The sequence below is a fragment of the Mytilus edulis genome, chromosome 10, assembly GCF_963676685.1.
Source record: "Mytilus edulis chromosome 10, xbMytEdul2.2, whole genome shotgun sequence".
Taxonomy (NCBI): Eukaryota; Metazoa; Mollusca; class Bivalvia; order Mytilida; family Mytilidae; genus Mytilus; species Mytilus edulis.
Genome location: NC_092353.1, coordinates 1,784,398 through 1,891,978, shown reverse-complemented (window position 1 = coordinate 1,891,978; position 107,581 = coordinate 1,784,398). Strand labels below are relative to the sequence as shown.

Below are 107,581 nucleotides of genomic sequence, written 5' to 3'. Positions count from 1 at the left end.
TAATGATTAACATTGCGTGACCTCTTCATACTTTTTTTTTGAATGAATGCTTATCAGTCAATTTTTTTGTATTAGAGTAGCCAATCTAGATCAAGTTATAACACTAAAATCATTCCCAAATGCAATCTATTTGTTCACCTTTTATAGATTGCTTACATGAACCACCTTCATTTGCACCTATAAATAACATTACCGATAAGTCAATGGCTCCTTGAACAAATTGAATTAAGGATGTATTTTTCTTACTTTTTAGTCTCGTTGAATCTCGTTGAAATCTAGTTCGTGAATTATTTCCAAAACATGTATTAGTAGTGGAAAATATCAATGAATTTTAAAAATATAATAATCAAACATAAATCTGTGGAAAAAAATGTGTATTTACAATGAATGTTTTTTGAGTAATCCAATTTTCAAATTTTACGACCAATCAAGTCAGTATTTTTAGCCTAAAAAAGGATACAAAAAATGATTTTACAAGAATCATGTACATCCCATATCAATTTGGTCTTTTCAAATTTCTTAGATATGTATTTGTTCAATCATTTATAACAAAAAAGTTGAATTAATATGCATTTTGTTCTTAAAACTGAGAAAAATCATAAAATTCAAAATTGACAGCATGGAAAATTTTACACAAAAAAGCGTCAAAATATGATAAAACTTTTTTATATTACCTACCTATAGTTTTTGTAAGTAAAAATTATTCAGATTGGTCCACTTCATCTTTATAGAAAGTATGAAACAAAGTTTAATTGTGCAACTGTGATTTTTTTTCACAATAATAGCCCAAAAATAGGTGAAAATCGATGATAAAAGGGAAAATCATCAAAATTGGGCATTTTCAAAGGGCCGTAGCAAAAAAAGAAGTGCACCACCCTATGATTTTTTCTTCACTTATTATTTTGTTACAGTCTCATTAACCCAAAAATCAGGTTAAGAAAAAAAGTTTAATTCTAGAAATTGTTGGCTCCTCAGAGGTGTACATCCTTAATATTCCTTAGATAAGAAAATGTGTATGGCGGTGTAAAAAAAAAAGGACCAGACTCAAGCTAGCGAACAATAAGCCAGCAAACAATAAGATGTATGAAACTAGCGAACAATAAGAAAACGCGTCAACATGATCATATCTAAAAACCGACGACTTGCAATAACATCAAACGTACTTTGAAATCTAAAGACAATTATTTCCAGTAGGCAGACGAAATGAAATACCATTTTAACACAAACAACATTAATTTATTAAGTTATTCTTGTATTTAAAACATTTGCTTAGCTTTTCCTTTCTCTTTTTAGTGTTTTCTGATTAGAGATATGTTTGAACAATGAATAACAATTATAGTTTACACTTAACCAGTGTAACGATACAATTCAACCTTCTAGCTTATATATGTGTTTGAAAAGAAAAGAAAGAAAAAAACAGACAGAATTCGGAATGTTAATTTTTTGTTGTTGTTAGATTTTCTGTAGTAGTAAAAGCTTACAACTATATTAAACGCAGTTTTCTTCTTTAGGCAGTAGCAATAAAAGCTTACAACTATATTACACGTAGTTTTCTTCTTTAGGCACTAGTAATAAAGGCTTACAACTATATTACACGCAGTTTTCTTATTTAGGCAGTTGCCTAAGGTTGCCTGGACCCAAATACCCAGGTGGTTAAAGTTACGGAACTTTTTTTTTAAGGTCAAAAAATGGGGTCGGGTGACCCTACCATCCCCCTTATCTAATTCACAGCCAAGTCCCTACGGTAAATCGTTTGTCCGTACTAGGTACAATCGATAGGCACTTGCCTAAGGTTGCCTGGACCCGAATACCCAGGTGGATAAAGTAACGGAACTTTTTTTTTGGAGGTCCAAAGTTGGGGTCGGGTGACCCTACCATCCCCCTTATTTAATTCACAGCCAAGTCCCTACGGCAAAGTTTTTGTCTAACTAGGTACACTCGATAGGCACTTGCCTAAGGTTGCCTGGACCCAAATACCAAGGTGGGTAAAGTTACGAAACTTTTTTTTTAGGTCCAAAGTTGGGGTCAGGTGACCCCTACCATCCCCCTTATTGAATTCATAGCAATGTCCCTACGGCAAAGCTTTTGTCCACACTAGGTACACTCGATAGGTACTTGCCTAAGGTTGCCTGGACCCAAATACCAAGGTGGGTAAAGTTACGGAACATTTTTTTTCAGGTCCGAAGTTGGGGCCGAGTGATCCTACCATTCCCCTTATTTAATTCACAGCCAAGTCCCTACGGTAAAGCTTTTGTCCACACTAGGTACACTCCATAGATACTTGCCTATTGTTGCCTGGACCCAAATACCCAGGTTGGTAAGGTTACGGAACTTTTTTTAGGTCCAAAAATGGGGTCGGGTGACCCTACCATCCCCCGTATTGAATTCACAGCCAAGTCCCTACGGCAAAGTTTTTATCCACACTAGGTACACTCGATAGGCACTTGCCTAAGGTTGTCTGGACCCAAATACCAAGGTGGGTAAAGTTACGGAATTATTTTTTAGAGGTCCAAAGTTGGGGTCGAGTGACCCCTACCATCCCCCTTATTTAATTCATAGCCAAGTCCCTACGGCAAAGCTTTTGTCCACACTACGTACACTCGATAGAGACATGTATTGTCGAAATGTGCATCTGGTGCAAGAAAATTAGTACCGTTAATTTAATTACTACCACTGGGTCGATGCCTCTGCTGGTGGACTATTAGTCCCCGAGGGTATCACCAGCCCAGTAGCCAGTACTTCGGTACTGGCATGAAAATACGGATTTTTTGTGTTATTAAAATTTGCTGTTACTAAATTATAGAAATTATTATAAATTAAGGAATGTATCTCCCTCATGCAAAGCTCTGATTCCTTTCACGAATTTGGCTATACTTTTTGAACCTTTTGGATTATAGCTCTTCATCTTTTATATAAGCTTTGGATTTCAAATATTTAGGCCACGAGCATCACTGAAGAGACATGTATTGTCGTAATGCGCATCTGGTGCAAGAAAATTAGTACCGTTAATTTAATTACTACCACTGGGTCGATGCCTCTGCTGGTGGACTATTAGTCCCCGAGGGTATCACCAGCCCAGTAGCCAGTACTTCGGTACTGGCATGAAAATACGGATTTTTTGTGTTATTAAAATTTGCTGTTACTAAATTATAGAAATTATTATAAATTAAGGAATGTATCTCCCTCATGCAAAGCTCTGATTCCTTTCACGAATTTGGCTATACTTTTTGAACCTTTTGGATTATAGCTCTTCATCTTTTATATAAGCTTTGGATTTCAAATATTTAGGCCACGAGCATCACTGAAGAGACATGTATTGTCGAAATGCGCATCTGGTGCAAGAAAATTAGTACCGTTAATTTAATTACTACCACTGGGTCGATGCCTCTGCTGGTGGACTATTAGTCCCCGAGGGTATCACCAGCCCAGTAGCCAGTACTTCGGTACTGGCATGAAAATACGGATTTTTTGTGTTATTAAAATTTGCTGTTACTAAATTATAGAAATTATTATAAATTAAGGAATGTATCTCCCTCATGCAAAGCTCTGATTCCTTTCACGAATTTGGCTATACTTTTTGAACCTTTTGGATTATAGCTCTTCATCTTTTATATAAGCTTTGGATTTCAAATATTTAGGCCACGAGCATCACTGAAGAGACATGTATTGTCGAAATGCGCATCTGGTGCAAGAAAATTAGTACCGTTAATTTAATTACTACCACTGGGTCGATGCCTCTGCTGGTGGACTATTAGTCCCCGAGGGTATCACCAGCCCAGTAGCCAGTACTTCGGTACTGGCATGAAAATACGGATTTTTTGTGTTATTAAAATTTGCTGTTACTAAATTATAGAAATTATTATAAATTAAGGAATGTATCTCCCTCATGCAAAGCTCTGATTCCTTTCACGAATTTGGCTATACTTTTTGAACCTTTTGGATTATAGCTCTTCATCTTTTATATAAGCTTTGGATTTCAAATATTTAGGCCACGAGCATCACTGAAGAGACATGTATTGTCGAAATGCGCATCTGGTGCAAGAAAATAAGTACCGTTAATTTAATTACTACCACTGGGTCGATGCCTCTGCTGGTGGACTATTAGTCCCCGAGGGTATCACCAGCCCAGTAGCCAGTACTTCGGTACTGGCATGAAAATACGGATTTTTTGTGTTATTAAAATTTGCTGTTACTAAATTATAGAAATTATTATAAATTAAGGAATGTATCTCCCTCATGCAAAGCTCTGATTCCTTTCACGAATTTGGCTATACTTTTTGAACCTTTTGGATTATAGCTCTTCATCTTTTATATAAGCTTTGGATTTCAAATATTTAGGCCACGAGCATCACTGAAGAGACATGTATTGTCGAAATGCGCATCTGGTGCAAGAAAATTAGTACCGTTAATTTAATTACTACCACTGGGTCGATGCCTCTGCTGGTGGACTATTAGTCCCCGAGGGTATCACCAGCCCAGTAGCCAGTACTTCGGTACTGGCATGAAAATACGGATTTTTTGTGTTATTAAAATTTGCTGTTACTAAATTATAGAAATTATTATAAATTAAGGAATGTATCTCCCTCATGCAAAGCTCTGATTCCTTTCACGAATTTGGCTATACTTTTTGAACCTTTTGGATTATAGCTCTTCATCTTTTATATAAGCTTTGGATTTCAAATATTTAGGCCACGAGCATCACTGAAGAGACATGTATTGTCGAAATGCGCATCTGGTGCAAGAAAATTAGTACCGTTAATTTAATTACTACCACTGGGTCGATGCCTCTGCTGGTGGACTATTAGTCCCCGAGGGTATCACCAGCCCAGTAGCCAGTACTTCGGTACTGGCATGAAAATACGGATTTTTTGTGTTATTAAAATTTGCTGTTACTAAATTATAGAAATTATTATAAATTAAGGAATGTATCTCCCTCATGCAAAGCTCTGATTCCTTTCACGAATTTGGCTATACTTTTTGAACCTTTTGGATTATAGCTCTTCATCTTTTATATAAGCTTTGGATTTCAAATATTTAGGCCACGAGCATCACTGAAGAGACATGTATTGTCGAAATGCGCATCTGGTGCAAGAAAATTAGTACCGTTAATTTAATTACTACCACTGGGTCGATGCCTCTGCTGGTGGACTATTAGTCCCCGAGGGTATCACCAGCCCAGTAGCCAGTACTTCGGTACTGGCATGAAAATACGGATTTTTTGTGTTATTAAAATTTGCTGTTACTAAATTATAGAAATTATTATAAATTAAGGAATGTATCTCCCTCATGCAAAGCTCTGATTCCTTTCACGAATTTGGCTATACTTTTTGAACCTTTTGGATTATAGCTCTTCATCTTTTATATAAGCTTTGGATTTCAAATATTTAGGCCACGAGCATCACTGAAGAGACATGTATTGTCGAAATGCGCATCTGGTGCAAGAAAATTAGTACCGTTAATTTAATTACTACCACTGGGTCGATGCCTCTGCTGGTGGACTATTAGTCCCCGAGGGTATCACCAGCCCAGTAGCCAGTACTTCGGTACTGGCATGAAAATACGGATTTTTTGTGTTATTAAAATTTGCTGTTACTAAATTATAGAAATTATTATAAATTAAGGAATGTATCTCCCTCATGCAAAGCTCTGATTCCTTTCACGAATTTGGCTATACTTTTTGAACCTTTTGGATTATAGCTCTTCATCTTTTATATAAGCTTTGGATTTCAAATATTTAGGCCACGAGCATCACTGAAGAGACATGTATTGTCGAAATGCGCATCTGGTGCAAGAAAATTAGTACCGTTAATTTAATTACTACCACTGGGTCGATGCCTCTGCTGGTGGACTATTAGTCCCCGAGGGTATCACCAGCCCAGTAGCCAGTACTTCGGTACTGGCATGAAAATACGGATTTTTTGTGTTATTAAAATTTGCTGTTACTAAATTATAGAAATTATTATAAATTAAGGAATGTATCTCCCTCATGCAAAGCTCTGATTCCTTTCACGAATTTAGCTATACTTTTTGAACCTTTTGGATTATAGCTCTTCATCTTTTATATAAGCTTTGGATTTCAAATATTTAGGCCACGAGCATCACTGAAGAGACATGTATTGTCGAAATGCGCATCTGGTGCAAGAAAATTAGTACCGTTAATTTAATTACTACCACTGGGTCGATGCCTCTGCTGGTGGACTATTAGTCCCCGAGGGTATCACCAGCCCAGTAGCCAGTACTTCGGTACTGGCATGAAAATACGGATTTTTTGTGTTATTAAAATTTGCTGTTACCAAATTATAGAAATTATTATAAATTAAGGAATGTATCTCCCTCATGCAAAGCTCTGATTCCTTTCACGAATTTGGCTATACTTTTTGAACCTTTTGGATTATAGCTCTTCATCTTTTATATAAGCTTTGGATTTCAAATATTTAGGCCACGAGCATCACTGAAGAGACATGTATTGTCGAAATGCGCATCTGGTGCAAGAAAATTAGTACCGTTAATTTAATTATAGTAGTCTCAGACACAATATAAACAGTCAACTGACGAAAATAAATACTAAGTAGATCTTAATGAGCGGTTCATTTTTTAGGAAAGTCTTTTGTTAAAGAACGGACGATTACGGATTACAAACGACAGACATCAATTTTTATGAAAAGCTCACACTGACCCTGTAGGGCAGGTTAGATATGATAGTGAATGTGTATTTATTAATACACAATATTACTTTTAACTATTATTTTCACTCACTAAGCTAGCCTAATAACCACGTATATTTGATTAAGCATTCTTGTTACTGAAAAAAAAACATGCTGTTAATGAAGCTGATAATAATAATTTGTTTTTCTTTTCTAGTATGGAACTGTAGTAGTAGGGGACAACAACAAAACATGTTTTAAAACTTTCCATTTATGTGCTACTGGTAAAATTATTAAGCCCGGGATTTTTTAACCACAAATAACCTATACTTAAAATTCTTCCATAGCTATAAAGATTTAGTTTTGAAGTTTTGCTGTACCTATAGAAACTTATTTCGAACGGGAAAGCACATCCTTTTTTTACGGAAATATTGTTTACTGTGTCCGGAAATATAGAAAAGATCCTGGTAAACTTATCGATCTGTCAAATAAACTTGTTCTAAAAGTTTACCAAATCAACACTGTAATTATATCATTGTATATTGTGTTTATTGGTATCAATATCGATTTTGTTATTAAATTAAAAGCAAACTAAATATTACTATTATGTTATATACATACACATTTGCATGAATCTACAATCGGTCGATACCTTTATCTTGGCATTGCACAAGATCATGTTTTTCTTTGACTGTTTGTGACGTCTTTACACTAAATCCATTGGATGTCGGGTGTGTTCTGATTGATAATTTAGTCTTAGATGCATGATTTTTTTACCAGTTGTAAGTGGCTTTGAACTAGCGGTCAGTATTGCGAGTACTATAAGATCTGTACTTAGTGTCTTTTTTTTTTTAGGATGTACAAGTACCAGGCCACGTTCAATTGCATTTTTAGTAAATGTATTTTTATCTATCTGATGAGTTAAGCCTTTTTCAACTGATTTTGATAGTTCGTTCTTATATTGTACAGTTATACCATTGTCCCAGTCGCGCTGTTTATAACTGCAGAGTTGTAGAAGGAATCAACTAGCTGTTTGGATGTTGATTCTTATCACAAGTGTATGTCTGTCTGACATATTTGGTCAACAATTTTACTATTCTGGATTCATGATACTTAGAAAATAATTGCAAACATCTTGCAAAGCACGATTCCTGGAAGTTTTCAGCTAGTATAATAATGTCTATCAACAAAATGCACTTCATGAATCATATATTGAAACTGGATGGCCTACATTGCACCCGGTGTATCAGCTGATGTAACTTTTGCACTTTCATTGATTAGTGCTTTCACCAAAGCTGTTATAAAGTCTCTTCTATCATAAGTCAATTATTTCCACTAAATGTCTTCAAACCACTTAATAAATCTAATTGCCACTTTTCCAGAACTCATCTCTCTCCCCTATCTTCACTATGATGACACTTGCGCTTGTCTTTACAATTCTAAAATAAGCTTCTCGCTATCTACTCCTACCATTAATTAGGTTATGTGAGCTTGCCATATTGTCTGTTCCGCAAAACCCCTGCACCCTACTTCAATAGCAAAGCACCAAGTCCTTCATCCCTGCTGTTGGCAATCTGATACAAGCTGTTGATATTTTACCATCTTCCTTTCGTGTACCTCATACATCCTTTCTTCTCAAAGGACTGTCAGTTCCAGTAAGACTGTAGTAAACTTCCAGTCTGTTGCTCTTGCATTGATCCTATGGCCTCAGGTGTGCTGGCCATGCTCTCAAAAGTGATGTGGTTTTTTTTTACCTTTTTCTTCTTCCTCCTGATGAAGTACAACCTCGCTGTTAATGTGTTCAGTGCACTATCATGTCTCTTTGTGTTCCTACAATTTTTCAGTACCACTTGACAAGATGGCAACAACACATGTTGTAGAGAAGCTGGTTTGTCTTTGCATAAGGCGTACATTGATCTTCTATCAACCCCTATGCATAGATATTTGATAGACTTGGCAGTACATCATACACTGATCTCAGATTGATGCTGAAACGGTATCCCTCCATACTCCAAATATCGCTCCTTGCAAAAAGCCCCGCTTCTAGTTCCTTATCAAATAGACCAACCCCTTTGCTGCTTCATACATACCGCCTTGCTATTCCTGTTCTATAATTTTATCTGTCGAACTTCCTGCTTCCTTCTTTCTCTGCTTTTCACTTTCTTCCTGTCCTAATCTTCACTATGGCTCCTCTAACTTTGCCATCTTTGCTGTTCCTCAACATCATGACCTGTCGTGTTTTTGTAACTTTAAACTCTTCAGTCCACGAATTAAGTGAGTGGCAATTGCTGTTTAGTCACTGTATTGTATAAGTCAACGCTGCTGAAACTTCTTGTTACGCCGGACCAAAGTCATTAATTTTTGTTTTCTTAAACCTCAACTTTGGACACGGAAAACTCATATATCAATAACGGCCATAGTGTTCTTGGCAAGACACCGTGTTGATACATCCAAGCTTTGTATCTTCCTGGCAGACCACTTTGGTCTATCTTCGACAGCCAATCTATCTATACAAGCTGCGTTTGTATTTCTTTTGTGTTTTACTGTCTACTGGTGTAGAGTCAAATTTTTCCCGAAAGCATTTTATCTCCGACTGTTGGTAAAATTCACCTGCTAATTCGAAAGTTTCATCTCTCACTTTGACTTTTCTTACAAGTAAACTTCTTGAATTTACTGGGTTTGAATTTCATTGCAGCCCAAGTTATCATTCCTCCCAACTTCTCTAAGGTCCATCTTCCCTCTAGTTCTTTGTTTACTGTAATAACATTAACGGTACCAATTTTCCTGCACCAGAGGCGCATTTCGACAATACATGTCTTTTCAGTGATGGACAAAATATTTGAAATCCAAACCTTATATAAAAGATGAAGAGCTATAATCCAAAAGGTCCAAAAAGTATAGCCGAATCCGTGAAAGGAATCAGAGCTTTGCATGAGGGAGATACCTTAATTAATAATAATTTCTAACATTTTGTAACAACAAATTTTAATAACACAAAAAAAACGTATTTTCATGCCAGTACCTAAGTAATGGCTACTGAGCTGATGATACCCTTGGGGACTTACAGTCCACCAGCAAACGCATCGACCCAGTGGTAGTAATAACATTAACTGTACCAATTTTCCTGCACCAGATGCACATTTTGACAATACATGTCTCTTCAGTGATGCTCGTGGCCAAAATATTTGAAATCCAAAGCTTATATAAAAGATGAAGAGCTATAACCCAAAAGGTGCAAAAAGTATAGCCAAATCCGTGAAAGGAATCAGAGCTGTATTTTAACATAATAATTAACAGTCATGTCATCTATAAATGCTCTTATTTGTGGCTGTCTTGGCTACCTGATGACATTAATGGTCCTCTTCTTGGTTTTTCCAATGACTTCATAATGAGGATTCACAGCTGCTGCAAACAATACTAGGACAATCTACATCCCGTTAATATTCCTTCTCATAGTCACGGCCAAGCTGTGTTGATATCTCCTACTGTAAAAACCATCTCAATGTGATCAAAGTATTCCTGCAGCATTGTCCTGTTGTGGTTGGCACAAAGTACCTCTGCAATGTCAAATCTATCAGTTTTTAAGGTATGAATCCGTAAGCATAAGCAAGGTCTAGCCAAAGTCGCTTTTCTTCTCTTATGATTCTCTTAAGATCTGTGTCAAAACACTAGTATGTTCAATACATCCGGATACATCTCACATGCCTCATTTCTGAACCGATAGATCTATGCATTCATAATTTAGCAGGAACTTTGTTGTTCTTTGCAAACACTGGTAGGATTTTACCCTCGATGTTCAGTATAGGGATGGTTCTAAACACCTACTTTCATGGAGTTCTCTCGTTTCGGAATAAAACATCTATCTGTTTTATACCATGCATCTATCATCTTTCTCTTCCCAAACTACTCTCAAAAACTTCCAGAATCGTCTGGTTAGCTTGGAACATATACTATATGGCTTTGGTACTGCTCTTGCTTTCTTCAAAACACCCTGCACTTTGTTAAACTTCAGTTCTGACTCATCAATTGCAAATAATTATATTGGTTCATCTGGCGTTACCAGTTTCTTACATTCTTCCAGATCTTCCTCTCGCCTTTCATCACTTTGTGGTTTTTTTTTAATTTTCTTCGACTTCATCCTTTGAGTTTCCTCTGGCGCCAAATATTCTCTTCATATACAGAAACGGTTGCGCTGTAAATTGAACTCGTTCCTTTGCCCCTTTATTTCTGTATATATGTTACCAGTATATGTGTTATTGCTCTTGTTAGTGTTTTAAATTTTCCCCAGGTTTCTTTCCTTAACTGTTGTAGAGGTAACCTTTCCTACTCCATAGCATCTCTTTACCTATTCTTTAACCTTCTGAAGTCCACTCTCAGATCCCTGTTCTTCTACTGTCTGCGGTTACTCTGACTTCGTGTTCTTTCTCTTTTCCCAGATGTAATCAACCCAAAATCTCTCATTTCCTACGAAGTAAATAATGGACGTCACTGCTCTCAACTTTTCCTGCTAATTTTACTTCTAAGATGTTTTCCAGGAGATCCTCATCAAAAGCTTTCCATATCACTTTGTTAGCACTAGTTGGCTACTATAAGTTATCTACGTTCATATCCGTAGATATGGATATTTTAACACCCTGAAGTACCCCAGTACACCATGAGGCGTAGCCGAAGGGTGTACAGGGTACTGAAGGGTGTTAAAATATCCATATCTACGGATATGCACGTAGATAACGAATTTATCCCCGGTCTTAGTCCGAATCGGGCGAGTTTTATGGAAATTCGGGTACAAAGTGTAACGTGAAAACAACGTTTTTGTCATTATCTAAAGAAGTTTTATTGAAATTTGGAAATTTTACATATTTTTTGCGGGGTGTAGGGTACTACCTTTGGTAGAACCCTACAGGTAGTCAAATATAAGACGTATTTAATACGGAGACAGAGAAACTGGATTGAGTTAAATTTGGCGCTCAATGTTGTGAGAGTTACGTCATAGATGGTGTGACGTCAACGTGGGTCATTTGCATAGCTAGTTCAGTGAGTCCTATTCCTTGAAAATGTGTCAGTCAAGTGATGCTGCTATTGCATTTAATGAAATGGGTGTAAATGATCGGCATAATAGGACAAAATCGTTAATGAATTAAATATTTAATTACTAACATAATGGATAATCTACAGAATTCAATATTTCACAAGGAGCAATCATGGAACTAAGGAAAACTTGCGTGAAGTTCCCCGGGATAATGGTTAGCAACGTCCAGGGGATATGGGTTAGCAACACCCAGGGGCTATGGGTTTTGTAACGACGTGCGTTAACCAATCAAAATCCTAGATATATACTAAGCCGGGGATAAATAATAATTTCCTTCCTTTGCGGTAACATTTCTCTTCTAACTGTTGGTTTTATCAGATTTATCTCTTCTCCTTCCGTGAGGTGTTATATCTCTGTAAGCTGATGTGCTATCCTAACCCCAGTTCGCATGAAAGTTATGATCACTGTGGTTTGCTGTCTGAATGGTCTAACCAGATATCTCTGTGCGTTGATTGCCAGAATGTGTTTTTCCACTTTGATGGATCTTCAAATATCTAGCATTCATGCAATATCGAAATATGGTTATGTGATGGATGTATAGAGCAAGCTTCGATATCAAATCGAATCGATTCGATTTTGTCGATATCGTCGACATCTGGTATATCTGAGTTTGTCTTATGAAAATTGTTGACATTTACATCCAACTGGTATGATTGGTTGTGTCATGGATGTTTGAAGCAAACATCGATATCGATACGATATCATGTCAACATTTCCTATATCGAAGGTATTGATTTATTGCTACATCTTGGACATGCATATGATTGACTCACATGCATCATCTAATCAAATAAGCTTTGTGCAATTCTATTGTATGTGTATCTTGTTTGGTTCAAAGCATTTCGGCATAAAGATTTTTTTCACGAATTAAAGCTTTGCCGTAGGGAATTTTCTATGAATTAAAGAAGGGAGATGGTAGAGACACCAAACCAAACCCAAAATTTGAATCTCAATTAAAAAAGTTCCATAATTTTGCCCACCTGGGTCTTTGGGTCCAGGCAACCTTAGGCAATTGCCTATCGAGTTTACCTAGTGTGGACAAAAGCTTTGTCGTAGGGACTATGCTATGAATGAAAGAATGGGGGTCGTAAGGTCAACCGAACCCAACATTGTACATAATATAAAAATCCGTAGCTTTACACCTGGGTCTTTGGGTCCAGGCAACCTTAGGCAATTGGCTATCGAGTGAACCTAGTGTGGACATAAGCTTTGCCGTGGGGACTTTGCTTTGAATTAAAGAAGGGAGGTGGAAAGGTCAACCAACCCCAACTTTGGACCTAAAAAAAATTTATGAAGGAAAAGAGGGAAATTGTAGGGTCACCCTTTCCCAACTTTTTACCTCAATCAAAAATGTTCCGTAACTTTACACACCTGGCTCTTTGGGTCAAGGCAACTTTGGGCAAGTGCCTGTCATCCGTACTTATATTAGTGGCAAAAAAGCTTTGCCGTTAGGAAAATGTTATGAAGGAAAGGAGGGGATGGAAGGGTCACCCTGCCCTAATTTTTAACCTGAATAAAAAATGTTCTGTAACTTTACCCACCTGGGTCTTCAAGCCCATGCAACCTAAGGCAAGTGCCGATCAATTGTTCCTAGTGGGCAAAAAAGCTTTGCCGTAGGGAAATTTTCACGAAAGAAAGGAGGGGGATGGTAGGGTCACCCTACCCTAACTTTAGACCTCAATCTAAAAAGTTCAATAACTTTACCCACCTGGATCTTTGGGCTTATGCAACCTTGGGCAAGTGCCTTTCATCTGTACCTAGTGGGCAAAAAAGCTTTGCCTTGGGGAAAATTTTAAGAAGGAAAACAGGGGGATGGTAAGGTCACACTACCCTAACTTTGGACCTCAATTTAAAAAGTATCGTAACTTTACCCAATTTGGTCTTTGGGCCCAGGCAACCTTAAGCAAGTGTCTATCATTTGTACCTAGTGGGCAAAAAAGCTTTGCCGTAGGGAAAATTTTATGAAGGAAAGGAGGGCGGATTGAAGGGTCACCCTATCCCAACTTTGAACCTCAATAAAAAAAAGTTCAGTAACATTACCCACTTGGATCTTTGGGTCTAGGCAACCTTAGCTATAGGCAAGTGCCTATCATGTGTATCTATTGGGCAAAAAAGCTTTGCAGTAGAGAAAATTTTATAAAGGAAAGAAAGGGGATGGAATGGTCACCCTATCCAAACTTTGGACCTTAATTAAAAAAGTATCGTAACTTTACCCAATTTGGTCTTTGGGCCCAGGCAACCTTAAGCAAGTGTCTATCATTTGTACCTAGTGGGCAAAAAAGCTTTGCCGTAGGGAAAATTTTATGAAGGAAAGGAGGGCGGATTGAAGGGTCACCCTATCCCAACTTTGAACCTCAATAAAAAAAAGTTCAGTAACATTACCCACTTGGATCTTTGGGTCTAGGCAACCTTAGCTATAGGCAAGTGCCTATCATGTGTATCTATTGGGCAAAAAAGCTTTGCAGTAGAGAAAATTTTATAAAGGAAAGAAAGGGGATGGAATGGTCACCCTATCCAAACTTTGGACCTTAATTAAAAAAGTTCCGTAACTTAACCCACCATGGTCTTTGGGCCCAGGCAACTTTTAGCAGATGCCTATCATTTATACCTAGTGGGCAAAAAGTCTTTGCCGTAGGGAAAATTTAATGAAAGAAAGAAGAGGGATGGAATGGTCACACTACCCAAACTTTTGACCTTAATTAAAAATGTTCCGTAACTTTACCCACCTGGGTCTTTGAGTCCAGGCAACCTTAGGCAAATGCCTATCAATTGTATCTAGTGGGGACAAAAGCTTTGCCGTAGGGATTATTTTATAAATTACAGAAGGGGGTGGTAAGGCCACCCTACCCAAACTTTTGACGTCAATTTAAAATGTTCCGTAACTTTACCCATCTGGGTCTTTGGACCCATGCAACCTTAGGCAAGTGCCTATCAACTGTACCTAGTGGGGACAAAAGCTTTGCCGTACGGACAATTTTAAGAAGGAAAGAAGGGGGATGGTAGGGTCACCCTACCCCAACTTTTGACTTCAATTTAAAATGTTCCGTAATTTTACCCACCTGGGTCTTTGGGCCCAGGTAACCTTTGGAAAGTGCCTATCATTTGTACCTAGTGGGCAAAAAAGCTTTGCGTAGGAAAAATCTTATGAAGGAAAGGAAGGGGATGGTAGGGTCACCCTACCCAAACTTTGGACCTCAATTAAAAAAGATCCGTAACTTTACCCACTTGGGTCTTTGGGCCCATGCAAACTTGGGCAAGTGCCTATCAATTGTATCTATTGGGCAAAAAAAGACTGCCGTAGGGGAAACTTTTTGAAGGAAAAGAGGGGGATTGTAGGGTCAACCCATCCCAACTTTGGACCTCAATGAAAAAAGTTCCGTAACATTACTCACTTGGGTCTTTGGGCCCAGGCAACCTTGGACAAGTGCCTATCATTTGTTCTTAGTGGGCAAAAACCCTTTACCGTAGGGAAAATCTTATGAAGGAAGGGAGGGGGATGGTAGGGTCACCAAACCCCAACTTTAGACCTCAATTCAAAAAGATCCGTAACTTTATCCATCTGGGTTTTTAAGCCAATGCAACCTTGGGCAAGTACCTATCATTTGTACCTAGTGGGCAAAAAAGTTTTGCCGTAGGGAAAATTTTATGAAGGAAAGAAGGGGGATGAAAGGGTCACCCAACCCCAACTTTGGACCTCAATTCAAAAAGATTCGTAACTTTACCCATCTGGGTCTTTGGGCCAATGCAACGTAGGGCAAGTGCCTATCATTTGAATCAAGTGAGCAAAAAAGCTTTGCCGTAGGGGAAATGTTATGAAGGAAAGAAGGGGGTTGGTAGGGTCACTCTACCCCATCCGGTTCTTTGCCGTAGGTAAATGTTTACTGATTATGTAGTTATTTTACATAGGCTCGAATCTAAATAAATTTTTGTTTAGATTAACCAAAATATTTATGTGAAATCTTTTTCATTCTATTTGACGTGTGTAATTCTTAAACTTATCGCTTTTATTATCGAAATGTAATGAATAAATTACTAGAGTGACTTTTTACTTTTGAACAATTACTTTAACTAGCTAGTTCTTAGGCGAAAGGTGAATATAATGGTTATAATTTATCAGCTTTACTTTTCAATCGTTTAATTTCTAGTTTTGTGTAACCTGTTGTTATCAATTGTTATTAATAGTATACAGACAATAACCCATCCCTTATCAGAGAGAAAGGAGAAAGGGTTACTTAGCTAAAAAGTGCTTTAGATTCCCGGCTTTAAAAAAAGTTGTATTTAATACACGAATAAATAATTAAACTTTGTCTGTGTTGAAATGGAATTACATTTCATCTTCCTACAGGAAAGTATTTGTCATCATATTTATTTATTTGTCATCATATTTATAAGTACGTTTCCTGTTATTGCAAGTCCTCGGTTTTAAGGCATGATCAGTTTGGCGCGTTTTCCTTATTGTTCGCTAGCTTATTGTTCGCTAGCTTGAGTCTGGTAAAAAAAAAGGGACGAAAGATACCAGAAGGACAGTCAGTCAAACTCATAAAACGTAAACTAACAACGCCATGGTTAAAAATGAAAAAGCCATACAGACAAACAATAGTACACATGACACAACATAGAAAACTAAAGAATGAACAGCACGAACCCCATCAAAAACTAGGGGTGATCTCAGGTGCTCCGGTAAAGCGAATATGTTATGCATGTCAATGTGTAGGCGTGAATTAGTAGATAAAGATCAAAAGGAATTAAGATAACATGATACTTCTTTTATAAATACTGTAATTTCAGTTATAAGTATAATTTAATTGTTTATAGGCAACACGCAAATTATTCGTAAAGTTAATGAAATTATTGCAGAAGTCGTTACTACCCGTAATTTTTTTTAATGGAGTAGACTTATTTCCCGCTTTTTTGGTTCGTGCTGATCAAGTGATTAAATACAAATGTATTGATTACATTGATTATTTTTCAATAAACAAAATCAAGTCTTTTTCAGCAGAATAATTTCTACATGAATAATATGTATAGTTTTACAATATAATATAATATAGATGGACAAACTACCGTTGACCAAATTGTTTCTAGAATTATATTTCTCTCTTTGAATAAATTACACAACAATATACTTACTTTTTCAATTATAACATTATTCTCAGATGACATTACTAATATAAATTTTTATTTATTTGGGAGGTTTTTAAAGCTTTTAATAGGACAGATATTTTTCAATTTCTTGTGATGATGCTACATGTATGTATGAGATCCTCGTTCTCGTGTTTGGGTTTGGAACGGATATAATTAAATTCTGGAGGAAATTGTTTCTTTATTCTAGAAAATCAAGTTAAAGAATAGATTTAGCTTATTTTCAATCTTTGTAAATAGCTCTTGAATGAAGCCAGTATCATCTTAATAAAGAAACACAAGTCGTCCTCAAAACATAATCTTCTTCCCTAAACGTCGTTAATCATCTTGTGAACCGAATCACTGATAATTTACCGTTGCTAAATCTTGTTTAAGTACATGTGTCCATACTAGGGTCTGTAAGGTGTTTCGTTTGATTAGAGATTAGAATATAGCAATGACGTCTGTCATAACCGTCTTAATAAAATTGTTAACAGTTTCATTTCACATGTTTCTTTATCACTGATTAACAGTTGGAGTTATTTGCAAACATTTGATTGGAGCTTCTTCAAGGTGCTCCCTATATCATTTTGAGCTGATCATGACTGACATTTGTAATTGTCGAGCTGCTAAGGGCTGTCCCTAATATCTATTAAGCTGTTGATCGCTGCCCCATTACATTTGTCTGTGATGCTTAGAACTGCGGTCTCAATTCACATATTAATCATGCGTGACCTCGATATTTTAGAGAAGCTTAAGTCTGCTCACAACTTTTTTTTTCGATTTCTCATAGCTCCTCCATATGTTATGCAAGTTGCTCACGTCTACTCCCGTTATTTTGATTTTAAAATTTCATCGCTCCGGCCTTAAATTTGTTATGTTGCTTGTCTCCTCCCGACATTTTTCGATTCGTCATAGATTCGTGTAGCTGCTCCTTATTTTTTTTTGTTGTGCTCGTGTTTGCTTCATATATTGTTTTTTCGAGATAATCATAGCTTCAGCCTTACTTCTTTTATGTTTCTAATGTCTGCTCTCGTTATGTTAGAGATAGATAGTCATGGATGTCACGATATTTTTCTAAATGCTCACATCTTCTCCTTATATTATTCGAGACCGCCACGATATGTTCACAGTTGCTCGCAGTATTTTTCGTGTTGCTCACTAGATGACTTGAGTTTGTTTCGAGCTGGTCACAGCTGCATGCCATATTCAATGATTGCTCAAGGTTTTTTGGATCGTTTTACGTTTTGTTCAAGATTTATCGTAAGTTTTTTTATGAACTGTCATGGGTTGATGTTCCCAGTAATAGTTCGTTATTTTTTTTATAAAAGTTATAAAATTACAATTATAAAAAAACTTTGTTTGAGCAACAGATAGTTGTTTTAAATCCTCAAAAATACCAAAGGCACTCATAGCTCGAAAACGGTTTAAATTGATTTTTTTTAATCTTTCTACATAAATTTAAAAAAAAAAAGATTGAATAGATTGAAAGCGTTATTTCGTCACTTACTAGCTGTGTATCTTGAAATACCGTGCATGTTGCCTGTATATATACCAAAAATGGGTTTAAAATACCGTTTTGTCAGTTGAACTCATATGTGTTTTTGCTTTGGTCACATATGTACATAATGTATTATTCATGTGTTTATGTGTTATACATTTATGGCTTTAAATGTGTTCCTGTTAAAAAGCTTACCTCAGAAAAGCGCTTACGAGATGGAATAATATTCCACATTAATATAACTCCTATGTTTTGAGAAAAACTTTGTTTTTTTCAACAAAAAGAAATGAAGCTAACTGAGAAATACTTTCTTCATAATGATATAATTGAGAGGGTCCATGACGTCTATTACAGAGAGTGATACATATTTAGATCATAGTTATTGATCTTGTAAAATTCATTTACTACATATAAAACAGTAACAATTAAAATTGATACAAGAAAAAATATATTTTCTAGTTACCTCTTTTTTTTTACTCATGTGTTTAATCAACATGCCTTAATGGGGATTTATAGCACATGTTTGATCTATTGTATTCGTTTTAGTTTATTCCGATAAACAAAATATTATTAAATAATATGTACTAACTATGTGATGTTGATGGTGCAATTATCTTAGTTTATATATAGGAAGATGTGGTATGAGTGCCAATGAGATAACTCTCCATCCAAGTCACATTTTAAAAAATCGAACAATTATAGGTCAAGGTACAGTCTTCAACACGGGGCCTAGGCTCACACCGAACAGCAAGCTATAAAGGGTCCCATAAATTACTAGTGTAAAAGGAAATAGCATAAACAATGTGGTGCATACTTCATAACCCGCGTAGCTGGATATTATAATGTGTGCACCACATTTGTGATATTATTTTGAATAGACAGAAAAAATTGAGGAGTCATTACTTACAAATCAATCTAAATTCTATGTTAAGCCGGATTAAAGCGTGATTAAAAGTTTATGATGTTCTTCAAATGAAAAAAAAAATATGTCTATGAACAGGACTGGGTTGCACAAACGTCATTTAACTTTAAGTACTAGTTAAATATATTTTAAACCTCAATTAAAATTAAATGACCGTTATTTCTGTTGCACAAAGGTTTATTAGAGTTAAATAACGTTTAAATGTGACTTAACGTTGCGTAAAGTTAAAAGTGGTAAGGGGGCACTTTTAAATTTTAAATAGGGAGTTTAAAATGGAGGAAATGCTGTTGTTTGGAAATATATTGCACGATCCAAAGCCACCCAGAAAATATAGAAAAAGGCTACTTACATTAGATGACCTCACAGACAAGGAGCTCCGAGCAAGGTACAGATTCGGGAGAAATTCGATCATAAGGATCACCGACATAGTGCGGAAGGACATCGAACATCCTACCCAGAGAAGTCAGTCTCTTAGTGCAGAGATGCAGGTAACCGAAAACAAAATAACTTTGCATGCAGTGTGATATTTCTCAAAGTTTTAACACATTTCACTACGTAAAGAAGTGTCCTACACATTTTACAGATTATTGTAACAAAAATGTAATGTTCTTTGTTGATAAACACATGACAATCCAAGGATATTTCAAAAAGTCGTATCGTTTCACCCAAATCTTTGTTTGTTTTTCTTTTTTCCACACACAAAATGAATGTATAAAGGGAAATAACTCCTATGGTATGGTAAATGAGGTTCCTTTTGGGATTTTTAAAAACAAATACCGTCAATCTACTTGTATAGTTTAATTGAACTGTCGGCGGCAGGGACGTTCCTTAACCCCGATTCCCATCCCTTCCATCATTACTCCGGGCACCTCAAACCCCGTTTCCTCGGACCTCCCCCTTTTTCAATTTGCCCGTGGAACATTTCGCTAATTCTCCATGCACCAATCCCGCCCCTTTATCCCGCTTCTCGACCTCTCCACCTACTACCTCTACCCCGTACCATCGCCCTCCCTGTCCGACGCCTCCTATCTCAGACAATTATTATTTATCAGCCCCAAAATATCTGAATTGACTATTGAAATGTTGCCTTGGTCGCTCGTTTGGTAGTAGATTAGATTTGTTTCTCCTGTATAGTTTTATGATAATTTTACATGATCCTCCCTTGCCTACTCTACCATACAAAAAAGATATGAGGGCCACCCATACACCCTCTCCTCCGTTTGGCAGTTAAAAAATTAACATGTAGACTTCATTTTTTAATTACTGTCTTCACTCTTGATGATGAAATTAAAAAAAAAAACACAGGAGAAATTAATTATGTAAAATATCTATTATAAATATAATTTCAAAGGAAGTCCGCTAAATATTTCCCATTTTTGTAAAATGTTGGTGGGGGTTCAAATCCAAATACAATAACCGATGGGTATATGTGTAGGACTCTAAAGTGCGATGGTACTCTAAAGTGCGATAGTCACGCTAAAGTACGACGGTCTACGCTAAAGTACGATGGTGTCTCACGCTAAAGTATGATGGTTGTTTGTTTGCTAAAGTGCGATGGCATATAGATATAGGAAGATGTGGTGTGAGTGCCAATGAGACAACTCTACATCCAAATAACAATTTATAAAAGTACACCATTAGTGGTCAATGTAAGGCCTTCAACACGGAGCCTTTGCTCACACCGAACAAAAAGCTATAAAGGGCCCCAAAATTACTAGTGTAAAACCATTCAAACGGGAAAACCAACGGACTAATTTATATAAAAAACGAGAAACGAGAAACACGTATAAATTACATAAACATACACAAACTACTGTACATCATATTCCTGACTTAGGACAAGTGCAAACATTTGCAGCGAGATTAAACGTTTTAATGGTATCCAAACCTTCTCCCTTTTTCTGAAACAATAGCTTATCATCACAACATAGAAAAACACACGATAAATTATCAATTGGAAGGCTTAACTCAATCAAAAAACGCAAATTAATACACTATGAAAGTGCGATCATCGATGGAACGAAAGAGACAGGTTCAAGGTCACTAATGTTAAACACAAGTCTTTTTGCAAATGAAATTTTTAACAATTCGGGCGTATTGGATTGATTGTTGGATGTCGTTCAGTGGCAAATATTTCTTGCATGTTGAGGACGAGGGGCGTATTGGATGTAGCTTGCCGTTTACAAAGCCTATTAATGTAAACACATCCCATTAAAGTTGCCAGTTGCAAATACAAAATTCCATTATTGTCGGAATAAATAAAATTTATTTGTACATGCTTTAATTTAAATGCGAGAGAAAGGGGTTGTTGTTTGAGCTTTCCCCTATTTTTTCATGGCGAGTATTACATTGTATTAACACATGTACTATTTTACTACAATGATGTACACACTGATGTTTTAACTAATGGACAATTTATGATTTACGCTTGAAAACGTGTACCTTTACTTTGCCGACATTTATACTAATCAATAAAATCGACAATATTTTAACGTAAACGTAAACAATAATATGCATCTGTCGCTTCCATTATTTAATTCATTTTCAGGCATTTTCATTTTTGGTTTTTATAAACGACTGTTAACGTCATACATAATCCAACTACTTTTCGTACGTCTATACTTTCGCGGACCATCGTACTTCAGCGTGACCATCGTACTATAGTGTCCCCATGGCATTTTAGAGTCCTACATATATATAGTCCTTTCATTAAAAAAGAATTAAATATGTCTACAAACTGAGGTGTTATAGTTTGAGAATGTCTCCTAAATTGCCCCTCTAACACTCCTCATCATTGCCAATGCTTTGTTTGGGATGTAAATTGCATAATCTTATTTTTTTTCGTTTCAACAGGTGCTTGTTGCCTTGAGGTTTTTTGCTTGTGGAGGTTTCCTGCAAGTTGTAGGTGATACCCAAGGTATAGATAAATCAACTGTTAGCAGGTGCGTGCAGAAGGTTTCGGATGCTCTTAATGCCAAGGCTGACCAGTTTATCAAGTGGCCGTCAGTCCAGAGGAAAGGGGATATTAAACAAGGGTTCTTTGACAATGGAGGCTTTCCAGGAGTTGTAGGTTGCATTGATGGAACTCATGTGAGGATTTCTGCTCCTAGTCACGACAAACCATCTTTCGTCAACAGAAAGGGCTACCATAGCATTAACACACAAGCAATATGTGATCATGAAGGTACACAAACGTTTACAATTTCTTAAATAACTTCAGCCACCCAAAATGCACAGTGCTTATAGTTAGTCTTGAATATATCTATACGACTTGAAACAGTAAGGATGCAGCCCACTGACAGCAACTTGGAGCGTCATTACGTAAATAAATAATCCGGAATTTTAAGGGGAAAATCTTGCCAGAAAAAAAATACTCTCCCCCTTTTTTCTACTAAAAACGACCGACTCATAATTTTTTAAAGTTTTTCAATATGTCTTTTTTCCATATTAATGTTGATGCTCTTTTTGTTTGTCGTTTTTGTTTGTGTTTTCGATCATTGTTTTTTGTCCATGGACTTCCCCTCTTTTGACATTTTAGTATTCTCATCATTCACATTTTATACAACATAATGCTAATAAAGAATCTTTATGATATCATGAATTATACGAGACGACCCGCTTCAACAAACAGCATTTGCATCTTCCCTGTAGCATTTGCATTTTGAGCATATTGTGTTGGGCCAGGAAATATATACTAACAGTAATATGCCTGTTTCCTGCGATGTAAAATGTTTTTTTTTTGTTTTTTTGTTTGTTTTTTTTTATCTAATTCAATAAACGCCTCTACATACATACATACCATAAACATTATTATTTTATATCGGTTCAGAATTAGCTTCTCCTATTGAATAACAAGGGACCACATGACATTCTTAATTCTTCATTGATAATTTCTATCGATCTTTAACAGAAAAAAAAACGGACCGTTAAAGACCGGTTGGGCGCGGTTTCTCTATTTGGAGAGATGTCCCACATTTTCCTGATTTTAATTTCATATTGAAGTTGTTGAATTATTTACATATGTTTTCGTTAATTATAAAATGATAGAAAACTTTATTTTGTTTTCATAAACTGAAAAATTGTACTTACATGAATGGTAGTGACTTATAGTTATCATTATGACTGGTCAGACTCAGTGGCGGATCCAGAACTTTTCCTAAGGGGGGCACGCTGACTGACCTAAGAGGGGGCCCGCTCCAGTCATGCTTCAATGATTCCCTATATAATCAACCAAATTTTCCCCACGAAATGGATGGGGGCCCGGGCCCCCCAGGCCCCCCCCCCCTGGATCCGCCTATGGGTCTTCACTTTTTCCTATAGAAATCGTACAATAACTCGAGTTTGTTTTGAACAATTTGAATTTATGAGAATTTTTAAAAACATGGTTCCTCGATGAAATAAACATAATAGTTATTGAAAAACTGGTCATTATCGTGATATATGAACTGCCTGTAAGACTGTGTTTTTCAATAACTATTATGTAATTAACGTTACCCGTTTGGAAGCTGCGGAACCGTATACATTTAATGTGACTGACTTTTTATGCTTGAACTACGTGTAAATCAAATTTTGTTTTTCAGGTAAATTTACAAACGTTGTAGCTAGGTGGCCAGGAAGTGTACACGACAGTCACATTATGAGATGTTCGCAAGTGTGCACTCATTTAGAGGAATCCCACCTGTCAGTGCAAGATGGGTTGATCCTAGGTGACAGTGGATATGCGTGTAGGAGTTTTCTCATGACACCATATCTGAGGCCAACAGAGCCATGCCATGAGAAATTCAATAAAGCTCATATGAAGACAAGATGCTGCATTGAACGGACATTTGGTTGGTGGAAGAAGAGGTTCAATTGTCTACATCAGGGAATCAGAATGCACCCAGAAAAAGTTTGTAAGATTATAATGGCATGTGCAGTCTTGCATAACTTAGCCATTGAGATGAAAGAACCAATGGACGAGTATGACAACGAGATTGTAAATAATGATGACTTAAACATTGTTTTCCGTGGACCCGACGAAGGACGCATTGTACGAGATCATATAGCCAGGGGATTTTTCTCATAGATTTATTAGTGTAACAATTAAAAAGTTGATGAAATACTAGCATATAAAAAGATCTTCTGTACATATAAAAATAAATCAAACAAAACGATTGCGTTCATTGACTAATTATCATTTAAAGCTTGCAAGGTGAGATATGCGTCCTCTTCCTGATTTGCCCACTGCTGAAGTCTTTTAATTTCCAACTCTAATTTAATATTTTCCAGTTTAATTTTAGTTTTTTCAAGCACAAATTTCTCTTCTTGCACAGTCAAAACGTCGTACTGCTTTTGCATGAGCATTTGTGGTGTAACAGTCTCCGTTTTTCTTTTCTTGGGAGCGTGTGGTGTACTGCATGCAGGTGGTGGCTGATGAAATGACAACACGCTTTCATTCCCGGTTCTACATTCAGATGGTGGTTGTTCTTGAAAGAATAACACGCTTTCATTCCCTGAGTTGTCATTTTTATGGACAATAGCTTCTGTTATTATAGTACATGTAGTAGATTGGGCTGAATCTTCAATGCCAGAATTAGACATATCTGAAAAACGAAGATGGAAACAGATTAGTTCGAGAAATCATGAGAAATTACTGAATCTTTTTTATTTTTTGGTAATGTGCGATTACAGGTATTTAATAAGTACTAGACCCAAATTGCACTGAGTACCCTAATTGCACCTATTTAGTTAATGTAGTGCTCAGCGGAAATCTTACACGTTTTCTTAGATGTAAAACAATTTGTATTTTTTTATTTGATATTATGCCTCTTTAATCATAAGTAAATATATTCAAATATGCACAAAACGTTCACAGTATACATCAACAGATGAAGTATAAAACTGCAAAAGGTAAAATGTACAGAAATGTCCACCAACAGGTCATCTTTTAAAAATAAGCAAATAAAATATGTTACAAGCCTCCATTTCTTAAGAAATGAATAGCAAGCAAAGATTAATGTCCACTTGTTCTAATTATTTGAAGAAATAGAACAAATTATCCGTTATTCGAATCTTAAGGCTGCGAATTTAAGCATGGGTGTAATTTGGGCACTCCTTATTTCAGAATCGTGGACCGTTTTAGGTCTATTCGAACCCATTTTTTATGATTCATTATAGATTAAAAATTATTAAATTGGTTGAACCATATATTGAATAATGATACATCTACAAAATAAACACTGAATGGGAACTTTTTGTCTGGATAACAAATAAATGTAGGTGAAAAAAATGTGCAATTTGGGTACCCTCACGTTAGCTGCCTGTAAGTGGGTACTCCTGCATTATTTAAGTTCATGTGGTTAGCGCTCGATTTCTTTTTGTAATATTACATTTAATGAGTTGATCCTTATCTGTTCTTTTTCATATTGTATAAAACTACCCGTTTATCATAGGGTTTAAAACAAAAGTACCAAAGGGGGGGGATCCAGCCATTTTAAAAGGGGGTCCCAACCCAGAAGAAAGAGGGGGGTTCCTACCATATGTCCCACTTCAAATGCATTGATCGGCCCAACAAAAGGGGCGGTTCCAACCCCGGGAACACCTCCCCCTCTGGATCTGTCACTGAATACATATGTTTTATGGGTAAAAATTTAAGGCCGGGACCGATCATTTACTTGTTAAAATGGTGGGGCGTTACAGTTTTTTGTCCGAGATTGTTCAGCTCGATCATTCAAATATTTTTTCCCTAACTTAACATTTCTATGCACTTGATAATGATATAATCATTTGATAAAATGTGACTCAATTTTTTTTGTTTGTACCTGCATGCTTTTCCTTATTTTTTTAACCATATTTGGGATAAACACACTCTGTAGCAAAACCCTAAACTAGCCCGCCCATATGCAAATTAATTGGTCGGTCGCACACTTCACCCCTCAAAAAAATCATGAAAAACCCACACATAGTACGAGTATAAATCTGAATTAAACCAGCGCTACTGAGGTCAAAGTTATTTATTATATCATGTAAGTACTGTGTATCCATGGTTTAGAAGTACTGTTCTTACATGCTTATAGGTCTAAGGTAAAAAAAAATGTCAAAGACAAGACTTATAGTGTGTGTGTTTTGGGGGTGAGGATGTATGTTTTTCTTTGTCACACGAATTCGTTTTTCATTTTCAACGGGAGTCCAATTATTTAAAAAAAAACCAAAAAAAAACCTGTTAAATAACTCTGAAGCGTACGGGGATAATTTAGAATAAGATTATTCGTTTTTGTTCACTTGCTTGGCCACATAATTTACTGGTACTGTACTGCAGTAAGGGTCGTAAAGGTTATAAAAAAAACATCATACCCGAGAACATATACCCCCCTTTTTTTCCTTTCTTGGAACTTTGGTAGTCGGTTCCTTAGTATTATGCATGATTATTCGATTGCTAGAAATTTAAGTTCGGAAATTTATAACCCTAACCCCCAATCAAAAGGTCCGTGTTTTAGTAATGTTATAATGTGGGAGTAATTGTGTCTTTGGAAACCCCTTTATGGGGCCGCTGCATCATGACGCGCACTGTGCTGGCGTGCGATAGTGTGTACTGTGTGCTTATTACACAGGAAGGCCGAACTTTGTCTGCATGATTGGAGGTGGTGGGAAACTGTCGAAAAGAATACATTTCAAAGAGTTTCAGGGGATTTTTCTTAAACCTAACCATATCCTAGATACTTTTAGCTTTGATTTCACAATTTTGTTAAATCTGAAAGTAGCTTTGGGTTCGCTTAGGAAATTATGCAACCTTGTCAGAGCACGGATATCATTATGCATAAACATGATCAAGGTAGGCATTTATGTTTTATTCAAATACGATTCCATTTCATATACTCTTTAGGGCATACACGGTTTACCTTCAAGGTTTACTGTGACCATGGAAGACTCGCTTCCTTTTACACCAACAAAACTTGAACAATCCTTCATCATTTCCACAATATTCTCGGTCTCACTTGTCAAGGCTTTGGGAGCAGGGCCACCGCCAGTTTGGGCTCTATATTTCATACTTTCCGCATACTCCTTTTTTGCTTTTGTTTGTAAGTTTTGCCATTTTGTTTTGACTTCTTTATCTGAACGAGAATGCAAACCAAGAGCATTTATTTTAGACGAGATGTCTTTCCAAATGCCGTTTTTCTTGGAATTTGTAATTGAATTAGTCAATTTGCTCCGTATAACAGTAATATTGTCATTGACCAACTGTTGCAGCATGGTCATCTCCGCTGAATCCCAGTTTGAAGATCTCTTTTTCTTATCAGCGTCGTCTGGAAACTCGGCCATTTTGTTCTTGATAAAAATCGCGAAAATGCACGTGAAGGAATAAATATTGGGAAAATGGAAATTAAACATGGTTTAAGTACGAATTATCATTTTAATTTACATTTAGTTAAACGTGGGACTAATTACGCTTTATGCAACGGTTTTTAAAGTCTTCTTTAACTAATTGGGAATTCTAATTTTAAGTACTGTTTAACTTTAAACCACGTTTAAATTTAAAAGACCTTTGTGCAACCCAGTCCTGATTGACAAAATAATTCCAATCACAAGACGCTTTACATCCAAAATATAAATATGATCTGATTGCAACGGAAATTTACGTCATATTATGCCGATTTTAAAGCACAGGACTGGGTTGCACAAAGGTCTTTTAAATTTAAACGTGGTTTAAAGTTAAACAGTACTTAAAATTAGAATTCCCAATTAGTTAAAGAAGACTTTAAAAACCGTTGCATAAAGCGTAATTAGTCCCACGTTTAACTAAATGTAAATTAAAATGATAATTCGTACTTAAACCATGTTTAATTTCCATTTTCCCAATATTTATTCCTTCACGTGCATTTTCGCGATTTTTATCAAGAACAAAATGGCCGAGTTTCCAGACGACGCTGATAAGAAAAAGAGATCTTCAAACTGGGATTCAGCGGAGATGACCATGCTGCAACAGTTGGTCAATGACAATATTACTGTTATACGGAGCAAATTGACTAATTCAATTACAAATTCCAAGAAAAACGGCATTTGGAAAGACATCTCGTCTAAAATAAATGCTCTTGGTTTGCATTCTCGTTCAGATAAAGAAGTCAAAACAAAATGGCAAAACTTACAAACAAAAGCAAAAAAGGAGTATGCGGAAAGTATGAAATATAGAGCCCAAACTGGCGGTGGCCCTGCTCCCAAAGCCTTGACAAGTGAGACCGAGAATATTGTGGAAATGATGAAGGATTGTTCAAGTTTTGTTGGTGTAAAAGGAAGCGAGTCTTCCATGGTCACAGTAAACCTTGAAGGTAAACCGTGTATGCCCTAAAGAGTATATGAAATGGAATCGTATTTGAATAAAACATAAATGCCTACCTTGATCATGTTTATGCATAATGATATCCGTGCTCTGACAAGGTTGCATAATTTCCTAAGCGAACCCAAAGCTACTTTCAGATTTAACAAAATTGTGAAATCAAAGCTAAAAGTATCTAGGATATGGTTAGGTTTAAGAAAAATCCCCTGAAACTCTTTGAAATGTATTCTTTTCGACAGTTTCCCACCACCTCCAATCATGCAGACAAAGTTCGGCCTTCCTGTGTAATAAGCACACAGTACACACTATCGCACGCCAGCACAGTGCGCGTCATGATGCAGCGGCCCCATAAAGGGGTTTCCAAAGACACAATTACTCCCACATTATAACATTACTAAAACACGGACCTTTTGATTGGGGGTTAGGGTTATAAATTTCCGAACTTAAATTTCTAGCAATCGAATAATCATGCATAATACTAAGGAACCGACTACCAAAGTTCCAAGAAAGGAAAAAAAGGGGGGTATATGTTCTCGGGTATGATGTTTTTTTTATAACCTTTACGACCCTTACTGCAGTACAGTACCAGTAAATTATGTGGCCAAGCAAGTGAACAAAAACGAATAATCTTATTCTAAATTATCCCCGTACGCTTCAGAGTTATTTAACAGGTTTTTTTTTGGTTTTTTTTTAAATAATTGGACTCCCGTTGAAAATGAAAAACGAATTCGTGTGACAAAGAAAAACATACATCCTCACCCCCAAAACACACACACTATAAGTCTTGTCTTTGACATTTTTTTTTACCTTAGACCTATAAGCATGTAAGAACAGTACTTCTAAACCATGGATACACAGTACTTACATGATATAATAAATAACTTTGACCTCAGTAGCGCTGGTTTAATTCAGATTTATACTCGTACTATGTGTGGGTTTTTCATGATTTTTTTGAGGGGTGAAGTGTGCGACCGACCAATTAATTTGCATATGGGCGGGCTAGTTTAGGGTTTTGCTACAGAGTGTGTTTATCCCAAATATGGTTAAAAAAATAAGGAAAAGCATGCAGGTACAAACAAAAAAAATTGAGTCACATTTTATCAAATGATTATATCATTATCAAGTGCATAGAAATGTTAAGTTAGGGAAAAAATATTTGAATGATCGAGCTGAACAATCTCGGACAAAAAACTGTAACGCCCCACCATTTTAACAAGTAAATGATCGGTCCCGGCCTTAAATTTTTACCCATAAAACATATGTATTCAGTGACAGATCCAGAGGGGGAGGTGTTCCCGGGGTTGGAACCGCCCCTTTTGTTGGGCCGATCAATGCATTTGAAGTGGGACATATGGTAGGAACCCCCCTCTTTCTTCTGGGTTGGGACCCCCTTTTAAAATGGCTGGATCCCCCCCCCCCTTTGGTACTTTTGTTTTAAACCCTATGATAAACGGGTAGTTTTATACAATATGAAAAAGAACAGATAAGGATCAACTCATTAAATGTAATATTACAAAAAGAAATCGAGCGCTAACCACATGAACTTAAATAATGCAGGAGTACCCACTTACAGGCAGCTAACGTGAGGGTACCCAAATTGCACATTTTTTTCACCTACATTTATTTGTTATCCAGACAAAAAGTTCCCATTCAGTGTTTATTTTGTAGATGTATCATTATTCAATATATGGTTCAACCAATTTAATAATTTTTAATCTATAATGAATCATAAAAAATGGGTTCGAATAGACCTAAAACGGTCCACGATTCTGAAATAAGGAGTGCCCAAATTACACCCATGCTTAAATTCGCAGCCTTAAGATTCGAATAACGGATAATTTGTTCTATTTCTTCAAATAATTAGAACAAGTAGACATTAATCTTTGCTTGCTATTCATTTCTTAAGAAATGGAGGCTTGTTACATATTTTATTTGCTTATTTTTAAAAGATGACCTGTTGGTGGACATTTCTGTACATTTTACCTTTTGCAGTTTTATACTTCATCTGTTGATGTATACTGTGAACGTTTTGTGCATATTTAAATATATTTACTTATGATTAAAGAGGCATAATATCAAATAAAAAAATACAAATTGTTTTACATCTAAGAAAACGTGTAAGATTTCCGCTGAGCACTACATTAACTAAATAGGTGCAATTAGGGTACTCAGTGCAATTTGGGTCTAGTACTTATTAAATACCTGTAATCGCACATTACCAAAAAATAAAAAAGATTCAGTAATTTCTCATGATTTCTCGACTAATCTGTTTCCATCTTCGTTTTTCAGATATGTCTAATTCTGGCATTGAAGATTCAGCCCAATCTACTACATGTACTATAATAACAGAAGCTATTGTCCATAAAAATGACAACTCAGGGAATGAAAGCGTGTTATTCTTTCAAGAACAACCACCATCTGAATGTAGAACCGGGAATGAAAGCGTGTTGTCATTTCATCAGCCACCACCTGCATGCAGTACACCACACGCTCCCAAGAAAAGAAAAACGGAGACTGTTACACCACAAATGCTCATGCAAAAGCAGTACGACGTTTTGACTGTGCAAGAAGAGAAATTTGTGCTTGAAAAAACTAAAATTAAACTGGAAAATATTAAATTAGAGTTGGAAATTAAAAGACTTCAGCAGTGGGCAAATCAGGAAGAGGACGCATATCTCACCTTGCAAGCTTTAAATGATAATTAGTCAATGAACGCAATCGTTTTGTTTGATTTATTTTTATATGTACAGAAGATCTTTTTATATGCTAGTATTTCATCAACTTTTTAATTGTTACACTAATAAATCTATGAGAAAAATCCCCTGGCTATATGATCTCGTACAATGCGTCCTTCGTCGGGTCCACGGAAAACAATGTTTAAGTCATCATTATTTACAATCTCGTTGTCATACTCGTCCATTGGTTCTTTCATCTCAATGGCTGAGTTATGCAAGACTGCACATGCCATTATAATCTTACAAACTTTTTCTGGGTGCATTCTGATTCCCTGATGTAGACAATTGAACCTCTTCTTCCACCAACCAAATGTCCGTTCAATGCAGCATCTTGTCTTCATATGAGCTTTATTGAATTTCTCATGGCATGGCTCTGTTGGCCTCAGATATGGTGTCATGAGAAAACTCCTACACGCATATCCACTGTCACCTAGGATCAACCCATCTTGCACTGACAGGTGGGATTCCTCTAAATGAGTGCACACTTGCGAACATCTCATAATGTGACTGTCGTGTACACTTCCTGGCCACCTAGCTACAACGTTTGTAAATTTACCTGAAAAACAAAATTTGATTTACACGTAGTTCAAGCATAAAAAGTCAGTCACATTAAATGTATACGGTTCCGCAGCTTCCAAACGGGTAACGTTAATTACATAATAGTTATTGAAAAACACAGTCTTACAGGCAGTTCATATATCACGATAATGACCAGTTTTTCAATAACTATTATGTTTATTTCATCGAGGAACCATGTTTTTAAAAATTCTCATAAATTCAAATTGTTCAAAACAAACTCGAGTTATTGTACGATTTCTATAGGAAAAAGTGAAGACCCATAGGCGGATCCAGGGGGGGGGGGCCTGGGGGGCCCGGGCCCCCATCCATTTCGTGGGGAAAATTTGGTTGATTATATAGGGAATCATTGAAGCATGACTGGAGCGGGCCCCCTCTTAGGTCAGTCAGCGTGCCCCCCTTAGGAAAAGTTCTGGATCCGCCACTGAGTCTGACCAGTCATAATGATAACTATAAGTCACTACCATTCATGTAAGTACAATTTTTCAGTTTATGAAAACAAAATAAAGTTTTCTATCATTTTATAATTAACGAAAACATATGTAAATAATTCAACAACTTCAATATGAAATTAAAATCAGGAAAATGTGGGACATCTCTCCAAATAGAGAAACCGCGCCCAACCGGTCTTTAACGGTCCGTTTTTTTTTCTGTTAAAGATCGATAGAAATTATCAATGAAGAATTAAGAATGTCATGTGGTCCCTTGTTATTCAATAGGAGAAGCTAATTCTGAACCGATATAAAATAATAATGTTTATGGTATGTATGTATGTAGAGGCGTTTATTGAATTAGATAAAAAAAAACAACAAAAAAAACAAAAAAAAAACATTTTACATCGCAGGAAACAGGCATATTACTGTTAGTATATATTTCCTGGCCCAACACAATATGCTCAAAATGCAAATGCTACAGGGAAGATGCAAATGCTGTTTGTTGAAGCGGGTCGTCTCGTATAATTCATGATATCATAAAGATTCTTTATTAGCATTATGTTGTATAAAATGTGAATGATGAGAATACTAAAATGTCAAAAGAGGGGAAGTCCATGGACAAAAAACAATGATCGAAAACACAAACAAAAACGACAAACAAAAAGAGCATCAACATTAATATGGAAAAAAGACATATTGAAAAACTTTAAAAAATTATGAGTCGGTCGTTTTTAGTAGAAAAAAGGGGGAGAGTATTTTTTTTCTGGCAAGATTTTCCCCTTAAAATTCCGGATTATTTATTTACGTAATGACGCTCCAAGTTGCTGTCAGTGGGCTGCATCCTTACTGTTTCAAGTCGTATAGATATATTCAAGACTAACTATAAGCACTGTGCATTTTGGGTGGCTGAAGTTATTTAAGAAATTGTAAACGTTTGTGTACCTTCATGATCACATATTGCTTGTGTGTTAATGCTATGGTAGCCCTTTCTGTTGACGAAAGATGGTTTGTCGTGACTAGGAGCAGAAATCCTCACATGAGTTCCATCAATGCAACCTACAACTCCTGGAAAGCCTCCATTGTCAAAGAACCCTTGTTTAATATCCCCTTTCCTCTGGACTGACGGCCACTTGATAAACTGGTCAGCCTTGGCATTAAGAGCATCCGAAACCTTCTGCACGCACCTGCTAACAGTTGATTTATCTATACCTTGGGTATCACCTACAACTTGCAGGAAACCTCCACAAGCAAAAAACCTCAAGGCAACAAGCACCTGTTGAAACGAAAAAAAATAAGATTATGCAATTTACATCCCAAACAAAGCATTGGCAATGATGAGGAGTGTTAGAGGGGCAATTTAGGAGACATTCTCAAACTATAACACCTCAGTTTGTAGACATATTTAATTCTTTTTTAATGAAAGGACTATATATATGTAGGACTCTAAAATGCCATGGGGACACTATAGTACGATGGTCACGCTGAAGTACGATGGTCCGCGAAAGTATAGACGTACGAAAAGTAGTTGGATTATGTATGACGTTAACAGTCGTTTATAAAAACCAAAAATGAAAATGCCTGAAAATGAATTAAATAATGGAAGCGACAGATGCATATTATTGTTTACGTTTACGTTAAAATATTGTCGATTTTATTGATTAGTATAAATGTCGGCAAAGTAAAGGTACACGTTTTCAAGCGTAAATCATAAATTGTCCATTAGTTAAAACATCAGTGTGTACATCATTGTAGTAAAATAGTACATGTGTTAATACAATGTAATACTCGCCATGAAAAAATAGGGGAAAGCTCAAACAACAACCCCTTTCTCTCGCATTTAAATTAAAGCATGTACAAATAAATTTTATTTATTCCGACAATAATGGAATTTTGTATTTGCAACTGGCAACTTTAATGGGATGTGTTTACATTAATAGGCTTTGTAAACGGCAAGCTACATCCAATACGCCCCTCGTCCTCAACATGCAAGAAATATTTGCCACTGAACGACATCCAACAATCAATCCAATACGCCCGAATTGTTAAAAATTTCATTTGCAAAAAGACTTGTGTTTAACATTAGTGACCTTGAACCTGTCTCTTTCGTTCCATCGATGATCGCACTTTCATAGTGTATTAATTTGCGTTTTTTGATTGAGTTAAGCCTTCCAATTTATAATTTATCGTGTGTTTTTCTATGTTGTGATGATAAGCTATTGTTTCAGAAAAAGGGAGAAGGTTTGGATACCATTAAAACGTTTAATCTCGCTGCAAATGTTTGCACTTGTCCTATGTCAGGAATATGATGTACAGTAGTTTGTGTATGTTTATGTAATTTATACGTGTTTCTCGTTTCTCGTTTTTTATATAAATTAGTCCGTTGGTTTTCCCGTTTGAATGGTTTTACACTAGTAATTTTGGGGCCCTTTATAGCTTTTTGTTCGGTGTGAGCAAAGGCTCCGTGTTGAAGGCCTTACATTGACCACTAATGGTGTACTTTTATAAATTGTTATTTGGATGTAGAGTTGTCTCATTGGCACTCACACCACATCTTCCTATATCTATATGCCATCGCACTTTAGCAAACAAACAACCATCATACTTTAGCGTGAGACACCATCGTACTTTAGCGTAGACCGTCGTACTTTAGCGTGACTATCGCACTTTAGAGTACCATCGCACTTTAGAGTCCTACACATATACCCATCGGTTATTGTATTTGGATTTGAACCCCCACCAACATTTTACAAAAATGGGAAATATTTAGCGGACTTCCTTTGAAATTATATTTATAATAGATATTTTACATAATTAATTTCTCCTGTGTTTTTTTTTTTAATTTCATCATCAAGAGTGAAGACAGTAATTAAAAAATGAAGTCTACATGTTAATTTTTTAACTGCCAAACGGAGGAGAGGGTGTATGGGTGGCCCTCATATCTTTTTTGTATGGTAGAGTAGGCAAGGGAGGATCATGTAAAATTATCATAAAACTATACAGGAGAAACAAATCTAATCTACTACCAAACGAGCGACCAAGGCAACATTTCAATAGTCAATTCAGATATTTTGGGGCTGATAAATAATAATTGTCTGAGATAGGAGGCGTCGGACAGGGAGGGCGATGGTACGGGGTAGAGGTAGTAGGTGGAGAGGTCGAGAAGCGGGATAAAGGGGCGGGATTGGTGCATGGAGAATTAGCGAAATGTTCAACGGGCAAATTGAAAAAGGGGGAGGTCCGAGGAAACGGGGTTTGAGGTGCCCGGAGTAATGATGGAAGGGATGGGAATCGGGGTTAAGGAACGTCCCTGCCGCCGACAGTTCAATTAAACTATACAAGTAGATTGACGGTATTTGTTTTTAAAAATCCCAAAAGGAACCTCATTTACCATACCATAGGAGTTATTTCCCTTTATACATTCATTTTGTGTGTGGAAAAAAGAAAAACAAACAAAGATTTGGGTGAAACGATACGACTTTTTGAAATATCCTTGGATTGTCATGTGTTTATCAACCAAGAACATTACATTTTTGTTACAATAATCTGTAAAATGTGTAGGACACTTCTTTACGTAGTGAAATGTGTTAAAACTTTGAGAAATATCACACTGCATGCAAAGTTATTTTGTTTTCGGTTACCTGCATCTCTGCACTAAGAGACTGACTTCTCTGGGTAGGATGTTCGATGTCCTTCCGCACTATGTCGGTGATCCTTATGATCGAATTTCTCCCGAATCTGTACCTTGCTCGAAGCTCCTTGTCTGTGAGGTCATCTAATGTAAGTAGCCTTTTTCTATATTTTCTGGGTGGCTTTGGATCGTGCAATATATTTCCAAACAACAGCATTTCCTCCATTTTAAACTCCCTATTTAAAATTTAAAAGTGCCCCCTTACCACTTTTAACTTTACGCAACGTTAAGTCACATTTAAACGTTATTTAACTCTAATAAACCTTTGTGCAACAGAAATAACGGTCATTTAATTTCAATTGAGGTTTAAAATATATTTAACTAGTACTTAAAGTTAAATGACGTTTGTGCAACCCAGTCCTGAGAATTTTTTTATTTAACCAAAAAATATATTAGGGTTTTTTACTAATGCAATTTACATTATGGTTTTTTTTCTAATTTGAATATCGTTCTTTGCTTTATAATTACTTTTATGTTTGTTTCATTATATAAATAACACATAGCTGAGAGGATGATAGAGCAAATTGGTACCCCGAGCAAACATTGTCAACCGCGGCGAAGCCAAGGTTGGCAATGCTTTTTCAAGGGGAACCAATCTGCTCTATCACTCTCACCTATGTGGTATTTAATTTTGTATACTGAACGTCCTACTATTATTGTCTTTTAAATATTCAATTTATTTCAAAATTATTTTCTATAACGTCACATACATAACAACGTTACGGGAGTTAGAAAACAAAACAATTGTCACCCTCTCAGCCATGTGATAGAGTAAATTAACACCCTCGTATTAGCCAATCAAAATATGGCATTTTAACGTGAAGTATAATAATATAATATCTTATTTTAATTCGCTAACGACATTTTCGCGTAGTTCTAAAAGCCTTCATTTCAAAATCAAATGTTACATTCATGATGAAACGAGTTTCTACAATAAAGTGCACAGGTAAGTAAAAGAAAAACATGATTGATGACGTGTTATTTTTATCTTAGCAAAAATGAGTATTCCACGCTTCATACAAAATCCCCTTTGTTCAACGCTTTTACACGAAACAAACTTTACAAAAAGATTCATCTAGTTCTTAATAATCATACTTTTGTTTTATTCCTTCAGATCCTTACATTTGCAAATGTTCAACTGATAGATACTTTTAAATATTAATATATATCAAAAGGTTAAATGTATTTGTATAAAGAGTACAAGCTGTCTTTCGGAATCTCTTAGCGACTTTAGACTCCTACCTGATTGACGTATGCTTAATATAAGTTTTAAACATATAAAAATAATGTCCAATGTGTGTCCACTATCTTATAATTTGTATTTTTTAGCAACCAGTTATGATTGTGTTACTCACGTAGAATTATCATTTCCAATACGAAAATGGAACTGTGATCAAAATAACAGGACTGTAGTCAAACAAGGAATTTTGCAATCAGATATACATATTCTACGTATTTTTATTGTGCAAGCGTACTTAAATCGTCACAGGCATAAGATAGACTGTGGTAAATATTACATTGTTGATTCAATTTTGTAGATTACCTAGATTTCTGTAAGGTGATATACGCAGTTGTGTTTATTGAACGCAATTCTTAATAAATATATGAAATTGTAGTTGTAGCCTTAGTTTTTATTACCATTTGGTCGGTACTGCTGCTGGAGACAAATATATCCAAAAAGTACCTCTCGCTAAGTTGATAGTGCTATGGTACACTCATGATCATGTATTTATTATTTCCTGCAATTAAACTTATACTAGTACTCGCGAAAAGTAAACTACAGACATTTTATGAACCTGTACGTTTTATATTTTAGAGTGGATAATTGGTTGTGGTCAAAACTGTTTGCCTGAGTTCTTCAACTGATTCGGTTCGCATGCACCCTTGGCTTTCAAATATTAGACTTTGAGCGTTCCTGTTGGGGGAAATGCAGAACAGCGCTTAATACGCTAGACATTTATAAAGTGTTAGTTTCATTTTATTCTATTTGAATCATAGAATCAAGTTTGCCTACTACTTATTCAAAAGGTTATAAATTATCAATTTTTTTTTTAAAGTTTTGATATTATAAGCAAAAAAAAAAATTGTACATGTATTGTTATACTGTTATTCAAACTCTAAGAACAAACTGTGCATATTATAAATTGAAATATTTGTTATTTAAAGTCATATGTAGCTTCAAATTAAAAAATAATTTGAATGTGTTTGATATGCTTGAATTGTTAAGGACTATTAGATATCCTATTAGGTATAAGAAAGTATTACATGTATAATTGAATAATCTTTTTCCAATTTTATAAAGAAAAAGTGGTTTCGGTTATTTTAGGTGATCCTTATATATGATCTGTTCATTCTTTGTTCGACTCTTCAAATTCAAGAGTTTGTACTTAATTGAGGTTAATTATATGGCCTTTCAAATACAGATTCGATTCCTAACATCACTGAAGAGATATTAATTGTCGAAATCCAGATATGGTGTACTTTTTTGTGTACCTCTTGTTTACGGTATACCAAGTTTTCTGAAAGTTTTTGTTTTCAGTTTGGTATTAAGATCATTTTTTTTTACATCTGGTGATTCATTTATTTGGCAGTCAGCAGGGTTTATGTACATCCATTGTTTAACCTGCTAGTCATTGATTGATTCTTTTTTTTCTATAACCAAAATTCAATAATCAAAGCTGAAAGATTTAAATACCATTTAATATGTGTCATAAATGTGTTTCCGACTAATTAAGCTTTACTTAGTACCGGTTCGGAATGCTATTCCGGCCGGGTACCCGTAACCATCTTTCGGACCGTCACCATATACCCAAAGACCAAATCGGACGTTTGATGTATGACTAATTTGATGAACACCACTATGAATAGGCATTGTAAATGTGGAATAATGATTCGGTCCACCAAAGATATGACTTCCGTTCTCGTGATGCATTGGGTTCCCATCTAGAATGAATCCATCCCGGGCATTTGATAATACTGTGATGCTTATATAGTTAGTAAATTCTGACGGCACCGCGAACTCGTATACTGATAAGTACTGGTTGATACCCGGGACTGTCATCATAAAGGCATCACCGGAATAATCAGCAAGTCCCTTAGGAAACACCATAACCATAACGTCATTGCTAGCGTTGAAATATGATATCATGCCGTGATCAAAATCTACGAAGCTTCTCTCGGAAATAGATTTTGATTCTATCTTGAACTGATAATGAACCGTCACATTTGTTGGTTGATTACTATAAATTCGGACAATCTTGGATGGCCGTCTAGCAATATGTGGAATCACATACACTCTATCCCACTGATCTGATGGAAGAACCATTTCCATAAAAGGATTATAACCACCACCTCCTATGTAATTACCCTCATGGCCGCTCACAACAGCTATGGGTTCAGTACTAGTAATAAGAGTTCCAGAAAGATCATAAGAGTTTGAAATTTGGTAGGTTTCATACGCACTTAAAACAATGTTTTTAAATGTGTATTTTGCTTTATTTCGTTTCTGATGAATGTTAACTATAGTGTTTGGTTTAAATGCTGCTACTACAATTAGAGCATTATACGAAGAACTTGTATACATAGGAACAATGTATTTTGTTGATAGAAAATTAGTTGGTATAGCCATATAGCCTTCGCTGTATTTCTCTGTAGATTTATTACAGTATGTCAAGGCATATAAACTTACTTTTGAACTGAATGATAATGCAACACCATGAAGAAATGTTCCATCCGAAGTCATCGCAACACTTCGGTTAAAATGTATGTCATACAGCTTTGGTGAGAATTGTATAGAAGTGTTGTAATGAGAGGAAAAAGAGAATTTGTGATAAACTCCATTCTGTTTTGTTCCGATCAGTGCTTGTGGGGATTGACAACCCGGGAATTGTGTCTGAGGAAATACGAGCAGAAAAGAAGTACCGCGTGTATCTGAAAGAACAATAACATACTAAATCAGTAATAAGATAACCATAGGTATTCTTAATGTTAAGTGTGTACTAAGTATGCAAAAGGAACAAACAACCAAAAAAATCATAAAAATGTTATATCCTAATTTCAGAAATTTAAAGACTTGCAATCATTTGAATAATAACGGTCTAACCAAAAACACTAGTTGAAAGCAAAATATTTGTGATTTCAATACTAATTGAAAAAGTATCTGTAAAAGAATTCCATATGGTTTTTAAATAAATTTTATTTTTGTTTTTCATTATTATCTAATAAAAAAATACTACTTAATACTGCTTAAATGGCAATCGCTTAATCGTTAGTGTTAAAACATTTATACTTGGATTATTTTTAAAACCATTATTTAACCACTTATCAACAACAATTCCAATTTTTGGGCAGATGCATACATCTTGTTACCTGTGTATTCACAATGGTCACCAAAAACTCCATCTGGACATATGCAGTTTGATGACTGACAATTCCCGCCATTATAACATTGTTTTCCGGATTGACATATACCTAAATTCAATGTAAAATAAAAGAAAAATCATAAAGGTAAATCATAGAACATAGACAGACATTGTCAAAAATATATACACATAGTTCGTTATCATATGTCTCTGATTTAACTATTGTCAATTTATTGTCTTAATTTTGTATGCCATAACCATTTAATGTAAATGTGTTTGTACTAATAAACATTGTCTATTGTCTATTGTCTATTAATTTGTGTAATTCGATGTTATAATCTAAATTTACATGAATCCAAGAAGCTTAGATGGCTACTACAACTGCTGATCGATAATATATACCATGGCCAATACAAAACTAGTCAGATCTGAACTGGTACGAAAAAGTTTGTGACTAAAATGTACTACCCATCAGGAGCCCACAAATGTTACTTTCAACCTGATGTACCATTAAGAATTTTGGAACTGTGGTACCAAAAATAGTTTTAACATTTATCAGAACTGCATTATTGAATGAGACACTTTTTAAATATTGTGAATTTAAAGCACTACAAAAAATCAGGCGTGAAAGGTACAGAGAACACTTTTTAGATGCGATATTATCAAAAATAGCGAATGGACTATACGTCTTAGAGGTAATAGAAGAAAAAACAATACCTTACATATTACCAATAATCCTATGAAATACATTTACATGTACATAACCACACAAGGAGGTATGAAGGTCGTTAAAAATGAGGACACTATTTTTGTAAGAAATCTGTAAAATTGAACATTAAAAATTTTGTTCTGCTATCATATGTCTACGTCATCCGTATGTTCAAAAAACATATGATTGCAGAACAAATGTCATTTTGTTTCAAAACAGTATCCAAATGTTAAAGCGTAAAAAGGGTTGTAAAGACTTCTGATTTTTTTTTCAAATTGTTGGCCGTTTGGTTTTATATTTACCGAAAATTGTTCTATTTTGTTGAAACTTAGAAGTGCTTAGATGCAACAGATCATACTAAAAAAATAAAATGTAATAGACTTACAATGTAGTTGCAAAGGTAACAATTTTTTTGAAAGACTAAATGTGTACAAGAATATATGCTAATGTAAAAGCATACTTATATGAGGTGACTGAGTAAAGATGTTAGAAGTTGGTGTTGGATGGGAATTTTGACTTCCAGGTTTCTGGGTTGGTAAAGATCCATATTCTTTGTTACAAAGATGACCTTGACAGCAGCGGAGGTTTCGACCTGATCTTTTAAAAATGTCACGCTTGTACGATATCTCAAGATCTCTACGACCTATTACAGGAGCAGTAATGGACATGCATATCTGCAACAACAATACACAAATCTCATATATAAAAAAAATATGAATATTGATTAAAAAAACTTTGTGATAGTTTGATTGATTGTTCATTTTTGTTTGCAAAATGTCCATCGGCGAAAAAAATCATGTTCAAAACGAATAAACAAACACACAATAAATACATTAGGTCGGTCCTTTAATACAAACTGTCCAGTATGAAGGTCGAGGAAATGTTGACTCCTAAGCAAATGACGAAATACAGAATAGGGAGAAACACGGTGTCTTAAAACCGGCAACCTACGGACCCGGATCTCTTAGGGATTTTTCGCAAGGGTTTAAAAGCTGCAGAGAATGTGTTATTCTTGCAAAAATAGAGCAATTATTAAAAAAAACTAAAGAGACGAACTATGTCAAACGATATTAAAGTAGAGGACTTTTAAAAATGCAAAATATACAAATGAAGAATTCATTCAAAACGAATAAATTAGTGACTGGTTGGCGAAAAAGAAAACCAAAAACAAATCCAACAAAACAAAACAAAACAAAACAATATAGACAAAAACTAGACCTTCGTGTGGTACCGATTTGTCTGCTTCGATGCATTGGATGCAAAATAGGAATTGTGTCGCAAATCAGGCCACTTTTTTACTGACATGTTCAAGACAATTTATTAATAAAAATGACAAAAGAATTGAATTAAACAACATTTACAATAAAAAATCCTCATGTAGGGTCATTAAAGTCGATCACACATCAATTAGTCTATATTTGTACTTCTTTTAACTAATATGATATTTAAACAAAATATGTTAAAATGAAATAACTGCTAGCATTGTATCCAGTAATTCATTGTTATCCTTTCGTTTGATATGTTTGAGCTTTTGGTTTTGCCATTTGAATAGGGACTTTCCGTTTTGAATTTCCTCGTACTCCAGTATATTTGTGATTTTTCTTTTTTCTTTTCTTTACACATTCATTAAAATAGATATAGCAATATAAATAAATAATAGAAACAAAAGTTACATACGTGACTCTCTATACATCCACTGTTATAAAATACTTCTCCTTGTCGTGTTCCTTCTTGCATGTAACACATCTAAAATATGAAGATCTAAATTTACTATGTAAAATATTATATAAATAACAAATAGCTGCGAGGATAATAGAGCACTGAGATTGTTATTCCGACAAGACAGTGTCAACTGAGGCGAACCCGAGGTTGAAAATGTTTTAAGAGGGTTACTAATCTGCTCTATCACCCTCTCAGCTATATGTTAATCATTTTTTTAACTAAATGTCCTATTGTAATTGTCTATAACTGTTGAATTTTATCATGACGTCACGTACATAACAACGTTACAGATATTAGAAAACTTAATAGGAGTGATGAAAGGATAATCGTGTTGCAACAATACAGTGCTAATAGTATGTTTTTCCTGATTTTCAGGACACACTGCATATTCCTCTATCTACGTACCTCTCTCAATATTTATATCGTTTAAGGTAGCACAATACAAAGATTTTTCATCCCCATTCAGACACCTTTAAACTGATGTAATTCCACCCATCTTTCTTTAAATTTTATAAATAAGGTACCAAAAGAAAGAAGAAGGATTAATCTTTCAAATTGTGATAATTTCAGTATGACATAATTATTACATAATTAATTGTTATGTAATAAGTTGCCATATTGTGATGTCCATACTTGAATGAATTTAGCTTCTTTGTTATTCATAGTATCCCAAAATATTTTATAGATTCTTGCACAACACAGTTTGACCTCCACAACTGTGTCTCAGATTTTTCCTATTGCATTTCATTCTCTCATAAATTTTCAATGAAGTTTGCAACATCAATTCATAAGAGACCACCAAATTCAATTGGGTATAAAATTTGTTTTGTTGATGTTTTTTTGAAATCTGAGACACTGTTTTGGAGGTCAAGCTGTGTTGTACAAGAATCTATAAATATTTTGGGATGCTATGAAGAACAAAGACGCTAAATTCATTCAAGTGTGGACATCACAATATAGCAACTAATTACATAATAATTAATTATGTAATAATTATGTCATAATGAAATTATCACAATTTGAAAGATTAATCTTTCTTCTTTCTTTTGGTACCTCATTTATAAGATTTAAAGAAGGATGAAATGAATTACATCAGTTTAAAGTTGTCTGATTGGAAGTGAAAAAATCTTTGTATTGTGCTACCTTAATTATGTAAACATATCACATGCTCGTCACATCTTGGATAATGAAAATATAAACAACCAGTATCTACTTTCAACTTATCAAATATTTTGATATTGTTCATTTATTTCCTTCTTGTATCTTGATATACGCTTCTCACTTAGTTGGGTATTAGTGTCATGTATATGCTTTTCAATAAAAATATGTATGAATGCCTTCACAACAAACTCTAAATATGACTTACAGGCATGTTTGATAGGAAGACAAATATGCTATTGATGCCATTTTAACTGTGACATAGTTTGAATCAAAATTCGGACACATGTATGCCAGCATTGCTTATTGGTAGATTTTGAGGGGGGAAAAACAGTTTACCTCATTTGTTTTACAAAATGATATTTGCCGACAAACATCTCCTCTCAGACTTCCTTCACAGTTGTAACACACCTTACTATTGTGTTGAAAAGAATCTGTAAACAAATATTTAGGATTAAAACAGAATAGAAATTATACTTAAAAACGTAACAGTATCCAAAATGACACACATTTAGCATAAATAGCAGTAGAAATTTTACAAGTTCTCATACAGTAACAAAAATTAGTATTATCATGATTTGACATATATATGCTTTCAACATAGCTAAATACACAGAACTATGTATAACAGATGACGTAAATCCGAATGTCGAAGTCCACAACATCTAAACTTTCAGAAATTATTATATAAAATATGCCACAGACATCCATATCTTACAAATATATACTAATCATCGACCATTGTCAAATCTTATGACAAACTAGACTGAATGTGAATCTAAAATTTGCAATTCCAAGTTTATCATACTTGTGACTTGTGAGTTCGAATCCTCGAAATGAAGAACAAAACCGTGTTACCACATATATTGTTAACATAATCATAAGGTAACCAGACCTGTTTCTCCACAACCATTGGTGTTACACATATCTGATGTACAACATTTAAAACAGTTTGTATGACCGGTCCCAGATCCGGAGGTTGGAGGATTAAGATTGAGTAATCTTTTTCGTCGATCGCATACCTGCAATACGTATTATTTTATAAACGTCAACATTTGACAATATAAATTATATCCTCCAATAAACACTGCATATTCTTAATGTTCCTCAGTCAGTTTTCCCATTTGTCTGTCAGTCAAACTATGAATTTTCCAAATGATGAATAGATATCATCTTATTGAAATCAAATTGTACTTGTCTTTTTAACAATTAACACAGGTGGGTTTTTTATTCGATGTTCTTCATTTAACGTTAAAATGGGCAATAGCTAACAGATATGAAAGTAATAAGAATATTATTTCGTTTGGTTCAATCATTAATAAAATAGAAATCATGTAATGATAATTCGTTTTTAGCAGCCAATTGGGTTCAATTTTGTTAAAAAAAAACCAAGGAAATAATTCGACCTTATTAAATCCGTATTTATGTGAACAATAATTTAACCTATTAGCTAACTAGTGGTGACACATGAATAAATCGTGTTCAGCCATTAAAATAAAACGATTGTCAACATTAAATATGAAACAAATGTGAACCTTTTCGTTGACTGGTTCGATTCACTTATAAATCATTCTTAAACAGGAAAAGCGTTAATTAACTGATTTCTAATCTCTAAAATGAAATCAAACAGACTTTAAAAAAATCCAATTGCACGAGGTTGCAATACATTTATATTTATGTTGATGCTTATATCGGGTTATATGTCCGTCGAAAGTAATCGGAGGTAATATCTATGGTTAATTATGTGACGTCTAGACTAAAATCCATACGAATTTTATCGAGCAAATTCTTTGTTTACTGTTTATTTCAGACTTATTGTTATTTGGATATACGTTTGGGCATGTTATGAGAATTTAAATCAATTTGGTCTACAGGAATTTGACAGCTAGTGCCTCTTTAACTGTTCTATAATAATGATATCTGAGTATTCGAAAATCTGTTTTTACTTTTTGGTTTCTGAAATGTGTAATGTTGAATTGTAATGATTACCGCTGGTAAAAAGCAACCAAGCTTGTATCGAACATCACCATAAGAGTCTACAAACTTCTCTAAACCACAAACCTGATAATAAAAAGTCAGTCATGTTTTAATTCATATCACCTAGATATATGACATTGTAATGTTGTATAAAAGTGTTAAATTCTGTTGTCATCAGTGATACAAAAAAAAACTCATTTGCAAGGATGAGTTTTAGCGAATATGTTTCTCATTAGCAGAAGGAAAAAGTAACAAATAATTTATCTGAAAGTTTATGAGCATATAAGCAAATAAAAATTGTGACATTCGCGTAAATTCACAAAAAAAAGAGACAGTGGTCGATACCAAGCATGTTTTTGAATGATTGCAATAACTCAGAGATGTACATATCTATACAAAGGAGGAGTGTTCCAAATTCATAATGATTGTCACGTGTAATTTTGACAATACTTATATCACTGCACAGAAATACTTTTATAATTATTAATTAACAAGCATGTCTGTGAGTTAGAAAAAATAATAGTACCTCATCAAAAGGACATTGCCTCACATGCTGACAGAATCTAGGGTGAATAATATCTGGACAGTTTAAACATGTCAAAGCTGAAAAAATTAAATAAATATCAATTGAGTTCTGAAGAACGGGGTTGTTAAATATCTGCTTTACAATACACCATCAAAATAATGACGAATTTGTAAAAAAAAAAAGAGGACAGATAAAAAGAAATAAAAGGAACATATTTGTGTATATTAAACTGTTAAGCTGCTACATATTAGCCTTTTCATGTTTAAATAATTTTTGAGGAAGATTCCATGTATACAGTTTATATCATGGATTGTACAATAAGTTTGAGACATATTTGCAATATATGTGCAAAATCTTTTATATGAATAAGAAAAAATGACTGATTTATTGCACTTTTTACTTATCCAAAATGCTTCATTCAATATCAAATAAAATGATTTTAAAATCTTTTTTCTTTAATTTAACCATTTATAAGGGAATTATCTCTTAAAGCAAAAATTGATTAATGCAATGAAAGGCAAATTCTCATTTTATCTACCTGTAACAAGAAAAAAAGTATAGTGACAGCATTTTTTTATTTTTTAGTCTCATTGAAATATTTTATTTTACAAAAACAATCTTTTTCTCATGAACAATCTATGCACGTTTTAGGAATTTTGCCTGACCTTTAGATTGAAATCTAGTACGACGATCAATACTTTTTATTACAAATTTTTAATATCAGCGTGGTAAAATCATCATTTTGGTAAAGTAAGAGAAAATTATATCTGAGGAATTAAAAACCAATGGTCCACAGTAAACAATGATGTAAACTTTTTTATGATGTTTTAATATATGCGAAACGATTTTCTTATTATCTCTTCTAGATTATGTCTCGAAAAAATAATTGTGATAATAGTAAAGACCTGCCCGATTTGATAAAATAATACACAACACTCGATGTACAAGGAGCACAAAAACATTATTTCTGATTCTAAGTTATAAGATTTGTTTTACTTCAAATAAAAACATTCATGAAACCAACCACTTAATAACGCAAAAACCCAGAGTTATATTCTTAAACTTAACAACATAATGCACATTGTATACACGTAAATGAGACGTTTGACCTCATTCTACGAAAACGGTTCTAAAAGTTATTTAGATTATGAATTAATCCAATGTAAGGCATTCAACAAATAACAAAACTCTATACAAAACACCAAGCCTACACGGAAAATTAATTTTAAAAAAAGTACAATATATAAACCATAGAAAAGGAACGTAATGCTTTAATAACAGTTTGGTAGACAACAAAATCCCAAGTGCAGCAACATGCAATATATAATTTATAACAAATAGTTGACTTACCATTTGATGTTGTTATAACAATACCAATACAAACAATACCTAAAAAACGAAGGTAATATTATGAAACATGAGATAAGAGGAAATTAAACATTTTTACTATTATTTTTTATGCAAGAAAGTATTAAAACAATTTTTTATTTGTCATTTCTAAATTGTTTTAAATGGATGTGTATTCTCATTTGTAAATTACAAACACTTTACTTGAACAGACACATACGGAATGTTGTTTGGTATTGTATGTTTTAGAGCGCTCAACCCTTTTACTTATCAAGAGAAATTAAATCAAATAGTATAATAATCATAAGAACACAACTTTTCTATTGAAATAATTCTAGTGATAATAAACATGTTGTTCCCGACCAAAATATCCTTCAGTTCACATTCAGTACACATAAAGTGGAAATACTTTTTTTTACATAGAGAACGAAAAGTTCTTAATCTGGAAATTGTCATAAGAGATTTTTTCAACAGGTGTAGATAAATGTGTGGTTATAAATCGTTTTATAACACAATTCATATTAAAACCTATTAAGACAGTGTAAAATTGACTGGCTCTCAATCAACAAGACCCCATCCTTTTGATTAACATTAGATAAACCACAATTTTAAATCTGACACGAAGGACAACTGATTGTGCAACACGATTTAGTACTCTGGAATTAAAAATAACTACAATATGTCGACCAAGGACAAAGTCGCTGATAAATAATGTCAATTTTAATGGAAACCGATGATACTAGAAACTATGTTCAGAATATATATATATCTATATATATACAACTCGTCTAAACATCAACCCAACAATCTTAGATCTGTAAATTTGCTTTCGCAAATTTGTGGTTCTTCCCTCGCCGGGATTCGAACCCATGCTACTGTGATGTCGTGACACCAAATCGCCTGCACTGCAGCCGTCCCGCTAGACCACACGACCACCTGGGCTCTCATAAAAAGAGCTTTCGCTGGCCGTGTGTTACCTTTCCTCGTCAGTTTTAATCTAGCGGCGTACTACAGTACATGATATATAAGGCATGAAGATGTTATTGTTACAGATCAGCTAAATTATCTATAGTAAGTACGTCTGAGTCAGTGACAACTCTACAACAGATTTATCCATCGGATCACCAGCAATGATGGTGATACATGACTGTGTACATTATGTATATACAACTCGTCTAAACATCAACCCAACAATGTTAGATCTGTAAATTTAAAATTTGCGAAAGCAAATTTACAGATCTAACATTGTTGGGTTGATGTTTAGACGAGTTGTATATATATATATATCAGTCTAAAGATTAGCACAACGGTACTGATATAAGATGTTATTATACGAAAACGTTGTTATTAAATCGTGTTGACAAATATTTCAGCTCAACAAATAGAAGATCCGGGACATAGTAAATTTGCTGGTTGGTATTTTTTATAGACTTTTATTTATATATATATATAAATCCAACAATGTTAGATTTCTAAATTTGCTTTCGTAAATTTTTTGTTCTTCCCTCGCCGGGATTCGAACCCATGCTACTGAGTGATATATATATTAAATGACTGAATAAATAGTTAACAATAAATCTTACGGGGCGATGGATCATATAAACATGATTCAGTACACTACAAATTATAATATATAACAAGTCTAAAAGGGTACAACATCACCAAAAACACAATAAAACGAACAATATGTTAGATATTTCGGATAACAGATATCCTTCCTCGGTAATTGCACGATGACAAATGAATCATATAAAAAAGAAGATGTGGTATGATTGCCAATGAGACAACTATCCACAAAAGACCAAAATGACACAGACATTAACAACTATAGGTCACCGTACGGCCTTCAACAATGAGCAAAGCCCATACCGCATAGTCAGCTATAAAAGGCCCCGATAAGACAATGTAAAACAATGTAAAACGAGAAAACTAACGGCCGTATTTATGTAAAACAAAAAAAAAAGAAATGAACGAAAATCAAATATGTTACACATAAACAAACGACAACCACTGAATTACAGGCTCCTGACTTGGGACAGGCACATACATAAATAATGTGGCGGGGTTAAACATGTTAGCGGGATCCCAACCCTCCCCCTAACCTGGGACATTGGTATAACAGTACAACATAAGAACGAACTATAAAATCAGTTGAAAAAGGCTTAACTCATCCGATGGACAAACATACAAGTGGAACTGGCCCGGTACTTATACATCCCGACACAAAAAGACACAATGAACAGATCTGAGAGTACTCGCAGTTATCTGACAGCTAGTTCAAAGCCATTAACAACTAATAAAAAAAAATCATGCATCTAAGACTAAACTATCAATCCGTAAACATCCAACATCCAATGGATTTAGTGTAAAGACGTCATAATCAGCCAGAGAAAAACATGACCTTGTGCAATGCCAAGTTACAGGTATCGACAGATTGTAGATCCATGAATATGTATATACATATAACATACTAGTAATATTTAGTTAGCTTTTAATTTACTGATAACAAAATCAATATTTATAACAATAAAAACAATATTCAATGATCTTATTACAGTGTTGTAACCTTTTAGAATAAGTTTATTTAAAGGAGCGACAAGTTTACATGGATCATTTCTAAATTTCCGGGCACGGTTAACAACATTTCCGTAAAAATGAGGATGTGTTATCCCGTTTAAAATAAGTTTTCTACAGGTGCAACCAAACTTCAAAACCAAATCTTTATATCTATAGAAAAATTTAGTAACAGTTTAAAGTAATTTATGGTAACGATATCCCTGGTTTAATAATTTACCAGTAATACATAGTTTGCGTTCGTTAAAATCAAAAACGTCACAACAGACACGGGCATAGCGAACAAGTTGTCAAATATAAACACCGTAAGATGGTGCCATCTAAAAATGGAAAATTAACAATAGGGAACGAAAAATTGTCTCTTTTGTCGTAAATTTTAGTGTGGAGTTTCCCGTTGAAAACCGAAATATCTAAATCCAGGAAAGGACAGTTATTACCGAATAAATTTGATTTATTTAAAGTAAGTTCCTTGGGGTAAATTTCAGCAGTATATTGAGAAAATTCTTGACTATTTAACGAAAAAATATCATCAAGATAACGGTAAGTGTTGTTGAATTTATCAATTACATGCAATTTCGACGGGTCTTGACTGAGTTTAGTCATGAACTGTGATTCATAACAGTACAAAAACAAGTCTGCTATTAAAGGGGCACAATTAGTGCCCATGGAGATACCTACAACCTGTTGATAAACTTTGTTGCCGAAACGTACATAAATATTATCAAGGAGAAAATTAACAGCTTCAATCATCTCATCACACCTCCAGGAAGTATATCTAGCATATTTACCTTTCTCATTAGAGAAGAAGGCTTTAAATGAGTTGCAGAAATATAACTACATTCAGCTTTACCAAACGACCATTCAATGAAATAGGAAAACTTTTGTTTAATAAGATAGTGTGGAAGTGTAGTGTAAAGAGTAGAAAAATCAAAACTATTAACAGAATCCAAAGGACCATCAAAAGCACGTAATTTATCTAAAACATCCAAAGAATTTTTTACACTCTAAAAATGGTTTATACCACTATGTTCATATATTTTATTACAAAAGTTTATGATAAGCTCTTTAATAATAGTTAATGAACTAGTTAAGAGCACTGAAAGATTAGTTGTAAAACACTTACTAGAGGCCGAGATGAAGCGATATTTAAATGGTTTATTGTGAAATTTAGGTAGCCAATACATAGTAGGGACCTTCAAATGTTCAGAAGAAGCCTTAAGCTTTGATGTGGTTGTGATATGCTTGTTTACTATATGACTCTCTGTGAAGCGGATGGACTTGAATGTAGATGAATTTAACATTTCATTCTTAAGAACGTCCGTGTAGTATTTACGGCATACCACCACCACATTGTTGGCTGCTTTGTCGGCCGGTACAAACACAAACCACTTTGAAAGTTCTTGACGTTTATTTCTTATTCTAGAAATAGGTGTATTATGTACTCTATTATTTACTTCTAAATTATTTTCAAAATGTGATATTCTCTTATCTACCATATTCATACATTTATTTAAATAAGAATCAAGAGATTTTTTATCAGATTGTTCCCGTTTACACCATTTTTTACAAAATGAGGAAAGAGCATCTTTGGTGACTTGACGACACTCTTTCCAATCTATTAAATACGCAGCCACGTGCTTTTACTTAACCTTAGTAAAACTTTATTACTCATTTTTCTTGTCATCAAATTACTATATTTTTGGGGTGTTTAGATACGCAGACTCTGTTGCAATTGCTCTACCGTTGTCATATTTTAAATATTATACCAGCTTAGATCGGCCAGGACTGTTTATTGGGACTGTATTTCCATGCAGTTGTTTAACATCTCAACTGTCACCACCTTTGGTAATTTAGAGTTGTGCTAGTTCACATCGTAAATTACTATTATTATTTTGGCATATCTGTGTAGTCTTTGCGCCGTGTTTGGAAATTTTAAAAATTGTTCCAGCGTTCGGTTAAATTGTATATTTTTTTTTAATTTTGATAGAGTCTTAATTTGAATTGACATGATTCATGTTTTAGAAGAATTAAGAATTCAAACAGACTACTTTGGTGGTAACAAGCATTGAAATTGCATGATCTTCAAACAAAAAACGTATTAACTTAAATAACAGATTCCAAGGTAAACTGAAAAAGGGGGAGGTCCATAAAATTTGACAAAATCAAACTATATTAATTAACGGAACGAGTGGTAAGCAGATTTTGATACAGGAAAAGATTGGTTAAACATGATTGTATAGCTAGCTATGCTGACCACTGCACTTGTACAATAGTTGTTTATAATTTAGATAAACTGTCAAAATTTGTTTAGCAACACAAACATACATACTTGGTTAATATGGGATTCAGCAGCAAAAACTATACTTCATAAACATACAACACAAAAATCAATATAAATCTAAAAGAGACTTCAACAGGAACAGTTTTTTAATTGAAATTGAAAGCGGTAAAGTACACCATAATGACATATACTATTTCCCGAGTAAGTTAGATATGAAAACTAACGATATACAAATTGATAAAAAAAAACACCATGAAGACCTAATGTGTAAAATTGAGAAAGGAAATGGGGAATGTGTCAAAGCGACAACAACCCGACCATAGAGCATAAAATTGAGAATGGAAATGGGAAATGTGCCAAAGAGACAACAACCCGACCATAGAAAAAAACAACAGCAGAAGGTCACCAACAGGTCTTCAATGTAGCGAAAAATTCCCGCACCCGGAGGCGTCCTTCAGCTGGTCCCTAAACAAATATATACTAGTTCAGTGATAATGAACGCCATACTAATTTCCAAATTGTACACAAGAAACTAAAATTAAAAATCATACAAGACGAACAAAGGCCAGAGGCTCCTGACTTGGGACAAGCGTAAAATTGCGGCGGGGTTAAACATGTTTATGAGATCTCAACCCTCCCCTATACCTCTAGCCAATGTAGAAAAGTAAATGCATAACAATACGCACATTAAAATTCAGTTCAAGAGAAGTCTTTGGACCCCTTGACCAATCCCCAATAAGAACGCCCAAAATCAAAAATCAAAACCTCGAAAAACAAATATTGAGCCACGTCAAAGAGTTATATAAATAATTTGAAAAGTTAAAACAATGATAGTCTCGTCAGTACTTTAAATCAATAAGTGAAGACATCAATAACATCTGCATTGTTATTTAAAGTAAACAATAATTTTGAAAAGATTTAGAAATGTTTTCGCCATGCCATACACGGGTGAAGTAAGTGTAGTGCTGCTTGCATTTGTAGAAATTATACTTTATACTTTAAAAGTATCTCATTTGTCATAGATTATGGTACTGAGTCGGCCGCTTTATTAGTTTAGTTAAACCCGACATATACGTTTACTAAATTCATCGCGACATTAACCCAACCAAAAATCGGGGTGAGATCAGGTACTCTGGAATGTTAGCAGTTTAGCACAATACTAAGTTATTTTATAAATAAATTAAAGAAAAATGTATTTGCTGTCTATTCTTGATTAATACAACTTCTTTTTTATGATTTTGTCTGGCGTATCAAATCATAAGCCTGATAAATATTTACACCAATGGGTCAATACTACTGCTGGTGGACGTTTCGTCCTTGCGGGTATCACCAGCTCAGTAGTCAGCACTTCGCTTTTGACATGAATATCAATTATATGGTCATTTTTGTAAAGGAGTAAGTTCGGTAAGTGCCATATTTGGCCGCAATTATTAAGTTCAATGTAACAAGATGAAAACGTTGTACATGTGAGAAAGTTAAATAGAACTATTTTAAAGTTTATTCTAAAGCGTTGATTTGTACATAAAAAAAGGTGAATATATGAGCTTTTGGCAAAATTTTACAAAATCGGCCGAATTTCAACCAAATTTAGGACCAGGAAACATTCAGTGCAGGCGTCGACAAACTCGATATTCAAGGTAGACATGTAAAATGTATTAACAAACATTATTATAAAAGAAATTTGTTGTTCGAATGCGCTCTATGTTTTCTGTCCAATAATCGATGGCAATTTACCAACTTTCTTTGACTTTTTGAGTGCAAAATCAAAATAAGTACTACTTACATGTATAACGTTATGAATAAAACGCAGGAACGTGAAATTTCAACACCAGGCTTTATTTTCTATCTAGTCACTGTATAAACAATGATTCATTGTGATATTGTGAAATTTTAGCTACAAAAGGGCCCATTTAAGGACCTTATCGAACCTACTCCTTTACTGTTTGCAAAAATATTAATTATTCGAAATATTATGGATTTTCTTATCCCAGAAATAGATTACCTTAGCCGTATTTGGCAAAACGTTTTGGAATTAAGGTCATAAATGCTCTTCAATTTTATACTTGTTTGGCTTACGAAATATTTTTGTTCTGAGCGTCACTGATGACTTTTATGTAGACGAAACGGGCGTCTGGGGTATCAAATTATAAGCCTGATACCTTTTATAACTATGTGATTCCCCATTTCGTATCTTCTAATTTGAATAACACAACTGACTTTTGGTAAATAATTACAACATATAAAATACTAATTTTTTTCAAATGACTTTTTCAATTATGTTTGATCACTTACCTAAAATTGGCATCACTAATAAATCAAAGACTCTTCAAACAGAGTGAAAGGTTTATTATCAAACATGGAATTCTGCACATTGAAATCAAGGCAATTATCCAACGCATGCTTATTTTCAACGTGTAGGAGTTCATATATGTCAAAGATATAAAGAAATCAAGGCTACCATAAGAAAACTAGTATACAATGGAACGATTATATTGGTACTTGTTTGTTTGTAAGCATTTTTCTTGTAAATAATCTATTTTCAGTTATTTGACTGCTTTTGATGCACCATACTCAATATTCTGAAGTTTTTTTTATTGAATCACAGGGCTTTGACATGGGGCAGGTATATACAGAATGATGCAAGGTTAGAGGTTGTGGATGTTGAATCCTCCCCTACAGATAAATTTATGTAAAGGATTTGACTCAGAGATCGATACAAACACACAAAGACTATCAAATGAGAGGCGAAGAATACCAATCATACTCATCAGTCGAAAAAAAAAACTGAAAACAATATGGCTAAAATAAAAAAACAACCGTAAACGAAACACTATGTAGAAGACTTAAGACTGAACAACACAAACCCAACCACAAACTGGGGTTGATCTCGTTGTTTTTGGAAGGTTAAGCAGATCCTTAAATAATATAAAGACAAAAAATACCAATCATATCTGTGCATAATGTCTAGTGGGTAAACTTTTCACAGTTTTTTATCATTTTGTGTTCAAGATTTTTAATGTCTTTTATAAGAAAATTGATACCGTTAATTTTATTACTATTACTGGGTCGATGCCTCTGCTGGTGGACTATTAGTCCCCGAGGGTATCACCAGCCCAGTAGCCAGTACTTCGGTACTGGCATGAAAATACGGATTTTTTTGTGTTAATAAAATTTGCTGTTACAAAATGATAGAAATTATTATAAATTAAGGAATGTATCTCCCTCATGCATAGCTCTGATTCCTTTCACGGATTTGGCTATACTTTTTGGACCTTTTGGATTATAGCTCTTCATCTTTTATGTAAGCTTTGGATTTCAAATATTTTGGCCACGAGCATCACTGAAGAGACATGTATTGTCGAAATGCGCATCTGGTGCAAGAAAATTGATACCGTTAATTTTATTATAGCTTACTAAGAGTTCTATACAGTATGCTCAGAGTAATTGTTTTTCTTAAACGGTCTACTTTTATCATGTTAGGTTAATTTCAATTGATATTTTGGAATGTGTCGTGACATGTTTACTTATTATTCCTGTTTGTTTTGTTCACGAATCGTCGTCAATATAATTCAATTTGAGGCGACTGTCATACAAGTGAGAGGTTTAGCTAGCTAAAACAAAAGGTTAAAAAGAGGAGGATTAAGATGGCTGCCAATCTAGTAGTGGGTTGATTTTCAGCTCTTCAGTTTTTGGCAATTTAAAGCGGGTTTTTGAAGGAATTTATCTATGCAAATCATATCATGATGTTTGCAATTTGATGAACTTTACAGAAATATGATTTACTTCACATTTTGTTGAAAGATGGATTTACTTTAGTGGAATTGTATATTATGAATTGGAAAAGTATTTGTAATTTATTGATTTTCTGAGTAGTGTTGTCTGTATTACCACCATGACTGGGGACAGTAAAGGAGCAAAAACTATACAAACAATGTTAGCAGCTAAAAAGGCTGGGAGCAATGATTCTTCTAAAGACTCTGTAAAGGAAAAACCATCCAAGCAGAACAAACGATCCCATTCAGATGTTGCAAATGACAGTGTTGAAGGTATTGATATGACTGGTATTCAAAATGATTTAAGTGAAATAAAACAATTTCTTCAGGGCACAGTTACAAAGACTGACCTTACTAATTCTATGGTTAATTTGGTGCAACAAAAGGACTTAAAAACTTTAGTTACATGTAGTAACATTGTCCAGAAATTATTAGATCATTTTGAAGAGAAGATCACCAGTAAGTTTGAGTGTAAAATAAGGGAGGCAACTGGAAAACTTGATGATAAGTTAGATACATTGATGATTGAGAATGAGGATTTCAGGGAAACAATCAGGGCAAAATATTGAAAACTTAGTGGAAAAGGTTTGTGACAATAATAACAGATCTATTGATGCATTGAAGTTAGCCAATTATAATGAACAATATAGTCGAAAACATAATATAAGAATGCTAAACTTTCCTGAAAAAAGGGGTGAGAATTTGAGAAAAGCATTTATTGAAACTTTAAAGAGTGACTGTAAAGTAGATATTGAGCCCAGTGATGTACTAGCCATCCACAGAATACCTGGGAAAGATTGTTATCAGAAGCCTGTCATAGTTAAGGTAAAGAATACTGAAACTAAAATACGGATAATGCGACAAAAAAGATCCCTGAAAAATGAAATGAAATTGCACGATGACATATCACAACGCAATCTTGGACTAATGGCAAGACTTAAAAACACTGAAAAATTTGAAAATGTATGGTTTTATAACTGTAATGTGTATGCCAAAACTGAAACTAGTAGCAGAATAAGATTTGATCTATTTGACAATATAGAAGAAAAAATGAAAAAGACATTAAAAGATGGAAATTAATTAGTTATCATATTAGTGTGTTACACCTGTTAATATTTTTTGAAAAATGTACAGTTTTTATAAGTATAAATAGATAGATATAAATGTGAAAGATAAATACTGAAGTGTGTCATGTCAATTCCAAATTACAAAATCCTGTATATATAGTAAATAGTATAAGAGATTTTTTTTTTTTATTATTATTAATATAAATTATACTGTCACTATAGAGTATAGGGGAAATAACTCTTACATTTATTATGAAATTAATATAATCTTATCTCCCCTTAAAACATCTATTCCTTTGCTAGATTTATTCATAACTATATAATGCCATATATGGATACATATAATATCAAACATAATAGAAACCCTAACTCCCGTAAAAAAATTGATGAAATCATTGATGTTTTTGAACTACTTTATCCTTGGCGTATATGCTATCCAGAAGATAGGAAATATACCTGGCGTCAGTCCTCACCAATAAAACAAAGTCGCCTTGATTATTTTTTAATTTCAGAAGACCTTTTTTCACTTGAAGAATTCATTATCATTCCTGGTAATAGAACAGACTATTCGGCAATTATTTCACCTTCTCACCTTGTTTAGAGAAACGGGGCAAAAGTTATTGGAAATTTAACTCTCAGTTACTTAGAGATGCAGATTATATAAAAAGGGTTAAATCATGTATTAAGGATACTATTTTGGAATACCATCTGTCAGGTGATATGGAAAATTTTCTTTCTGTTGAGTTGTCATGTAATGATCAAACATTTTTTGAAATATTAAACATGAAGATTAGATCCTTGTCAATAAATTACAGCATTAATAAATCCAGAGAGGAAAGAAATGTCACTCTCAAACTTGAAAATGATATATTATATTTTGAAAGTATTATGAATCATTCTCCAAATGATGAGGTTCAAAAATCTTTATTTAAAAAAAAACTTGAACTAGAAAATTGTAGACAAAAGAAAGTTGAAGGTTTGCTGCTTAGATCCCGAGCTAACTGGCATGAGAATGGTGAAAAGTGTACAAATTATTTTTTGTAAATTAGAAAAGAAAAATTTTATTAAGAAAACCATAACAGAACTTATTGATGATAAAGGTCAGCATATGTCAGAGCAATCAAAAATTCTGATGGAACAACAAAATTTTTATAAAAATGTGTACTAAATCAAAAAATTAGATTGCAATGATACATCATTTGTTAATCATAACATTAAGCTTACAGAAAAACAAAGTGATCTTTGTGAAGGAAATTTAACTTTTAAAGAATGTGCTGAATCTTTATGACAAATGGTAAAAGTCCTGGTTCTGATGGGTATTCTGTAGATTTTTATAAATTTGTTTGGAAAGATATTGGCCCTTTGTCTTTCGATCTCTTCACGTTGGATATGCGAGGGGTAAATTTTCTGATTTTCAGTATCAAAGTATAATAACTTGCATTCCTAAAGAGGGAAAAGACAGACAGTATATTAGTAACTGGCGTCCTAATAGTCTTTTGAATACTGATATGAAAATAGCTTCTGCTGTTATAGCTAATAGACTTAATCCCGTTTTATCATTTATCATAAGTGACACACAAAAAGGTTTCATTAAAGACAGATTTATGGGTGAGAACACACGCCTTTTATATTATTTGATGCACTATCTTGAGGAAAATAATAAGACAGGTCTTTTATTACTTGTTGATTTTGAAAAGGCATTTTGATTCCTTGGAATGGTTATTTTTTTTAAATACTATGAAAAGCTTTAATTTTGGGCCTTCTTTATGTAGATGGTTTGAAACTTTATACTCAGGGGCATCAAGTTGTGTCATAAATAATAGACACATGTCTAAGTTTTTTTCATTTAGAAAGAGGTTGCAGACAAGGAGATTCTTTTTCTCCCTATTTATTTGTAATTGGGGTTGAATTATTATCTTTGAAATTAAAAGGTAATCCTGACATAAGGGGAATTACTATCAATGATAATGTATCACTTTTAAGCATGTACGCAGATGACACATTCCTTATGTTAGATGGAAGGGAAATATCGTTGAGGGAAACACTTTCATGTTTTGAATCTTTTTATAAAATTTCAGGTTTGAAAATAAATGCTTCAAAGACAAAAGCACTATGGGTTGGAAGTAAAACATATTCTGATCTTATTTTATGTCCCGTTTTAAAACTTCATTGGTTACATTCAAATTTTAAACTTTTGGGGATGGACTTTTCTTTAGATTTAAGCTGTATCACAGAAATTAATTTTGCTAAGAAAATTAAAGAGGTCTCTGCAATTCTGAAGAGCTGGCAACATCGAAAACTCACATTATTAGGAAAAATTACAGTAATTAAATCCCTTACTCTTTCAAAGTTGGTCCATTTATTGACTGCATTACCAAACCTATCACACTCCAGGTTTAACAGAGCTCACTTTATTATTTTATGATTTCATATGGAATGGAAAGCCAGACAGAATTAAGCGAAACACACTTGTTGGTGATATTTCGCAAGGTGGACTTTATATGGTACATCTTCATTCATTTAATATCTATTTGAAAATTAGTTGGATAAAAAGACTGCTGGCAAACCCTAGCCGTGGCTGGCAACAGTTGTTACTGGCAGACCTTATGCAGTATGGGGGTGAAAGGGTTTTAAATCTTCAGAAAGAAAAGCTGATTGAGATTGCTAAAAGATGGAAAAATTCTTTCTGGAAGGATGTTTTACTTTACTTTTCCGCTGCAAAACCTATTACTGAGATTTCTGTCAGTGACATTTTATCCTTAGATATTTTGAACTTTCTTTGGATGATTTCCTATATTATATTCAATGGGAAAAGGGGGTTGTGCAGTCAGTAAGTGACCTTATTAATCGTGAAAATATGATTTTTTATAAATTTGAGCAATTTCAAGAAAAAGTACAAACCAAACATTTTATTAAATATTATGGTTTGATTTAAAAAAATCCCTAACGCTATGAAAAAATGCCTTAAAGAATTCTGTCTAAATCAAGATTTAGGTAAGTCTAACACTAGTGATACTTTCTTAAAAAAAATCAGGTGTAATGTGAAAGCCAAATTTGTATATAAAAACTTAGAAGATAAAGTTATTCAACTACCAACAATTAAATTTTTAAAATGGGCGGAGCTGTTAGTTATTGATACTACAGAATGGTCAGAGTATTTCATGATAACAAAACAGTCTTGAAGAGATGCTTATTTAAGAACCTTTCAATATAAATTTTTGCATAGAATTATAGCAACTAATACCTTTTTGTACAAAATCAAATTAAAAGATACCAAGTTATGTACTTTTTGTAAACTTGGAGAAGAAACCATTGAACACCTGTTTTTTGAATGCCCAATAACTTCTCAATTGTGGCAGTCTTTTTCCAATATTGTGAAACTTTTTTTGGTAAATTTTGGTCTCAACAAAGAGAATGTGTTTCTTGGTTGCAAACATGAAAGTTTATTATTGAATCTGCTAATCATAATTACAAGGAATTATATATACAAATGTAAATTGAATGAAACAAACCAAATATGATTGAGTTAAAGAATAAAATAAAGAAAATCATATTGCAAAGAAAAATGAGAAAGTCCAAGTTTGTGAAAAATTTTGGTATTAACCTATAAGTGTTGTTTTCATATTCATTTATATTATCTATGTTTAGTTTAGAGAAAAGAAATAATTCATAAATTATGAGCAAATTTATTTCTTTAAAAAAATTGTATTAAAAAGTAAGTCATGATACATATTGTAGCAAAACAGATGAGTGAAAGTATTAGTGTTGAATGTGAGTAAGTCAGAGAGAGAGAGAGAGAGAGAGAGAGAGAGAGAGAGAGAGAGAGAGAGAGAGAGAGAGAGAGAGAGAGAGAGAGAGAGAGAGAGAGAGAGAGAGAGAGAGAGAGAGAGAGAGAGAGAGATAAATCAAATACAATTTATATGTAACCTAAAATATTTTTATTGTTAAAAATTAATTAGTCAGAGATTCTTTTTTTATATTGCTTTTTTTTCCTTATATATTCTGTATTTACCCCTTGATACCATTGTCAGGTGGTAGTGTAATGGGGTGTGTAAAATCCTGACTATTGAAAAACATAAAAAAAGATAAAATTAAAAAAAAATTAAAAGTTAAATCCACCATTTTCTACTTAAGAAAATGCCTGTTCCAAGTCAGAAATATGACAGTTGTCATACATATCGTTTTATTTTATTGAGCTTTTGATTCTGTCATTTGATTATGGACTATCCGTTTTGAATTTTCCTCGGAGTTCAGTATTTAGTATTTTTAATTTTGTATTGTAATGTGACTATCTGTATCAGTTTAGGGTGACGGTTTTGACATTTAATAACGTTTAAAATGCTTCAATTTTATGCCCCTTTCCTATGGCAGGAGGTAACTGTTGTTCAGTGGTTGCCGTTTGTTGGTTTGGCTCATATGTGTTTCTCGTTTCTCGTTTTTTTTTATAAATGATACCTTGGGTTTTCCTGTTTGAATTGTTTTGCACTAGTCATGTTATGTCTTGCTGTACGGTGGGAGCCAAAGCTCCGTGTTAAAGACCGTACTTTGGCTGATAATTGTTAACATTTTATGCATGGAAACTTGATCGAGGCCAAAATGTTTGAAAAGATCAAAATAAGTACAAACATTAAATTGTTGATAAAACCGAAAAAAAACTTATGTAAATCAAGATCAATGAAGGGGTTATGTAACTAATAATTCCTGAATATATGATGTTATTCACGTAGGCAAAAGTACTTTCAATACTGTGGTGCATTTTTGCAATCGGTTAAAGAGGTTTTTAATATGTATGTCGATTTCTATTGAAGTTGTTCACAGGGAAAAACTTGGCCTGTACACTGAAAACTATGTAGGTGATTTACGACCCTGCTTAACCATAATGATTTTGTACAAAGATTGCCTAGAATAAGTATTGTTTTAAGTTTTTGACGGTATCAACAACAAAATAATTTGTGTCCATGCTAGTGCTTCTGATTTTTTCTGTGATTTTACTAAAATGTCTATAATAATGTCCAACACACGTTTGCTAAATATGTTTGATTGTACAGAAGATGTTAGTTTTAAATACAGATATATGTGATAATCCCAGGTTTTAGTATATAACCCGGATTGTTTGTCTCAGAATCGATTTAAGGTTATTGAATAGCGGTAGGTTACTGTTGCCCTTATTTATTGCAATGGTACAGTTAATCTATAAGTAGTATTTTACTACAATAAAAAATATCTTCTGGTGTACAATTTCCATTTTCACTGTAAATAGTACTAGGACACATCCATCAATGCTGTATGTTTCGCAGGGTTTTGAAACACGTAAAACGATATGCCCATGCTGTATAAAATAGAATTATCTACGGACGGGAAATCTCGAAAGATAAAAAACATTCAGACCAAATTGTTTATAAAGGAATTTATATCGTCATTTTTCAAAGCCAAAATGATTCTAGACTTGCATGTATTAATTTCACTGCATTCGCTTTAATTAATCATGTAAATTTATCGATTGTAGAGGTCATGACAATCTTGAATTTTCTCTGTATAAGCCCGAATGTCATACATATTTTTTTATACATTGTGTACTGACACTTTTCCTCTGAAATTTCAGTTTCGACATTGATACAACTTTGTGTACACGCAAGTGCAGTCAAACTTTGATCAACATAATTAAGATTCGTTGTTGTTTTAAATTTACTGATAAAAGATATGATACTTAATAACACTAGTACAACACTGCACCAAATTTACATAGCTATCAAAATGTAAAATATCAAAAATATCGCATCAAACGAATGTATATACACTGTCATAATCACGATTCGGTACATATAAAAAAAGAAGATATGGTACGATATGGTACGATTGCCAATGAGACAACTGTCAAAAAGAGACCAAAATGACACAGACATTAACAACTATAGGTCACCGTTCGGCATTCTCTTATGTAGAAAATGGTGGATTTAACATGGCTTTTATTCAAATAAACCTCTCACTTGAATGACAATCGTATAACATGTCATTATATTGACAGCAATGTATGAACAAAATAAACAGACATTATACGTAAAATTGTCAACTAAAAGGGTAACAACAGTCATAGATTTGTTATAGATCATTTACCGTCGGCCTTCATCCGAATTTAGTACATGCAAAGCGGGTTTGCTTCTATAACTTTTATAGTTATGTTATGTTTTACATTGTATATATATATTTATTTTTTTATATATTAATTTCAAAGGTAACTGTCTCTGTGAAAATACTTTATATACCATTGACGGTATATACGTATATCAAATCGATACATATGCCAGTGCTCAATTTTCCGAATTGTCAGACTTCTTGCATAAAATTTTGGTATTTATATTTGATCAAAAAGACATTAAGACATGGCTTTAAAATATGCTTCTACCTAAAGACATCGATCATCTTTTTATTAAGACAGTATTTTTTTAACCTCAGAAATACATACAGGTAAAATAAAATAAAATCGAATAACATCAGCATACAGAATTACAAAATATTTTAATTTCTTTTCCTATTTCTATTCAGGTCTCAGCTACAAGTATCTGAAATATAAGAAAAATAGTTAAATGTCAATCAAATCGACACAACAATTCTGTTATCTTTGCAGACAAATACAATATTAACAACTAGGTAAATAGAAAAATATGTAAGTGTGTAATGATTGAAAATTAGGCAAGTATTCTTCAAGGACCTAGAAGAATATTTAAATTAAAGGAGGACAGCTTTTTACAAGATTATAAACCTTAACTGCATGGACATCATGTTTGTATGCACAGCAAATGTTAAGGCGTGTAAAACTCCTAACATTTCGAAAGATCCGTTCTACCTTTCGTTTAGAGTAGGCTCATCACAAAATATGAAAACAGCTCTATATCTAATATGCAGGCTACATGGGTTTGGAATAATATTTATGTTCGGCTAGCAGCAAATGTAATGTAAAGTAATCCTCATTTTAAAATATATAGCTTACCTTTACATGGACAAACAAAGTTAAGATTGACATCATCTAAGGCAATATCCCCTGTATAGCCATCACCTGTTTCTGCCTCGAACACAATCTAATAAATACCAATATGTATTGGTAAATTTAACGAAATCAAAGAGGTTTGTTATTTCAGCAGCTTAATTACTTATATTGATGTAGGTAACACTATTTTTACGATTTTTAAGAGCTCGTGCGTTTTTGAAACCGAAACTTCATCAGGTACGTTCGAGACCCAAAAGAAGCTCTACATGTGCTCATTTGATGAAGGTCGGTAATTAATTTCATAAAATAAAAAAAATTGTTAACTGTTAAATAAACATTCGATACATGCTTCATTTTAGTGCAAATGAAAAGAGAATTTCAAAATAATAAAGCACTTTTTTTCTCAGATACACCTTTGTTAAATGTTGTTTATAAACTTACATTTATTGGTTTAGAATCCGGCAGAAGAACACATTTTTGTTTCCACGATTGTCCTTGATTTCCCGAGATTGTACATACAGCACCATCTAGCTGTTCACTTCCTGTTGAGTTACCACCAGTATAAATTGTTAAGTTTCCCACTGTCATGCCGTACATGTTGTACCAAAACGACAAACACTGACCTTTTGTTGGTGTGATCATCGGGGTCCATAGTCTAACAAAGAAAACATCTCATAGGATTAAGGTTTTGTGAACTTACATCTGTGACTTACAGAATTTCATAAAACATGAGTATAAAAGCGTTTAAGCTTTTGTTGAAATATATCTCAATCATTATATTTCATCCAAGTTTGAAAAAAACTCAGAAGTTATAATTTATTCGTGCATTGAGTTATAAAACTACTAAATAGTTCAATAATAAATAATGAAATTATTTAGTTTTGGATCGTCAAAGCACCTATTATGTGTTTTCATTAATTTATTTGCTTTTGATTGTCTTTCAAATAAGTTGATAGTTTATATGACTTTTCGGCCTTCAACACTAAAATTCGACAAGTCATATCTTCTCAAAGCAAGCTTTCTTATTTAATGTTATAGCTTTGAAATAACACTTATCGTGCTTGCTTTTTTAATCATCAAAGAATATTTTCTATACATGTACTACGAATATATACCAAAAGGAACTGACTATACATAAATCTTATATAAACAAAAAATGTTCTTTTCTGAAATTGTATATTACAGTTCAACAGGGGATATGATATACACAGATTAACGACAAAAAAGATATTTTCGTCGTTACACATTTTATGGAATGACTGAAGTAAAGACATATGGTCATCACTGAACTTCTCTAGTTCCGACAATTTAGCTCTTACTAAAAATTGGTGTCCGACTGACTGGAAGGATTTATAAATACAAAGCCACGTAGGTCGTATTCCTATTGTAGAGTTCTAGGCTCTCTTCACGTTAGAAATCCCATGTATGATTTCTCGATTTGGTGCATAGGTGATTTGTTACGTAGACTATTTTCTATTTCTATCCAACATAGCCTCATTTCCATTGGCTCTAAAAACGTCCCGCCATTTATTACTTAAAAAAGGAAACAGTAGTATACCGATGTTCAAAACTCATAAATCGATAGAAAAAAAACAAATCCGGGTCACAAACCAAAGAAGGGAAACGCATTAAATTTTAGAGGAGAATGACGGCACAACATTAAAATGTAACACACACAGAAACGAAATAAGCATGAGACAAAATCCGATGAGAAGAACAAATATAACATCAAAACTAAATACATGAATTTGGAATATAAAAGTACCGTGACACGTCTTATAATGATGTGAATTCACACTTAAATATAAGAGGAAACAAACTACACAAAATAAACACAACGTTAGAATGTAACACACACAGAAACTAACTATAATATAACACACACATAAACGAACTAAAATATAACAATGACCATTTTCCGGACTTGGTACAGGACATTTTTTCAAATAAAAACATGGTGGGTTGAACCTGGTTTTGTGGCATGCCAAACTTCCCGCTTCAATGGCCACACAGGTTTCATGTATAAGCTCGTTTGAGGTGAAACTCTTGTAAAATTTTTAAATTGAATTTCATGTGAGATTCGTATGAAATTTAAGTGAGCAAAATTTGCCTGTGTATTGTCTTTACATAAATCAGACTATTTTTTTTCCTTAATGTATCATGACAGAGGTTTTTATATAGCTTCCTTTACAATATTAGGTTCTTTTTCATTGATGAAACATACCATTACATAACTTTTCTTATATTCACATGTTTATGTCCCTGATATTTTCCCTTGCTGATCAAATCACCTCTCCTTATTTTATTCCTTTTTTTTTTCTTTTGTATTTTTTAGAGTATAATACCTTGCAGTTTCTCCTTTCATTATTGAATTTGATGATTCTAGGTACATATAATGGCCTCCGGAAGTATTGTAGGTATGATCCGCAATCGGTCCGGTATTTAAAGAATTTGTTCTTCCGGAATGTCTTAACCAATCATGGTCTTCCCCTGACCCCTGTTGATATTGACAGATACTTGTGTTCTCAAAGGCACAGTTGATAGGTGATTCCACAATAGTAGGACTGGTTGACACCGGAGGTAGTGGTACTTTAAAAAAATATTAACAATGACGTAAAAAAGAGAAAAGCCATATATCTTTTTTTTCGGTAAGTAAGTTATATTCTTAAGAGTCTTAAAGTAAACTCTGATATTTCTAATATTGAATAAACATTTCATAAGAAAGGCGGATTTTTTTTTTAGCATTTTCGAAGGACATTCATGTTTATGATCATTGAAGATCTTACATAGACCTCAATAATTAAAACTAATCGTTAGTTATTTTACGTTAGAAAAATATTGGTATGATAGCACTATTTTAAATATTTAGATAAATTGATATCTTTTCTAGGAACAGCTCCCAGAATATATCCTTTAGGCATCAGGGCTTGTACATGTATATAAAAGTATATATGAAACAAACTTTGTAACATTTAATATTACGTTTCTTTGTACAAATGTATAAATTGAAATATGAACAGAGATGTCGTATCTTTATATGTCAAATCGCTTTTTGTTTAAAACTAGTTCGTATTCTTTCCTATTCGAGATGTTGTTTAGAGTTTTCGCGTGATCTGTTAGTTTATGCTTTTTGTAACATCTCGGTTCGACAAAAAGACTTCTGGCAATCCGCTATGGTCTGAAGCAAATATCACATATAGCATTGCTAAGGAGGATCTGGTCACCCTTCGTAAACAACTAAGATTAGGTCTATTGGTAAGGTTATTTCTGCTCAATATTTAGTTTTCAATGTTGAATTGTGTTTCTTGCCAGGTTTATCGAATACATGTATGTATTTTAATTATATATTACCCGTAGTGGTTGGTAATGAAGATACAACACCGGATGTCTGAGGTGTTATTGTAAATGTAACTGAAGGTGGTGTTGTACTATCTGTCTGAGATTCTGTTGATAGAGGAGCAATGGTTGAAGGCCCCGGGGTATGGATACTGTCTGGACAGGGACAGGCATCCATCAGCTGTATATCATCAATTGCTATGTCTCCTGTATAACCATCACCAGCTATTCCTTCAAATATTACCTAAATTAACCCAAAAAATCAATGTCCTTACGTTACCTTTATATTGTCATATGTCACGAACCACAGAATAAAAAATAACATGTGTTATTTATAATTGTTATATTGGGTTGTTGTCTCACAGTTCAAATCTTCTTTATTCAAACATATTTTTTTATAAAAGGGAATGGTATCTAAATTAGAACTAGCAGTATAAAGTGTAATTCATGGAGGGCTTAAAATATTGTATAGATCTATGAGCCCTGGCTGACGTAAGACATGAAAATCATTGGTAAAAAATAAGTTATTATTACCATATTACAAGTCATCAATTATACATTATGATTTTATATTTTCAGATAATAATGATTAGTTCAGTTTTCAATTTTCTATATAATCAATAAATAAAAATGAATTTAAATGTACAACTGTGTTTTCGTTACCTTCATCGACTGCAGATCCGATAATGGAACATTTGCAATGTGCCATGCGTTGCCTTGGTTACCAGACAGGGACCATACCAGCTTTGTCTGCTCAGTACCGGTAGAATTGTCAGCAATGTAAACATTGAGTGTTCCTATGGAGACACCATACATATTATACCAGAAGGATATACACTGACCTTTTGTCGATGATGCTGTCATAGACCATATCCTGAATGTTAAATGCTGTACATGTATTACGTTAGAAGAACATCATAATTCATACATTGGCCTATATAAATACATAAAACACAATACTTTTTATTGTTTTTTTTTTGTTTTTTTTTTTTTTTTTGTTGGATTGATATATCGGTTGCGAGACTAAGTACAGCTTATTTGTTTTTTTGGCGCGCAAACATTTTATTTAATATTATTGATACAGTACACGAATATTTCCTGCATATGCCTGATCTTTTGTATTTTGCTTTATAGAACATTCCTTTTCATTACGTCTGGAGCAACGTTATTTTTTTCAAGTTATTACCAGGCCAAATATTCATTTCCGAATCTCTTGAAATACAAGATAAATATCGTTTTATTTCAACTTACATGCCACTAAATAGAATTATGCAAACAGGTAAATGAAAATAATATAGATGATAAGAGAGTATATATTATATCACAATTATTCTATAAAGAAGTACCTAGCGTTATCTCCCTTTCTTAATGCCACAGATGTTTCTATATACATGTAGTAACCTTTAGATGTAGTATGATCAGCAGACGGTCCGGTATTCAATGATGACGTCATACCAGTGTGTCGCCTCCAATCAATGTTATTGTTTTTATCCTCCATGTAATTACATATATCGACTTTTTCAAAGTCACAGTTGATTGGTGAATCTACAGATGTAGCCGTATTTGTACATTCACTTGGTATTACTGTAAAAAAAAAAGCTCAGATAGTGGAAATTTGGTTTGAAAAGACATCAATCAGAGAACAAAAAGAACCATCAAAAAGGAACATTAGCTGTCAAATTTGTGATCATCTTTTTGACTTAAATTCTTATATTCCAATGTACGAAAAGATTTTTGAAGTGACTCGTGTCTATTTGACCATTATGCAATCAATAAAAATTTGAAAATACAAACATGTAACGGGTGCAATTGTTGACGCCGGAATAACTGGAGTTGACGTTTGTGTAGGTTGTATTGTAGTCAGTGTTCGGTTGATGTGACCGTTACATAGATTATCAGAACAACATTGTAGATCAGGTTCCGCCCTCTTTCCAAATATAGAACCAATGTCCATATTACACATCTACAAGAAAAGTATCAACATAATAAGATTGAAAATGAAAACAGGATTTCAACCAATTTTCTCTTTTCTATACATTCATCAGTCTGCCTTTATTTAAATTTTAGTTATTTTATATTATAACCATTATATATTTAATACGAGTATGATAGTCTCTTTTTGATTGGGATATAGTTATATTCAAAAAGTTATATTTATAAAAAAAAAAACATAATTTAAGACCGACGAAAAAAACAAAATAAAGACAACACGACGAATCACTCCCAAGCAATTAAATATTGTGTAAAACGGATACCACCAAAAAAACAGGTGTTTCGATAGGGTGAGCAGATACGATTTCCTGTTCGGTGACTTTTTGTCGAGAAATGAAGCTACAGAACTAGGTGGAATTGATTGAGTCGACTGAAAAAATTCTATCTCTTTTCTCCTATTTGCAAAAGATATGCACAATAAAGACATATTAACACTTGTAAGATAGTGTCAAGGTGGAAATAAAACTCGTTTTTTGGGGCCCTGAATGACCAATCATCCCATTCAAAATAATAAATGGTAAATGAACAATATATTCCCAGGACAATTTGGAAATACACTTGGTTGTAGGGTTTCTCATCAGAACAGTTGTAGTAGCATTAATTATATTTAAACAATTTATGGTTGATAAAAACGCCTTATCACAGCAATTCAAAATAAGGATTGCTTAGAAATAAACATGACGAATAAGACTATGCGAGTTATGAGAATACGAAAAGTTTTCAAGATATTTCAAAAGTGTCTATCTGAGGGTGTAGGGCATGTTCCCAGGGGTTTATACATATGGTGAACTCGAAGGAACTTGTCATGATAGTTACATTAAGAACTTGTCCTAAGAACACGGATGCCTCATCCGGACTTTCATTTTCTATGTGCAGTGAACCGTGAAAATGGGTTTTAGAATTTCGCACATAAGATATGTTTAAGACGTCTTAACATAAGATGTGTCTGAGATAGCTTCGAGACACAACTTAAGAGTGTCCTAAGTCGATCCTAAGTCCGTCCTAAAATTGGTCTTATCTATGACTTAGGACGAATCTTATGATACTTTCGAGAACATCACCCCAGTTGTCCACTCCTGTGAATATGGGTTCCCCCGAAGATTTGTTACGATTCGTGTGTAGTGAAATGGGCGGTTCGCATTTTATCGGCCATTATGTCGTTTTCGACCTATATGATTATATTTTTTTATATCTCCTCTTCGTTTTAAAATGTCTCCTTTTGTCTTGTCAGAGACATAATACTACAGTGACAAATTGCAGTCAATCTGTAATAAAATATCATTCATTTCTATGACAGTGATCAAAAATTATAATAGTGTTCCGTAAAACACATATGAACTGGTACAACAATTTTGGAATACCAGATGTCCTAATGCATGCCATTACAAATCGATTAATGGTTATGGTGGTTTATTGGGAAGGGGAATATGCATCGGGTGTATTTAATTTCATGTATATTCCCGACGTGGTAGAACGATATTGCAAATGTAGGAATTGTGTTAACTTAGGGTCTAAAGCCAAAATTCTGCAGCTTTTAGATTATTAACACAGATGTTTATAATTTGTTTAGAAACACTAAATGAAAAGTTTATTGGTATCAAATGCCATCAAAACAACAAACGAAAGAACATTTATTTTCGGACTTTTTCATAGACCAAAGTTATAATTCTTACTTTTAACTTACGCGCTTTTCCATGCAGCCGGTGAAAATGTATTTTTCTCCATTTCTAAACTCTTCCTTCGTGAAACATAACTGCAATATTGATAAAAAGTATGTTAAGCATAATAAAAAAAACTAAGTACAAATTTAACTAAATATCATTGTAATGTTAAGCTGTGCAAATTATCAGTATCACTCTTTTGAAACTTCGGTCCTAATTACAATTGATGTATTGCCATATTCACTGTCCTTAAATATTTGTGTTTATTCAGTTGTTTTTATTTTTTATATATTTAATTTACAAGCTTTCGCTTGATATAATAAAAAGAGATTCGGATAGCTTTTTGTATAATTAGAATGTTGCATTTATATGTATCATCTAATTCAATATCACATTTGAAAACATATTCTCATACATGCAAATGTATATATGGTATATTATAATGTCTACTGGATAATTCGGTAATTGTATTACAATATTTGAATAAAGAGTATTGAAAAAAAAATTGAATTATGAGCTTGATTAAACTGGGACATTTTTATTATAATTTCTGTAATGAACGTTAACCTAACCAAACATTATTCACCTAATGTTGCTTTCTAAGGAATCTCTTTGGGTTAAATCATGACAAATGTTTAAATATTTCCATGCCTCTTTTTAGGGGAAACAAGAATAAGATGTAGTGCTCATTGAAATCGTTATCATCAATTATGTCACTAGCATTGTACTGAAACATACAATATCTTTTTAATTACCTCCTCCTGCTTACAGAAAGCTATTTTATGACATACTTCAGACGGTAGATTACCAGAACAGCGATAACACACATTTAAACCAGCACCATTATTATCTAGTGAGATAAAAGTATTTGAGTTTGTGTCGTCAAAGTTTTAAAAGTCATTTTTGATATGCGATATCCAATTGATTTTTTCTTTAAGTTGAAAGAATCATATCATTAAGACCTCGAAATGTTTTGATCCGCACAAAACAAACCTGTCACTTTTTGATATTTGCGCCATATTGCATTATATTGACGAGGTTGTCGCGCTTCTTTCTTTTATACATTGTGGGGAAAAAAGAACACACGACATAATACAAGACATAACACAAGAGCTTAAACATTACACAAAAACAATCGACTAAGAAAAAATAACCCACCCAAAACCACTAATGAGCTAAGGAACTCTGGAATTATACACAGTTCCCGTTGCATTCGTCGTTTTTTTCCTATTCATCACTTGTCCTGATTGCAATATGATTTCTTTTTAGACATGGTTATTTTGTCTGCATTATTATCTTTACAAATCTGTAGAACAATATTATTTTCAATGTTATGTAATAATTATTTACCTGTTTCCCCACAACCTTGTGTGTTACACAGATCCGTAGTACAACAGTCATTACATTGTGATGTGATATTATCCGGAGGTGTATTACATATCTAAAATATAAATGTATATGTAAATGAGACAGCTACCGAGCGACAAAAGAACCAAGAAAGAGACAACAATCAGTCGTCAGTATAAAGCTCGTTTTTATATAGCATGCCAAGGTTTTATCGATCAGAATAAAAAAAAAATGAAGAAGACATGTTTTTCTAATGACTACATTTTAATAAATGCAGTGTGAGCTTCTATATTTTTCTTCAAACTTCAATACCGAACATTAGCCTTAATGTATAACTTATTCAAATTTGAATATAAGTTGCAAATAACTTAAAATTCTTTATGATCACCCAAAGCACAAAATTGATTGCATGTGTTCATTTGATTGTTTGAAAGAAGTACCTCCGAGTTTGTTTGGTTTTTTTCATTGTTTGTCATTCTTGTTATTGTGTTGGTTTTTGTTTTGTTATATATGTTTTTGTAATTCTTACTTTTTGGGGGATTTAACAGTCTTGTTATCATATGTTATTAACAACACTTTGCATATATAAATACTTTTTTTACAAAATATAAGATCAACTTATTGGTTGGGTTCCTGTTGCTCAATCTTTAGGTCTTTAGTTTTTCATTTGTGTTCTTTGTCTGCTTTTCTTTTAAACTTCTTTTTGACAAACGATTGATCTTTTACCTTCTCGCTCCTGCATCCTATACTGTATGACACACCTCCAAAATTATCCATTTTACGTTCCATACCACATTTCTATACAAAACAGAAAAAGGTTTGAATTCTATCAACAAAGACGATTGGAATCATTACTTCTCTCTCATCAGAAATATAAAATCATATGTTAGCGATATTATTAGAAGATTTCATCGCTTTGTATAGTTTTATATAAAAAAATATTATATAAATATTATATTGCATAATTTATGACAATTTGGATGGTTGCTTAGAGAAGAATGGAAAGTGTATACATAAAAAAAATTCCAAACGAAAAATAAGAAATAATATATAATAACTTGGTGCTGAAATAGAAAAAAAGGAATAATAGGAAAAAAATAGTGAAGAAAATTTGACTAAAAAACTAAGAATACAGATCCATCCTATATGAAAGAGGAACGAGGGATACCAGATGGATAGTCAAACTCATAGATTAAAATAAACTGAGAACGCCATGCCTAAAATAAAAAAGAAAAATAGACAAATAATAGTACAGAAGACACAACATAGAAAACTAACACCAACCCCACTAAGGAACTGGAGGTGATCTCATGTGCTAGGAAGGATATGCAGATCCTGAAAATCCTGCACCACATGTGGCACCCATTGTGTTGCTTGTGTTATTACACATCCGGTCAATAGTGTAGTTCTGTAGGTCACATTCGTGTAAAGGGAAGGGTATTATAGTAACGACCAACTAACTCGTGATGGCGTCCTTAAAATTTACGAAGGGATGATTTCAACTTCACTATTTGGAACTCTTGGTTTAATAGCTTCCTTGTGAGCAGCAGTCCTCTATCAAGGAAATCATGATAGGATAGGAATGACAAGCCCGGAAATATCGTACTAATTGGAAGATATATACTCCGTATGCAGTCTCAGCTGGAATGAAGCCACATAGAAATGGAAAGCTCACAATTATGAAGCCAAAATTATCTCTTGTGTTGTAAAGTTTCGATTTCAACCGAAGCTCATTGTTAATTTCTAGATGTAAGTCAAGATATGAGACAGGCTTAATTCTATCTGTAGTAACCTTTATCTATAGTTCATGTGATAGATACGTTCAGCATAGGTCACAAAATTTTGTATTATTTAGTGAGAGAACACATACTTTATAGCGTAACGTAAAGTTAAGGAAATTGCTAACATCGTATCTTTCTTCCTAAGACGTTCCTGTATGAAGTCAGCCTCATAATAGTAAAGAAACAAGTTGGCAAGAAGAGGGGCACAATTGGTTCCGATTGGAATCTCGACAGTCTGTTGAAAAACACGTTCTCCAAACGTAACAAATATGTTGTCAATTAAGAAATCAAGCATCTTGATAATGTCAATTTCCGAGAATTTTGAGTTCCTCTACAACCAATCATGTATAGCTTTCATACATGTTGATCACGTAATTATCGTAAAAGTTGAGGATCGTCATGGAATGGTTACACAAACAGAGTGTAGAGACGAAATCACCTGACAATTTATTGTACCAATGTAAATTACATGTTTGGCATACATATCTCCAAGAGGGGCTTTAACACCTAGTTGCATTTTACTATGGTCTGTCATTCAAATATACACTTGATGCATTGACATCATCTTGACGGCCCCTTTATTAAACTAGCATGTTTACACTGTTATGGTATTGTGAAAAAAATTTGTAAACATCTAATTGTCAGAGAAATAAAAAATGGAATAAATGTGTTGCCCATTATAGTCTGTAATTTGTTGATAATACTACGATCCGCGTATCTGTTCTCAAACGCATCATTTTAAGTATGACTGAAATCTTGTAATGAATTCAATTCATGTTTATGCGATTTTTGTCAGTTATTGGAGGCACATTTATGTCTTGAAATAAAGAGAAGCGGTTAAAACACTTTTGGGTTTTGATAAGTGTGTGTAGCGGTTTTGGTCATTACTTTTGTATAAGAATAAGTATAATATTAGTTTAAAATCAAAATAATAGGATTTTTCCTAAGAAAAAAACACAAATAGCTATAGCAAGTCGATAGACGGAAAACAATACAAACATAAAAACATTGAAAAAAAGGTTGATATTTTTTTTCACTACTATCGTTGATGACATGCATTCTCTATAAAGTAAACATTTCAAATATTCATGTTTGACAATTAAGTTTCTTCTAACATTATTCTGAATAATGAATTGTGTGTCGCCAAATTTTAGTCGATTCCAATGTACACGGTCATTTTGTCTCATGAACTTTAATAGATATAGGAAGATGTGGTGTGAGTGCCAATGAGACAACTCTCCATCCAAATAACAATTTAAAAAAGTAAACCATTATAAGTAAATGTACGGCCTTCAACATGGAACCTTGGCTCACACCGAACAATAAGCTATAAAGGGCCCCAAAATTACTAATGTAAAACCATTCAAACGGGTAAACCAACGGTCTAATCTATATACAAAAACGAGAAACACGTATATATTACATAAACAAACGACAACTACTGTACATCAGATTCCTGACTTAGGACAGGTGCAAACATTTGCAGCGGGATTAAACGTTTTAATGGATTCAAACCTTCTCCCTTTTTCTGAAACAATAGCATAACATCACAACATAAAAAAACACACGATAAAATATCAATTGGCAGACTTAACTCAATCAAAAAAGTCCATATCCATTCTCCCGCAGATGAAAATTAAAAAAGAAGGATTAGTGTATCAAATTCAATAATATACACTTGTATCATGTCTATAGTGAATACATATATAGCGTACCTCTCCTGACGCACAGAATCCGACATCTTCACAGAACCTTGGATGTGCAATGTCGGGACAAATCAGGCACGTGAGTCCTGGAAAATAATTCACGTAAAGAGACTTATAAAACGTATGTCCTTGTATATGAAATAGGGAAATATTACTCTTTTAGGCATTATAATTCTAAAAATGACTGAATGAATGATACCATTACATTAGATTTCCAATTGCGTTATTGCATTCATAGAGATAAATTATATCCAAATATACTGTTTGGGAAGTCAATACGATTTTTAAGCTGATGATAGCCAAATCAACTACAGGCTATAGTGGAGACTATTTCATAAAGCACAAGTAATCATTCATTATAGTTACCTGTTTTGGTTTGTTGGATAATGCTGATAAAGAAATTAAACAATAAAGTAGTAACAATGTATTTCACAATACACGTACGTTGATCTTGCCAAACAAAACGATCATTATATTCTTAATATTGCATTGTTTTAAAGTAGGGATTGATTAAATTTATTATAATATCGTTGTTCCCCAATTTCTTACTATTTTGTTGAAGTAGAGACATTGTCTTTTGATCAGGAGTCTATTTTGAAAATGGAATATTCACCTTCACCTCTAGCAATAGCAAACAAAGTCTGCTAAATTATATATTGGGCATGGTTTTTATGTCCCTTATCTACGATAGTAGAGGGCATTATTTTTTCTGGCCTGTTCGTCCGTTCATTCGATCAGCCGTCCGTTCGTTCTTCCGTCTGTCCGTCCGTCTGTCACGCTTCAAGGTAAAATGTTTGGTCTGGGTAGTTTTTAATGAAGTTGACGTCCAAGCAATTTTACACTTAGTACACATGTTTCCTATGGTATGATCTATCTAATTGTAATGCCAAATTAGAGTTTTTATCCTCATATCACGGTCCACTAAATATAGAAAATGATAGTGCTAGTGAGGCATCTGTGTACTGGGGACACATTCTTGGCTTTTTTCGATTTCTTTTATAATGTTTTGCCTCATATGCACTGTATACTCCGGTTTCTAAATTGGATGGTATTTAGTTATATGGGTGAATGGGTCCAACGGACCGTTTTTATCGTCCCTCTGTCCATGCAAATATAGCGTTCATACCCCGTAGTATATAACAGTAAAACTATGCACATCAAGACTTCATAGACAGACACACTATATAATATCAATTGATATGGCTTAGCTAGATAAAATAGACATATAAACATAAAAAACTGTTTAACCTTGAGAGAATTTTTTTATACAGAAAAAGTTACGACAGACGCTATTCTACGTGCTTTTTATTTATCGCGAGTGCCTATTCGGTATCACTTTTGCCATCTATAAATTTCTTGAGATCAGCGCCGATTTCATCTTGTTTGAAAAAAAAATAAGATAACAGAAACGGGGGCTTACAATACATACCTGAAGATGATGGGACAAACAAAACGGCAAATATAACACCTATAAATATATATAAAAACATGGTGAATATTCAAATATTTAAATTTGTTTAAGGTACAAATACCCGTGCATGCATCTAAATAGTAACAACTCTTTTATGCAGTTTAATAGAAAGACCATTTTACATGCTTAAATCAGACCTATATACATGTTTAGTTTGGGAAATCTTTTTATATGAGGGTTTAAACACAAGTATCACAAACAATTAATATTATCAATCTTCTATGAAAAGAGATCACGCTCAGATGAACTATTCTAGACAGACATGCACACCTTACAATGATTCCATACACCAAATGTAGTGATTCTATTGCTTATAGTACTTGAGAAAGAAATCAGACCACAAAATATTAACATTGACCAGCTGTGAACTATTAAATGAAAATGTAGTTAATGCCATATGAATCCTACCAGACAGACATATACACCTTACAATGATGTTTTACGTCAAATATACATTGTAGGTGACATATTGCTTATAGTATCTAAAAATGTTTACAATTGCGAAACTTATCATTGACCAATGAACCATAAAAATGAAGACAGACATGTACACCTTTCAATCGTTCCTTACAACAAAATAAAACTGACATGTTGCTTATAATATCTGAGAATGAAAGCACAAACCTAATCATTTTTTTCAATGAACCTTAAAAATGAGGTCAGTGTAGTATAAAACCTGCCAGACGAACATTTTCACATTTCAATCATAATATACCCATCGTTAAAGTGACCCTATTGCTTATAAAATGAGAAAGACCGAACTTCAAATACAAAAAAAATTCTAATGATTCATTAAATTAGGGTCAATATCGTCTCAAAACTGCCAGTCTGGCATGTTCACCATGCAATAATTCCATACACAAATTAAAGTTGTCATAATGCCCCTTACAGTATCTGAGATACGACACGTAATTTTAACCTTCATCATTGATCCATGGAATAATACATATTATTCAGATAAGCAAGAAAAACAAAACTGTCCAAAATAATTAGCTTTCTCTGGGCGAATCGAAACATGAATGAACTAAAATATCTGTATTCATAAAAGTCAAATGACTACTCGAAATGTATTATTTAATGATATCTATAACAAAGCATTGACTAATAGTGTTGTGGGAGTGCGTCCAAATTGCATTGATTGTGTAATAATAGAAATATTTCTTTATTTTTAATAGGTTTGGCAGGTATTGAAAGAGGTCGTACGTTCAAACTGAAATGAAATTTAAAACAGAATAAACCATAATGTAAGTATTGACGAATTACTCACATGATAACATTGCATTCACCTGTTCCTATATTTGTAATCAGTGATATAAGTTTTCTCGACCGAAATTTTGAACTTAAGATATTCGCTGATTACAGTCTTATCATTAAATTGTAGAGTATTATTTGATGATATATTGAATGTGTCTCTAAGTCTTTGGAACTGAACTAATCTGTAAGGGTTATTCAAGACACACAAATTATTGGAATAAAATTTAGCATTGGTATTTAATGTATAACTGATTAAATGCTTACATCAGAATGAAGTCATAGAACTACATTTAGTGTGAAGCTTGATTATAAAAATATTACATGTTCACCGAACAAGTCGTATTTCAAGTACCCCACTATATGGCGGAAGTCTTGTACGCAGATCAGGTTTTCATAAATAATGGATATAACCGGAAGTGCATGACTGATAAAAAACTACTAAATCTTTTGGCTATCCGTCATTAATTGCTTTTTGTGACTTTTTGAGCTGCGAGTGAGTTATAACACACACTTTCTTTCCATACTTGTTGCTTTTTATTTTGTTTTATTTATTGGTCCTTCTTATCCTCTTTAAACAAACACTCAAAGTACACAAATGAAGTCTTGAAACTATAAATAACAGATAAGATTGAAAAATCTGCTTTACTGGATTATGCGCCAACATTACAAAAATATAAAAGTGTCTGATAAAATAGTTCAACATTATGATCAGTATCTGAGAAAAATCAGATTCAAAAGTAAACCATATTTTTCAAAGCAACACAAGGCAGATAATTGTCTTTATGGCAACGACAAGTTGTTGTTTTTTTTCATTTCGAATGACATCACACATTTCTTTGAAAGATATTATTCCATTACGATGATTTAAATGGTTCTTACAACTATTTTGTGTAAATTTAATCAGACATTTTGCAAAAAAAAAATATATTTAAAAACATGTTTTTATAGCGTTAGAGATCGCATTACATTTTTTATGATCGAGAAAAAGATCTGATGCTACGAAAACGTTCAAATCATTATCTACATCTCTCTTATTATATGATAATCTATATTTTTAATTGGTAAAGCGAATTTGAGAAGCTGAGGACGACCTCCGGGTGCGGGATTTTCTCGCTGCGTTGAATACCTATTGGTGGCCTTCGGTTGGTATCTGCTCTTTGGTCAAGTGGTACCTTTGGTAACTATTTTATCTATTTGACATATTCCCCATTTCCATTTTCAATTTTATTGCATAAGCTCATTCCAGTTCTCTTTTGTTTATGAATAGTGATTTATGAGTGCAGTGCCATTGGGTCTAATTATCTTATAATAGCTGACTAGGCTCTTTTTTTAATCATGCACAATCAATCGCGAGGTACTTATTTTTTAGTAAAGGAAACGAACAGTATCAAAATGTTTACTGTTTCAAACGTTATTTCCTTAACAATTTCTTTTGATAACTTATTCATAGTTAATTATTCATAGGGCATTTCATGGAGACACTGACACTATAAAGTACAATAATGTTTGTTGAAATGTTTTCTGTTTCAAATTCATTTACTCAGGGTTTTTGTGAATAAAATTACATGACACATACATGGGTTTTTTAACGGTTAACTGTTTCAAACATCATTTCCTCATATTTTTTCCGAGTGAAAAAGAATTTGTTTGAATATTAGCAGTTTCAGACGTAATTCAATCAAAAACTCGTTTGATTGAAGAGTGGACTCTTGGGAGGGGCTAAGGTCTGACAGGATACATTATACTGTGTTGCAAGACAGTTACAATCAAAACCAAGGAGTAAACAAAGACTCACAAAACTAAAGGACATTTACATCAACAGTTATAAATAATAATTAAGAAACAACACGAATTCCATTAAAACCGGGAGGATAAGCATTTCCTGCACTGTATACGGCACGTGTCGTGTAATTTCTTTGTTCAGTTCGGTAATGATGGAAGGTCAATACGACTGAGGAAGAATATCAGATATGATTTCTGACACACTATTGTCATAATGGCCAATCAGCTCATGATGGCGACCGTAAAATCTTGAGTGATGACCTTAATTCTATTGATTCATGTCCCTGTCTTAGCAACTTTTGAGAAAGCAGTATTCCTCGTTCAACAAAATCAACCTACTTTGAGCTAGCTCTAGAGTAACGTATCAAATGAGACACATATACTCCGTATGCTGGTGCCGCTGGGATGTTGACAATTTTAAATGTTTCAAATGTCATTTTATCCAAGTTCCTTATGGAAAGTGTTTTCATGTAAAAATGAAAGGAAAGTTGATATAGTAATTTTGTCACACGTCATTTCAAAATGGATGTTGGTAAAAACTTTACAAGTGTTCACTTTAGGTATTACAGAATACAATATTGTTTCGTTAAATATTAATGGTTTTGGACGTCATTTGCTCAAAACTGTCCAATGAGAAAAACATGTATTGAGTACAAAGCGCTTTTCTGGATTTACCCTGAGCAGGAACGCGCAAAGCCGAATGTTTGACAGTACATGAAGTGGGAAAACCGAAACAGTTTAAAAGCAGTATAACAAAAAAGTTAAAACAAAACATAGAAAGTATCTCCATCTAAGGTCGGCTTTGCCTTATATCCTTGGGAAACGTATTACTTAGGGTTTCTTTTTTAAACTGACCGTGACAAACATAATTTTGCTCAAAGGTTTCTCATATTTTTTTTAAAGGTTTGTAGGGAAAATATACTTTGTCAAACGACATTTGATTCCAACACCATTTGGAGCAGTAAACATTTTAAAAAGCACAATTGTATCTTGAAAGTGTCCCTCTATGTTGAAGATATAACGAACTTTGTCATACAAGGCTTAACCTACCAGTTTCGTTGGAAGATGCATTCGCCTCGACAAAAATATGACAGTTGTTTTCAAGTTCAATCCACCATTTTCTACATAAGAAAATGCCTGTACCAAGTTAGGAATATGACAGTTGTTATCCATTCGTTTGATGTGTTTGAATTTTTGAGTTTGCCATTTGATTTTGGAGTTTCCGTTTTGAATTTTCCTCGGAGTTCATTTTTTTGTGTTTTTACTTTTCCTTCGATTGTTTGTACATGAAGATAACGTTGGAGTTTTTATCGACTTTTCCTAATTACCTTGGACGTCGATATTTTTAAATTTTTTTAGGAAAGGAAATCGCTTCTATAATGTTGATTACGACTTTTGATTTCACTGATAAATGCATTATGGTGAAATATTTTATATCGAAGACAAGTTACTTGATGCGATTTCGATCTATTACATATAAGATCAATGATTAATATTCAAATTTATATGCAGTTTTAATCTCCCTCGTGCAAAGCTTTGATTCCTTGCCTGGCTTTTGCATACTAGTTTCTTTGGGTTTTTATGGTTTATAGGTCTGCATGCTTTTGATAAGCGTCAGATTTTTAAATATTTTGGCCTCGAATAACACCTAAGACATTGATTATCGAAATGAACATCTGGTGCAGAAAAATTGGTACCTTTCATTTTATTCAGCAACAAATTATCTTGAATGATATTTCAGATCAAATGATTTTCTCGAAACAATAAGACATGACATACAGTTAAGCATTTTTAAATTATTTTTACTGGAAATTTCATGGTGGACTGGTTTATATATAAAACTTGCCGTGTACCAGACATTCAAAACATATACATTCTTTCATATCGATTTACTAATGTTCATATCAAAACAGTAGAAAAGCTTTTTCTTTCAAAATTATTTAGTTTCTGTAATTGGTACGACAAAAGAATAAATGAAAAAGTGTTGGATAGTGTTTTGTAAATAGTCCAATGAACTATGTTTCCAGTTTTTTTTTCGACTTTTTTTTAAATTAATTTTTCTTTTACCTATTTCGGTCCCATATTAACCGATCAGTTATGACTAGGAATGTATTTTTGAAAATTTACTTATATTTATTGATTCCATCTTCATTATAAACATGAAAATGTGGTATAAATGCCAATGAGACTACTATCCGTCAAAGTCGCATTGTCCATTTGTATTAGAAATTAACAGTAATAGGTCAAATTACAGCCGTCAACACGTAGCCTTATTGAAAAAAACAATTAGTATAGGTAAACCCAGTTGAACGGTCTAATCTCTCAAAAAAATAATCGAGAAACACCTATGCACTTTAACAATATATGACAACCAACGAACAGGCTCAAGATTCAGGACAAGCGCATTTAAAAGGAAGCTGGTTTAAACAAGTACAGAAATTCACCCTTACCCGAGACAATAGTATAACATTAAAACTTCAATTACAACAGTGAACTTTGCATTATTGTTTTCAGAATTTTTTTTAGCAAATGTTGAAATTGCAATTAATATATTTTAGACCATCATGTTTTGATTTAAAAACATAAAAACATTATTGTACTGAATCAATATCGAAATTTGTTTAGTAATACATTCATGCACTTCCAATGGATCCCAATGTAGATCCACTTATTTGACTTGATGCGGCTCCATATTTTATGAGGTTCAACGGATTTTCAATGCATGCTCTTTGTTTCTGAATAACTTGATCTGACACTGCCAATCCTATTTTACATTTTGTGGCAAAGTGCTCACAATTATTTTTCAGTACATTATATACACCCATCATATCAGGACTTTCAACCAGCTTTTCAGCATTCTTTACTACGATTTCAGGTGATAAGCAACCGCCGTTCGGATAATTGATTCTTACAAGTTTTCTCTCTCCTCTAATAGTAAACTGCATTATATCAACAACCCGTACTGTTGCGTCTGATTTCGTAGCACCACCAAAGTCAGCTACGCCTTTTTCGTGACCTAAAAATATTCCATGGTGGAAATAATCAATTCCACATTGTTCACCTTCTACAGCTATTTGATCTCCTTGTTGTAGTTTTCTGTGAATTAAAGCAAATCGGTAATAAATCATTACGTTTTTATAAAACTGTTAACACCAATAACCGATATAGAGATTTTGTCATCACATTACTTAATATCATTTGTGCGCAACACTTGTTTCCATTGAATAAAAAAGTAGGAAGAGCAATTAATGAAAAATGCGTAAAAGCATAGAAAATTAAACCTGTCTTAACTAAACAATCTTAACATAGGACTACCAAGGTAAACCTATGGAAAAGTGAAACATCAATAATATTTCAATTCAACTTAACGCAAGAACCATTGCCAGAGTAGTGTTCTAAAAATAACTTGATGTATATGAAATAAAGAACAGCTATAAATAAACAAATACAAATTAGTGTTAACAATACCGAAATGAAATCAACATCCTATCCAAGTTCAATTGCTTCGATATTGATAACATAGGGTGTAGCCTTGAGTTGTGTTCAAAACTGCCATAAAAATGGCAGTTGTTATTTTATAGTTCGTTTCTGTGTGTGTTGCATTGTCGGGTTTTTTTTTTGTTGCACTTCAGTGTTTTTGTTGTTTCGTTGCTTTCCTCTTATATATGTCGTGTACAAGTTGCGATTTTGTATATGTTATAACCTGTACAAAAATATTGTACATGTTATAACTTGTATAATGCAAAAATACAAGTTATAACATGTACAAAAGTACCTCGTACATGTTATAACCTGTACAAAATATTGCTTAAACATGGTTTTAACTTGTACAAAATCGAAAAAAAGGTATATGTTTCTATTATCGCGATACAGTTTAAGTCCAGGGGTCGGTATTACGAAGCATTCTTAGACTTGTCATAAGATATTTCTTATGATCCTCTTATGAATATCTAGGGACATATCTTTATTTTATGAATTATAATTGTGAGTGTCCACTTTGAAGGCAATAGTACAATACTTTTATTCTAGATGACACTAAATGACATAAGAGGATGGCCACGATAGATGTGTCTACAATTAAAATTGGGAATGGAAATGGGGAATGTGTCTAAAACACAACAACCCGCCCATGGAGCAGACAACATCCAAAGGCCACAAATACATGCTTTCAAAGTAGAGGATATATATTTAAAACATCAAAATGAAATTCACCTCATGCAATGATCTTATAGTTTGTAAAAAAACAAATTGAGTTATAAATTTACATAAGTCATGCTGAAGGCCAAAAATGTTGAAGAGTAGTTCCAAAGATATTGATAATGAAGCATGGTCCGATGAAAACTATTTCAGCTCTCTCTTGCTTTTACAGAGTAAGCATATAAGACATTGTTTTAGTCTTTTTCGTGCTATAAAACGAGAGGGAGGAGTTTTACTCAAAATTATTAGGCATTGTTTTTAAATTTTTTGGCAGAATTTAGTTACTTCTATCTAATGTAATTGTCATTGAGGAAATGCAAGCTTTTGGTAAATAGTGTCACACTTATTTAAGCCATGATGGACTGCATAAACATACAATTACATGAAAACACATTTTGCCAACATAAGTCATTAAACAAACATTTCTTAAACTTTGTGATCATTGTCCTCTACAGAAAAAAAAAACACGGTCTGGCCTATTTATTATTGTTCTTTATGCATTGGTGAATTTAAATGTATATTTTACTGCAGTAAGATTTATCTTAAATTTTGTACAAGTTAAAACCATTTTTAAGCAATATTTTGTACAGGTTATAACATGTATGAGGTACTTTTGTACATGTTATAACTTGTATTTTTGCATTATACAAGTTATAACATGTACAAAAAGTTTGTACATGTTATAACCTGTACAAAATCGCAACTTGTACACGACATATATATATAGTTGATGTGTTTTTCCTAGGTTTTAGTTTGTCACAAGTATTTGTTTTCTCTCAATTGATTTAAGACTTTCGAAACAGCGGTATACTACTGTTGACTTTATTTATGGAGACAACACCATGGTAAAACATGAAAAACAATTAAACAAACAAAAGATTTAAAACGCTATATTCAACGCTAATTAAAATATTGAATGAATAAACTCCACACACGCAAGTGCTCCAGAAAATCCAGCTTATATTTACTTTTAAGGGGCCGACTTTTCTATACTCGTCATAAAGGTAACTTATTTATATATAAAACACGACTTGTTAATGACATTTTATATTGAAATGCATTTTTTTTTTCATAACTTTATATTGATTTGTGGTATGTTCTACATAACTGATATACATTTGATATTCGAAATCTTACATAAAAAGCCAATTGGGGTATTTGAATCAATCAGGTACTTAAATATAACGTCTATAGGCATGTTAAAATCAAAATATTAGGGTATATAGTGTTGAAATCGGTTCATTTTGGGGGCAAAAGTGGCAAAACTCTATCAAAAATTTAAAATAAAATCGATGTTAACCCTATCCCTCGGTACTGAAGTGAAAATTTAACTATCCATTTTTAATTAAGTGTGCAGTTCATGCATTTATTATATTTTATTGTTACATAGGTGGATAGCAATTACCAACAAAATTTAAAGAAAGAATACCAAAACGAAGTACATTGTTTGGCGAGGCGAGAGCCAATTTGGGCAAATGACACGATGTTCAATAAATGAAAGTCGAAGATAACTCACTCGGACAAGTGAGGGTTTGAAGTTGAAATTTTTAATTTTGATATTGATATTTCAAATTTTTAAGGTGAAAGAATAAAATCATCACTTTGATGAAATAAGAGATGTCATGGCTCTATTATACTTTCATACAACTAGACACTATACGTACTTGTGTCTTGAAAAATTCAATTTATTTGTATGAGGCTTAGAAACGGGGGAAATGCGAGGTTTTACCGAGCATTTCCCCGTTTTGTGCCGAACACAAATATTTTTCATATTTCAAGACACTATACGTATAGTGTCTTTATACTAAAATCGATAATAAAAAAAAATTATAAAAAAAAAATTATAACAAATATAGTTAAAAAAAGTGTTTGGAATTTCCCACTTTGGGTACCATTTTGGGGTATTTCCCTATACGGGTAGTCCAGACATTGACAGTTTCAGGAATAAGAAAGGGAAAATGAACGTAATTTATAACATTTGATAAACATGTTATATAAATTATCAATTTGAAGACAAAACAAATTAAAATTTATAAAAGTTTGACCATTGTTACTTCACGTTGTCATGGTTGTGATGTGACGTTGTTGTTGAAATACAGTTATTCCGGTAAGTAGGCGGGGCTTATAGGTTAGTTCAGGTCATTGACGTATAAAGCTAACGTTTATACGTATAACTTTATCTGTATAGTAAAATAGCTGATTGCAGTATAAAATATCGTTTGTTTTGAAATTTTATGATTTTTTGTGGTTTTTTGTTGTTGTTTTTTTTTACTTGTGATAATTTTGATTTTTTGCTGAAATTTACACACTACCTTTGTTTTCAAATAGCACATTTTCTACTTGAATTACAAAAACTTTAATTACAAATCTAAAACCTGTTGATTTACATAAATCTAATGTACGCTTGCTTCATAAGAAATAAAATATCTTATTTATGTCAGCTTACATCGACGATTAACTTACTTAAATATATACATATATAATCATTAATAAAACATAATTTGTTTATTGGATCTCTTCATAAGTTTTTGTTGTGTTTTTTTTTTTGGGGGGGGACTCAGTTCACCAATTGTAACAGTTAATTCTGTTACATATTTGACTGACATCTAGAAAATAAGAATAAAGGTCGGATAAAAAAAACAAACTAAACGACAAAAAAAGATGATTTCACCTTCCCAAATCTAAATTTTTATTTTCTTAGTAAAAAAAATTCCAGCAGCGCCTGAATACGGAGTATTTATCTCCCAATACGATATTCCCAGATTGTATTTCCTATCACGATTTTTTTGTTAGAGGATTGCTGCTCAATAGGAAGCTATTAAACCGAGAGTGCCAAATGTTGAAGTTGAAATTATCCCTTCGAAAATTTTACGGAGGCAAACGTGAGTTTGTTGACCGTTATGAAATAACGTTTCACAGATGATAACAGAATGGTTTTTTCATGTGTGGTCGAAATTTCGAAAATGTCTATTTGTCAATATTTTTACGGCACTCATCGACATCGAATATAGACAAAATGTTAGTTATGTTGTTGATAAAAAAAGCATGCCATATGAGATATAATTCGTTTTTCCATTAACACATTCTGTTTCAACTTGTCAATATTCTGATTTGTCAAATATGGAGGGTATGCAAGAATCTGCTTAATAACACCTTCTTAAAATTTAGATAACTGATGTTTCTCCCCATATCTTAGAAGAATTTGACACCTGTTGATGCAAATCGTGTCCTTACGTATTTTCAGCTATTTTGTTACAAGTACACGATTGCATATGTACATATACTATTTTTTAGTCTGAGGATTTCGGTCCCTTTTTGGAAAAATATATTAGGCACAATGGGTACTTGTTTCCATTTGTGTAATCTAAAGCTGAATATACTATTATTTTCAAATAGGACCAGTAACATATGCAAGAAGCCAGAGAAAACAGTTCAACAATATTTTATTTAGCATGTTCAAAAACAAAATAAATGAGAATTTACGTTTTATTCAAACTGTTAAATTGTGACTAATTTTTGATGAAAATCTGTTTGTTTCAGTTATCTGTATGAATAAAAACTGCATATGTGACACCAAAGTCATGACTGAATTCAGTCATCTTGCACTACAACTTTCATCTTAATTTATTAATTGAATATTCAATTGATAATACATTAAACATTGGAGATTGGTAGCAGTAGGGTGTGTGCAATATCCTACACAACAAGTAAATGCTCTGAGGGGTATATACAGTTTTTACAGAAGTGCATTAGAAAACTGTTGACTGAATTCAGTCAATTTACAAACATCAAGAATCATCTTCCTTTTTCAAAACTAGATTATAGTATTATAGAAAAAATATTCCAAGTTGATTCTAAATATACATATTAATGTTAACAATAACGAAAATCTTGACTGAATTCAGTCACTGGCACCATTATTCATTGACATTATAAAGTACATCGGTTTGTACAGTAGAAATATATATACAATATATACAAACACATTTTAAATCTAAGTCTATGACTGAATTCAGTCACATACTATTATCGTTCTGTCTTATACATTATGGTATTTTCCCTGTTTTATCCACATCATAGATGCTTAATAAGTGATCTTGTAGTTTTCAGACATAAAAACAGATGGTCTATATTCCTATTGACTGTTTATTATGCCTTGAAACTTCTTTAAGCGTAGTAAGGTAATCTTCTGCTGTAACTACTAATAGAAGGCCTACTTCTATCAGCAACATATTCATTTTAGAAACAGTGTTGTATAGACAATCCCAATATCAGTAGCGTTGATAGCAAAACAGATAGCCATGACTGGTTCCAGATCGTTTGGTAGCAATGCTTGTGATAAACTGTCTTTTCCATTATGATTAGTGAGGCTACTTTTTATTAAAAAAAAACCTGTAACTATGATTAAATAGTTTCCTCTCTTATTTATCTTGGTCTCTATATCAGAAGATTTTTTTCAACAGCAAGAATTCGATATTTTTCTTTTTTCTCACTTCTTTCTGTGTTAAATATGTATAAATCCTTTACATGTTTTTACTTATTCTTCAATTTTACAGTTTCAGTGCTTGATTGATAGTGTACATTTTTTAAAATTGTAAATAGTATTATTTTTTTTAGAGTAAACTGTCTTCGTTAAAAACCTGACTACACTTTTAATTAAACATGGTAAAAAGGTCCATTTTGATAATGCAGCTTCTTACGTAAACATATTTTCAAGTATAGCAGGCTTTTAAATTTTCAGGTTTCGGCGATCCTGATCACACATAGGTGTTTAAGTAAAGTTTTATTTTATCTAATAGTTTTTAACGAAAATTTTTCTCTGTTTGATATTCATACCTGCCAACTGTCACTATTTGCGGGGGATTTCCCCCATGGAGGCTCCCAAATTGAAATTTTGAAAGAGCAATTTTGTCCACAATTTAAACAAAACAATTAATTTTACAATGACTTTAGTCTTATAAAAGTATCAAGAAGCCAAAAAACAGCATTAAAATGTATTTGCAGGCCCCCTTGAAGGTTTTTTAGGACTATGACAGCCATCTTGCACGCAAAACCCCCATGGTCATTTTGAAAAGTTGGCAGGTATGGATATTTGAAAAGAATATATTTTCAGTTAAATTAATTCAAAATTGTTTTAAAATACCACAGTCTCGTTTTTTGAAACATTTAAAACCTCACTTTTATTTAGTGTGTTGTAAAATATATGAGTATTACAGCATGTAATACATACCTTTACTCCTCTATAATTTCCGATTCGACTGAAATATCGATCAGTTGTGGAATAGACATCTTGTTCTCAGTTCAGTTAAATAATTTGAACATTTGGACTTTTATCTCCTCAAATATGTAAAAAGCTGGAAATCCCTTTAATTATTTATAGATGTTTAAAATTCTATCTGCAACATTAATTCGATGACGTTTCGTTTTAGTTTCGAGAGCGATACTGTTGACGTCCATTCAAGAGACAAATGATGTGTGCACAATAATTGGAATCTTTTTATTTTCAAAAAGCAGTTCACATTATTTGCCGAGTAATTAAAAAATAAAATAAGACGTGTAAGTGATGAAATAATTAGTGATTATATGTAATTTGTCAGACTGCGGGTTTTAATTATAGATGAACAAATTATCAAATCAAACAAACTAATGTTCTATCAACTTGTTGATTACAACAAAGACAAAGTGTACTAAAATGTGAACAATTTTATATTTTATCTCAACAAATATTTGAATTGTTGAAAGTATCTAAAAATCATATCTATGTATCAGTACCTATCTATGTGTGCCACTTCTCTAATCAATCTAGGTACATGCACTCTTTTGTTTTCCTTTCTCATTTTGCCTTTCATGGAATTTAAATAAGTGGAATGCTGCTGTTTCTAATATATCGTGATTTTCATTGAGTCTGATAAAGTGTATATAAGAAAAGAAGCGTTTGGCCTTGTATACAAGGCCAAACGCTTCTTTTCTTAAAACATGAGCCACACAACAACTTTCAAAAAATTAAAATATATTTTAATAACTTTTGAATTTTGAAATGAGTATCGATTTAAGATGAATGGTAGAATTCAAAGCAAGACAAATAAAAAGATGTATAAACGGATGAGGATTGTCGATTCTAAAATATCATCTATTCATTTGAATTTCACAAATAAATGTTTTAATAAATTGCTCAGTTTAAAGCAATTTCACACGGTTGCAGAGGTCGTACCCTGGTCAGTCGGAACATTTCCCAAAGAACCCAAACTATTCAATTTGTAATGAAATCACAAATTAAAGTTTATTTAGGGGCCCTTTGGACCTCGTTGTTAACAAATTTGAGAAAGGTGCTTGAATCCAAATTAACGTTTAGATTCAGAATTTCAAAGAACCAAACACATATACAATTTGTGTTGAAATAAAACAACAAAGTTTTAGCTTTGGATATAAACTCATCATAGATACCAGAATTAAAAACAATATTTTCGCCAGACGCGCGTTTCGTCTAGTAAAGACTCATCAGTGACGCTCGAATCAAAATGTTCAAACGGCCAAATGAAGTACGTGTGGAGGTTAAAAGTAGGATATTTCCGCTAATATAAACAAACACGTCTGTTCAGCCACAACTTTTAATAACAACTCAAAGAGCCCACGGCGACGTCACTGAAGTCGCCAACGTTGCCAATGGTAATGCACAAACTTAGGAACGTCGTAATCCCTCGGTAATCTAGACAGTACGAAGTTGAAGAACATTGATGACCAAAAATTCCTAAAAGTTTTGCCAAATTTGGACCTCGATTTCTACCAACATGAAAACAGGTCCCAAAATCAAAACTCTAAATATGATTTTATTAATATTAATTCTATATATTGCATAAACAAAATTATTTCATAGAGAATAACACAAACCCAGCTTACGGTAGGGTACAGTAACAAATATTCAGCATATGTTTCATTTGTAAAGGGGCATAACTCTAGAGCGGTAAAATTAACGACATTATGATTGAAACTTGATCTGTGTTTTGTTGTTATAAGCTTTGTGTATAAGTTTCATAACATTTAGTTCATGCATACTTAAGTTAGACAACGGAAACTAAAAATTCAGCATCATTTTCATTTGTAAATTGTCATAATACGTTACTTGATATATTCAAATCTACAATGTGATTTTTTTTTCATTTTGTGGTTTGATTTTTTTTTTTAAAGTCTGTGCAAATTTGGTTCAAATATTATATTTTGGGCTCGTTTTTCAAACTGGACCCATACAAGAGGGGCGAAAGATACCAGTGGAATAGTAACTCATAAATAGAAAATCAACTGACAAAGCAATGGTTAAAAATGAATAAGACAAACACACAAATAATAGTACGCAAGAAACAAAATAGAAAACTAAAGACTGAGAAACACGAACCCCACCAAAAACTGGGGGTGATCGCAGGTGCTCCGGGAGGGTAAGCATGTCCTGCTCCACATGTGGCACCCGTCGTATTGCTCACGTTTTTACAAATCCAGTAAGTAGTATAATTTGGTAGGTCACATTCATGAAACGGGAAAGGGATTATAGTTAAGACGTAACGAACATATCCGATTTTATCTGTGAAACAGCTTTTTCATAACGGTCAACCAACTCGGGATGGTGTCCTTAAAATAAACGAAAGGATGATTTCAACTTTACCATTTGGAACTCTTGGTTTAATAGCTTCCTTGATAGGAAATACAAGCACGGGAATATATAATCAATATGTAGATATATACTCCGTATGCAGGCGCTGCAGGAATGTTGCTACTTAGAAATGGAAAGTTCACAATTTGGAAGCTGAATTCATCTCTTTTGTTGTAAAGGTTTTTTTTTCAACCGACCCTCATTGTCAATTTCTAAATTTAAATCAAGATATGCGGCCGACTTAACAATATCTGTTGTATCCTTTATTTCTTGTTCGATCGGATAGATGCATTCAACATACGTCACCACATTTTGAAGTATTTAGTGTGAGAACATCATCCATATAGCGGAAAGTAAAGTAAAGTACCTTTCTTTGTAAAAATCATGCAGAGGGTTATTTATGACATGTCACAGTAATTGTTTGCTTGTCCAAGTCATACAAACTTAGGAAGATAAGTAAAATGTTGTCTTTATTTTCCTTGTATAAATGTACGTTGCCATGGTAGCCGTCAAAACAACATGTTTCCTGAATATACTGGGTCAAAAAGACGCTTTTGAAAATAAAAAAAGGAAATTTCAAGTTCCATAGAAATTTAGTTAATCAAGAAGAATTTTTACATTGTTAACTAACAAAACCCCAAAATATTCCAAAAGATTAAAGTTTTGTGTTTTCCAAAGCAAACATTCAAAATTGTGTTAAAATGTGAAAATGAAATAAACTCCGATATTTTAAATCTGTTTATCTCCCAAGACCAACAAAACCATGACACGTCGTTGATAAATTTTGAAAGACAACATTCTATATATTCATAAAATAAAAATAAAGCCGTGTCACAAAAATAAGATTGCAAAACAGATAAATAATCAAACAATTAGAACTTGAAAATCTAAAACATTCCATTTATATGTACATTTTTGACACAAATTTACATATAAGATTTCTCAGAAATATGCAAAAAAAGGTTTAGGGTTAAGCACAATCCTTTGACTTGCCTGTGACTGATGCTGTTAGTTTAAAAGAAGAATGTTTAATTCCAAAACACAATTAAGGAGGCTCGAGGGTATAAAAATTTCAGAAAAAAAATTAACATTTGTTTTTCATTACAAATTTAATTTGTTACCTTTTGTAGTTGTTACTTTATCATATGGTACAAAAATCATTCAAAACAATCACTTCGTGTTGGCCCCAGATGACTTTTAAAATGTATAGATCATTGAAAAAGTTCAAAATTATCTCCCTTTGGTTGAAAAATGCCATTTTTTGGCTTTAAAATTGAAATATCTTTTTTAACTCATCGGTGACCTATATTTTTTAATATAATTTCCATATAAGCTGTACTTAAACTAAATTATTGTAAAATTTGAGCGATTTCTGTTATAAATTTCTTTTTTTATTTCGATATTACCTTTATTTCTCCTATTACTTCAACAGAAAAAACCCACCTTTACAAAAATGTATGCTTCTTTCGAAGGCAGATTGTGAGCGCAAATGAACGGTGACCCCACTTTTTTATTTTATTTTTCTATTAACTATAAGATAAAGTTTATTTATAGAAAAATATAGACAAATGCTATATAAATGATTTAGACCCGCGAACCCCCTTAAGTCTATTTATCAAAATAAGAAGATATATTTGTATTTTATAATTGCTAATGACACATCACTCCACCAGAGACCAAAAGACCAAACTGTGTTAAATTTCCAGAAGGTTGAAATAGTTATCTAAATTTAATAAATTAAAAAATAACTTCGTACATATATCTTTTATCTTTTTCGTAATATGTGCACTTTGGCGTGTCAATTACCATTGTCCCTTTGTGCCTCTTGAAGTTGTGTCACTTTAAACAGTACTGACTCCTCTGCACGAGGCACGAGGATGACATACCAGTTATGTGCATTTTCTTACAATATCTTACCATATCATTAATGTCCCGATACACATTTTAATATGCACCCACCATGCCATATAGCACCGTCCTTTTGTGCCTTCTGCAGTTCAGCTAGATATGTTCAGCCTACTCACAGTATTTTTTTTTTCTCTTTCCAGAGAAGTGCCTGAGACGAAGGTTTTAAATATACTCCTATATATATATACATACTAATACATGAAAACTGTTGTTTTTTATTTGTTTTTGTAACTATGTATATCGTATTGTGTATTAGATTTGTAAAAGAATAATATTATATTAACGTTTTTCGTTTATTACATGCATCACTGGGTTTAATGAACATGATATAATTAGATTAATTGTTCTCATTTACCGTTATCAAGTAATTCATTACAATCTATGAATCTATGTTTATCGCCTTCAATCAGATTGTACTTGTTAAATGTCAAATCAATCATGTTAATCAGCTGGTGCCTCGGTTGACCTCAGCTTTAGTTGACCTTAGCTCCGGGCTCCGGGCTCCGGGCTCCGGACTCCTCTAGGTGTCAGACCACCAATTACTCCCCCAATTTAGAACGTAAAAGTAGCCCTACTCTGACACAAAATAGTGCTTTTGATGTCCTTGTTTACTTAAACTAACCGACGAATTTGCAGAAATGAAACTTTTGTTGAAAGAGAAATATATCTAGACCATTTTTGAACCAAAATTTACTTGTCTATGAGTTTGCATTAAAAATTGAGGATTAATGCGCTCCATGGTATACTAATTTAAGATTTCCAGAAAACCAGGGGTTATTTTTGGAGTACCTCTGTTTGAAGGTCAGTCATTTTGTAAGAAGGCTTTAAAGGTATGCTGAAAATTGGCATGTAGAAAGCTGATACATGTAAAATTCAGGATATACCTGGTTTCTATGAAGTTAAACTTAAGGTAAATTTTTTAGAAAGCTGTGAAAATTGCAAAATTTGGTTGAACAGATAGGGATTTTTAATTGGTGGTCTGACACCTCTAATATAGCTCCTGTAGAATATTTCTTTGTTCAGAGTCATTTGACCATATTGTAATCAGGTTACTAGAGTAGTATAAATGAGAGAAATAGATAGTGATACGATATACGATATACGAGAGAGACGATTTTGTGTACAAGGAGCGTACGTAGGAGATTTATGATTATGTCACCGTATTGTTGAGCCTGCAGTTTTGATATTGTAAACTTGTATTACTGTAACATGTACTTTGGATTTTGAATATTACAGTATTGAACTTTAAATCGACTTTGTGTTTATTAGCTTGCAAGATTTCGTTCAGACTGCACCAGGATCCATTTATTTATTTATGTGACCAGGATTCCCTTAATCACGCTACCAGAAATTTTTAGGGTTACCCTGTTAAAGAATATACTTGGCATTTGTCGTATGTGGACGTGTGAAACGTAGACACCAAACAACAAAGCACAAACACAAAAATACACAGTTGAGTTCAAGTTGCATCACGGCAAAATAACCAACTAAAAGTTTAAGTCCACATACTTAAACTCTTTTTCGTCACATTATAATGATATGTTATGCTCCTTGTGATCCCATTTTTATGGAAATAAAGCATCTCCTTTTTCTTCTTCTTCTTCTTCTTCTTCTTCTTCTTCTTCTTTTTTCTTCTTCTTCTTCTTCTTCTTCTTCTTCTTCTTCTTCTTCTTCTTCTTCTTGGTTTTTAATTCTACTAAACATGGCTACATGTAGGTTTTATTTTTATTTTTCAAAATATTTATCCTTATGCTGTTTAATCTCTTTCTAAATGTTTCTAGAAAACAATTAGGCCCATTTTCCAATAAATAAACATGTAAGATATAGGGAAAGTAAAAAAGAAATCTTTAGATCCGAGTCTATATACTTTTGAAAAACTTCTGTTTAGGTGACATAGAATTCCATAAATTGTTTACAAAGCTAGGCTCACCCCGCCGCAATTTTGCGCCTGTCCCAAGTCAGGAGCCTCTGGCTTTTGTTCGTCTAGTATGATATTTAATTTTAGTTTCTTGTGTATAAATCGGAGTTTAGTATGACGTCCATTATCATTGAACTAGTATAAATATTTGTTTAGCGGCCAGCAGAAGGACTCCTACGGCTGCGGAAATCTCTCGCTGCATTGAAGACCCATTGATAGGCTTCGGCAGTTGTCTGCTCTATGGTCAGGTTGTTGTTTCTTTGACACACTCCCCGTTTAATTTTTCTCAATTTTAAGAAAACCAAAATACCAGTGTTTCTACAAACATAAGGATCCTGAAAAAAAATAAGGTCATAAGCTACATGTATGCAAAGAATTGTATTTTCAAAATATTATATTATATTATATTTGAATAAATTAGTTGGGTTTTTTTTATAAATAAAAAAATATTTTAGGGTTGGCACTAAAATCTATTGAAGGTAGGAAGAATTAGTAGGTGAGAATGTATTTTATTCAGGTCTTATTGATGCATAAGAAAGACTAAACTATCAACTACAGTTTACAACAACCCAACCAAACAGCAGAAAATAACCGAAAGGCTGATGACTGAATGTAGGATTGCTGCATCTCTTAATGCATCCATTTGTGCAAGTTGAAATTAAAATATAAAATGTAGATGATTTTTCGTGGTCTTGAAGATTAGCCTCTGTCCAACTTTCATTTCAATCTATGTCAAAGTTGCATAATCTTAGACTGTCTTTAAATCTAAACTTTCAGGTAGTTAAAAATGGAAATTTTTAACGACCTTGACTGGCTATACATCCCTTGCACGGTCAGTATTATACTGGACATATAGGGATTTTTTGATTTTTTACCTGTAGCAAGAAATCAAGTTCGGTGACACCATTTTTCTTTTTAATTTTTTTAAATATAGTATAAAACCTAGTCATATTCTATACCATAATTCTGTCTCATATATTTCTTTTCATGCACAAAAATGTATTTTTTCATAAATTATCTAAGCAAATTTTGGCAATTTTGAACTTCTCGTACCTTGAAAAAAAGCGCAGTGACCAATACTTTTTATCTTTTCTTTTTTTTTAAAGCATAGTAAAATCTTAATTTTGGCAAAGTATAAGAAAATTCTGTATTTTTTTTTCTATACCCTGTACTACCTTAAAAAAACTATGTCCGTTTTATCAGTGATATACTTAAACTGAAAAATTAAAAAAACTTTGTCGAAAATTTGCTTTTTAATTTTCTCTTAACTATATCAATTATTATAAAACAAAATAACTTTTCATGTACCTCTTAAAGTTCTTGATAGTATGTATATACTAATGCGCTGAGTCAGATTATGTAGGGAAAACGGTAATATTTATTCTGCCATAGGCGACAATACTAACATTTTCTAAATTTACCAGTTTTTATAATAAAAACCTGGATTAAACAGTTATGTGTGGTGTTAGTACTTTATTACTGTATTCTAAAAATTGAAGCCAAATAGTATCATGACCAATTTCCAACGGAGCTTCTTTATGTTATCCATGCCCACCGTCATTTTGCACCAAATTTATGAAATTTTGGAAGCCTTTTCGAATAATTCTCTAGAAAATATTTCAATAGGTTTTAAAATTTAAATTGTAAATTTACACACTGCAGTTATTCATAGATAAATAAAAAAATATATTGTACCCTTACATCCAATCACAGCGCTGCTAAGTTGACTTCCTTCACCTCTCTTGGGTACACAAAAGGCCAACCTAATGCTGGGAAAATGTAATACTACCGTTTTCCCTGTACACATAATGGCTGTTACTATTTACCTCCCAACGTAAATCGACATCTATGGAAACCTTTATGCAAACATTTATTTGCCACGTTGCCGATTTTAGTGTGTTCAAATTGAAATTGAATATGAGACTACAGGACCGTTCTTTCTCTTCTAATATAAAAACAAATGTTACTAAAGAACTTGAAAAAAATGTGTAATATAAAAATTAATAAAATTTAGCGAAATAGCATGAATGATATTTGCACATGGCGGTCCTAAGGTTTAAGAAGCAAATTTTGTAACAGTATATAATACATTTAGTTTGAACCAGCCAGTTTTCCTCCAGGTCAACACAAGGAAAATGTATTTTGAGATGTCTATAGATGCGATAGCAATGCCTTATACAAAAATAATTCAGTTTGGTTATTTAAAAAACAATAAGTAGTCAGGACGTCATTTTCCATCATTTATCATGTATACATTGACAACAGTTACTACTTGTACAGTTTTTAAAAGGACGATCGTTGATGAATATTTTCTCAAATAGAATTAGTCAGCCCCCGCCGTATCAAAGGGTCATTAAGTTGTACCCTTGTCCGTAAGAACGTCTGTTCTAGAGTTATACCCCTTTACAATAGAAAAACAGCTGTTTATTTTTTGTTTCTGTTCTTCAACTTAAGTTTTCCTCAATCAAATGTTTTGAAACGTAAACACAATGCTTATTATCATAAAACATAGATCACGTTTGAATGTTGTTGGTTTCACATGTACTGTTCTTGAGTTATACCTCTTTACAAATGAAAACAATTATAAATTGTTGTTTCCATTCTCTCTATTTCGTCTATCTAATATGGTTCATCTAACCCTGGCCTAGTTTTCTTAGAACATTGATAATGTTAAGTTAATATGATACTTGTATTAAAATCTTTATATTAGTTTCAACAGTAATCCAACGATAAATAATACCAACCAGCCAATTCAGGATGCATTCTTGTTTAGCAGATCTTAGTATAGGGTTAAAGTTTTTAAAGCATCATTCATCCGTTTTAAACCAGCAATGAGTTTCACTAAACTGTTTCTCTAACTTCTTCACAACCATTTTGAAAGGGAAAGAATCCTGAGATTTTTTTGATTTTTTTTAATTTGTTCATTATGATTTGTTTTACTGATAAACATGCTCTGGTCCTTATTGAAGGCTGTACGGTGACCTGTGGTTGTTAATTTCTTTGTCATTTGGTCTCTGGTGGAGAGTTGCCTCATTGGCAATTATAAAACATCCTCTTATTTATATATACAGACTCAAATGTATTTTGGAGGTCAACATCATTCTTCTTCACTGACAGCATCAGTCACAGGCGTAACCATTACCATTTTTTTCAAACTTCTGAAAAAAAATTCATATAAGGATTGTGCATATGGGAGGGGGAACATATACTGCCCTCAACTATATATGTAATGCTGTGCTTAAATTGTCAAAATGCTTAGTTCATAAAAAAGCAGTATAGAAATCACATTTTTTCAACAATTTTTATAATTTTGAAAAAAAAAAAAATAGGGGAATTTTTCCAAAAAAGGGGGGTGCACCAAACCCACAGTTATAAGTTTTCATTTTGTACAATAATATCTCATATTCTAGTTTAAAATATACAAATGTGTATCAGAATTTCACAAATTAATTTCCTTTTGTGGATATTTATTCATATAATCAATATTAATATATAATAATTTAATTTTGGATGTAACGCGTCTTCTGATTGGCTGAAGTTATCAGCCCATAGACATAATTTAGTCATGTGACCGTTACGTCATCAACTTTTTTTTATGATTTTCTATGGTCTAAAATGAAATTTAGAAGAAAATTAGAAAAAATGTGCTGCACACTGTTAAATAACCCGCTACGCGCGGTATTCAGTGTGCACAAAATTGTTTTTGTTATTTCTTCATAGACAGAAAAAATATTACAGTCATTCCTGAAATAATCCCACAATATGAAATTTATCGACTCCCGGTGGATCCTTTTCCCAATGATCCAAACACTCTTGATCCAATCGATCCACTGCCTGCTGATCCAAATGCACACCCACTTGACCCAGTACTTGATCCACTTCCAATTGATCCACTTCCTATTGATCCAAGTTCAAATCCACCAGATCCACTTGATGCACTGCCTAATGAACATGAACCACTCGAACAACTGGATCCACCTGCACTACTTGATATGACGGCATACTTTAGAAGTTGCAACGGATTTAGAAGGCAATCTCTTATCGTCTCAATAACTTGTCGTGACACAGCAATACCAGTTTTACACTTCGTAGCGAAATGTTCACAATTATTCTTCAATAAATCATATGGCCCCCATCGTTGAGGGTCTGCAACGAGCTTTTCGGCGTTTTGTGCTGCAATCTCAGGTGGTAAGCAGTCGCCATTAGGATAGTTGATTCTTACAAGTCTCCTCCTTCCGAAATCACTGAACTGTAATATATCAACACATTTAACCTTTGCGTCGGCAGCGTTAGCTCCACCAAAGTCAGCTATACCTTTTTCGTGTCCCAAAAATATTCCATGGTGGTAATACTCAATTCCGAAACCTACACCTTCTACGGCTATTTGGTCTCCTCTTTTTAGAGATCTGAAAGAAAAACAAAAAAATATTGCCCTTACGGATTAAGGCTCGTGTCATATTCACGTCCATTCGTTTTTCGTGTAGATGGACATTAAAGGAAAAACAACCATAATAAATAGGTTGGGTTTTTTCGTTTTTGATATTTAAAAAAACAAATCAATGAAAACGATTTATTGGAATGCAATATCTATTTTTTGTTTATCTGCTATTATTTTTTTTTAAATTGCAACTTAAAATGTTTCACTCCTGACAAGAAAGTAACTTAAATTTTTCATGGATTAAAGACCGGACTAATGAAGTAAAGTTCGCAAATAAAAGCTTTCAGATTATCTGTTTTAAAAAATAAATGAATAAAAACGAATGAACGCAAATATGCATGGACTGTGAAGATTAATAACATAAATTCCGTGTTAACATTAGAAGAAAAGCAAATCTGAAAAATATCTGTTCCTGCAAAAAAGAATCAGCGTTTATTTGTTTTAATTAGTTTCAGGATATTATTTTCTTTAAAGCACAAATTGTACTACTGTATTGAACCTACACTGTAAAAAGTAAAATCACAAAAGTACTGAATTCGGAGAAAAAGAAAAAACGGAAAGTCCCTTATCAAATGGCAAAATCAAAAACTCAAAAACATCAACATGGATAACAACTTTCTGATTCCTGACTTGGTACAGGTATTTTCGAATGTAGAAAATGGTGGCTTGAACCTGGTTTAATAGCTAGCTACACCTCTGACTTGTAGGGCAGTTTCATCAAATTCCATTATATTGACAACGATGCGTGAAACATAGAAAACTAAAGATTTAAGCAACACGAACCGTACCCAAAATTGGGGCCTCTCGAAGGGTAAACAGATCCTGCACCACATTTTAGCATCCGTCGTGCTTCTCAAGTTTTACAAATCCAGTAAATAGTCTAATTCGGTAGGTCACATTCGTGTAATGGGAAAAAGATTGCTTGATGAACATATTCGATATCATCTGAGAAACGGTTATACTATAACCAACTCGTAATGGCGTCCGTACAATTTACGATGGGATGAATTCAAATTCATCTTTTGGAAGTCTTGGTGAGCAACAACCCTCTATCAAGGAAATCATGACAGCAATGCAAGCCCGGGAATATCATATCAATTGAGATACATATACACTGTATGCAGGTGCTGCTGAAATGTTGCTACATAGAAATTGAAGTTCACAATTGGAATTCTGAAATCATCTCTTTTGTCGTAAAGTTTTGTTTCAACCGATCCTCATCGTCAATTATTAGATGTAAGTCCAGAAATGAGTCAGACTGACATGTATTTGTTATATCAAAATTTTCATTGCTATTGGTGTGTAAATATAATGAAACGATGTGATCTACATGACCTAAATGTACATATGCAGACAGGTGATTCAATTAGTTTATGTAAAAGATTTTAACTGAAACTGTTAGTGATTTTACAAAATCATTATTTATCCAAGGGATTTGACAAAGCCCCTGATTTCCCAAAGTTACTGTAACATTTATACATATATTTATGCATATAACAGTATTGTTCAAATTATTTACACTGACAAGGGTTATTTGTCAACACGATTGCATAGCATACTCTTCGTATAAACCATCTTATATAAGAAGCGTTGTGCTGGGCAGTGAGTGCGTTCAGCCTTGTATCACCATCACTGGTGGTCTAAAAGATAAAATTTGCTGTAAAGTTGTCTCTGTTTCAGATACACTCACATAAGATACAATGATTTAAATTTTGTATTTGCGCCAGACGCGTGTTTCGTCTACAAAAGACTCATCAGTAACGCTTGAATAAAACAAAGTTAAAAAGGCCAAAGAAAGTACAAAGTTGAAGAGCACAGAGGACCAAAAATTTCTATTAGGCGTACTTATAAATATTTTATATATTTGCAAATCTCAAAAAGAGACGACAGATACTAAAGGGACAGTCAAAATCATAAATCGAAAATAAATTGACAAAGCAATGGCTAAAAAGAAAAAGACCAACAGACAAATAACAGTACACAAAACATAACATAAAAAACTAAAGACTAAACAGCACACACCCAAACAAAAAATTGGGGTTGATTTGAACACAACGTGCAAACCTGTGATAGTGTTTGATAAATATTTATACGTATTTTTCATAAAACAAATGCCATGGTAGAGTAGTCTAGATACATCACAAACATTTTACAAAAGACCAAAAAAGGTGAAAAAGTATATTTTAACCAAACGCCAATTGCTAAGCGCCGTACGAGTTCAACTTTCAGACGCCTTTTAGGTCTAAAAACAGTTTGTAACGTGTACTGCATATTCAGTCAAGTGGGTAAATTGAAGACATGTTTTTTTCGTTTTCCGATGCAATAAGAGATTTAGGTTGATATATCACCTTAACTGAAGTAATTGATGAAAAGTGTACTACAAATGGTTTAATGTTAGTTTATCTATATAGCTAGTTAAATGCTACGCAATGATTGCATTCACAATATTCAAATTGTTTATGTCTAAAAGTAGTACGTTTCATTTGAAGAAAATATGTTTATTCAATTTTGTATTGAAATTTATATCAATAAATGAAAATATTAAATAAACACAGATCTTTACAAATGTTGTGTGAAGTGTTATACATGTAATTATAATATTGCGCAAGTACAAAAATGTTCGTTAATGTTATGTAAATAGTCTTCTTTTAAAAGTATGACAAAACAACTTTATAATTTTGACATTTAAATATGCTTCCAAAGGTTTATAAAAGTACGTTGATAAAACGGTATCTTTGAATCCTTTGTTATTTACATGTTTAAGGAGGAGAAATCAATATTTTTCGATTTATTCTCATATAAACAGTATTTGAGGCAAACAATAGTATACTTATTTACAAAATAATATGTACTGAAATATGCACCCTTGCATTGACTTTATTCACGTATTTAGATATATGCACAGACAATTTATTCACGCCGTAGGCATTCGATATATCGACAAGTCCCATTCTAGTTATGGTCAGTAACTTGTAAAAAATACTTCTATGTGGTTTACTTGCCAATAAGACAACTTTCAACAAGAGTCGAAATGACGTACTTGAAAGCAACTTTAGGTCACTAGGAATGAGCAGATCCCATATTATATAGTCAACTTTAAAGAGCCATTGCTAGACAAGATGTGAAACATGTAAACGCGACAACTAAAAACAACATTATTTATTACAAAACTATAAAATAGAAAATACGCTATTTGGCATTTACAAATTGTAGTTTCAAGCGTCATTGATGCGTACATGTAATTTTTAAACGAAACGCGCGACAGACGCATACGATTTCAATCCTGGTATCTATATTGAGTTTATATATCAAATGAAGGAAGGTTAACCATATTAGTGGACAATGAACCTGAGACATTTTTAATACAGCACAACATAAAACAAAACTTAAACATCCGTTAGAAATGGGTCTTTATATTTCTCTATCAATACAATATTAAATATGTCATACAAAAATATATAATTTGTTTTTACTCCTTATTAAGTAGAAACGTTTATTCATTTGTATGTCTAAATAAAGGCAAGAGTAGTATACCGCTGTTCAAAACTCATAAATCCATGGACAAAAAACAAAATCAGAGTAACAAACTAAAACCGAGGGAAACGCATTAAATATAAGAGGAAAAAAACGACACAAAACTAAAATGTAACACACACACAGAAACGGACCAAGCTTCAGACAAAATCCCACAAGAATAACAAATATAACATCAAAACCAAATACATGAATTTGGGATAGACGAGTACCGTGACACGTCATTTCGCAATGTGAATTTACAGTCAAAAATAAGAGAAAACAAACAACGCAACGTTAAAATGTAACACACACAGAAACGAACAATAATATAATAATGGCCATATTAGGTACAGGACATTTTAAAAGGAAAAAATGGTGGGTTGAACCTGGTTTTGTGGCATACCTCCTCTTTAATGGCAATGTTAAATATATCATTGAAATGACAACATAATATTACAGGACTACAATACAAATAAATAAGAGAACGTATTTAACAAAAAAGCATCAGGTTTAAAAACGCCAAAACGCGCCTCGTCCACACAAGACTCACAAGTGACGCCCAGATATAAAAGATCGAAAGTGAAAAAAAGTACAAAGTTGTACAGCACTGACGATCAAAATTTGAAAAAGGTTGTGTCAAATACGGCTATGTTTTTATGATTTGGATAAGAACATCCTCATTATTTAGAACAATTAATGCTATTGCAAACAGTAAATTTTATCAAATGAATATAAAAGATATACATAATGAAACTGATGTATTAACTAATTACAGAAAACAAAACCCGAATACATAATGCAAAGACAACACAAAATAGACACACCCGACTCAGTCCAGGCCTCAACGCAATAAATCATAAGAATGACGTCCCATACGAAGGCACAACTAACAGGCACAACAGACTAACAGGCACAACAAGAATATTTTGACAGAACACATTTTTATAAGGAACATAGACAACACCAATTGAGTGTAAACAAACTATCAAACCCCATTATTGTAAACAAAACGCGCGTCTGGTGTATTAAAGTATAAGCCTGGTACCTTTGATAACTATTGACCATAGTCGAATGTTCTTTGCGCTTTTCAAAAGAAACCCATACATCAGACTTTCAAGAGCCACACCAATTTTCACTGCCGGACATTTTTTTTAATAAAATGTCGAAAACACAGAATGTCCCATGTGCATTACTAGAAAAGGCTTTATACTTGACGTTATACATGAACGAAAAAATGATGAATTTTATAATGACATTACATACAGAAACATGTAACTGCAATATATGTAAATTTTTAAAATTACAATTTTTTTCAATTCCGTTAAATCAATATTATTTTATACCTAATTTGTTTGATAATTATTTCGTTGCAGGTAGATTTTGAATAGTTATGTACTAATCCTAATTGCTTTTCCTTAGCACATTTCTAATGAAAAACTTTAATTTTCGAATAATGCACATACCTGTAGTCAGTTACATTTTCGGACTCGATTACAATATTGTGATATTGTTGAACAGACATCTCCTTTCTGAGACCAAATATGTCGAGACTTGTAATATATTTAAATAGTTTCAAATCCTTATACTTAATTGGCTAATATTTTTAAATCAAACATCATCAAAAATATTATTCACTAATCCATATGCGTATTTGGCGCTACGTATATTGAAATCAGAAAAAGAACCTGTATGACTAAATGAAAAAAAACACACTTAAAGTCAAAGTACTGATTTCAATGATCAACAGGTACAAAACGTATCTTGATGATATTTAAAGCTCAAACTGGTCGCAGTTCAAATGGGTCAGGGTCCCTAATAGACCTTGAGATGAGGAACTCAGATGACGTAATTAAAAAACAATATTAGTCCGCGATACAATTGTGGATGCTGTGATTTTAAAAATGGACATAAATGAACAATAAGAACTGTTTTATAGAGCTGATGTGATGAGAAAAGAAATATGTAGATTTGACCTGAAATAAATTATTAGAAAGGACAATTTTTTTATTGAGTTTTATGATCAGAATTTTGGGATTATTTCATGTGGAGAGTGACATTTTTCACCATCTTCCGGGGTCCAGCAATTTACGAAAAAAGTAATCTCACTTGCCACCCCGAAAATTTAACCAAACATGTATAAATGTATCAGCTTCGATATGAGCCATCCTACATGTTCAAGTAAACGATATGGACTGAGCAATGGAGGAAAACGTTACCATTGTCGCCTATGGAGAATTAATTAAAAATGTTGACCCAAATTGTGAACTATTATTTCAAAGGTGTTGGAGTGTTTCATGGTTCAATGATCACAATTTCGGATGGGAGCTGCTGAAATCGAGGTCAGTTACACTCTTTTAGTGCTATTTGATTAAAAAGAATACAAAATGGCTACCAATAATTTAGATTTTTATCAAAAATATACCAATTTTATACTTATAAACAGTGAAGAGGCAGAAAATGGGGCATGCGTTATTTGGACTGGGGCCACTCAGAGGAGAAATAATTATATTCTAGGGATGATCAATGTCACATACCCAAATGCCAAACGTACTAAAATGAATGTTGCACGTTTAGCAAAAATTTTGCAATTGAAATCTACTGATTTAGCCAAAAATTTAGATGCTTCACACCTTTGTCATAATGCATTGTGTGTGAATACAGACCATATTGTTTTAGAACCTCGGGAGATTAACAATCAAAGAAAAATATGTGTAGCTGCACACCAATGCACCACACATATTGTGCATGGCACAAACTATACTAACTGCATGCTGAATCTGAAATTGTGGTTTGTTATGATTTTGTAGTAAACATATGCACCTTGCACATTTTACCTCCACATTAATCATCTCTGAAAATACCAGTTTTTAACACAAGTAAAAAACGAAAATGGGAAAAAAGCCCACCCTCATACCCCCAAGACACTGAAACAAACATGGCAAACATGTTTATGCAAGATTATAAGCTCAGTCAAACATTTATGTGGTTTTTTTTTCGCCAGTGTTTACTAATTTTTACAGTGCAAGGGGAGTAACTCTTGATGGTTTCATTACAACAGGTGATCACAGGAAGTAAACATGCGGTAGAGAACTAAATGAAAGTGAAACATAGAGACAAATCAATGAACAAAGT

At 33.2% G+C, this 107,581-nt stretch overlaps 7 protein-coding genes across 7 annotated transcripts; 2 read left to right on the top strand and 5 right to left on the bottom strand.

Moving 5' to 3' along the window:
* Positions 1 to 19,358: 19,358 nt before the first annotated feature.
* LOC139493111 (putative nuclease HARBI1) lies at positions 19,359 to 24,342 on the top strand. The gene is made up of 3 exons (XM_071281268.1): positions 19,359 to 19,765; positions 22,131 to 22,461; positions 23,858 to 24,342. The coding sequence occupies exons 1-3, from the start codon at positions 19,550 to 19,552 to the stop codon at positions 24,340 to 24,342; spliced, it is 1,032 nt and encodes a 343-aa protein (XP_071137369.1). The 5' UTR covers positions 19,359 to 19,549.
* LOC139493112 (myb-related transcription factor, partner of profilin-like) lies at positions 24,331 to 27,812 on the bottom strand. Its single transcript, XM_071281269.1, has 2 exons — positions 27,155 to 27,812; positions 24,331 to 24,859 (listed from the first exon to the last, which is right to left on the bottom strand). Exons 1-2 carry the CDS (start codon positions 27,642 to 27,644, stop codon positions 24,444 to 24,446), a joined length of 906 nt encoding a protein of 301 aa, XP_071137370.1. The 5' UTR covers positions 27,645 to 27,812; the 3' UTR covers positions 24,331 to 24,443.
* Positions 27,813 to 27,915: 103 nt separating this feature from the next.
* LOC139493110 (myb-related transcription factor, partner of profilin-like) lies at positions 27,916 to 31,405 on the top strand. The gene is made up of 2 exons (XM_071281267.1): positions 27,916 to 28,579; positions 30,877 to 31,405. The coding sequence occupies exons 1-2, from the start codon at positions 28,090 to 28,092 to the stop codon at positions 31,290 to 31,292; spliced, it is 906 nt and encodes a 301-aa protein (XP_071137368.1). The 5' UTR covers positions 27,916 to 28,089; the 3' UTR covers positions 31,293 to 31,405.
* LOC139493108 (putative nuclease HARBI1) lies at positions 31,394 to 36,308 on the bottom strand. The gene is made up of 3 exons (XM_071281266.1): positions 35,971 to 36,308; positions 33,275 to 33,605; positions 31,394 to 31,878 (listed from the first exon to the last, which is right to left on the bottom strand). The coding sequence occupies exons 1-3, from the start codon at positions 36,184 to 36,186 to the stop codon at positions 31,394 to 31,396; spliced, it is 1,032 nt and encodes a 343-aa protein (XP_071137367.1). The 5' UTR covers positions 36,187 to 36,308.
* A 2,394-nt stretch (positions 36,309 to 38,702) lies between these two features.
* LOC139493107 (uncharacterized) lies at positions 38,703 to 55,086 on the bottom strand. The gene is made up of 10 exons (XM_071281265.1): positions 54,968 to 55,086; positions 47,824 to 47,862; positions 46,474 to 46,550; positions 45,960 to 46,031; positions 44,866 to 44,992; positions 44,310 to 44,404; positions 42,768 to 42,836; positions 41,551 to 41,764; positions 40,389 to 40,490; positions 38,703 to 39,950 (listed from the first exon to the last, which is right to left on the bottom strand). The coding sequence occupies exons 1-10, from the start codon at positions 54,978 to 54,980 to the stop codon at positions 38,758 to 38,760; spliced, it is 2,001 nt and encodes a 666-aa protein (XP_071137366.1). The 5' UTR covers positions 54,981 to 55,086; the 3' UTR covers positions 38,703 to 38,757.
* An 8,928-nt stretch (positions 55,087 to 64,014) lies between these two features.
* Positions 64,015 to 78,513, bottom strand: LOC139492146 (MAM and LDL-receptor class A domain-containing protein 1-like). The gene is made up of 15 exons (XM_071280287.1): positions 78,510 to 78,513; positions 77,753 to 77,791; positions 76,333 to 76,409; positions 73,563 to 73,634; positions 72,840 to 72,930; positions 72,245 to 72,339; positions 71,513 to 71,581; positions 69,631 to 69,799; positions 69,183 to 69,420; positions 68,500 to 68,710; positions 67,852 to 68,080; positions 66,846 to 67,089; positions 64,942 to 65,155; positions 64,504 to 64,591; positions 64,015 to 64,075 (listed from the first exon to the last, which is right to left on the bottom strand). Exons 1-15 carry the CDS (start codon positions 78,511 to 78,513, stop codon positions 64,062 to 64,064), a joined length of 1,854 nt encoding a protein of 617 aa, XP_071136388.1. The 3' UTR covers positions 64,015 to 64,061.
* A 21,370-nt stretch (positions 78,514 to 99,883) lies between these two features.
* On the bottom strand, positions 99,884 to 106,061 carry LOC139492308 (uncharacterized). The gene is made up of 2 exons (XM_071280525.1): positions 105,913 to 106,061; positions 99,884 to 100,901 (listed from the first exon to the last, which is right to left on the bottom strand). The coding sequence occupies exons 1-2, from the start codon at positions 105,969 to 105,971 to the stop codon at positions 100,265 to 100,267; spliced, it is 696 nt and encodes a 231-aa protein (XP_071136626.1). The 5' UTR covers positions 105,972 to 106,061; the 3' UTR covers positions 99,884 to 100,264.
* Between the last annotated feature and the right edge of the window lie 1,520 nt (positions 106,062 to 107,581).

Coding starts and splice junctions, on each gene's coding strand:
- LOC139493111 (XM_071281268.1), top strand. CDS start 19,550: ATGGAGGAAATGCTGTTGTTTGGAAATATATTGCACGATCCAAAGCCA. Junction 19,766..22,130: donor CTCTTAGTGCAGAGATGCAG/GTAACCGAAAAC, acceptor TCGTTTCAACAG/GTGCTTGTTGCCTTGAGGTT. Junction 22,462..23,857: donor AGCAATATGTGATCATGAAG/GTACACAAACGT, acceptor TTTGTTTTTCAG/GTAAATTTACAAACGTTGTA.
- LOC139493112 (XM_071281269.1), bottom strand. CDS start 27,644: ATGTTTAATTTCCATTTTCCCAATATTTATTCCTTCACGTGCATTTTC. Junction 24,860..27,154: donor GGTCACAGTAAACCTTGAAG/GTAAACCGTGTA, acceptor TTCGTTTTTCAG/ATATGTCTAATTCTGGCATT.
- LOC139493110 (XM_071281267.1), top strand. CDS start 28,090: ATGTTTAATTTCCATTTTCCCAATATTTATTCCTTCACGTGCATTTTC. Junction 28,580..30,876: donor GGTCACAGTAAACCTTGAAG/GTAAACCGTGTA, acceptor TTCGTTTTTCAG/ATATGTCTAATTCTGGCATT.
- LOC139493108 (XM_071281266.1), bottom strand. CDS start 36,186: ATGGAGGAAATGCTGTTGTTTGGAAATATATTGCACGATCCAAAGCCA. Junction 33,606..35,970: donor CTCTTAGTGCAGAGATGCAG/GTAACCGAAAAC, acceptor TCGTTTCAACAG/GTGCTTGTTGCCTTGAGGTT. Junction 31,879..33,274: donor AGCAATATGTGATCATGAAG/GTACACAAACGT, acceptor TTTGTTTTTCAG/GTAAATTTACAAACGTTGTA.
- LOC139493107 (XM_071281265.1), bottom strand. Junction 46,551..47,823: donor TGTTATAACAACATCAAATG/GTAAGTCAACTA, acceptor TAATTTTTTCAG/CTTTGACATGTTTAAACTGT. Junction 46,032..46,473: donor GGCAATGTCCTTTTGATGAG/GTACTATTATTT, acceptor TTTTATTATCAG/GTTTGTGGTTTAGAGAAGTT.
- LOC139492146 (XM_071280287.1), bottom strand. Junction 72,931..73,562: donor TAGGATGCAGGAGCGAGAAG/GTAAAAGATCAA, acceptor TTTATATTTTAG/ATATGTAATACACCTCCGGA. Junction 68,711..69,182: donor AGAAAGGGAGATAACGCTAG/GTACTTCTTTAT, acceptor TTTAACATTCAG/GATATGGTCTATGACAGCAT.
- LOC139492308 (XM_071280525.1), bottom strand. CDS start 105,971: ATGTCTGTTCAACAATATCACAATATTGTAATCGAGTCCGAAAATGTA. Junction 100,902..105,912: donor GAAAATGTAACTGACTACAG/GTATGTGCATTA, acceptor TTTTTCTTTCAG/ATCTCTAAAAAGAGGAGACC.